Source organism: Ranitomeya variabilis, chromosome 6 (genome assembly GCF_051348905.1).
Source record: "Ranitomeya variabilis isolate aRanVar5 chromosome 6, aRanVar5.hap1, whole genome shotgun sequence".
Taxonomy (NCBI): domain Eukaryota; kingdom Metazoa; phylum Chordata; class Amphibia; order Anura; family Dendrobatidae; genus Ranitomeya; species Ranitomeya variabilis.
In genome coordinates, this window is record NC_135237.1 from 22,978,184 (window position 1) to 23,100,079 (window position 121,896).

Genomic DNA, 121,896 nt, shown 5'->3' on the forward strand with positions numbered 1-121,896 from the left:
GAAAGATTTGGGGAAGTCACATGCGCAGCTCCCACCTCATTCACTTCTATAGGATTTATCTGCACATGCATGCTCTGTTTTTTTCCGTTACACCCATAGACCTGAATGGAGAAAGTCAGACTTGTGCAGACGCCTCTCCATTCATTCTCCACCTGGATGGGCAGGCAGGGGTTACCTGCTGGGACCAGTACAGGGACCCATATTCATCAGGCAGGTTTGGGTTAACCTGAGGACAAATGATCAGGGGCCCCTGTAATATTTTACCCTTTACTGCAGGATATGCCATAAATGTCTGGTAAGTGCCGGTTTCACCGTTGGGGCCCTCATCTGCCTCAATAGGGCCCCATTGTACGCCGCTGTCAGTGGAGAGATGGCTGAGCCTGTGTGGCTGTCTCCAGGAGTCTCACAAGTAGCGCTGCATACTTCCATAGACACAAATGGAGCCGACACCTGTGCAGCCACCTGTCCGCCGCTTCTAAAGACGTGGTGGATCCCAGCGGTCGCCGGTTCTTCCACTGTGATCTGTCACTTTAGCACTGGTTTCTAGTAGAGGAGCGTGCGGCCGGTCCCAGGTGATCACAACCCCCCATCCTCTAAACATATCGATGATTGTGCAACTGGAAATAAAAATCCTATCAGTCTACACGAGAAATATTAATTACACGTACTTGTATACGCGCTCGGAAAACGGGTTTTAAGAGGGTTAACGCTTGAGGATGAAATCTGAACCGAGCATCAGACGCCGCCGACCCCGGCTTATCACAACACAATAATTAGCTGTCGAGATGTTTCACTTGTGACATTAATTATTAGAGACTCATCACATAAATTGCGCTATCGAATGTGATGATTCATTTAGCCTCACGTCGGATCTCTGCAATCATCAGAGGCTCCGGCAGGTGATGATTAAATTGCTTAAAACTGTAATTTTAAGATTCTTGATTAAAAGTAAAAGGCAACATCGCGGGAAGCGGGCTCCTGGGACGAGGACGGTTAGTCACAAGCTGGGGCGGGAAACAATGGCTACTTTTCTTTTCAATATTGTATATTTTATTGTTACTTTGTTTGTTCTGTTTAGTAAATGTGGTGTTAAATATCTATTATCTCCAACATACAGAGAGGAGGAACAATAACTAAGCGGGGACCCACATCTCATCCTGGAACACTATGGATAGATACAAAAGATAGATACATCGATAGTTAGATAATAGATATAGATAGATATAAAATAGATGATACAGTAGATAATTAGATATATTGTAGATAATATATATTTCACAAAAGCAGGCAGCACTCCATAGTCTTTGAGACAAAGTGTAGGTGTTTATTGGACCCACATCTCCATATGCAACGTTTCGGCTCTGCTGAGCCTTTCTCAAGCAGTGTACAAACCCTTTTACAACATATATATAGGGCTATGTCCCCTTCATCCCCTTATTCCAGCCAATCCGTAAATCCCATTAATTAGCATATATTTACAATTCATCATGTGTCAATAGTGTATTTATACAAAAGATCATTAGGTGACTCATTTATACAGTGACCTGTCATACCTTGCGAGAGACATGTCTGTAATGGAGGAACGGCATGTTATCGGCGTCCCTGCACCGCTATTGCGCATGTCAGGACGCTTCCTGGTACATACTAATCACATGTTTGGAGGAAGACCAATAGGAACGCTCGGTTCCATATGACATCACACACCTGCGCAGTAGCATTCACAATCTCCATCTTTTTTAGGAGATCCAATACCTTCACAAGCGCATTGCGCATGCGCCGTAACATACGGCATGACATCATGTTTCTGCCGTTCAAAACTTGGGAATCAAGTCCCTTCACTAGCGCATTGCGCATGCGCCGTAGAGTGCGGTCTTCTAATGGATCAAGTAATCTTATAGGAGCAATATATGTAAAATCCCAGCGCCATTCTAGTGCTATCAACATCATATAAGATGTGGCATATAGCTGGTGATAAATGTCTTAAAAACAGGGCATTCTTATGCTAGTATATCCAGCGCAGTGTTGTCACATTGATGGTGGGAGACCAACTAATAAATTATTAAAATCATTTGTTTATATAGAATTATTTATTTATTTATTAATGGATAATGAGGCCAGGGGCCTAGTGCAATAGGGAGGTATGTGTTGGTGGATAATTACCACATATGTTCATAATAGCCGGGACTATTGTGCTACTGCTAGGCAGTAGTCATATATGGGAGCAGCTTGCCCGGAGGGGTGAGAGGTACCATTTAGACACTGCATGAGTGCTTGGTGAGGGTCTGAATTAAGACACTCCTTGGTAGCTCAGAGCAGGAGTATGCACAAATCTAACAGTCAATATGGCATAGAAGGAGCGGTAATGCTTCTGAGAACATTTAGGTGGTTTACTGACAACACTACGCTGGATATACTAGCATAAGAATGCCCTGTTTTTAAGACATTTATCACCAGCTATATGCCACATCTTATATGATGTTGATAGCACTAGAATGGCGCTGGGATTTTACATATATTGCTCCTATAAGATTACTTGATCCATTAGAAGACCGCACTCTACGGCGCATGCGCAATGCGCTAGTGAAGGGACTTGATTCCCAAGCGAGATGGAGAGTTTTGAACGGCAGAAACATGATGTCATGCCGTATGTTACGGCGCATGCGCAATGCGCTTGTGAAGGTATTGGATCTCCTAAAAAAGATGTCATTGTGATGTCATATGGAACCGAGCGTTCCTATTGGTCTTCCTCCAAACATGTGATTAGTATGTACCAGGAAGCGTCCTGACATGCGCAATAGCGGTGCAGGGACGCCGATAACATGCCGTTCCTCCATTACAGACATGTCTCTCGCAAGGTATGACAGGTCACTGTATAAATGAGTCACCTAATGATCTTTTGTATAAATACACTATTGACACATGATGAATTGTAAATATATGCTAATTAATGGGATTTACGGATTGGCTGGAATAAGGGGATGAAGGGGACATAGCCCTATATATATGTTGTAAAAGGGTTTGTACACTGCTTGAGAAAGGCTCAGCAGAGCCGAAACGTTGCATATGGAGATGTGGGTCCAATAAACACCTACACTTTGTCTCAAAGACTATGGAGTGCTGCCTGCTTTTGTGAAATATACTGACAGGAAACAACCAAGGACGGGTTGTCTGGGCTTTGCACCCGAAGATAAGTAGTGTATTTGTGCTGTTCCAATTTTTTTCTTCATTATGTAGATAATATATAGATAGATAAGATGATAGATAATAGGTAGAAAATAGATAATAAAGAGATTAGATATAGGTTTGTTGTTTTTTTTCAAAGCAAGTTAACCCATTATCTACCAATGTCCTTTTTTTGGGACGCCTAATCTTTAGCTTCTAGCAACTAAATTTTTATAATTAGGTCCATTTTGTTGTGTTTGTAAAATGAATGTTTTCAAAATAGGAAATCATGTCATTGTTAATTGAATATTGGGACGCCCTTTTCTGAAAAATCCGTACTTGTAAAAATTTTAATTTGGCAAGTAATGGGTTAAGTGTCTGCACTTTTATCCATTGGCTCTTGGTAGTGGATCAATGACAATTGGATGAAATTCATACAGATCTCTCAGTGTTCCGAGTTTCATCGGTTTACTACAGATCCCATAGAATTTAATGCAAATCTGATGAGAATGGGAAATGGTCGGCGTCTCACGGACTGGAGTTACGGATGTCGGAGACATAACCAAGCGTCACAGGGATGTGTCCCAGGTAGTCCGGCTCTTCTGTGCCGCGACTCTCGGACCGTTCTGGGATCAGAAGAACCGGTCTGACAACGGTTTTTCCAGTTCGCTCCGGGCACAACACCAGGTCTCCCGCTCTGAGCATGATCCGCTCTATGTCTCCCGAATACATGAAGTCGGTCTGTAGCTACAGTCACACATCCGTGGCCGTGTGTCCATTTTTTACATCTGTATCTAACAGACCGTATCCCTTATGTGTGTTGCATCTATTTTTCTTAGGCTAAATTGTAATTGATTCTTTGCCTTTTAACAGATGGAAAACTGATGTATAAGAATGGTTGAATTTTTTTTTTCTTCTATATTTAAAAGCATCAGCCAGCAGTTTTTTTTTGCTATATAACCATGAAGAGGCTGTAAGCCGACTTCCAGCTGTATGTTACTTACTGGGATTTCTTTCTTTTCAATACAATCAGTGTTTTATCAGCAGGAGATTATCACTCAAGACTAGGCGTTCGGTGCTTCCTGGTCCAACCACTGATTAGCAGATTTTTGTCAATGTGCAGAGTACACAGAAAGCAGCCAATCAGGCGTGTGGGCGGGGTTATACACAGCGCAGCATTTGAGCTCTGCTAGATCCGCTGCAGAGAAAACCAACTGTATTAAAATGACAGCATGCAGATCAGCAAAGGACACATCGCTGGAATCAGGGACAATGCCCCTACATTCCGTTAGGCTAGGTTCACATTGCGTTTGGGCAATGTTTATTTAGGGGCTGCGTTGAGGGTCGCGGTAACGTCCCCGCTCTCGCAGATCCCCGATCTGCGAGAGCGGGGAACGGACCTCGGGCACGCTGGGCACGCCGCGGACGCTGCAAGCAGCGTCCGAGGGGCGCTGCAAAAGAACGGCACATCGCTAGCGCGAGCCGAAAGAGGCACGCGCTAGTGATGCGCTACAGGGAAACTTCACATTGCTGTCAATGGGTGCGCTAACGGACCCGTTGCACGCCGTTAATTGCAACATTTTCGCCGTGCAACGCTGTCCGTTAGCGTGCACACATTAACGCAATGTGAACCTAGCTCTCAGATTACATAGCAAAAACCTTAGAGGGTGCAGGAAAAAGCGGAGCGCAGCAGTCTTCAGCCGCATAGAGATGGGATGGAACGGGGTCTCATGTGCACCATTACAGCAGGGCTAAAAGTGCCCCCTCTCTGCAGAGCCCAGCACTTGTACACCCACCGGTCAACTGTCCCATCAGTGCGTTATAGGTGGTTTGTAACCAGACAACCCCTCTAAGTGATGTGGTGTGGGGGCTTCCTTCTGCAATAATGAAGGGCAGCAGTGTATAGTAGGGTAACATAACAGGGTAAAAATAATTCAATATTACTATATCCACCTCTCGTGTCTCCCCTTTTCCTCATAGTTTGTAGCTTGCGAGCAGGGCCCTCATTCCTCTTGGTATCTGTTTTGAACTGTGATTTCTGTTATGCTGTAATGTCTATTGTCTGTACAAGTCCCCTCTATAAGTTGTAAAGCGCTGCGAAATATGTTGGCGCTATATAAATAAAAATTATTATTATTATATTATTATGATATGCAGGTGGGAATCCCCTGCTCCAAATATATAAAGTAGATAGATTTGCTACCGACATCTGCAAAAGTCCAGAGTAGCAAAAAATTAAAGTTATTAAATAAAAAAATACTATAAAAAATATAATTTAATGCCAGAATCGCTGATTATTCAGTCACAACCACAAAAAAACGCAATAAAAAAAAAAAAAAGTGATGAAAAACAAGGCCTCACCGCACAACAATGGAAAATATAACAATCACGGGTTCTGGAAAACAATGGATGCAGGAAACCAGTTATTTTGTTTTTTACCATTTCATTTGGTTTTTCACTACATTTTATGGTAAAATGAATGGAGTCAGGGCGACGGCTCGTCCCGGAGGAAAAAAAAAGAAAAAAAAAAAAAGGTCCCTGTGCAGCGATAGGGACGTAAAAATAAAGTTAAGGCTCTTAGGAAGGTGAAAGGGTTAATAAGATCACGCAATTCATTAGTGGGAGCGTACAAAAGTCACGCGGAGGCCGAGACCCTCATACACTGAAACCGACAGAGGTAAAAGAAAAAAAAAATCACTTTTGGAAAACATGAAGAAAAAATATGTAAAAAAAAATAAATAAAAAAGCCGTTAGGTTTTTTAAAAAAACTTAAGGGTTAAAGAAAAAATTTAGCTTGCTCTGGGGTTTCCATGGTAACAGTAGTTCTAGGAAGCGACGAGCTGTTGTAGACTGGAGTCGAATGTAAACATGGAGGCTCCGTGTGGCTCCTCCTCCCAGAGGACAGGCGCAGCGGTAAGACCAGCTACCTTTATCAGTGACCACTGACCGTGCGGCGCTTACGCAGTGACTTTTATACACAATTTCAGCTCCGCCTACCGCCCACGCGCCTGTCAACAACACCTATAGCCAGCCAATCACAAAGCAGCGTTTCCCGCCCTGACATTTGACCGCGCCCCTTACACGGATTGTAACTCTTTAATTACTGCAGTTCCGTTTAGTGCGTGCGCAGGACCAGTGAGATCAGCGGTGACGATGCGGTTAATTTCAGACCACGCCCCTTATTTATGTCGGACGGGCGCTCGTCCGTCGCCATGTTGGGAAGGTCAGTAGAGAAAGAAGGGGGAGGAGCTCCAGCTGTCACACCGCCTCCTCCTGAGGGAAAACAGCGACCCGCCGCGGACTCCGCCACCCCCGGGACAGCGGCCCCTTCTCCCCCGCCTGGACTTCATGCTGAGGAGGGGAACGCCGAGCCAGGGAGCCGACCCGGCCGCGGACACCCGGGGAAGCCTGAGAGAGCCGGCCGGGGGATAGACGTTACCGCGGAGAACGAGCGCTCGGCCGAGTCCATGGACAACACGTCCATCATCACCCAGCTGAGCAACCCGAAGGAGGAGGCCGTGCTGTCCTGCGCCCAGGAGAAGGGTGAGTGCCCAGGAGGAGGAGGAGGGTGAGTGCCCGGGAGAAGGAGGAGAAGGGTGAGTGCCCGGGAGAAGGAGGAGAAGGGTGAGTGCCCAGGAGAAGGGTGAGTGCCCGGGAGAAGGGTGAGTGCCCGGGAGAAGGAGGAGAAGGGTGAGTGCCCGGGAGAAGGAGGAGAAGGGTGAGTGCCCGGGAGAAGGGTGAGTGCCCGGGAGAAGGGTGAGTGCCCGGGAGAAGGAGGAGAAGGGTGAGTGCCCGGGAGAAGGAGGAGAAGGGTGAGTGCCCGGGAGAAGGAGGAGAAGGGTGAGTGCCCGGGAGGAGGAGGAGGAGGAGAAAGGTGAGTGCCCGGGAGAAGAAGGGTGAGTGCCCGGGAGGAGAAGGAGAAGGGTGAGTGCCCGGGAGAAGAAGGGTGAGTGCCCGGGAGGAGAAGGAGAAGGGTGAGTGCCCGGGAGAAGGAGGAGGAGAAGGGGTGAGTGCCCGGGAGAAGGAGGAGGAGAAGGGGTGAGTGCCCGGGAGAAGGAGGAGGAGAAGGGGTGAGTGCCCGGGAGAAGGAGGAGGAGAAGGGGTGAGTGCCCGGGAGAAGGAGGAGGAGAAGGGGTGAGTGCCCGGGAGGAGAAGGGTGAGTGCCCGGGAGGAGGAGGAGAAGGGTGAGTGCCTGGGAGAAGGAGGGTGAGTGCCCGGGAGGAGGAGGAGAAGGGTGAGTGCCCGGGAGAAGGAGGAGAAGGGTGAGTGCCCGGGAGGAGGAGGAGGAGGAGAAAGGTGAGTGCCCGGGAGAAGAAGGGTGAGTGCCCGGGAGGAGAAGGAGAAGGGTGAGTGCCCGGGAGAAGAAGGGTGAGTGCCCGGGAGGAGAAGGAGAAGGGTGAGTGCCCGGGAGAAGGAGGAGGAGAAGGGGTGAGTGCCCGGGAGAAGGAGGAGGAGAAGGGGTGAGTGCCCGGGAGAAGGAGGAGGAGAAGGGGTGAGTGCCCGGGAGAAGGAGGAGGAGAAGGGGTGAGTGCCCGGGAGAAGGAGGAGGAGAAGGGGTGAGTGCCCGGGAGAAGGAGGAGGAGAAGGGGTGAGTGCCCGGGAGGAGAAGGGTGAGTGCCCGGGAGGAGGAGGAGGGTGTGTGCCTGGGAGAAGGAGGGTGAGTGCCTGGGAGGAGGAGAAGGATAAGGGTCATTCCATGGTACGTTACATTCACAAGCCAAACACCGGCTCCGGACTGTTCTTTGAAGGCACTAAAAGGACTGACTATATATTGTACAGTAAACTATTCTCAATAGGTTTCAACACAGTTTGATTTTTCAACAATAAAATTAAATACAAAATACAATGTTATTACTTGGTAACTTATGTTACAAAAAAAGGAAAGACAATTGTCCTTCATGAATCTGCCAAATGTTCTGTTCTGGTAAACAGGGGAGAAGCACGATTTTTATTGTATTAAAACACCATAGTCCCAGCAACTTTAACAAATGTATTTTAACCTCTCAAGTTAAAATCAACAGTTTTTATTACAAGAAATCTAGATAACTTGCGTTACCGCACAGTATTGTGACTTTCGTTACTAAGCTGATGGTAACTTACGTTACAATTTGTTACCATCAAATGGATTAACCTTATTGTCAGGTAAGTTACCATCATCTTTGTAACATAAGTTACTATGTTGTGTTGTAATGTAAGCTACCATGGAATGACCCATAAATGCCCGGAGGCAGTGCCCGGGAGGGGAGAAGGAGTGTGTCTGGAAGGAGGAGGGTGAGTTCCATGGGGGGCACTTCCAGAGAAGAGGATTGTCAATGGGTAGGGGAGGTTGAATGCCTAAGGGCAGTGCCAGGTATAAGGATGAGGGGGGTGCCCAGGGCTATGCCAGGGAGGAGGAGGGGGTAGTGTTGTGCCATGAGGATGCCCAGGACAGTGATCAGGTGACAGTTGTTTGCGCATAGTTGGGGGTGATGGGTCTGCCATGTCTCCAGAAATTGGTTGAGGGTGGCATCTCACCTGGTGAGGTTGTGATGTTCCCTGTGTGTATAGATCGAGTGATGCCACTGCTACAGACGCAAAGAGAAAAAAACTTGATGCCTATTTTTAAACTTTTTGTGCCCAAAGATGCCCAGCAGAGTGGAAGGGTTTATACCGTGCCCATTTCTGGTTTCAGGTGCTCCTAGGTTCGGTTTGCGCTGTACACATGGGTGCTGCAGGTGGTGGGTGCAGTGCCCGGCTATGGGTCTGACACCCAGACTAATGTGAAGGTACCTTAAGGATTGTGTGCCTAGGATTGGGCAGTGGGACGGGGGTATGTCATGCATTGAGGAAATGGCTGAGAATGGTATTGTGACAAAGCACTCGTCTGAGCTGGGTGACGGTGTCGTGTTCCCAGTATTAAAAGAGCAGGGTCTGTGTAAAGCTGGGTGATGCCCATGGAATGACTTGGTGTCCAGAGTTGAGGGTTTGTGCAAAGATTAAGATGCCCAGAATGTAAGGATTTGTACTGAATGTATATACATGTGTGGTCAGTGCAGAGGACGGCACGGGGCTTATTCCAAGGACCATAGTAAGGACCAGGGGGCGCTCCTTACTCATTACAGAGGGAAGAAAGGCGATTCCAGCAGTTAATTAGGAAAGGGTTCTTTACAGTTACTGCAGTCAGACTGTGGAAAGCCGAGCACAAAACGTAGTAATGGCCGACACTATAGCAGCCTTTATACCAGGGCCGGATGATTCCTCAGCACACAGAACATTGTGGTTATAGATAAATTGGTGACAAATGTACAATTCGTGGAGAAAGGTTACATTTGATGGACCGGGGTCTTTATTCAACCTATATAACTATGTTTTGCGCCAATTCCCTCAGTTTGGTTCCGTTGGGTTATTCTGTACCTTACATATGGTGCTGTTGTGTCTTGGCGTCCGTGCTGCCATATCTAGATGGCAGCCTGTGGGGCGACCTACGATGGGTCTGATGGTGCAGATAAATTGCCCGGGGGTTAGCGGGATTTGTAATGTTTCTTAGAAATGGTTGAAGGGGCGTTGTGCCAGGACTTGTGCCCCAAAAATGCCTAATGGAGCAGAAGGACTTGTACTGTGCCCATGAATGCCTCTGATTGTAAGTATGGGTTCTGTGCTGTTCCCGACGGTGGGTGCGATGCCCACACTAAGGATTTTGTGCCTGGAAATTATGCAGATTATTACTCGGGGGGATTGATTTATTCAGGAAATGGGGTGTCAGGTCCAGTAAATCAAACAATGCGTTATGGGTAAAATTGGGTGTTGCCAGGAAAAAACTGTAATGCCAAAAATTGTTTGTTTTTTTTTCCCAAGAAAAAGATGCCCAGTAGAGCAACGTGTGGGGATTTGTGTGCCGAGGCAGCGATTTGTGTGCTTTTGTGCCATGGTTTCTCTGCTGTGCCACATCTACAGGGCATCCTGTGCCGCCCATACTAAGGATTGCATGCCTGGGATTGGTACACGTGTCTTATGGAGGGGGCAATGGGGTCTATAATGTATCCAGGAAATGGGTAAGGGGGCATTGTGCCCGGGTCATCGTGAGCTTGATGATGGTGGGTGCCTAGGATTAACAGAACACATTCTGGGTGATGCCAGGGAAATTATTTGGTGCCCAAACATAGCTGGGGTGATGCCCATCAGAAGGGGAAAGTTTACACTAAACAGATGCCCAGGGATTGGTGCTCTCTTTGCAGTTTATGTTTTGGCTTCCCTGCGGTGCCCAAGGATGAATGCCATCTCTAGAGGGCATCCTGTACTGTGCCCAGGGGTGGCCATGATGCCCATACTAAGGGTTCTGTGCCTGGCATTGGTACCAATAACTTGGGTTAATAGTTGGTGAGGAGGCAGAATCATGGTCCTGACTGGTTGAACCTGTCATGTGCCCATTGTGTAAGGAATGGGTGCTGGATCATGCCGCAATTGGTAGGTTCTTTCCTGTGCCAGTGATGAAAAATTGGATTCCCAAAATAGAAGTTTATGCCAGAATTAAAAATGGCAAAAAGATGGACGAGGTTGTATGCTCTGCCTCAGGGAGAAAGAGAGGTGTCTGGAGCTCTGGTTGTCTCTCCATCCCCCCAAAAAAAGAAACATGTCTGTAGTGCAGTGCGGTGTCCAGTCTGTGCCCGCAGAGCGGGGGATTCTTTATGGTGACTGGTGGCATCCAGGACTGGAGGAAGGAGTCTTTACTGTATATGGAGGGTACTGATGCCAAGGGAGATGGCTCTGACCCATGGCCTGGAGGTGGGCAATAAACTTGGACTAGTCAGGCTGGTGGTATGGCACGGCCAGTGTGTGTCCTGTACCCATAAATGGGCTCTGGAACGGTCTGGGGGACGACACGATGCCAGGGGTGGGTGCTGGGCTGTTTCCGCTGAAAGAAGTTGGCTCAATCCTGCGCCCGGAGTGGTTTGGGTAAGGGACCCGCTTAGACTGAGATAATGATTCCCCACCATTCAGATGGGCTCTGTCATTATCTCGCGCCATCACTCACTTGCCCGCTGCAGCCAATCACTAACAAGCACGTGCTGTACATGAAAAGATCACCATTAAGACCAGTGATTGTCTGCAGCGGGAACCAGCACACCTGTGATGGGTCACACCTTGGCTTACAGGGTAGCTACCAGTAGGTGGCACTAAAGAGACAAGTTCCTTCCTTCTGGGGGGCAGCTAGTTTGCATATTTAACCAGGGAGCATTACAAGTGAGACTTACACAAATAAAATGAGAACCTGCCAGGGCATGCTGGGAGTTGTAGTTTGCAACTAATAGCTACAGGTTGTGTACCACTGATGTAATGCACGACTGGGCTACGTCAGCCTGGGTGGGAGCTGCTTTTTGTCAGGGCATGCTGGGAGTTGTAGTCTGGCACCCCAAAAATTGCAGATCCAGAAAGGGTGGTGTGGGAGCGGAGTACATGGATGGGCTGAGTCTGCAGGAGTGGAAGCTGCTTTTTATCTGTGCATGCTGGGAGTTGTAGTTTTACAGCGGTGTTGGACCACTGATGTGATAGATGGGCGGTGGAGTCTGAGCTGCTCCTTATTAGCACCCCCTCCTCCATGACTTCCTTCTAGGGTATAGTGGGGGTGGTCCCTGTGTGGCTGCACTTCTTGTGTCAGGACGATCACTGTCTATAGACCCCACTAGAGCATCTGGATGTTATGGAGGGGATCCGCTGTGCAGGGCGATGTGTGCCCTTTTTTGTCCGGGCTGACAACAGAGAGATCGTGCCGCTTTCTTCTATTCCCACCCTGCGAGCACCCAGCCGCATAGAACCCTAATTAAAGGGGCACTGCGGGGGTACGCTCTTATTCCTAGCGCAGTGACTGAGGGAGTGGAGCGGGATGCACGGATGTGTCATTCCTCGCCCATCGACGTGACCAGTCTTCTCCAGAGTTCCCCTTTAATATTACAAGTCTGGTTGTATAATACATGAGTGTAATAAAGTCGCCCTGTATACATGTCCCGTCCCAATGTACCGAGGTTGCTCCTCGCTCTGCCTTCTTATATCCGCCCGGGGGGGGGGGGGGGGGGAGGGACAGTGGCTCTCATTTTGCATTACAGCCATTGCCAGGGCATGCTGGGAGCTGTAGTTTTCCCATACCTGGGGAGGCGCAGATTGCAGCCAGGGAATGCTGGGAATTGTAGTCTTTCCACAGGAGGAAGATGCCAGGGCACACTGAGAATTGCAGGCCTGGATCAGGGCATGCTGTGAGTTGTAGTTTCCCTACAGCCGCCTCCATTATTCTGGTTTATTTTGGACAGTCATTTACTAATATCCCGGGAATGTCGGAGAACATTGCGATCGTGTCCCACAAACAGCGCAGACGCTGCTAAATGTCATTACACCGTGGGCGGCCATGCAGAAGGTTTGGTAATTGGGAGGTTTATCCTTGGAATTTGGAAAATTCTTATTAATTCCTCTATTTTGATCTTGTGGGTGGTTAGTCGCTCCCTCCCCCATGCTTTACACTGCAGCACAAGCACCAGCTCAGCAGAGAGCGGACACACATCATCACAGACCCTGCAGCTCATGGACTGAGGGGGACGCATGGCTGGGGTGTAGGGCTTTTCACTTGCAATTTGCACTTCAGGTGAATTGTTAATGTTCGCAGACGACCATCATGGGGAAACCCAAAATATGGCGTCTCCCGCTGACGCCCGACGCTTTCCCGCATCGGCTGCTTGGGAACAGCGCAGAAGCCGGTAATAGCGCGGCGTCATGTGAGCAGCGTGACCCGAGGAATGGCACTCGGCGGAGCGATCCCTGCGGTCGCTGTGTCCTTGGTGGAATCTCACAGGTTCTCGGCCGCACTCTGCCCCACACTGGGGAATGGAGACTTAAATTCACTTAAAGGGATATTCCCACCATGGCAGGATGCGCCATCACTCTGCGCTGTCTGAGCACTACTGGATTCTGTGCCGTCCGTCCATCATGGCGTCCGCATTCAATGCCCTCCTCCTTAGATCGCTGTCTCACTTGGCGAGCAATGATCTACAGGTCGCGTGTGAATGGTGAGGATCCCGCTGCTGAGAAGCCGAGGACTTCCCAGGAATCGGAGGTTTATTTCAGGCCTTGTATCTAGGAAGGAATCCCCCCCCCCCCGTATCTGTGCTTCCCCCAGTAAGAAATCAAGATTTCCAGAGCAGAGCGGAGCCTCCTGCCGGGATCACAGAGAAGGGAAATCCGGCTCCTGGCGACCTGTACCCAGATCTGTACCGGCACTGAGCACCCGCACGTGATACCGAGTCCGGGGAAAGGGGGGAATTGGTCTGTCATATAACGGTTACTGACCCCGCATTACATCCTGTATTATACCCCAGAGCTGCACTCACTATTCTGCTGGTGCAGCCACTGTGTACATACATTACATTACTGATCCTGAGTTACATCCTGTATTATACTCCAGAGCTGCACTCACTATTCTGCTGATGCAGTCACTGTGTACATACATTACATTACTGATCCTGAGTTACCTCCTGTATTATACACCAGAGCTGCGCTCACTATTCTGCTGGTGCAGTCACTGTGTACATACATTACATTACTGATCCTGAGTTACATCCTGTATTATACTCCAGAGCTGCGCTCACTATTCTGCTGGTGCAGTCACTGTGTACATACATTACATTACTGATCCTGAATTACATCCTGTATTATACTCCAGAGCTGCGCTCACTATTCTGCTGGTGCAGTCACTGTGTACATACATTACATTACTGATCCTGAGTTACATCCTGTATTATCCCCCAGACCTGTACTCACTATTCTGCTGGTGGAGTCACTGTTAATGTACATTATTCTGTACTGATCCTGAGTTACAGTGACTGCACCAGCAGAATAGTGAGTGCAGCTCTGGGGTATTAAACAGGAGGTAACTCAGGATCAGTAATGTAATGTATGTACACAGTGACAGCACCAGCAGAATAGTGAGTGCAGCTCTGGAGCATAATACAGGATGTAACTCCGGATCAGTAATGTATGTACACAGTGACTGCACCAGCAGAATAGTGAGTGCAGCTCTGGGGTATAATACAGGATGTAACTCAGGATCAGTAATGTAATGTATGTACACAGTGACTGCACCAGCAGAATAGTGAGTGCAGCTCTGGGGTATAATACAGGATGTAACTCGGGATCAGTAATGTATGTACACAGTGAGAGCACCAGCAGAATAGTGAGTGCAGCTCTGGAGCATAATACAGGATGTAACTCCGGATCAGTAATGTATGTACACAGTGACAGCACCAGCAGAATAGTGAGTGCAGCTCTGGGGTATAATACAGGAGGTAACTCAGGATCAGTAATGTAATGTATGTACACAGTGACTGCACCAGCAGAATAGTGAGTGCAGCTCTGGAGTATAATACAGTATGTAACTCAGGATCAGTAATGTAATGTATGTACACAGTGACTGCCCCAGCAGAATAGTGAGTGCAGCTCTGGAGTATAATACAGGATGTAACTCAGGATCAGTAATGTAATGTATGTACACAGTGATTACACCAGCAGAATAGTGAGAACCACAATTTAAGCGGGCACCATCCACTAACAAAATATATCACGGGGATCACCGGATGCATATGCAATTGACTAAACACTCTATGAGAAAAAAAGACTGCATCATAGAAATGGGATCACCACAACACAATTAACAAAAGTATAACAAATTTTATTAGAACCACACCACAACAACAACTGTAGTAAAAACAATTAAAAACACCCATAAACAATGGGAAATGAGGGTCCATATGATGCACAATACAATACCATAACAGCATGTTAGGGTCTCATCATTCTGATTAATACCGGCTCTTATAGTAGTGGGAGAAAGAGGCAAGTGTCAATGGAACACAGGTCCTAGGTGCTAATCCACAAATGTAACCTATTTATACATTCCAAATAGTAGGAGAAAGGCACATATTAATATAGATTACAGCCCCTATGTGCATGCTGTGTCACCTACAACACTCTGCTTGACCACTTATCCTAATCAACATAAATATAAAGCAAAAATAATTTATGCAAGCCGGTGACAAAATGCTGAACACTACCCAGGGGAAATAGCTGGGATCGGCTAAGAGATGGAAAAGGGCCACCCAGCATAGACCCCCCTTCCCACACAAAGAGCAAATAAGCGGCTGAATAAAGACCCGACCCTACAGCTGCACGACCCACGCGTATCGACGCTGGAGGCGTCTTCCTCAAGGTCCACAGTCACCCAGTGGTGTGGACCTCCGTTATATACCATACAAAAAACTAAATAATGCATACCAGGTGAGCAGCGCGGTTGCAGCCATAGTCAGCAGGAAGTCCCAGTGGCGTGCACCAGACCCAAGAGCGCAGGCGCAGAGAGCCATGCACACAGTGTACTGCGCAAGCGCTTCATCTGTGTGGTGAGTTGCCCAGGTAACCATCAGACACATAGAGGTCTCGGACGCCATGCGCAAGATTGTACCGCGCAGGCGCCATCTAAACACCCATAACGCTGGCGCCGACCGATACTAGAAGTTGCCTAGGCAACCCGTATCAACCAGAAAGCGCATCGATATTACAGGTCCCAGACCCAATCAATGTGCCCAGTCACTGCGCTGTGCTAGTACCAAACCATACAGAAGGAATGAAGCTACACAAGCGTCCACCCATCAGATAAGCAACCCATTTGGTTGGTGGACCGCTAGATATTGCGGGTGCGTGAGGGTTAGAAAAATTCTCAATTAGTAATCATACATAGAAGAAATAGACCCATTTGTAGGGCCCCTATAGTGCCCATGCAAAAGGGTCTTCAGTGATAGCCCGGGATATCACAGAACATATACGCAAGCGCAGTTCAAAAGTCAATAAAGAAACTATATTCATTAGCAACAAACTGTACCATAACAGTTCCAACACAAGGAACAAGTATGTTCCTTTTCTTGTGTTGGAACCAAATAAAATGGTTTCCATTTCTACTTGCCTAATCACATATCAAGTCTTTTTGTGCTAGATGGATTTTATAACATCATACATCTGTTATGGTACAGTTTGTTGCTAATGAATATAGTTTCTTTATTGACTTTTGAACTGCGCTTGCGTATATGTTCTGTGATATCCCGGGCTATCACTGAAGACCCTTTTGCATGGGCACTATAGGGGCCCTACAAATGGGTCTATTTCTTCTATGTATGATTACTAATTGAGAATTTTTCTAACCCTCACGCACCCGCAATATCTAGCGGTCCACCAACCAAATGGGTTGCTTATCTGATGGGTGGACGCTTGTGTAGCTTCATTCCTTCTGTATGGTTTGGTACTAGCACAGCGCAGTGACTGGGCACATTGATTGGGTCTGGGACCTGTAATATCGATGCGCTTTCTGGTTGATACGGGTTGCCTAGGCAACTTCTAGTATCGGTCGGCGCCAGCGTTATGGGTGTTTAGATGGCGCCTGCGCGGTACAATCTTGCGCATGGCGTCCGAGACCTCTATGTGTCTGATGGTTACCTGGGCAACTCACCACACAGATGAAGCGCTTGCGCAGTACACTGTGTGCATGGCTCTCTGCGCCTGCGCTCTTGGGTCTGGTGCACGCCACTGGGACTTCCTGCTGACTATGGCTGCAACCGCGCTGCTCACCTGGTATGCATTATTTAGTTTTTTGTATGGTATATAACGGAGGTCCACACCACTGGGTGACTGTGGACCTTGAGGAAGACGCCTCCAGCGTCGATACGCGTGGGTCGTGCAGCTGTAGGGTCGGGTCTTTATTCAGCCGCTTATTTGCTCTTTGTGTGGGAAGGGGGGTCTATGCTGGGTGGCCCTTTTCCATCTCTTAGCGGATCCCAGCTATTTCCCCTGGGTAGTGTTCAGCATTTTGTCACCGGCTTGCATAAATTATTTTTGCTTTATATTTATGTTGATTAGGATAAGTGGTCAAGCAGAGTGTTGTAGGTGACACAGCATGCACATAGGGGCTGTAATCTATATTAATATGTGCCTTTCTCCTACTATTTGGAATGTATAAATAGGTTACATTTGTGGATTAGCACCTAGGACCTGTGTTCCATTGACACTTGCCTCTTTCTCCCACTACTATAAGAGCCGGTATTAATCAGAATGATGAGACCCTAACATGCTGTTATGGTATTGTATTGTGCATCATATGGACCCTCATTTCCCATTGTTTATGGGTGTTTTTAATTGTTTTTACTACAGTTGTTGTTGTGGTGTGGTTCTAATAAAATTTGTTATACTTTTGTTAATTGTGTTGTGGTGATCCCATTTCTATGATGCAGTCTTTTTTTTGTCATAGAGTGTTTAACCAGCAGAATAGTGAGTGCAGCTCTGGGGTATAATACAGGATGTAACTCAGGATCAGTAATGTATGTACACAGTGACTGCACCAGCAGAATAGTGAGTGCAGCTCTGGAGTATAATACAGGATGTAACTCGGGATCAGTAATGTAATGTAAGTACACAGTGACTGCACCAGCAGAATAGTGAGTGCAGCTCTGGAGTATAATACAGGATGTGGCTTTGGATCAGTACAGATGTATAATATGACGCGTTTCCTTGTAGATTATATCTTTATAATGGTCATGTGGTGATCTCCTCTGGCAGATGTTCCCAGTGTGACGCCATTGCTCTGCATGGAGCTGGAAACAATCCCCCATCTTTCCAGTGCACCTGTTGTGACCCGCTCTGTGCCCTGGCATAGCTGCAGCATTCCTGTGCTCCTGATCCCATGGTGCCGGCTCTGCTGTGAGGTGGGCTGCCTTCGCTGGGAAATAGAAAGGAATGTGTTGGCTTCTTCTGGCCATCTGTCTTGTTGGGGAATGGTTTCTGTCACCAGTTATGTTTCAGGTTCCCAGTAAATCTCCTGTGCTGGTGGTACCGGCCATCTTTTATTCTCCAGTTGTGCTGTTCCTGGGCATCCTGTGCAGCTATTACCGCGCCTACTGGGGACTGTCACCCAGGTCTGCACAGACTCTTAGAGGGGTAGTCCAGGGTAGTTCACTTCTGCGTATGGTATAATGAGGACATCGCGGCTGCATAGATCTGTCTGGATGCGGGCACCATCGGCAGCGCTGCTCATCTGACGCAGAAGGTAGAAACGCAGGAGCATCCCTTTAAAAATGGTCTTTATATAGGTTATGAAGGATCTGATCAGCGGATATTTCTGGTTGAAGACGCGGCGTGTCAGATTGTTCGGCCCCTCTGAAATAAGTTGGGGCCTCTTTATAGCACAAATATTCTTTGTTTGTTTTCTAAAAAAGTTGTATAGCTTTCTAATGTGTTTCATTGTAGCCAAGATCTCTGCTGCAAACCGTGAATGGAAATCTGATACATATGAGAATAGTTTTTTAGGCCGTGTGCACGCGTTCCGGATTTTTCACATTTTTTCGCTATAAAAACGCAATAAATCCGCGAAAAAAACACATCCATTAAGCATCCTATTAATAGAATGGAATCCGCTGTTTTTGTGCACATGTTGCATTTTTTTCCGTGAAAAATACACATCTCGTTAAAAAACACAAAATTAATGAACATGCTGCGGATTTTTCATGGATTTCCCGCTATTTATTGCATTGGGAAGCTCTGGGAAAAAAAGTGAAAAATCTGCACGAAAAACTTGTGAGAAATGCAAAAAAAACGCATGCGGATTTCCTGCAGAAAAAGTCCGGTTTTGTTCAGGAAATTTCTGCTAAGAATCCTGACATGTGCACATAGCCTTAAGGTACCGTCACATTAAGCGACGCTGCAGCAATATCGACAACGATGCCGATCGCTGCAGCGTCGCTGGAGAGCTGTCACACAGACAGCTCTCCAGCGACCAACGATGCCGAAGTCCCCGGGTAACCAGGGTAAACATCAGATTACTAAGCGCAGGGCCGCGCTTAGTAACCCGATGTTTACCCTGGTTACCATTGTAAATGTAAAAAAAACCAGTACATACTCACCTTCTGATGTCCGTCAGGTCCCTGGCCGTCTGCTTCCCGCACTGACTGTGAGCGCCGGCCGTAAAGTAAAAGCAGAGCACAGCGGTGACGTCACCGCTGTGCTGTGCTTTACGGCCGTCACTGACACACAGTGCAGGAAGCTCTGAGCAGCAGCGCGGACGCCGAGGGACGTGACAGACATCAGAAGGTGAGTATGTAGTGTTTTTTTTTTTTTTTTACTTTCACAATGATAACCAGGGTAAATATCGGGTTACTAAGCGCGGCCCTGCGCTTAGTAACCCGATATTTACCCTGGTTACCATTGTAAAACATTGCTGGCATCGTTGGTTTTGCTGTCAAACACGACGATACACGCCGATCTGACGACCAAATAAAGTTCTGGACTTTCAGCAACGACCAGCGATATCACAGCAGGATCCAGATCGCTGCTGTGTGTCAAACACAACGATATCGCTATCCAGGACGCTGCAACATCACGGATCGCTATCGTTGCAAAGTCGTTTAGTGTGAAGGTACCTTTAGACATGTCAGAAATCTGTTTAAGGGACTGTCCAGATAGCTCCTTAAAGGGGTGGTAAGGAAGGGAACAGACAAGATAGTTCCTGATCACCCCTTCAAGGAGCAATCTGGACTGTCCCTTCCTTATCACCCCTTCAAGGAGCAATCTGGACTGTCCTTTCCTTATCACCCCTTCAAGGAGCAATCTGGACTGTCCCTTCCTTATCACCCCTTCAAGGAGCTATCTGGACAGTCCCTTCCTTATCACCCCTTTAAGGAGCTATCTGGACAGTCCCTTCCTTATCACCCCTTCAAGGAGCTATCTGGACAGTCCCTTCCTTATCACCCCTTCAAGGAGCAATCTGGACTGTCCCTTCCTTATCACCCCTTCAAGGAGCTATCTGGACAGTCCCTTCCTTATCACCCCTTTAAGGAGCTATCTGGACAGTCCCTTCCTTATCACCCCTTCAAGGAGCTATCTGGACTGTCCCTTCCTTATCACCCCTTCAAGGATCTATCTGGACTGTCCCCTTCCTTACCACCCCTTTAAGCAGCTATCTGGACAGTCCCTTCCTTAACACCCCTTCAAGGAGCCATCTGGACTGTCAGCTCCTTGAAGGGGTGATAAGGAACTGACAGCCCAGATGGCTCCTTGAAGGGGTGTTAAGGAAGGGACTGTCCAGATAGCTCCTTAAAGGGGTGGTAAGGAAGGGGACAGTCCAGATAGTTCCTTACCACCCCTTTAAGGAGCTATCTGGACAGTCCCTTCCTTAACACCCCTTCAAGGAGCCATCTGGACTGTCAGTTCCTTATCACCCCTTCAAGGAGCTGACAGTCCAGATGGCTCCTTGAAGGGGTGTTAAGGAAGGGACTGTCCAGATAGCTCCTTAAAGGGGTGATAAGGAAGGGACTGTCCAGATTGCTCCTTAAAGGGGTGATAAGGAAGGGACTGTCCAGATTGCTCCTTGAAGGGGTGATAAGGAACTGACAGTCCAGATGGCTCCTTAAAGGGGTGATAAGGAAGGGACAGTCCAGATGGCTCCTTGAAGGGGTGTTAAGGAAGGGACAGTCCAGATGGCTCCTTGAAGGGGTGTTAAGGAAGGGACTGTCGAGATAGCTCCTTAAAGGGGTGATAAGGAAGGGACAGTCCAGATTCCTCCTTGAAGGGATGATAAGGAAGGGACAGTCCAGATTGCTCCTTGAAGGGGTGATAAGGAAGGGACAGTCCAGATAGCTCCTTAAAGGGGTGATTGGTACATCATTTGGCTGCTCTATCAAATAATGTTCATTTGCGGCCTCTTTTCTCTCTCCGGGCCGGTAGGTATCCCAAGTCATTGGTTCTGATGTAGTATTCTGTCTGCTCGTGGGATATTGGCTGAGGATCTGACCATTTGCCAGGTTTGCTAGGTGTCCATGCCTAGTTTGCATTGTCAGTGTGAACGGAGTGTTAACCTTCCTACACATTTTCTCTTCTCTATTCACATCCATAGTGAAGCTCGGTTTTCCTCTGCCTTCCTCCACCAGAGACCCAGACAATGGAGCCTAGTGATCGGGGGCATGTGTCCAACATGTCATACTTTACCCCTAAGGACAGGACTAGGCTGATTTTAGCCTTAGGCACCGCAGGTGTTTTGCGCGTTACATGGCGCAGGATGTGATCGTGACACAGGTCACAAAGGAGAAAATACGGGAGTTCTGCTCCGTACTCAGACTCTCCAGTGGTGTGAACATTGTTTCTCTTACCTACATTTGTTCTTTCCATTACCATGGAAACATTGTAACAACTCCAGCCTGATGATTGACAGCACGTTCCTAGCAACCAGTCTGTCTATGCTTTCCAGGGAGTGTCGGCACCGAATGACTGCTCAAACCAAGCACAGGCGCTCAGTGCACCTTGCCACCTGCGTGTTTTCCCCGTTTCTCCACCCCATCATAGTTTTTTCAGTTTAAAGGTAGACCTAAGACCATCGAGTTCACCTCGTAGCCCAACATGTTGATCCAGAGAAAGGCAGAAACCTCATCAGGGAGATAGTGGCCCCATATTAAGGGAAACATTTATTTCGCGACTCCACATTTGGCAATTGGGCGAGTTCCATGGATAACCGTCCCATCACAGAATCCACTACCCTAATCTGTAATGGAATATTAGTAAGTAAGGCCCGCTTGTATTTTTGCAGTGAATGAACCATTACATCATATGGCTGACAGTCTCACTACTTTTACAGTCAGGAATCCACAGTCTACTTTATAGAATCCATAAGATCAGGTTAGTGTAAAGAATCAATAATCTCACTGCTCTAACAGTAAAGAATCCCGTCTTGTCTCTGTGACAGGCCTACGTGCAAAAAGATCATAAGAAAGAGCCTATGTACCACCATGACATGTGCCACATCGTGTCACCACGTGCCATGGCCTGCTATGTTTGGTGGTTGGCACCATGTGACATCGCCCGCTATCTGGTGGTTGGCACCATGTGACGTCGCTTGCTATTTGGTAGTTGGCACCATGTGACGTTGCTTGCCATCTGCTGGTTGCCACCATATGATGTCGCCTGCTGTCTGGTTGGCACCACATGATGTCGCCTGGTGGTTGGAGCACCACGGGACGTGGCCTGGTGGTTGGCACCATGGGATGTCTCTTGCTGTCTGGTGGTTAGCACCATGTGAATTCCCTAGCTATCTGATGGTTGGCACCATGTGACGTTGCCCGCAATCTGGTGGTTGGCACCGTGGGACATTGCCAGCAATCTGGTGGTTGGTGCCATGGGACGTCGCTCGCAATCTGGTGGTTGGCGCATGGGACGTCGCCCGCTATCTGCTGGTTGGCGCCATGGGACATCGCCTGCTATCTGGTTGGCGCCATGGGATGTCGCCCGCTATCTGGCGCCATGTGACGTCGCCCGCTATCTGGTGGTTGGCACCATGTGACGTCATCTGCTGTCTTGTGGTTGGCACCATGTGACGTCGCCTGGTGGCTGGCACCATGTGGCGTCGCCTGCTGTCTGGTGGTTGGCACCATGTGACGTCATCTGCTGTCTTGTGGTTGGCACCATGTGACATCGCCTGGTGGCTGGCACCATATGACATCGCCCGCTGTCTGGTGGTTGGCACCATGTGACGTCGCCTGCTATCTGGTTAGCATCTGCCACCATGTGACATAGCCTTCTATCTTTTGGTTGGCACCATGTGATGTCGCCTGGTGGCTGGCACCATATGACATCGCCCGCTGTCTGGTGGTTGGCACCATGTGACGTCGCCTGCTATCTGGTTAGCATCTGCCACCATGTGACATAGCCTTCTATCTTTTGGTTGGCACCATGTGATGTCGCCTGCTATCTGGTGGTGGGCACCATGTGACGTCGTCTGCTGACTGGTGGTTGGTACCATGTGACGTAGCCTGCTATCTTTTGGTTTGCACCTTGTGACGTTGTCTGGTGGTTGGTACCATGTGACATAGCCTGCTGACTGGTGGTTGGTACCATGTGACGTAGCCTGCTGACTGGTGGTTGGTACCATGTGACGTAGCCTGCTGACTGGTGGTTGGTACCATGTGACGTAGCCTGCTGACTGGTGGTTGGTACCATGTGACGTAGCCTGCTGACTGGTGGTTGGTACCATGTGACGTAGCCTGCTGACTGGTGGTTGGTACCATGTGACGCTGCCTTCTATCTGGTGGTTGGCATCTGCCACCATGTGACGCTGCCTGCTATCTGGTGGTTGGCACCATGTGACGCTGCCTGCTATCTGGTGGTTGGCACCATGTGACGCTGCCTTCTATCTGGTGGTTGGCACCATGTGACGCTGCCTTCTATCTGGTGGTTGGCACCATGTGACGCTGCCTTCTATCTGGTGGTTGGCATCTGCCACCATGTGACGCTGCCTTCTATCTGGTGGTTGGTACCATGTGACGTAGCCTGCTGACTGGTGGTTGGCATCTGCCACCATGTGACGCTGCCTGCTATCTGGTGGTTGGCACCATGTGACGCTTCCTTCTATCTGGTGGTTGGCATCTGCCACCATGTGACGCTGCCTTCTATCTGGTGGTTGGTACCATGTGACGTGGCTTGGTATGCTGGGTCTCTACTGATGTATTTCTAGACGGCGAAGTCTCGGGGTTGATCTGCGTCATCCATGCAGCTGTTTCCAAAGCAGCGGAGACTGTTGTGTGGAGACGCTGCGCGCAGAGCCTTGTGTAGGTAACGGGTCCGGGCTTCTCTGGCAGCGCCACCGATGGTATCCGAGCACGTGGATATTGCATGACTTTATGGAGGTGTACACTTAGCTTACAAGGCACGGAAAGATCTGCATGATGGGCTGTGTCACCTACAGGGGGCGCCTGTGCCTCCGTCATTACTGTTTGCTGTCAGTGACTGGAGACTGAAAATCTGTCCTGCTGAGAGTTTGCTCCAGTTTCCTCTGCTGCTGCGCAAAATGTACGAATATCGGCCCGAGGCAGAATTCTGTCGTCAAATTGTTAGGAAAATATGCAGAACTTTGCATTTTTGGGGTCTGATTCGATGTTGCATTTATTTCTGGTTTTGGCCTTTTTTGATCAGTGCCGTATTCTTTACATTTGTGTCTATTTGGTGCATTCGCCTGTTTAGTTTTTCGTGTCTTTGCCATTGTGGACCCGGCTTTTCTTTACCAGATGTTTGTGGCCGATTCATCAGTTTTGACTTTTTTCAAAAGCCACAAAATTTTTCTGCAAATGCTCTCTAGCTGATAGTCATTTTATTTATGTATGCCTGAAAGTCTTACTTCAGTTTTTTACTCTTTTTAGCAGGAGCAGGCAACTTTTGCAGTAAATAGGTGCAGAATGGGTTAAAGACATTAAATTGAAGAGCATTTTTAATTTGGTGCAATTTTGAAAAATGTTGCAAAAAACCGCAGTGAATACTGCAAGACAAAAAAACCTGCAAATGATGAAATGAGGCCTTGATGTTTTTCCGCCAGACATTTTTGGAAAGTGAACTGCACTCACTATTCTGCTGGTGCAGTCACTGTGTACATACATTACATTACTGATCCTGAGTTACATCCTGTATTATACTCCACAGCTGCACTCACTATTCTGCTGGTGCAGTCACTGTGTACATACATTACATTACTGATCCTGAGTTACCTCCTGTATTATACTCCAGAGCTGCACTCACTATTCTGCTGGTGCAGTCACTGTGTACATACATTACATTACTGATCCTGAGTTACCTCCTGTATTATACTCCAAAGCTGCACTCACTATTCTGCTGGTGCAGTCGCTGTGTACATACATTACATTACTGATCCTGAGTTACATCCTGTATTATACTCCACAGCTGCACTCACTATTCTGCTGGTGCAGTCACTGTGTACATACATTACATTACTGATCCTGAGTTACATCCTGTATTATACCCCAGAGCTGCACTCACTATTCTGCTGGTACAGTCACTGTGTACATATATTACATTACTGATCCTGAGTTACATCCTGTATTATACTCCAGAGCTGCACTCACTATTCTGCTGGTGCAGTCACTGTGTACATACATTACATTACTGATCCTGAGTTACCTCCTGTATTATACTCCAGAGCTGCACTCACTATTCTGCTGGTGCAGTCGCTGTGTACATACATTACATTACTGATCCTGAGTTACATCCTGTATTATACCCCAGAGCTGCACTCACGATTCTGCTGGTGCAGTCACTGTGTACATACATTACATTACTGATCCTGAGTTACCTCCTGTATTATACTCCAGAGCTGCACTCACTATTCTGCTGGAGCAGTCACTGTGTACATACATTACATTACTGATCCTGAGTTACATCCTGTATTATACTCCAGAGCTGCACTCACTATTCTGCTGGTGCAGTCACTGTGTACATACATTACATTACTGATCCTGAGTTACATCCTGTATTATACCCCAGAGCTGCACTCACTATTCTGCTGGTGCAGTCACTGTGTACATACATTACATTACTGATCCTGAGTTACATCCTGTATTATACTCCAGAGCTGCACTCACTATTCTGCTGGTGCAGTCACTGTGTACATACATTACATTACTGATCCTGAGTTACATCCTGTATTATACCCCAGAGCTGCACTCACTATTCTGCTGGTACAGTCACTGTGTACATACATTACATTACTGATCCTGAGTTACATCCTGTATTATACTCCAGAGCTGCACTCACTATTCTGCTGGTGCAGTCACTGTGTACATTACTGATCCTGAGTTACATCCTGTATTATACTCCAGAGCTGCACTCACTATTCTGCTGGTGCAGTCACTGTGTACATACATTACATTACTGATCCTGATTTACATCCTGTATTATACTCCAGAGCTGCACTCACTATTCTGCTGGTGCAGTCACTGTGTACATACATTACATTACTGATCCTGAGTTACCTCCTGTATTATACTCCAGAGCTGCACTCACTATTCTGCTGGAGCAGTCACTGTGTACATACATTACATTACTGATCCTGAGTTACATCTTGTATTATACCCCAGAGCTGCACTCACTATTCTGCTGGTGCAGTCACTGTGTATATACATTACATTACTGCTCCTGAGTTACCTCCTGTATTATAGCCCAGAGCTGCACTCACTATTCTGCTGGTGCAGTCACTGTGTACATACATTACATATCCTGTACTGTACACAGTGACTGCACCAGCAGAATAGTGAGTGCAGCTCTGGAGTATCATACAGGATGTAAATCAGGATCAGTAATGTAATGTATGTACACAGTGAGTGCAGCTCTGGAGTATCATACAGGATGTAACTCAGGATCAGTAATGTATGTACACAGTGACTGCACTAGCAGAATAGTGAGTGCAGCTCTGGAGTATAATACAGGATGTAACTCATGATCAGTAATGTATGTACACAGTGACTGCACCAGCAGAATAGTGAGTGCAGCTCTGGGGTATAATACAGGATGTAACTCAGGATCAGTAACGTATGTACACAGTGACTGCACTAGCAGAATAGTCAGTGCAGCTCTGGAGTATAATACAGGATGTAACTCCGGATCAGTAATGTATGTACACAGTGACTGCACCAGCAGAATAGTGAGTGCAGCTCTGCGGTATAATACAGGATGTAACTCAGGATCAGTAATGTATGTACACAGTGACTGCACCAACAGAATAATGAGTGCAGCTCTGGGGTATAATACAGGAGGTAACTCAGGATCAGTAATGTAATGTATGTACACAGTGACTGCACCAGCAGAATAGTGAGTGCAGCTCTGGGGTATAAAACAGAATGTAGCTCAGGATCAGTAATGTAATGTGTGTACACAGTGACTGCACCAGCAGAATAGTGAGTGCAGCTCTGGGGTATAATACAGGATGCAACTCAGGATCAGTAATGTATGTACACAGTGACTGCACCAGCAGAATAGTGAGTGCAGCTCTGGGGTATAATATAGGATGTAACTCAGGATCAGTAATGTATGTACACAGTGACTGCACCAGCAGAATAGTGAGTGCAGCTCTGGGGTATAATACAGGATGTAACTCAGGATCAGTAATGTAATGTATGTACACAGTGACTGCACCAGCAGAATAGTGAGTGCAGCTCTGGAGTATAATACAGGGTGTAACTCAGGATCAGTAATGTAATGTATGTACACAGTGACTGCACCAGCAGAATAGTGAGTGCAGCTCTGGGGTATAATACAGGATGCAACTCAGGATCAGTAATGTAATGTATGTACACAGTGACTGCACCAGCAGAATAGTGAGTGCAGCTCTGGGGTATAATACAGGATGTAACTCAGGATCAGTAATGTATGTACACAGTGACTGCACCAGCAGAATAGTGAGTGCAGCTCTGGGGTATAATACAGGATGCAACTCAGGATCAGTAATGTATGTACACAGTGACTGCACCAGCAGAATAGTGAGTGCAGCTCTGGGGTATAATACAGGATGTAACTCAGGATCAGTAATGTAATGTATGTACACAGTGACTGCACCAGCAGAATAGTGAGTGCAGCTCTGGGGTATAATACAGGATAAGTAGTATGGACACTGTTTCAGGTGTAGCAGTGCTGTTATCTCCTCTTGGTCGTCTTTCTTTCTCCCTGACGTTCTGTGATACCGTCTGACGTTGCCGTCGTGCACCTGGTGGTGGTCTGGTCTGTGTATTATCGGTGACTTTCTATGGTCAGACGTCCAATACGAGTCTATAATGGAGATGTAACATTAATGCTCGTCCCTTTACGTCGCTGGTTCCTCCTGGCTGAATCCAGATCACCAGTCGGCAGCATCTGCAGGATGATGAGATCACAGCGTGTGTCCGGGAGAGCGGCTTTGCTGCTCCGCTGCAATCAGTATTCGGTTTGTTCTCTTTCTGCTGATCCTCCTTACTGTTTTCTGCAGCCGGCGTGTCTCCAGCATCTAGTCGTTGACCGTCAAGTCAATGGATGTATCTGCGTGCTATACTGTTCACTGCCTCTCCACATTGCACAGAATTGTTTTGCCGATTGTGCAGGAAATCAGACTTCTCCAATCCGGTGGCAAATATGTCTCCTGGTTTATGCCAGAAGGACAGTAAAGACTGAGACTGATGTAAATAAATGGTGCTGATTGTGAGAGTTGTAGTTTAGCCAGGAGGAATATTCCGGGTGATTATAAATAGTGCGGAGGTTCTGGCATCACTTCTAGATAATACGACACCCCCTTGTCTCTGTGCCACCACAATCTCCTGCACCCTGGGCATTATCAATAATGGTCTGTCCTAATGAATCAGGTCGGAAATCCGCATTGTGATCTAATCCTGCCAGGTATGTTTCTTGTGCCAACCCCGGGCAGATCTGCAGGGTTCAGTGCCATAATAGAAAGCTTGAGCGTAAACCACTTCCTCTGTGCGGAGCTGCGAACCAACAAGGGTGCAGCAACCTCAATATACAGGGGCAGCAACGTCTCCCCATTGTGGTCCGCACAACATGCTGCACTGGCCTCTCGTTCCAGCTGTAAAAGCTTTACAGCCATGTTTAATTAAATTTATTTTTTGCTCCAGTGCATTTAGAATTAAAAAATAGCAACTTTGCAAATAGTATGAGGTTTTAGTAAATAACGTTTTGTGTACACAGCTTCTATGCAGATTTATGTGCCCTGGATGATTGCAGTTATAGATTACACACACACCCTCGGTCACTGGTTACTCCCTATCCACTTTCCATTTCATCTGTCTTTATCGTAAGTCCCCGTGACTCCTAGGTTTGGTCACTTCTGGACCCTTGCCTTCTCTCTAAAACTACATTTTGCATAACCATGTTAGTGCAAGAGGTGAAGTAGACGCTGACGCACATGCTAAAGCATTCAGGGAGAGACTGGCTTCACAGGGAACGTCCACTGAAGTCTGGGCCTGCAGCTCCACATGCAGCTCACTGTGTGTAAACCTGCAATTTTATTTTTGGATGCGAAACATAGAGGAGACTTCGTCTCTCGCAGGATTGTCGGCGTGCACTGCTAAGGCAGGGTTAGGAGTAGCTGTGGGTTAAGGCACTGACAGAAGCCTAGCAGGGAATGCCCACTGAACTCTGAGCCTGCAGCTGAATGTTTGTAAACCTACAATTTTATTTTTGCATGAGAAAGATATACAGAGGAGACATTGTCTCAGTATTGTCAGTGTGCACTGCTAAGGCAGTCTTAGGAGTAGCTGTGGGTTAAGGCACTGAGAGAAGCCTAGTGGGGAATGCCCACTGAACCCTGAGCCTGCGGCTGAATGTGTGTAAACCTACAGTTTTATTTTTGCATGAGAAAGGGATACAGTGGAGACATTCTCAGTATTGTCAGTGTGTACTGCTAAGGCAGTGTGTTAGGGTGTGTTAAGGCACTGAGAAGAGCAGCCTAGCAGGGAATGCCCACAGAACCCTGAGCCTGCGGCTGAATGTGTGTAAACCTACAGTTTTATTTTTGCATGAGAAAGGGATACAGAGGAGACATTGTCTTAGTGTTGTGGGCGTGCACTGCTAAGACAGTGTGTTAGGGTGTGTTAAGGCACTGAGAAGAGCAGCCATGCGGGGAATGCCCACTGAACCCTGAGCCTGCAGCTCTCCACAAGTAGCGAATAGATATATTTATACAAGATAACGTTTTTTTTGTTTGTTTTTTTTTTTTATAAATGCACGTTTCAAGCAAAATGGATATGTAGCAGCCTCCTTTTAGTGGATTTTTTTTTAAGGATATGTTTTTAAATATTATTGAAAAATAATGATGGAGCCGAGTGTTTGTTTTCCAAAAAGTGTGTGTTTGTTTTCTTCTTTAAACCAACAACTTGCACTTGTATTTAGAGCCGGCATTAAGCAGAGCATCTATGGAGCTTGTCCTTGAGCATTGATGGCTGCAGGGACGAAGTCCCAAATAGAAAATGTCGCTCTTCTCTAGATCCTGCCCCCCTTAGTTTGGAGAATGGCCGCACACCAGGGGCTTAGACTGTTCACATCTCTGTTCCACTGTCATTGTAAAGGGGGAGCATAAAGTATGGGGATATACTGGGGATGTGAGTGGGGGGATATACTAGGGAAGTGGGGGGGCTATACTGGGGAAGGGTGGGGGGCTATACTGGGGAAGGGTGGGGGCTATACTGGGGAAGGGTGGGGGGGATATACTGGGGAAGCGTGGGGGGGGATATACTGGGGAAGCGTGGGGGATATACTGGGGAAGCGTGGGGGGATATACTGGGGAAGCGTGGGGGGGATGTACTGGGGAAGCGTGGGGGGGATATACTGGGGAAGCGGGGGGAGGATATACTGGGGAAGCGGGGGGAGGATATACTGGGGAAGCGGGGGGAGGATATACTGGGGAAGCGGGGGGAGGATATACTGGGGAAGCGGGGGGGATATACTGGGGAAGCGTGGGGGGGATATACTGGGGAAGCGTGGGGGGGATATACTGGGGAAGTGGGGGCCGCACATTATAGTCACTTCTACAGCGCTCAAGGCGGTTATTGAAGTGATTGTTGCTCTTGGACGCGCCGACATTAATATTTCATGCAGCTTTCTGCTGGATTCACTTTATGCCGTTCTCATGATGCATTTTATGTGAGGCCGCGCCATAATAGCGTTGTGAGCGTGTACAAGGTATTCCAGGGGAACTCTGCTGCATTAGCAGTGTCTGTTATTTGTAAATTATTGCACAAGATGTGTACGGTAATTGATTGGAAGAGGTTTTGCAGCATCCGGGGCATAGACAAAAAAAAATTCACAAGATATGAAGGAAGCCTCTTGGTTTATATTTACGGAGGTTGAATTGCTGGTTGCCAAAAAATGAGTGGTGTACATGACTGGTGTATTGAACTGGGCAGAATCCTGGTAGCTGCCACTAGGGGGAGCTCAGGTGCTGACTGTACAGGTGTTGTCTGAGGCTGTGCGGTGAGCTCCCCCTAGTGGAGGCTTTTGTTTTCAGACTTTACAACTTTGCAAAGAAATTCTGAACATTTTGTATCTCTGGAAATTACAAATCTCTGACAGACCTGAAAATCTACAATGCCTGGAATAAAAAAGAAACAAATTTGCAGTTAGTCTTGATTTAAAATCTCCTGCGTTTTGTGTCTGTAGCTTCTGTGCAGAGCCATGGGGGTCTCCATGTCTTCAGAGAATCCTCAAACCTTGTGTAGTTTCTTCCTGCAGACCCCACGTCTCTCGCAGCTGGTAAATGATGCAGAAGTGGACTGCAGTAGAGCTGTAACCCCAAAACAGCAGGAAGTTTTCAGAAAGGACAATGTTCGGTCAATGTGAGATCCTCGGAGGACCTTTATATCCGGTGGTGTGACTGATATCAGTTAATGATCCCGTACTGTTAGGAGCCGCTGACTTTATGGTTGTTGGCTCTCGTTCAGCATCCTGTGGCCGTCACGTTGATGAGCACAGTCCTGGAGGACGGATCTGGCTGCGCTGGTGGAGGAGACTTTGGTGCAGCGTTCTAGGGGATCTGGAGTTGGATCGGTTCCCTCTGTGGGAAAGCGCAGAAGGCGTTGGCCGGCGTTCAAGTTCCGATTCCTTGCGATGGCCTGGTGGTGGGTGCATCCAGCGCTTACGTCCGGTCAGGAGGCCCCGAGCAAATGTCACTTGTCAGATGTGAGGACGCCGGATACAATGTTCTGCTCTTGATGATACAATCTATCTGCATTTAAAGGGATACACACTTTTATAAGTTACTGTGTAGTCTTTTATCCAAGCCTGCGGCTCTCAAGCTGTTACAAAACCACAACTGCTGGTCATTATTGCAGTTTTTGTTACCTCTCGGGAAATGCTCATGCCTCTGACTGCAAGCGGAGATCTTACTCTGCAAGCCAAACCTCCCCCATTTGTATCTCTGCGATCCTCTAGGTTCCCCGTGCAGGAATGAGCTGCTGCGTCCTTACTGGCACAGGCATCCTATCATGTGTGATACTGACTGCTGAGCGTGTATCTAATCCTATCATGTGTGATACTGGCTGCTGAGGCTTGTATCTAATCCTCTCCTGTGTGATACTGTCTGCTGAGCTGTGTATCTAATCCTCTCCTGTGTGATACTGTCTGCTGAGCCGTGTATCTAGTCCTTAAATGAAAAAGAAAACACAGGGTGCAAAAAATCCTTCCAGGTATGTACCAAACCTCATGCTATTATCCAGAAAAATGAAGGCAGCACTCCAATAGAAAAATATGAATAATTTATTGGCCCATGTGCGACGTTTCAGTCCAAGATGTGGACCTTTCTCAAGCCTGCTAGAAACGTCGCACATGGGCCAATAAATTATTCATATTTTTCTATTGGAGTGCTGCCTTCATTTTTCTGGATAATAGTCCTTTAATGAGATACAAGGCTCAGTAGACAGTAATGTATATAAGATTAGATACTCTGGCTAATCTGATAGCATCACACATGACAGGATTGGATACAGCCGCTTGGTACACAGTATCACATGGTAGGATTAGATGCAGCAGCTCAGCAGACAGTATCAAAGCCCATTAGTTACAATACTTGATAAGATTAGATACAATGCGACAGTGGGATGCGCCGCTGGGTTTTATTTCGGGGGGCTGGGCCTTACTCGGCTTGGGCCTTACTCCGGGGGGGGGGGGGGAGGGGGCGGGGCCTTACTCGGGGGGGGGGGGGGGGGCGTGCTAGGCCTTGCTCAGGGGGGGGGGCCAGGCCTTACTCCGGGGGGGGGGGGGGGGGGGGCAGCATCCTCCGGCTCCGTGTGTTTTGGAGGCAGTGAATTTTTGAATTTTCCGGCTTCTGTAGAAGAAGGGTTTGTTTGTCGTCCGGGCCCCGGGGATGGGGAGGAATGCCGCACGTGCACGCGCCGTTCTCCACTTCCTGCCTCTGTTATTCCAGCCCTGAGGTTCTTGGCAGGTCCCCAAATGGGGAAGCGGGGGGTCTGCGCTTCATGTATGCCGCCAGCTGACAGGATCCGATCACACATGATCCTAAGATCTCTGCTTGCTGTCAGTGATCACTGCCCCATCTACAGCTCTGGCAAAAATGAAGAGACCACTGCAAAATGTTCAGTTTGTCTGATTTTTCTCTTTATAGGTATATTTTGGAGTAAAATGTAAATTGTTCTTTTATTCTATAAACTACTGACAACATGTCTCCGAAGCTCCAAGCTATAAATTTTGTATTTATATTCTGAAAAGGAGAAATGGTCACCGATCCTCCAGCACATCTAACAGTGGGGGCAGACACTGCGGCTTCTCCAGGTCTCCATCTAACCATTAGACGACCAGGTGATGATCTGAGGAGGCTTCAGCCAGGCTGGAATTGGGCAGGTTGTTCTTTGTGAAGGACGTAGGAATCAAAGGTTATCCTGGAACAACAGCTGCTTCCTTCTGCTCAGGCCATGTTCCCCAACTCTGAGGACTGGTTGTTCCAGCAGGACAGTGCGCCATGCCACACAGCTAGGTCAATCAAGGTGTGGATGAAGGACCACCACATCAAATCCCTGTCATGGCCGCCCAATCTCCAGACCTGAACCCCATTGTAAACCTCTGGAATGTAAGGCTTCTTTCACACTAGCGTTTGGCACGGCTCGTCGCAGTGCGTCGGGCCGAGGTTACCGACGCTAGCAGTGAATGCGCCGCACAACGGGGGCAGCGGATGCATTTTTCCAGCGCATCCGCCGCCCCATTGTAAGGTGCGGGGAGGTGGGGGCGGAGTTCCGGCCGCGCATGTGCGGTCGGAAAAAGCGGACCGTCGGCAGCAAAAAATGTTACATGTAACGTTTTTTGCTCCCGGCGGACCGCCACAACACGGCGCAATCGTCTCCTGACGGTTGCAACATGTGTCAATGCGTCCGCAAAGCATCGCTAATGTTAGTCTATGGGGCCAAAACGCATCCTGCAGACAACTTTGCAGGATGCGTTTTTTCCCCTAAACGACGCATTGCGACGTATTGAAAAAAACGCCAGTGTGAAAGTAGCCTAAATATTTTTTCTTGCATTATTTGAGGTCTACATGTAATAGATTTTTTTGTTATTTTGACCATTTCACGTTTTCAGAAAATAAATACAAAAATGTATTACTTGGAACTTCAGAGACATGTTGTCAGAAGTTTATAGAATAAAAGAACAATTTACTCAAAAATATACCTATAAAGAGAAAAACCAGACAAACTGAACATTTTGCAGTGGCCTCTTAATTTTTCGCCAGAAGCTGTAATATGCTGAGAGTTGTACTCTTCAGAATATGAAGGACTTCTGGGAGTTGTAGTTGGACAGCGTTTAATGTAGCGGAATCACGCTCCAGATCATTAATCTCCATCCTGTGACTGTTTGTGAAACTACTACTCCCAGCCGGCAGTTGTCAGGGGATGCTGGGAGTTGTAGGTTGGCCACAGATTGGAGACCAGGGAGCTCTGGCAGATAACCCCCCAGCGTGGGGCCCTGTGACCCGGGCAGGCAGGGCTCGGCAGGCAGGGCTCGGCAGGCAGGGCTCTCGCTCACTTTCCCTTCCTGCTTCCGTTTTGCTGCTTTGTTCAAGTCCAGCTGGAAATCTAAATAATGGACATTGAGGACGGGAGCGGCTGATCGTCCACCTGCGCCCCCCGTAGAGGAGCAGCCCAATCCTAGGACCATTACCACTATGGTTTAGGCGGTCGGACGTCTGGAGTAAAAAAAAAAAAACACCCCAAAATTGGCTCCATTTTTCTACTTGTGCAGCTTTTTTTGCCCAGTTTTCTGGTGAGAACTATTGATGAATTTGCCCCCATATTCTTGATTTCTAAGATTTTCCTATTTGCAAAGTTGCTTCATCTTTTCTGGGGTTGGGGAGAGAGAGGTGGACATACCCTTTAAATATTGCGTTTGTCTGCTGGGACCACTAGGGGGCGCCCGCTGCCTGTAGGTTTGTCCCCATTAACTCTTGAGTCGCCATCTCTGGGGGAGACCAGTCGTATGTGACGTCTTATGGGGGAAAAGTGCAGAGTAGCTGTATCGCCGGTGCCACCTACTGGAGGGAGCGGTGACTTGCGCCGTGTTTCGATCGCTTTTCTTGACGCTTCTTTTCTTTTCCAGTTTCACAATGCAATATCAGCCTGAAAAAGCCGCGGAACCGGAGCATCTTCAGCTCGTTATTCTGCTGCTTCCGGAGCTACAACGTCGAGCCGCCCAACGGCAACAACAACACCAGCCCCCTGCCCCCGCTGGTGGAAGAAACGGCGGCGTTCAGAAGGTAAGAGCGGCCTTATTATACCGCGGGGACACCCGGCCGCCAGTGTGTACCCGGGGCTCCTTACTGCCAGGGGTCTGATGGTAAACCCGTCTCTTTATTTTCTCTCATAGGGCGATCAGACGCAGGTCATTTCCATTCCCAATGTATGTATTTTATTTTACCCCCTTTTTTTTTTCTCCTTTTAACCCTCCACCCCACACTTTTTTTTATTCTTTAATATTCACCTTCCATCCATGTTGTAGAATGTTTTATTTCTGAATGTAACTTCATAGATCGTTATTATTTTGGTTTATAGTGTTATTATATATGACAAGGCGCCACCTGCTGGACAAGTCCTGTTAGTTACAACAAAATAAATAAATAAATTGGATGTGTAACCATGTTGGGACTATCAGATGCTGGATCCCAGAGCTGTACAGCATCAGTCAGAGGGGTCATAGAACACTTGTATATGGGGATGATTTGTGGTATAGGCGTTCCTCTATGTTCCTGTTGGTAATCCCGCTGACCCTGCCGTCTCTGACCGCCTCCTTTTTTAATTCTCCTGTTCTGCATTTTCTGCTATTTTCCTTCTAGCCACCTGCAAAAATACCTCCTCCCAGAGCTGAAAGTGTGCAACTATGGAAAGAAGTGTGTGGTCATTGACCTGGATGAGACCCTGGTGCACAGTTCATTTAAGGTACTGTTGGTCTCTCCCACGTGCTGCCCCTCTCTGCGCTCATCATACGTAGCCCCCCATTGTTAAACGCCTCCTTGGTATGAGCTTGGTCACAGTTGTGTGTCGTTTCCATCCATCTTGATGCTTGTGGTCCTCCTCTGCTTCTCATCCCCACTGTTCTGTTCCTGTCTCACGACCTCCTTTATGAATTCTGTGTCGATCATGTTTTCATGAGCAGCAAAATTCTCTCAAAAGAAGAAAATAAATTCTCTTTCCATATTTCCCTTTAATTGGGTGTTTTTCCTTTTGTTCCCTCCAGCCCAATTAATAACGCTGACTTTATTGTCCCAGTTGAAATCGATGGAAACAATACATCAGGTGAGGTCAAGAAAGTCACATCCCGCCCATGAGGTCTCTGATGCTCCTCCCATGAGGTCCTGTAGCAAAGGACTAAACTAAACAACCTTTTATTTTTTTATTACAATTTTTAAGGTGTTTTTACATGTAATTGCTATAATCCATTATGCGTTTTTTGTTTGTGTTCCTATTATTTATTGTTAGTATATCACATTATATTCAGTTTATTGATCAGATGTCAAATCAAGAGACTGAAAAACTGGAGTGAAGATGGCTCCTGGATCGGCCGGTGACGTGGGCTTCAGCCTGGTTCAAGTAATCCAGGATAGGCTGTTACACTGTGCCGGGCCTATCCCCGATTACTTGCATTAGGAGGAAGCCAAGTCGGTCATCTGAAGACCCCCTCGTCAGCCATGTTGGACACCCATGATGCCTTGCACTGTATTATATAAGTAACTAAGAAATTGTGGTTACAAAAACCCCTAAAAAAAAAAAAAAAATAGAAATAAAAAAAATTGAATTATTTTATAAAATATATATATATATATATATATATATAATGTGTGTGTGTGTATATATGTATATATGTATTATATATATATATAATATATATATATATATATATATATATATAATATAATATATATAATATATGTATATATTATATATGTATGTATTTATAGTATATATATATGTATATATAATATATATATATATATATATATATATATATATATATATATGTGTAATATAATATATGTATATATATATATATATATATATATTGTATATATATATATGTGTGTATATATATATATATATATGTGTGTATATATATATATATATATATATGTATATATATATATATATATATATATATATGTATATATATGTATATATATATATATATATGTATTATATGTATATATATATATATATATATTTATATATATATATATATATATAATATATATATATATATATATATGTATATGTGTGTGTGTGTATGTGAAAAAATTGGAACAGCATCAATATTACTACCTTACAAGGCATGCAGAGCTCTTCCGCCCAGCAATCCAATGGTCAAAAAGTAATGAACTCAAAAAAAGGAAAAGCAGCACAAAATAATTGAAAAAAAAGTGGACTTTAATGCCTGGACGGCGTGGCAACGTTTCGGATGTGTTATCCTTTGTCGCGGCGTAATGCCACGGGTAACTCACTCCGTTACCGCCGCTATTAACCCTGTGTGACCAAGTTTTTACTATTGACGCTGCCTATGCAGATATAAAAATCATTATATACTCACCTTCCGCCGCCTTTCCCGCTCCTCGCCACCCTCCGGTAACCGCTTTGTGCAAGCGGCAGGTTCCGGTAGCAAGGATCGTATAGCAGAAGGACCTGCCATGACATCACGGTCATGTGACCACGACGTCATCACACCCTGGGACCGGAAGCTGCCGCCTGCACCGCGCACAGGCGACAGAACTACAAGTATGGTGAGTATGTTAGAACTACAAGGGGCCCTCGGATCGGAAGGTGAGTATGTTTATTTTTTATTTTTTAACCTGTGACATACGTGGCTGGGCAATCTACTACGTGGCTCTGTGCTGTAAGCTACGTCACTGGGCAATATACTACGTGACTGGGCAATATACTACGTGGCTGGGCAATATACTACGTCACTGGGCATTATACTACGTCACTGGGCAATATGCTACGTGGCTGGGCAATATACTACGTGACTGGGCAATATACTACGTGGCTGGGCAATATACTACGTCACTGGGCAATATACTACGTCACTGGGCAATATGCTACGTGGCTGGGCAATATACTACGTGACTGGGCAATATACTACGTGGCTGGGCAATATACTACACGTCACTGGGCAATATACTACGTCACTGGGCAATATGCTACGTGGCTGGGCAATATACTACGTCACTGGGCAATATACTACGTCACTGGGCAATATGCTACGTGGCTGGGCAATATACTACGTGGCTGGGCAATATACTACGTGGACATGCATATTCTATGGACATGCATATTCTAGAATACCCGATGCGTTAGAATTGGGCCACCATCTAGTGTGTGTGTATATATGTGTATGTATGTGTATGTGTGTGTGTAATATATATATATATTTATAACAAAAAATATTTTATTACTCCATTTTTCTAAAGGTAATTAGCGACATATAAAAAATAACCCATTAGTCACCACTTCATGCATAGGAATAACATATCTGTGACATAATGGTAAAAAATACTGAAATAGCAGAAGTGCTGTTTGTTTGGGGTTTTTTTTTGGGGGGGGGTGTTTTATTTATTTTTTGGGGGGCAGAGGGGTATTTGAGTTACTTTACCGTTCCCCGAAATTGATTAAAAATATCAGAAAGTTGTACACACACCAAAATGGTAATAGAAACTACAACTTACTTTGCAAAACAAAGCAAGATAATCACACCCTGAAAGGTGAAAAGAAAAAGGAATGGCTCCAAGGAGCTAAATGGGTGTGTTCTTCTATTTTTGTTTTCAGTTTTTATTTGTTTGGTTTGTTTGTTTTTTGCTACTAATTATGAATAAACTAACGGAACAAAAGAGTTTTCCACGATTTCCTTACTATTTGAAATAATTTGTTTTTAACTTTTTTTTCCTTATTAGTTTTTCACGTGCCTGTTTTGTACTGCTTCTTAGGTGTACGTATTAAAGAGGCCGCACGTGGACGAGTTTCTGCAGAAGATGGGCGAGCTGTTTGAGTGTGTCCTGTTCACAGCCAGCTTGGCCAAGGTGACTGTAGCTTCCTGCCCCCCACCTCATATCTCCTCATTACCCTTCTTGTACATTTATTTTGTTTATTGCTTTGTTTTTTTGTTGCTTTTTTTTTTGTATCTATAGAGGGAGTGAATTGCATTTTTCAGAAATTGTCTTACGTTTCTCCCTTTTCTTCCTTGCTTCTTTTGTCCACCAGTGTGTCTTTGTGCTTTCTGCTAGTTTGTGGGTAAGTGTCCCCCCCAAACCACCACTATAACCCCCACCCCATGGTAACGACCCCACATATGAGCTCCGCTCATAATGTAGCTTCCATGATCAGCTCATGAAGCCGTACGTAGCAAGTTACCATGGATAAAGTAGCGCCCCCTTCTGCAGCGCGCCCTCCTTCTACCAGGTCGCCATCTCTGGTCGCCTGCGGGAAGGGGAGCGCTGTGTAGTCTGCCGTGTACGGTGTTAGTGTTACCGCATGCCGTGTCCGGAGCCCCCGCCGCCATTAGCAGCGCATTAGTTGCTTGTAATTAGTGCAGTAGTTTCTTTTCTGTAACCTGTATTTATTCCCATGCAGCAGGTGTACGTGGGCAGTGGGATCATTAAGTCCTTGAGTCGTCCTCGAGCCCTGGAAAAGCTGGGTACGAGCCAATGTGGCTGCCATTACCCCTTTAACGTCCTGGCTCATTAGTGACGCCCAATATTCTCTTGATTGTTTCCTCCGATTTTTATCTTCTATGTTTACTGAAAATTTTTGGTAGTGATGCAAGTTAAACTCATTATTAATAATTATATATATATATATATATATATATATATATATATATATATATATATATTTAGCATGATCATCTTTTTCTATATCTCCCTGAAAAAATAAAAACATAATATAAATATATAATAGGCCCGTCGCTTATCCCCCGTGACGCAGTTGTAGGGTCCTGATTCGCTACTACTGCAGCCAAGGGCACTCTATAGTGATCACTGGAGGCTTCATAGGACATTTCGTAGGGGTTCTTCCCATCTTCATTACGGTAATTGATATTGTTGGATAGAGCTTGTAAAAACAAGCACTTGTGCAATTTACTGTTTACTAAAATTTGCAGCCGTTTCTGAGCTATGAACACTTATCTTTAGTTTACATTTATTGCCGTGGAGACCGACTACCGCCGCTGTCTAGCTTGTAAGCGCTGCGCTGAAGCTGGCCGTGATTAGGAGGTAATGGCGCGCTCCAGTGATCCTGGCTACCTTCAGAGCAGCGCTTACAAACACAATAAAAAAGAGATTGTAAGCACAGCACATGTTCTGCTGTCTAGCAGCGGTGGCCGGTCTCTAAGGCAACGAGCTGTTAAAAAAAAAAAAAAAAAAAAAAGTGATTGTCTGAAAATTTTAATAAACAGTAACTTGCAAAATTGCTTTTTTTATCTATCAAAATATTAAATTAATTAACCCATAAAGTAAAAACTTTGAAGGAAAATAATGGAAACACAACTGTGGTAGTGTATGGGATTTCGATAATTGCAGGAGGCGCCTTCCCCATCTGTCAGAGATGGTGTTAGTTGTCACCGAGGAGGACGACTCAAAGGGGGGGCGGGGGTTACGAAATTTGAGAAAATGCTTTTTTTTTTTTTTCCCCCCCAGTACCCCTTCTACAGAATTGTGCACCGCTCCTGTCCAGGGTTTGTGACTGGTTTTGACTTGGATGATAAACGGCTGCAATACCAGGCATAAACTGTGGACTAGAGAGGCGCTGTTTGGGGGGGGGAAGGGTTGGAAACCCCTTATTGTTAATCTCTTACCTTCCCTACATGGAGACTTTGTTGTAGTGTTGATACATTTACCGCAGTCGCACAGGACGGACCGCCGACCCCCGTCCCTGCCTTACGGTGAACGCTCTGACGGAATGCAGACCCGAATGGCGCCATTTTTTTATTTTTTTTTTCTCATCTGTTTGGACACGATAAAATGTCGCTCAGCTACACGTAAAACTGAAGGTAATCTGATGAAGTCCGTGTTCACACAAAGGCTTCTGGTGCCGTCAAAAATTCCTTTTTAGAGTGGAAACCGCTACAGGAAAGTGTTTTGGTTTTTATTGGAGCTTTTCAAGTTTTTTTTTTGTTTCCTGTTGCTGTTTTGGAACCTTTTTTTTTTTTTTTTTTCCTGAATCATTTTTTGGGGTTGAACAGTGCGCAGTTTGAAGCAGATTCCATGCTGACGTGCACTCTATTTTTTTTTTTCTTTTTTTTTTTTTTTTTCCCCCTTCCCCCACCAGGTGTTTTTCGAACCGTCTTTTAAAAAAAAAAAAAAAGCTCCTAAAACTTCTCGTATGAACAGCAAGGTGAAATTTCCATTTTAATTTTTGGAAGGAAGCAGACAGTTTTGTGTTTTTTGTCTCTATTGAGGGGGTTTCCCCCATACAAACACTTTCACCATTTATCACAGCTGAGGGTTTGTTACAGTTGTATCCAATGCTCTTTAGCACATTTTTGCCTGCACTGATACATTGTAGCACTCGGCATTATGGAGGATTATACTGACCTGCGCTGATTATTCACTGACACAAAGCAGAGGTTTTGAATAAGCGGTGAGGAGTCTTTTAGCCCTTCTATTAGTTTTTTTTGTTTGTTTTTTTTTGTTATAAACCTCTTGTAATGGTCTGATCTCCTGGTTTATGTTGTTATATTGTAGAAATGCTATTTCTAGTTGCGTCTGAATCCCCACTAGGAATAAAGATGGATACGTTACCTTAAAGTGCAATACATCCCTGTGAGTGAACTACAACTTCCAGCAGTCACAGAGTATGGGGCGCCGGATAATCCTACAAATTTGGAACTCCCTCAGCCAATCAGAAACTCCCTGAGAGGAATCATGTGACTTCTATCCCTGTTATAGAAAATCTATCAATGTTACCGTGTTCCGCACCTCAGTTGTTCCTCCTGGAAATATAAACCGCGGGGTGTTACCAGTCGGTGGGGCAAGGGTTAATGCCGTCAGCACTAACTGGACTTTGCAGGGGCGTTTTCTCGCACCCTCACAAGTGGTGACCCCCTGTAGGCAATTTATTCTTACATTTCCAGGAGGAATAACTTGGAGACGACACAATGTAAAGAAGTTGTGTTAAAAAAATAAATAAATAAAAATCATTCTCCCGTAGGCTTAGTAAATCCCTGCATTCCCCATGTAATGGCATTTTTATTTTTCGAACACTACATTGTGTCATTCCTCTGTTATTCCTCCGGGAAATCTAGGAATTGGGTGTTATGAGTAATGTAGCGCGCCTGGTTAATGCTGACCCTATAGGACCCATTGTCTATGTGTTTCCAGGAGGAGCAGCAGGATACCGAGCTGTATGTGAAGGACTTTTCAGGTCCCCTTTAGGGACTGGACGCTGTATTTTTGGCGATTGATCAGCAGGGCAGTTGCATTAAACCATTCTGCTTTTTATTATTGCGTCGTACAAGATGCCATAAATGTGCGGAGGTTTTACAGAGGAGTCCGCTCATCCCAGCGGAGGACATCTACAGTCGTGGCTGATAACAGAGAGCGGTAGTCTGCAGAGAAGGCAGTTTTCATCTGTTTTATTTCCTTTTTCCTTTCCGCCTCTCGCTCAGTATGCCGACCCGGTGGCCGACCTGCTGGACCCGTGGGGCGTCTTCAAGGCGCGGCTCTTCAGAGAATCCTGCGTGTTCCACAGGGGAAACTACGTGAAAGACTTGAGCCGCCTGGGAAGAGAACTGAATAAAGTCATCATCGTGGACAACTCGCCGGCATCGTACATCTTCCATCCCGAAAATGCGGTAAGAGCAGCCCCTCGTAAACACTGAATAAAATGGCTTACTTCTCGAGAACGGAGTCGGGTATTTCCACCAAATAAAAAAATAAAATGAAATCGGGGAGCAGTGAGCACAAAATTGGAGCAAAAACTGGTGACTTTTGTCCTGGTAACAGGTCTTTAAGTATCAATTAAAAAATGACACGAGAAAGTGTCTGTCCCTTCTCACCGGACACTTCAGCATGGGAACCACACAAAAATTATATACTGTATTTTTATTCCTCCACCTCACACAACTTTATACAGTAATATAACACACATTTTACAATAGGACCTTGTTGTTACTATCAATCGTTATTGCTGCTATTAACTTTAGCGTTATTGCCACTTTTATTAATGGTTTTAATTTTTTTAGACCATTTTTACAAATACACAAATAAAACGCATAAAATCTGTATTTTTCTCATTAATGTGCACTCTGCACCCCATCTAGACTGAAAAAAAAACAGAAATGTAATTTTTGCTAATTTATTAAAAAATGAAAAACTGAAATCTCACATGGTCATAAGTCTTCAGACCCTTTGCTCAGTATTGAGTAGAAGCCCCTTTTGAGCTGGTACAGCCATGAGTCTTCTTGGGAATGATGCAACAAGTTTTTCACCCCTGGATTTGGGGATCCTCGGCCATTCTTCCTTACAGATCCTCTCCAGTTCCGTCAGGTTGGATGGTGAACGTTGGTGGACGCCATTTTCAGGTCTCTCCAGAGATGCTCCATTGGGTTTAGGTCAGGGCTCTGGCTGGGCCGGTCAAGAATAGTCACAGAGTTGTTCTGAAGCCGCTCCTTTGTTATTTTAGCTGTGTGCTTAGGGTCATTGTCTTGTTGGAAGGTGAACCTTCGGCCAAGTCTGAGGTCCCTAGCACTCTGGAAGAGGTTTTCATCCAGGATATCTCTGCACTTGGCCGCATTCATGTTTCCTTCAATGACAACCAGTCGTCCTGTCCCTGCAGCTGAAAAACACCCCCATAGCATGATGCTGCCGCCACCGTGTTTCACTGTTGGGATGGTATTGGGCAGGTGATGAGCAGTGGCTGGTTTTCTCCACACATACCGCTTAGAATTATCACCAAAAAGGTCTATCTTCATCTCATCAAACCAGAGAATCTTATTTCTCATAGTCTGGGAGTCCTTCATGTGTTTTTTTAGCAAACTCTGTGCGGCTTTCATATGTCTTGCACTGAGGAGAGGCTTCCGTCGGGCTACTCTGCCATAAAGGCCCGACTGGTGGAGGGCTGCAGTGATAGTTGACTTTGTGGAACTTTCTCCCGTCTCCCTACTGCATCTCTGGAGCTCAGCCACAGTGATCTTGGGGTTCTTCTTTACCTCTCTCACCAAGGCTCTTCTCCCACGATTGCTCAGTTTGGCTGGACGGCCAGGTCTAGGAAGACTTCTGGTTGTGCCAAACTTCTTCCATTTAAGGATTATGGAGGCCACTGTGCTCTTAGGAACCTTGAGTCCTGCAGAAATTCTGTTGTAACCTTGGCCAGATCTGTGCCTTGCCACGATTCTGTCTCTGAGCTCCTTGGCCAGTTCCTTTGACCTCATGATCCTCATTTGGTCTGACATGCACTGTGAGCTGTGAGGTCTTATATAGACAGGTGTGCGCCTTTCCAAATCAAGTCCTATCAGTGTAATTACACACAGCTGGACTCCAATGAAGGAGGAGAACCATCTCAGGACAGTCTCACACGTCCAGATAATTCCGGTACCGGAGTTATCCGTGTGCTCACGTGGCACATCAGTGTGGCAGCTGTGTGCCGCCCGTGTACCACACGGACCGTACAGGAGACAGCGCTAGAGATAAGCGCTGTCCCCTGCATCTGATGCTGAAGCCGGAATTCATAACTTCCCAGCAGCGTTCACTGGAGAAAAGGAATGAAAAATCATTGTTTTGTTATTTTTTGTGTGTTTAAAATAAAGATCCTTGTCACCACCCCCCTCCCACCCCCTGTGCGCCCGCCCGCTGGAAATAAAATACTCACCCAGCTCCCTCGATGCTTCCTCTCAGCATCACAGCTTCTTCCTGTATGAGCGGTCACGTGGGAGGTCCCTATGGGAGGTGGAGCCGCATATTCATCACTGTAATGAGCAGCACCACGTGACCGCTCATACAGGACAAGCTGCGGCGCTGAGCGGAAGCATCAAGGGAGCCGGGTGAGTATTTTATTTCCAGCGGGCGGGCGGGCGCACAGGGGGTGGGAGGGGGGTGGTGACAAGGATCTTTATTTTAAACACAAAAAAAATAACAAAACAATGATTTTTCATTCCTTCTCTCCAGCGAACGCTGCTGGGAAGAAGGAATGAATGGTGGCTTCAGCACCACAAGCTGGGGGGACAGAGCTTACTGTAGCGCTGTCTCCTGCATGGCACACGGACAGCATCCATGTGCGGTACGTGTTTTACACGGACCCATTGACTTTAATGGGTCCGTGTGATCCGTGCGCTCCCACGAACACTGACATGTCTCCGTGTTTTTCACATGGACACACGGTCCGTGAAAACACGCTGACATGTGCAGAGACACATTGATTTTAATGTGTCTACGTGAGTCAGTGTCTCCGGTACGTGAGAAAACTGTCACCTCACGTACTGGAGCCACTGACGTGTGAAACCGGCCTTGAGGATCACAAGGAAATGGACAGCATGGGACTTTAATATGAGTGACTGAGAAGAGGGTCTGAATACTTATGACCATGTGATATTTCAGTTTTTCTTTTTTATTAAATTTTCAAAAATTTCTACATTTCTGGGGGGGGGTTTTCGGTCAAGATGGGGGCAGAGTGAACATTAATGTGAAAAAAAAAAATGAACTTTTTTGAATTTACCAAATGGCTGCAATGAAACACAGTGAAAAATTTAAAGGGGTCTGAATACTTTCCGTACCCACTGTATCTTACTAATATTCATATATTTTACTATTGGCATTTATACTATTTTAATAGCACTGATTACTGGTATATACCGTATATTTTATCATTTGTATTATTGCTATTTATACTGTTTATTACTAATGTATAAAATTTATTTCTATGATTTAACTATTATATTTTTTGACTACAAATTTTTTCTATTATACTGTTTACTTATAATATTTCATACTTTTTTTTTTTTACGGTTTTATTACTACTCATTATATATCTTCCTTTTTTTTTTTTTTAGCTATTTTTACCACTACCATCTATATTTATTTCTATTGTATTTTTTATACTTTTGTATCCTTGCAATTATTATTATTATTATTATTATTTGAATTTTTTCCCCCTCCGCTAGGTGCCGGTGCAGTCCTGGTTTGATGACATGTCGGACACAGAATTGCTCGATCTGATTCCTTTCTTTGAAGGGTTGAGTAAAGAGGAGAACATTTACAACATGCTTCATAAACTCTGCAATAGGTAGCCCTTATAAAGCCCCCCTCGAATGCTTTCATTCGGACGCCCGTTTTCCCCTCTTTGCTTCTCCACTTTTGCAGTAAAAGCTTGAAGGAAGACTCCGAAGACTCATCTGGTGCCACGGCGGAAGAGGGTGACGCCATTGTTCTTCCCAGCAGGGTCTAACGGCGATGAAGACCCCCACCCCCTATTCCGCCATTTCTAAAAAAAAAAAAAAAAGAGGCTCAGTCTGCATTGGGGCAAATTTTTATTTTTTTTTTTTAGGTTGTTTTTGATGGACTTGGAAGTGCAAAAAAAAAAGCTAAATATTTTTAGAAAATGCTTTTCACTAATTTTCATACAATGAATAAGAACTTTTCAGGCTTTTATATAAAAAAAAAAAAGACAAAAATAAAAAAAACACCAAATGTTTCAACATTTCCAACGGATGTATCCTCCTGCCCTGCCCCACGCTTGGTTATCGCTGGCGATGTGGCCCGTCCACATCCACTATGCAGACCTTTCCACGCGCCTCCATCCTTTGGGGCAGTTGACCTGTCCTGGGGACTGTGACTTTGTGACTTTCCTTCTCTACAGAATGAAGTGCCTTTACAAATGTTTGACTTAAAATAGACAAAAAAAAAACCATTTTATTACACAAACTAGAAAACAACAACTTTACAAATCTGTTCTCTTTTTCTCTTTTTACCGTCTAGCGAAAGCGAACAAAACTTTATATATAAAGAACAGTCGTGACACTCGGCTCCTCGCCCTACAGGCCTGCACTGGCCGCATGTGCTTACAACACTATTCTGATTTTTTTTTTTTTTTTTTTTATTATTTGCATATCTCGGATTTTCTTTTTTATTTCTTTTTTTCCCCCCTCCATATCTGTCATTTTGGAGCAATTTGATACATTTCCCCCTCCCTACCATCCCAGTAACAGTTGGGTCATGGCTGGTGTACATTTTTATTGGGTTTTGTGTGTTTGTTTTTTTTCTGCCTATAAAGCTAATTATTTGTTGCTTCTATGTATTCAAAGCTCCGGTTTTCGGCTTGGGGGGGGCAACGGACCCTTTTCATAGCACTACTTTCCAATTTTAACTCTCAAGCTGCCGTCCAGAAGAACACTAAGTTGCGTCCAGCTCTTATGCGGTCTGCTGCTGTCAATTAGATGGACTGACATCATTTAAAATGTCTCCCAAATGACCGAAGCCTTAAAGGAAATGTCCACCATATACTTTTTTTTTTTTTTTTTAAATCTTTTGATACCGAGTTTCAATTCCACTGCATAAAATATTTGCCTTCCTGAAGCCACCACTAGAGGGAGCTCACTGTATACAGTCTCAATGTGAGCTCCCTCTAGTGGTGGCTTCTGGCAGGTACAGTTCTGTCATTAGACTCCGTGCGGGGGAGTTGGAGCCCTGTGTCAGGATATTTGAGATCTGACCTTTATAAATGTACATTATTATTTGACACAGGATGTTGGGTAAAAAGATGGAGTCAATGTGTGGCTCCACTCCACACATTAGAGAGAAGTCAGCCGGACTGATGAGGCAAAGTAAGGGGTCGCCCCAACCCCCACACCAATATACAGCTGAGAGTGTAGTGGTGGTCTCACATGCTTGCTACCACTCCATGCACACAGGTGACATGGGGCGACACATGCTGCAGAACGGAGAATGACCACTACACTATATTGTTACCTAAATGAATGTACTTTTGGCTAATAATCATTTTTGCCGTTGGATTTCATTAAATGTTGCATCCTTTGCTTTCCATAGCTCTTTCTGTTGCTGACTGCAGAATGAGTTCACTAAGAATTAGCCAGTGAGCTCGTTCCAACGGTCCAAGAACAGAGCTTGTAACTGTCTTTTTTTTCCCTCCTTCTGCTGATTCTACTTTGCTTTTTTGTTTTCCTGCATATTACAAACTGTGCAACATTTTTAAAGAAACCCAACTGCAAAAAAATGATTTTTAGCCCCCAAATATATGCATTTAAGAAAAATGCAAAATCTCCCCAAATGTGGAGTAGCCCTTCACCGCTTCATTGACGTGATCAAGTGCCATGTAATACTAAATTTCCCCAGCAGTGGCCGCCTCTGCAACAGCGGAGTAGTCAGGTGGGCTGTCCAGATCTTACATTCCTTTTAAAGGGATATTCTTAAAGAACATGCCATAAATGTCAGATGCAGTTATTTACTGTCATGGAGAAGTGGCTGCGCTGCGATCTTCATTTTGGATCTGGAGACAGGCGCGGATCAGACATGATTGCCTAAAAGGAGCATATACCTGTAAAGATTTTGCAACAGAAGTAAGCTGACACTTTTATCATGCACAATTTTGAAAGTTGGTAAAATCTTAAAGGGATTTTCCAGGGTTAGAAAAAAAAAAAACTGCCTTGTTCCCCAAATAGCACCACATGTGTCCAGGAGGTTGTGTTTGGTATTACAGCTCAATGACGAGAATGAGCTGCAATAATAAACACTGCTTTATTAGACCCTGAATTCTGCAGAGGTCAGAGGGGCGGAGCATGACCTGGCTGTTGACAAGTCCCTGTGCCATGCTCCGCCCCTTTAAGCATCAGTTTGATCTGTGTCAGTTTCTCGTTGGCAACATTCAGTTTGAATTTGAAACATTCTCCGGTAACCATGGCAATTTACACTCTGTTGCTAAGAAACGGCTGAGAGAATGGAGAAGCTTTGTGACGCTGAAGCTCCCTGTAAACTCCTATTTATTGAGCAGATGGTTTTTTTTCCTTATTACTCGGACGCATTTGTGTTTATTATAGTAACAGGTTTTATTTCAGAACTGATGCTGCTGTACAGTCTCCTCCAAAAAGAGAGAGAAAAAAAAAAAAAGATGTTGACCACCGGCTGTTGAAACTGTTCTTTGCCGCCGTGCCTAGGCTTTGAGTGCGCCCCCCGCGGTCAGCGTCCATCCCCTCACTGTCAGTCTGGGTCCTGCCGGCAGCTGCTGCCCCCTCCATACAGCAGTGAGCTGCTCTCTAACCCATTCAGGGCATTCTGGGAGTTGTAGTTCTGCAGCCCCTGGGGGCTTCTGATTGCAGGCCATCACCCTACAGCCTCCATGCCGTGTGTATTTGTTCTCAGGAATACACATCTTCCATTTCCAACGTTGCCAGAAAGCGCTCGCCAGTTATGATCTACACGCGGTGCTGAGTTTTTTTTTCACATTCTTTGCTTCCTCTAATCCCTTCCAAAGCTGCATACACAATACTGGATCCCTAACAACTGGGATTTTGCTCTGCATCCTGCAAAGAGACTACAACTCCCAACCTTCCCGGAAGGCGGAGCAGAAGGGTTCGGGCCGTTGCTACAATGCTCCGATCTTTGCTGTGTGGCATGTTCGTAGATCCGGTTTCTGCCTTTTGAAGCTACATTTCTTGTATTACATAAAGCAAAGAGACAAGAAAAGCGGCCGAGGACATTGTGGATGCAGCTTTGGATGTGATTGGAGTATACGGTGTAATATAAGCCAAGTGATTTCTCATTTATATGTAAGATTTTAATATAATAAAACTAACAGAACTCGACACTATTAAATCTGCCGCCCTTAGGTCATCCTGGGGTTTATAAGACCCGTTCTCTGGGACTTGTAGTTCCACGGGAGGCAGAGGGCCAGAGGTTGCCCATATCTGGCTTCATCTGATAAATCACTTGGTCAGCAAACAACTTAAAAGTTACTTCTTTTTTTTTTGTTACAATTTTGCTACATGGTCATTACAGATTTATTTTTTTTTTTTTCGAATTGCTGAATTTGTCGATACAGTTTTTTGACTCCTGGAGATTTTTTTTTCTACTCGGTCGCCATTGTACTGTTTTCGATTTACAGCGTTTATCAGTAAAAGTCTTGTTACCAGTATCATGATGTTTGTAATAAAGCCTGATGGTGTATACATCACTCCAAGACATTCTTCTCTTCTTATTTGTCCTTTGACATAAAACCTATAGTAAAGCATGATCTCGCCGCCCTCATCTCCCACAAAAGGTAAAAACTGCCTTTAGTTCACATCTTAATTTAATATTTCATGTCAAGCAATTCTACCTATTTTCATGCTCCGCAACTTGCAGCTTGATTAATATTCTGCCAGTACTGTAGGTACTGGGACTTCCATTCCTTGTAACTTTGCATTGATCCTGTGATTGTTCCATGGTTTGCCTGCCGCGTAGTTTGCCCTTCTCTTTACTTCATGTCACACTCCTGCCGACACTTCCTGTAATCCATCCTGGTGCTGAACACGGATTACAGTGGATAACAAAGTGCAAGGAATCGAGACGCCTTGTGGCCGCCACAGGGAAGGGACTCTGCAAAGAAGAAAGATGCTAATATCCACGAGGGAAAACGATTGACCAGAATCCAATGTCTCAGAACTTTTGTGCAATGACAAGAAGCCGAGATCTTGAAAATGATGAACAATTGAGACACTGATTATATTATACAGGAGCTTCTCACTAAATTAGAATATCACCAAAAAATTAATTTTTCAGTTTCTTCAATACAAAAAGTGAATCTCATATATTATATAGAGTTATTACACACAGAGTGATCTATTTCACGTGTGATTATGTCTTACAGCCAATGAAAACCCAAAAGTCATTATCTCAGTAAATTAGAATACTTTATAACACCAGCTAGAAAAAATGAATCTGAAATGTTCCCTACTGAAATGTATGCTCAGTAAACGCACTCAATACTTGGTCACGGCTCCTTTTTTCATCAATTACTGCATCACTGCGGCGTGGCATGGAGGCGATCAGCCCGTGGCACTGCTGAGAGGTTATGGAAGCCCAGGTTGCTTTGATAGCAGCCTTCAGCTCGTCTGCATTGTTGGGTCTGGTGTCTCATCTTCCTCTTGACAATACCCTATAGATTCTCTATGGGGTTAAGGTCAGGCGAGTTTTCTGCCAATCAAGCCCAGTGATACTGTTGTGTTTACACCAGGTATTGGTACTTTTGGCAGTGTGGAGAGGGGCCAAGTCCTGCTGGAGAATGACATTTCCGTCTCCATAAAGCTTGTCGGCAGAGGGAAGCATGAAGTGCTCTAAAATGTCCTGGTAGACGGCTGCACTTACTTTGGTCTTGATAAAACACAGTGGACCTACACCAGCAGATGACATGGCTCCCCAAACCATCACTGATTGTGGAGACTTCACACCAGACCTCCAGCAGCTTGGATTGTGGCCTCTCCGCTCTTCCTCCAGACTGTAGACCTTTATAAACACTTAGGAACCTTTGCAGGTGATTTTTGTTAATTATTCTAATTTACTGAGATAATTACTTTTGGGTTGTCACTGGCTGTAAGCCATAATCATCAACATTAACAGAAATAAACACGCTTCTCACTTGTAATCCATGTGCAATGGGTTTTTTGTCAGCTTTATTTACAACAGCAGTTAATTAAGATTTCCAAGACCATTTTCAGTTTCCTAAGATAAAGAAATACAATGTGTCTGTAAAAAGCGGATCTTATACAGTGGCTCCCTATGGGATCCAGTTTTTCCTGCACACCCCTAAACTTGAATGGACAAATCTGACCAAACAAATGGAGGAAACTAGTGCATACTGCAATTTATTTCCCCATGTAGATTTGGTTTGCGATAAGAATTACTAATCTTCCCTGCCCCATTGAATAACATTGATGTGACCACCTGCTTCACCTTTTTTCACTGTCAGACGGAAAATGCTCTAGTGTGAACTTGGCCTTTCTGTATATCTGCTCTTTCTCGGCCACAGAATATACTATATACAAGAATATATCTACTATAATACTGCTCCCTATGTACAAGAATATAACTACAATAATACTGCCCCTATGTACAAGAATATTACTAATATAATACTGCTCCTATGTACAAGAATATAACTACTATAATACTGCTCCCTATGTACAAGAATATAACTACTATAATACTGCCCCCTATATACAGGAATATAACTACTATAATACTGCCCCTATGTGCAAGAATATAACTACTATAATACTGCCCCTATGTACAAGAATATAACTACTATAATACTGCTCCTATGTACAAGAATATAACAACTATAATACTGCCCCTATGTACAAGAATATAACTGCTATAATACTGCCCCTATGTACAGGAATATAACTGCTATAATACTGCTCCTATGTACAAGAATATAACTACTATAATACTGCCCCTATGTAGAAGAATATAACTACTATAATACTGCTCCTATGTACAAGAATATAACTACTATAATACTGCCCCTATGTACAATAATATAACTACTATAATACTGCCCCTATGTACAAGAATATAACTGCTATAATACTGCTCCTATGTACAAGAATATAACTATTATAATACTGCCCCTATGTACAAGAATGTAACTGCTATAATACTGCTATGTACAAGAATATAACTACTATAATACTGCTCCTATGTACAAGAATATAACTACTATAATACTGCTCCTATGTACAAGAACATAACTGCTATAATACTGCTCCTATGTACAAGAATATAACTACTATAATACTGCCCCTATGTACAATATAACTACTATAATACTGCTCCTATATACAAGAACATAACTACTATAATACTGCTCCTATGTACAAGAATATAACTACTATAATACTGCCCCTATGTACAATATAACTACTATAATACTGCCCCTATGTACAATATAACTACTATAATACTGCTCCTATATACAAGAACATAACTACTATAATACTGCCCCCATGTACAAGAATATAACTACTATCTACTATAATACTGCTATATACAAGAACATAACTACTATAATACTGCCCCTATGTACAAGAATATAACTACTATAATATTGCTCCTATGTACAAGAACATAACTACTATAATACTGCTCCTATGTACAAGAATATAACTACTATAATTCTGCTCCTATGTACATGAATATAACTACTATAATACTGCTCCTATGTACAAGAATATAACTACTATAATACTGCTCCTATGTACAAGAATATAACTACTATAATACTGCCCCTATATATAAAAATATAACTACTATAATACTGCCCCTATGTACAAGAATATAACTACTATAATACTGCCCCTATATATAAAAATATAACTACTATAATACTGCCCCTATGTACAAGAATATAACTACTATAATACTGCCCCTATGTACAAGAATATAACTACTATAATACTGCCCCTATGTACAAGAATATAACTACTATAATACTGCCCCTATGTACAAGAATATAACTACTATAATACTGCCCCTATGTACAAGAATATAACTACTATAATACTGCCCCTATGTACAAGAATATAACTACTATAATACTGCCCCTATGTACAAGAATATAACGGCTATAATACTGCCCCTATGTACAAGAATATAACTGCTATAATACTGCTCCTATGTACAAGAATATAACTATTATAATACTGCCCCTATGTACAAGAATGTAACTGCTATAATACTGCTATGTACAAGAATATAACTACTATAATACTGCTCCTATGTACAAGAATATAACTACTATAATACTGCTCCTATGTACAAGAACATAACTGCTATAATACTGCTCCTATGTACAAGAATATAACTACTATAATACTGCTCCTATGTACAAGAACATAACTGCTATAATACTGCTCCTATGTACAAGAATATAACTACTATAATACTGCTCCTATGTACAAGAACATAACTGCTATAATACTGCTCCTATGTACAAGAATATAACTACTATAATACTGCCCCTATGTACAATATAACTACTATAATACTGCTCCTATATACAAGAACATAACTACTATAATACTGCTCCTATGTACAAGAATATAACTACTATAATACTGCCCCTATGTACAATATAACTACTATAATACTGCTCCTATATACAAGAACATAACTACTATAATACTGCCCCTATGTACAAGAACATAACTGCTATAATACTGCCCCTATGTACATTATAACTACTATAATACTGCCCCTATGTACAAGAATATAACTACTATAATACTGCCCCTATGTACAAGAATATAACTACTATAATATTGCTCCTATGTACAAGAACATAACTACTATAATACTGCTCCTATGTACAAGAATATAACTACTATAATTCTGCTCCTATGTACATGAATATAACTACTATAATACTGCTCCTATGTACAAGAATATAACTACTATAATACTGCTCCTATGTACAAGAATATAACTACTATAATACTGCCCCTATATATAAAAATATAACTACTATAATACTGCCCCTATGTACAAGAATATAACTACTATAATACTGCCCCTATATATAAAAATATAACTACTATAATACTGCCCCTATGTACCAGAATATAACTACTATAATACTGCCCCTATGTACAAGAATATAACTACTATAATACTGCCCCTATATATAAAAATATAACTACTATAATACTGCCCCTATGTACCAGAATATAACTACTATAATACTGCTCCTATGTACAAGAATATAACTACTATAATACTGCCCCTATGTACCAGAATATAACTACTATAATACTGCTCCTATGTACAAGAATATAACTACTATAATACTGCCCCTATGTACAAGAATATCACTACTATAATACTGCTCCTATGTACAAGAATGTAACTGCTATAATACTGCTATGTACAAGAATATAACTACTATAATACTGCCCCTATGTACAAGAATATAACTACTATAATACTGCCCCTATGTACAAGCAGAACAAGGGTTCTGCTCCTATGTACAGTACTTAGCTGCTCTCATTCTGCTCTCTGTAACCTGGACACATAGTGATAAGTTTACAGCATTAATCCCATTGTGCAGTTTTATGATACATTTGTGGTGTTTTCCGTCTGCTTTACATTTATTATCCGGCTTCTCCTGGATCACATTTACTGTGTGAGGATTTCTGTATCTTTATGTGATGTTTCTGGATTTTGTATCATTTCATCTCCCGCCTGCAGATAATCAGGGCTCGCTGAGCGCGTACAATGGGCGCACACAAAGCCGACTTCTGTCCTTGTCCCCCTTTCCCTCGCCCTCTCTGGGTTGGATTTCAGCCGGACCCCCCACACCTGAGCCGCACACACAAGATCCTTTTAGTTCTTCCTTAATTTAATGACATCCGATCTCTGCGCCCGGGAAGAGCGAACTCATGGGAACCAGTAAGAACAACAAAAAAAAATCTTTTTTTCTTTTAGAGGAAACTTTATTTCCTTGTTGCTATAGTAACTTGTAGGCGGAGGTCACCTGTCCAAGGTGCGCCTATAAAGCAATCTTATCTGTGCGGGGGTCAGTCGGTGAGCATAGCAGCAGGCACGCCTAAGGGTAAGTCCGGATACTGATTTATTTGTTTTTATTTTTGCATATTTTATTTACAATTTGTATCAATTATCTTCTTTCTTTGCAATGATACTTAGTCATTCTAAACTGTTAGTCTGCTGGGATTTGTAGTTCTGTCTTTTAAAGGCAACAAGTAGAAGGGGAGATTTGCAGCCCGTTTCGCCCTTGTGTTAAGGAAATGTGTGGAATTATTGGGAGCGTTCTTCCTGCATCGATACTTTCTAAGTTACAGGTTCTTTTAAAAATTATCTTTTTTCTCATATTACTTTGTGTGCTTTGAAATTGATTTAAAGGGATTGTCCCCTTTCTGAAAATTTTGTTTCCTGGGTTATGTTTGCTATATGTATATATTAGGAAAGAAAAATATTTCTACTCTCGGTCCTTGGGTCCAGCGCGGAGTCACTGCTGCTCCTGGTATTGGTGCTTCAGCAAATCGGTGAGCTCAGCGTCTCCGATGGGGACGCTCTGCCTACACGGGTAGATGCTCAGCTCACTGATTGGCTACCGTCAGTGGGAGCAGCGCCAGAGACTCGGCATTGGACCTGGGTTTGGTGTGTAAAGCACGGCTGTTTTCTGTTTTTTTTTTGTTTTGTTTTTTGCCCGGTGAGCTATCTTTTCTGAAAAGGAACCTCATTGCCAATATGGAAATAGGGCCGGACTCATTGAGGGTTCTCTTTTGTTTTTTTTAAAGTCACTTTGCTTTTTTTGGTTTTTTTTTTTACCCTACGGCCGGTGTTGGGATTCCATGTGCCAAATTATTCCAAATTGTTTGTTACAATGTATCACAAAGTATTAATGCAGCCTGAAGACCCGCCCCAGAGGATCCTTTTAGCACTGCCCACTTAGTAAGAACCATAAAAGTTAGCGCTAAATAGAAAGCGCTGTACTCTGGCACCGTATGTCAGATTGATAAAAAGGAAGAAAGAAAACACAAGCAGAAACCCCGGAAGCAGCGGGCAGAAAATAAGAACAAAACACTCCCTTTTGACCTAGTGACTCTTCCTGTTTAAAGGAGTTTTCCATTTTTTGTTAGTCTGATGACTGAATCGGGCAATGCCGGACTCCAGACTGATACATTGTAGCAGCCCTGCAGGGAGATTTGCTGATGTATTTAGCTCGCAGAGCATGGTCTAGGAGCTGTTTTTGAAGCATGCCCCCCACTGTCCCTCTGTGCCATCCGTACAGCACAGTACTGCATGAGATGGCGGCAGATTCAGGGGTGCGCGCCCCGATACGTCACTGCACCTTCTCCTGCATCTCCTCTAGGTTCACAATGGCGCAAGTGCAGGAAGAAGGTGCTGGTGTCTTTATGGAGGCGGCTGAGTGACGTGTGATCAGATACCCCGTCATCTGTTGCTGGGCCTCTCTAGGAGCAATATTTCTGTGGGGGCATGTAGGGGACGGGGGATGATTTAATGAGTAACCTCTGTCCTCTCATTACAGGAGACGCCATGTACCGGTCATCGCTGGCCGCCGTGTCACTCGTCCTCATCACATTCTCCTCCAATGTGGCCACCGAGAAGGAAATCCGCCCCCCACAGACGCTCTCGAGAGGTCCTCTGTCTCCAAACTCTCCAGCCTGGAAATTACAGGGTTAAAATGCATTTTTTTTTAAATCCTACGACTTTTGGTTTATTTATTTTTTGTCTTTTTCTAGGTTGGGGAGATGAGATCACCTGGGTCCAGACCTATGAAGAAGGGTTGTACAATACCAAGAAGAGGTAAGAAGTGGGCGCCACTGGTGCAAAACCTCACTATTGTATATGTGCTTAAAGGGGCGGTCTGATCTGGATTACCCATAATGTGCACCTGTGAATGAGACCCCACACAATTAGGAGGTGCACTTCAAGGGGAATATTCTCAAGGCCCGATTCACATATTCGCATGTATGAGCCTGTCGAGTGCAGGTCAAGAGACTCGTGGCCGCTCCTGACCTTGCAGTCCGTTACTGGACAGCAAAGCACAGATATATGAATCTGGCCTTAATGTGCATTAAAGGGTGGTAATGGCAGCCTCCAGAGGCGTGTAGGTGTCAGAAGTGTAATTATAGATTTCTCCACCAGATGGCGATGTTTTGCTGGTTTTTAATGCAAACGTGGAAAAGTTTGTGGATGGCTTTATATGTCATGGTTAGGGTCTTTGGGTAATGGGGAGCCAGTGCAGGGATTGACAGAGTGGAGAGGCCAGAGAATAGCGGGGGACAGGTGGATTAGTCGGGCAGCAGAGCTTAGAATAGATTGGAGGGGTGCGAGAGTGTTCGAGGGGAGGCCACAGAGCAGGAGGTTGCAGTAGTCAAGGCGAGAGATGATGAGGGCATGGACTAGGGTTTTTGCAGATTCTTGGTTGAGGAATGTACGGATCCGTGAAATATTTTTGATTTGAAGGTGGCAGGAAGTGGAAAGGGCTTGGATATGTGGTTTGAAGGAGAGATCAGGGTCAAGGATTACCCCAAGGCAGCGAGCTTGTGAGACTGGGGAGAGTGGGCAGCCATTTACTGTAATGGTTAGGTTCGTTGGGGGGGGTCGTGTGAGATGGGGGAAAGATGATGAATTCTGTTTTGTCCATGTTAAGTTTGATAAATCTAGCGGAGAAGAAGGATGAAATAGTGGACAGACATTGAGGGATTCTGGTTAGTAGGGAGGTGATATCTGGTCCAGAGATGTAGATCTGTGTATCATCAGCATAGAGGTGATACTGAAAGCCGTGAGATTCTATGAGCTGTCCCAGGCCAAAGGTGTAAATGGAGAAGAGCAGGGGCCCAAGGACTGAACCTTGTGGGACTCCGACAGATAGGGGGCGAGGTGAGGAAGTGGTGTGTGAGTGGGAGACGCTGAATGTCCGGTCTGTTAGGTATGATGAGATCCAGGATAGGGCCAAGTCTGTGATGCCAAGGGATGAGAGGGTCTGTAATAATAGGGAATGGTCCACTGTGTCAAAGGCAGCCGACAGGTCGAGGAGGAGGAGAACAGAGTAGTGTCGCTTGCTCTTGGCGGTTAATAGGTCATTGGTGACATTAGTTAGGGCAGTGTCAGTGGAATGGTGTGACCGGAAGCCAGATTGTAAGCGGTCGAAGGGAGAGCAGGAGGAGAGGTGGGAGGACAGTTCAAGGTGGACCTGTTGTCATGGAGGATGTGTCAAGCGAGTACTTTTTGAGGATAGGTGTGATTGAGGCATGTTTGAAGAATGAGGGGAAAACACCAGTTGTTAGTGATAGGTTGAAGAGATGGGTTAGGGTTGGGATGAAGACTGTGGTGAGGTTTGGGATGAAGTGGGATGAGATCAGGTCAAGTGCACAGGTGATGAGATGCGATCCTCAGAGTAGAGTGGAGAGTCGATCTTCTGTAATGGTGAAGAGGTTATTTTTGGAGGAGGAGGCCTGAGCAGTTAGGTGGAAGGGCTCTGTGGGTTGTAGGCCAAAGCTTTCTCTGATGTTATCAATCTTCTGATTGAAGAAAGAGGCAAAGTCTTCAGCTGAGAAGAGTGGGGAGGGAGGAGGCGCTGTGGGACGGAGGAGAGAGTTGAAGGTGTTGAATAACTGTTTAGGGTTGTGAGACAGGGAGGATATGAAAGATGAGAGGTAGGTTTGTTTTGCTGTGGCGAGTGCGGTCTTGAAAGTAGTGAGGGACTGTTTGAATGCGATGAAGTGCTCGTTGGAGTGGGATCTTTTCCATCTCCGCTCTGCAGCCCTGGAAGCTCGCCTCAGTTCTTTGGTCAGGCTGGTGTGCCAGGGCTGTCTGTTGATTTTGCGGGCTTTGGTATGTGTAATTGGGGCAGCAGATTCCAAAGCTACAGCTATTGTGGTGTTATATAGAGTGGCAGCGTCATCCGCATTGTGTAGGGAACTTATGTCTGTGAGAGGGAGAAGGGATTCAGAGAGTGAGTGTAGATTGAGGTGTTTGAGATTTCTGCGAGGGTGTGCAAGTTTGTGGAGTGGGGATTGTAGACGAGTGGAGAGGGAAGAGAATGTGAGTAGGTTGTGGTCAGAAAGAGGAAGAGGTGAGCTAGAGAGGTTAGATAGGGAGCAGAGGAGAGTGAAGATGAGGTCCAGTGTGTGACCATCTTTGTGAGTGGCTGCAGAAGACCATTGAGTGAGGCCAAAGGAGGAAGTGAGAGATAGAAGCTTAGTGGCAGAAGAGAAGGAAGTGTCAATGGGGATGTTGAAGTCACCTATGATGATAGTGGGGATGTCCGCGGAAAGGAAATGAAGTAGCCAGGTGGTGAAGTGGTCAAAGAAGGTGGTGATTGGCCCTGGGGGCGGTAAATGACAGCCAGTTGTAGGTTGGAGGGGGTGTAGATGCGCACAGAGTGCACCTCAAAGGAAGGGAGGGTAACAGAGGGTGGCAGTGGGATGTGGGTGAAGGAGCAGTCATTTGACAGGAGAAAACCACCTCCTCCATCGTGCTTGCTGCTGGGGGTGTGGGGAAAAAAGGAATCCACCATACAAGAGTGCAGCAGGAGAGGGGGTTAGCCAGGTTTCGATGATGGCGAGGAAGGAAAGTTTGTTAGTAATGAAAAGATCATGGATGTAGGAAAGTTTGTTGCAGACAGAGCGAGCGTTCCGTAGAGCTCCTGTTAGTGGGACTGGGGAAGCGAGGACAGGGTGAATGGGTATAAGGTTAGAGAGGTTACGGAGACTTGTGATAGAGCGTGGATGGGAAGTTTTCAAGTTCTAATAACTGTATTGCTGGAGAAAATCCTGGAGAAAGCTCGCTGGTGGGAGAAAACTTGCTGGCCAGTTAAAGCTCGCTGGCAGGAGAAAGCTCGCCGATCGGAGAACACCGAGTTCAGATTTTTGAACAGAAACAAAAGCCAAGTAGCCTAATGACAAACATTCGTCTTGGACACGAAAATTATCAAGAAGAACAACAGACAGATCACACAGATCCCACCACTGCCACCAATTTGTCAGGGGACGCAACTCCTCTGCATCCAATCGTCGGGGAAATTATGCAATTACTAGATGGTGGCCCAATTCCAATTCTAACGCATCGGGTATTCTAGAATATGCATGCCCACGTAGTATATTGCCCAGTCACGTAGTATATTGCCCAGCGACGTAGTATATTGCACAGCCCACGTAGTATATTGCCCAGCCACGTAGTATATTGCCCAGCCCACGTAGTATATTGCCCAGCCACGTAGTATATTGCCCAGCGACGTAGTATATTGCCCAGTGACATAGTATATTGCCCAGCCCATGTAGTATATTGCCCAGCCACGTAGTATATTGCCCAGTGACGGAGTATATTGCCCAGCCCATGTAGTATATTGCCCAGCCACGTAGTATATTGCCCAGCCCACGTAGTATATTGCCCAGCCACGTAGTATATTGCCCAGCGACGTAGTATATTGCACAGACCACGTAGTATATTGCCCAGTCACGTAGTATATTGCCCAGCCACGTAGTATATTGCCCAGCGACGTAGTATATTGCACAGCCCACGTAGTATATTGCACAGCCCACGTAGTATATTGCCCAGCCACGTAGTATATTGCCCAGCCACGTAGTATATTGCCCAGCGACGTAGTATATTGCACAGCCCACATAGTATATTGCCCAGCCACGTAGTATATTGCACAGCGACGTAGTATATTGCCCAGTGACATAGTATATTGCCCAGCCCATGTAGTATATTGCCCAGCCACGTAGTATATTGCCCAGTGACGGAGTATATTGCCCAGCCCATGTAGTATATTGCCCAGCCACGTAGTATATTGCCCAGCCCACGTAGTATATTGCCCAGCCACGTAGTATATTGCCCAGCCCACGTAGTATATTGCCCAGCCCATGTAGTATATTGCCCAGCCCATGTAGTATATTGCCCAGCGACGTAGAATATTGCCCAGTAACGTAGTATATTGCCCAGCCACGTACGTAGTATATTGCCCAGCCACGTAGTATATTGCACAGCAACGGAGTATACAGTACAGAGCCACGTAGTATACAGACTTAAAATAAAAAATAAACATATACTCACCTTCCGAAGGCCCGTAGAAGTCCTGGCCCTGTGCGCGGTGCACGCGGCAGCTTCCGGTCCCAGGGTTTGTATGAGCGCAGGACCTGTGATGACGTCGCAGTCACATGACCGTGACGTCATGGCAGGTCCTTGTCGCACACCATCATTAGCACCGGAACCTGCCGCTTGCATGGAGCGGTCACTGGAGCGTTGCGAGGAGCGGGAAAGGCGGCGGAAGGTGAGTATATAATGATTGTTTATTTTTTTTATTATTTTTAACATTAGATCTTTTTACTATTGATGCTGCATAGGCAGACTCAATAGTAAAAACTTGGTCACACAGGGTTAATAGCGGCAGTAACGGAGTGAGTTACCCGCAGCATAACGCGGTCCGTTATTGCTGGCATTAACCCTGTGTGAGCAGTGACTGGAGGGGAGTATGGAGCGGGCACTGACTGCGGGGAGTATGGAGGGACTAATCAGACTGTGGCCGTCGCTGATTGGTCGCGGCAGCCATGACAGGCAGCTGGCGAGACCAATCAGCGACTTGGATTCCATGACAGACAGAGGCCGCGACCAATGAATATCCGTGACAGACAGAAAGACAGACAGACAGAAGGACAGACAGAAAGACGGAACTGACCCTTAGACAATTACATAGTACATATGACGAATGATGGACGAGGCCGTTGCTACTTCCACTACTAGCCCGGTAATTACTAGCTTCCACCACCAATCATTTATACAAGCCGATTGGACAGCCGTTACAGGTAGCGCATGGCTTCAGGGGTGCGGATTACGGCACAAGAGGAACAGAGCTATTAAATGTTATATATTTAATCCAGAAAAGTAGGCAGTGTTAATAAAACTTATACAAATATGATACAAAATAGGAACAAACAATTATATAGAATAAAAAGGAATAGAAAAAGAAAAAGTACTAAACCAGATGTCACAGAAATCGCTTAGTGGAGGGAGTTACTCCTTAGGAAAAAATGGACAGAACCACAGCAAGCTGTACCTTCCAGGACTGACAAAGGACAAAAAACAACCTCTAATTTTTATAAGATAAAGATTACACCCACATAAGTAGTGGAGCATAGATATGTTTCGTCAAACTCAATTTGACAGGTGGACACGCCCCTATCAAAGTGTATCAAAGTGTGTAACCCCCTCCTCCCCTCCCTGTCAGCCAGCTGTCCTCCTTGTCTGGCTGTTTTTGATATAGATTAATATTATTATCACAGTGTTTTAATATTGTTAACACTGTGATTATTATCACAGTAAGTGTTTTTTATATTAGATCTTTCGTTTACTGGTTTGGGATTATTGAGTCTGATACTATATTTGCTAGATTATCCCATCTCGCTGTCTATTCTGAATGAGCCTGTGTACAGGCTGCAGGGCTGCAGTCAGAAAGTGTGTGAGTCTCCTCTATTCCTTAAATAAACACAAAACAGGTGTGTGTCTGCATGACATACATTCAAGCCAGAGTTTCTGAGTTTAACAAGACATAGTATCACTGATTTTACAAGTGTTCAGAAAGTGGTGATAGAATAATTTTCAACACTGTCAGAGTGTGTGTTAAGAGGTGTTTACCAAATATGTGTTCTGACCAGTAGATAATTAATTAAAATCGCATAAAGCGTGTTAAGTAGACATTACACCAAAATCATGGTGAATCAAAATGTATTAAATTGGTTACTGATACGATTCCAGCAAATTGATAATAAATTGTTATCAAAGTGGCAGCAAAGCATATTAAATAGCTATCGCACCGAAATCATAGTGTATCAAAGTGTATTATTACAATTTATTTGACCACCAGATAATTAAATAAAATCGCATAAAGCGTGTTCAGTAGACATTACACCAAAATCATAGTGAATCAAAATGTATTAAATTGGTTACTGATACGATTCCAGCAAATTGATAATAAATTGTTATCAAAGTGGCAGCAAAGCATATTAAATAGCTATCGCACCGAAATCATAGTGTATCAAAGTGTATTATTACAACTTATTTGACCACCAGATAATTAATTAAAATCGCATAAAGCGTGTTAAGTAGACATTACACCAAAATCATAGCGAATCAAAATGTATTAAATTGACTACTGATACGCTTCCAACAAATTGATAATAATATCAAAAGTGTACCAATAATATTTATTCTCTTTTATTGACATTTTCATAAACCTATAGTCCCAATAATATTTATTCTCTTTTTATTGACATTTTCATAAACCTATAGACCCAATAATATTTATTTGACCAGCAGGTAATTAATTAAAATCGCATAAAGCGTGTTAAGTAGACATTACACCAAAATCATAGCGAATCAAAATGTATTAAATTGATTACTGATACGCTTCCAACAAATTGATAATAATATCATGGGAGAATGAGGCTGTGTTTCTGTAGTATTATTCTGCAGTGAGCTTGAAGTCTGGTACTATAACTGCTAACAGCTGCCAAGAGTTTCTGTGGTGGTGATTCAAACAACCCACTTGCTAGCAGCTGTTAAAATGTATCAGTACTGGCCACTAACTAGATGTCAGGGCTGTGTGTGTTAAGAGTTGTTTACCAAATATGTGAAACTTCTTACAAAATAGAGAACTTTTCAGATAAAAGTAATAACGTTTATACAAACTTCTTACAAAATAAATATCAATGCTGTATCGTACAAAATAAATAGCACGATGATTACACATCATTACACTTCTTATAATGTGCTAAGGAACCTCTTTTTATTGACATTTCATAAACCTATGGTCCCAATAATGTTTATTTGGCCAGCAGATAATTAATTAAAATCGCATAAAGCGTATTAAATAGATATCACGCCAAAATCATAGTGTATCAAAGTGTATTATTACAACTATTATTACATAGGCCCTTTTATTTATAGTCACAATAATATTTATTTGACCAGCAGATAATTAATTAAAAGCGTATAAAGTGTGTTAAATAGACATCATACGGATACCGTAGTGAATCAAAATGTATTAGCAGCGCCAGAGCCACGTATATTATTCCATCTTTCTTTAATTCAACATTATTTTATCACATATTAATTTCACAGCTGTCTGTGCCGTCTATTTGCACACAACCATTTGAATCCATGTTTTGCTGACCTTAATCATGTTGTATAACAGATGTGTTTCTCCTGGTTTTTCTAGCGCAGCTCACTGAGCGTTACCACTGTACTCATTTCTCTTTGCTGCTTCTGAATGTACACTATTCTCGACCATGCACCGTTTTCCTTTAAAAAATAAGAATATTATTGAATATAATGTTTTACATATGTTGCAGTATTTTATTTTCCTGGTGTTACTTTAATAATAATAATAATAATAATCATACACCGCAAAATTGTGTCAATATTGGGGCTACTATGAAATTTTCCATAAAAATCTTCTCGGTTATCCCAAGACACGTAAGAAACAAATGCATGACTTTTAGCAGCGCCAGAGCCACATATATTATTCCATCTTTCTTTAATTCAACATTATTTTATCACATATTAATTTCACAGCTGTCTGTGCCGTCTATTTGCACACAACCATTTGAATCCCTGTTTTGCTGACCTTAATCATTTTGTATAACAGATGTGTTTCTCCTGATTTTCTAGCGCAGCTCGCTGAACGTTACCTCTGTACTCATTTCTCTCTGCTGCTTCTGAATGTACACTATTCTCACCCACGGACAGTTTTCCCTTAAAAAATATGAATATTATTGAATATAATGTTTTGCACATGTTGCAGTATTTTATTTTTATTAATAGTTACTTTTAACTATTCTTTTAGAGTGTCTAGTAGATTTATATTCTTTGCCTGATATATTTCTACACAAAGCTTCAAAACTATTTTGTAATTTATAATGTATCACAGTAGTTTCATATGAAGTTACATCTTAGGCTCTGTTCAGACTATTGTAATATCTGTAGCTTAAAATAGAGCCAAATAACTACTTACAAATCCGGACATACAGCATTGATTTTAATGTGGTCTAAGGGGGTTCTATCAAGGTCTCCACATAATAGTTATGGAAAGAATAATGCTACAGAATTGGTCGCTCCAGTTATAAAACAAAAATGATGAAAATTATCCATGATGATAATGTGAAAAAGGCTTATGCAGTGGGTTTATGGATCTCTACAATAAACAACATGTGTAGAAATTTGGTTCTAGAACTTGCTGGATTAGTGAATATAATAACGTTTGTCATATTTTATAACATGCAGCTAATATTTTATTGCTTCTACTACACGGCAATTGTCACATTCAGCTATTTTTATTTATTTATTTATTTATTTATTTATTTTTTCTTTCCTTGGAATTTGTTAGTCATTACAATTATTTTTGCTCCCAAGATAGGTTTTTAGAGTCACCAAGTTACATAAATGTGCAGGCTCCTGAATATTACAATTACAAAACATTCAAAGTTTGTTTCTCCACTTTTTGCAGATAATAAATCTTAATTTCTTTATAATTTGACTTTTAGTTATAGTTTGTTTCAGTTCTTTGCCGTTCTATGTATACCGTAAATTTTGCCTCCTTTCACTGAATAATATAAGACAAATTATTTTTATTCAAAAACATCTAACTTACGTATACTTTTAAAGCTTTGTTACATTTCTAGCCACTCTACACCAGGCTGTGTAACATAAATACATGTGGTCTTGTAGTGTTTTAATATAGTGCACCAAACATGATATGGTTTTTGGTTTCTCTGAACTGTCGCAAACAAAACATATAAGGTAGTACGGCACAAGATGTGAGCGTACCCGCAGCTCACTGAGCATTACCACGCTACTCACTTCTCTTTGCAGCTTCTGAATGTACACTACTCTCACCCATGGAGAGTTCTCCTTTAAAATATGAATATTATTGAATATAATGTTTTACTTATGTCGCAGTATTTTATTTTCCTGGTGTTACTTTTGTTCATGTATTACTGGTCTCTGCTGCAGTTGTGATTCGTACCTTTCTATATAAATATGGGTAAATGAATTGTCCATTATAGATTTTGAATCCGTGTTTGTAGACCATAAACATTTTGTATAACAGATGTGTTTCTCCTGATTTTTATTTATTTATTTTTTTTCTTGGTTAAGGGATCACAGATGTTTTAATAAACTTTGAATAAATAACTGTGCATACATAAGAAACCTTGCAATATATCTTTATAGAAATAATACTTCTGCACTCATGGCCACTTCTCCTCCGCCTTTGCCTCCTGAACTCATCATTCACTGTGAAACAATGCAAAAATCCATCTTTGGGCTGTATGTTGTGTGTGTGTGTGTGTTGTATGTGTTCTGTATGTTGTGTGTATGTTTGTTGTGTGTGTTGCATGTGTTGTGTGTGTGTTCTGTATGTTGTGTGTGTATGTTTGTTGTGTGTGTTGCATGTGTTGTGTGTTCTGTATGTTGAGTGTGTGTGTGTGTTGTATGTGCTCTGTATGTTGTGTGTATGTTTGTTGTGTGTGTTGCATGTGTTGTGTGTGTTCTGTATGTTGTGTGTGTATGTTTGTTGTGTGTTGTATGTGTTGTGTGTGTTCTGTATGTTGTGTGTGTATGTTTGTTGTGTGTGTTGTATGTGTTGTGTGTGCTCTGTATGTTATGTGTGTTTGTTGTGCATGTGTTCTGTGTGTGTTTGTTGTGCGTGTGTTCTATCCTTTCGACAATTCTCATCTTTCTTTACAGAGCCATAAACTTTTAATGGCAAAATGTTGATGCCTCCAACAGCCCAAAGATGGATTTTTGCATTGTTTCACAGTGAATGATGAGTTCAGGAGGCAAAGGCGGAGGAGAAGTGGCCATGAGTGCAGAAGTATTATTTCTATAAAGATATATTGCAAGGTTTCTTATGTATGCACAGTTATTTATTCAAAGTTTATTAAAACATCTGTGATCCCTTAACCAAGAAAAAAAAATAAATAAAAATAAAAATCAGGAGAAACACATCTGTTATACAAAATGTTTATGGTCTACAAACACGGATTCAAAATCTATAATGGACAATTCATTTACCCATATTTATATAGAAAGGTACGAATCACAACTGCAGCAGAGACCAGTAATACATGAACAAAAGTAACACCAGGAAAATAAAATACTGCGACATAAGTAAAACATTATATTCAATAATATTCATATTTTAAAGGAGAACTCTCCATGGGTGAGAGTAGTGTACATTCAGAAGCTGCAAAGAGAAGTGAGTAGCGTGGTAATGCTCAGTGAGCTGCGGGTACGCTCACATCTTGTGCCGTACTACCTTATATGTTTTGTTTGCGACAGTTCAGAGAAACCAAAAACCATATCATGTTTGGTGCACTATATTAAAACACTACAAGACCACATGTATTTATGTTACACAGCCTGGTGTAGAGTGGCTGGAAATGTAACAAAGCTTTAAAAGTATACGTAAGTTAGATGTTTTTGAATAAAAATAATTTGTCTTATATTATTCAGTGAAAGGAGGCAAAATTTACAGTATACATAGAACGGCAAAGAACTGAAACAAACTATAACTAAAAGTCAAATTATAAAGAAATTAAGATTTATTATCTGCAAAAAGTGGAGAAACAAACTTTGAATGTTTTGTAATTGTAATATTCAGGAGCCTGCACATTTATGTAACTTGGTGACTCTAAAAACCTATCTTGGGAGCAAAAATAATTGTAATGACTAACAAATTCCAAGGAAAGAAAAAATAAATAAATAAATAAATAAATAAAAATAGCTGAATGTGACAATTGCCGTGTAGTAGAAGCAATAAAATATTAGCTGCATGTTATAAAATATGACAAACGTTATTATATTCACTAATCCAGCAAGTTCTAGAACCAAATTTCTGCACATGTTGTTTATTGTAGAGATCCATAAACCCACTGCATAAGCCTTTTTCACATTATCATCATGGATAATTTTCATCATTTTTGTTTTATAACTGGAGCGACCAATTCTGTAGCATTATTCTTTCCATAACTATTATGTGGAGACCTTGATAGAACCCCCTTAGACCACATTAAAATCAATGCTGTATGTCCGGATTTGTAAGTAGTTATTTGGCTCTATTTTAAGCTACAGATATTACAATAGTCTGAACAGAGCCTAAGATGTAACTTCATATGAAACTACTGTGATACATTATAAATTACAAAATAGTTTTGAAGCTTTGTGTAGAAATATATCAGGCAAAGAATATAAATCTACTAGACACTCTAAAAGAATAGTTAAAAGTAACTATTAATAAAAATAAAATACTGCAACATGTGCAAAACATTATATTCAATAATATTCTTATTTTTAAAAGGAAAACGGTCCATGGTCGAGAATAGTGTACATTCAGAAGCAGCAAAGAGAAATGAGTACAGCGGTAACGCTCAGCGAGCTGCGCTAGAAAAACCAGGAGAAACACATCTGTTATACAACATGATTAAGGTCAGCAAAACATGGATTCAAATGGTTGTGTGCAAATAGACGGCACAGACAGCTGTGAAATTAATATGTGATAAAATAATGTTGAATTAAAGAAAGATGGAATAATATATGTGGCTCTGGCGCTGCTAAAAGTCATGCATTTGTTTCTTACGTGTCTTGGGATAACCGAGAAGATTTTTATGGAAAATTTCATAGTAGCCCCAATATTGACACAATTTTGCGGTGTATGATTATTATTATTATTATTATTATTAAAGTAACACCAGGAAAATAAAATACTGCAACATATGTAAAACATTATATTCAATAATATTCTTATTTTTTAAAGGAAAACAGTGCATGGTCGAGAATAGTGTACATTCAGAAGCAGCAAAGAGAAATGAGTACAGTGGTAACGCTCAGCGAGCTGCGCTAGAAAAACCAGGAGAAACACATCTGTTATACAACATGATTAAGGTCAGCAAAACATGGATTCAAATGGTTGTGTGCAAATAGACGGCACAGACAGCTGTGAAATTAATATGTGATAAAATAATGTTGAATTAAAGAAAGATGGAATAATATACGTGGCTCTGGCGCTGCTAATACATTTTGATTCACTACGGTATCCGTATGATGTCTATTTAACACACTTTATGCGCTTTTAATTAATTATCTGCTGGTCAAATAAATATTATTGGGACTATAAATAAAGGGGCCTATGTAATAATAGTTGTAATAATACACTTTGATACACTATGATTTTGGCGTGATATCTATTTAATACGCTTTATGCGATTTTAATTAATTATCTGCTGGCCAAATAAACATTATTGGGACTATAGGTTTATGAAATGTCAATAAAAAGAGGTTCCTTAGCACATTATAAGAAGTGTAATGATGTGTAATCATCGTGCTATTTATTTTGTACGATACAGCATTGATATTTATTTTGTAAGAAGTTTGTATAAACGTTATTACTTTTATCTGAAAAGTTCTCTATTTTGTAAGAAGTTTCACATATTTGGTAAACAACTCTTAACACACACACCCCTGACATCTAGTTAGTGGCCAGTACTGATACATTTTAACAGCTGCTAGCAAGTGGGTTGTTTGAATCACCACCACAGAAACTCTTGGCAGCTGTTAGCAGTTATAGTACCAGACTTCAAGCTCACTGCAGAATAATACTACAGAAACACAGCCTCATTCTCCCATGATATTATTATCAATTTGTTGGAAGCGTATCAGTAATCAATTTAATACATTTTGATTCGCTATGATTTTGGTGTAATGTCTACTTAACACGCTTTATGCGATTTTAATTAATTACCTGCTGGTCAAATAAATATTATTGGGTCTATAGGTTTATGAAAATGTCAATAAAAAGAGAATAAATATTATTGGGACTATAGGTTTATGAAAATGTCAATAAAAGAGAATAAATATTATTGGTACACTTTTGATATTATTATCAATTTGTTGGAAGCGTATCAGTAGTCAATTTAATACATTTTGATTCGCTATGATTTTGGTGTAATGTCTACTTAACACGCTTTATGCGATTTTAATTAATTATCTGGTGGTCAAATAAGTTGTAATAATACACTTTGATACACTATGATTTCGGTGCGATAGCTATTTAATATGCTTTGCTGCCACTTTGATAACAATTTATTATCAATTTGCTGGAATCGTATCAGTAACCAATTTAATACATTTTGATTCACTATGATTTTGGTGTAATGTCTACTTAACACGCTTTATGCGATTTTAATTAATTATCTACTGGTCAGAACACATATTTGGTAAACACCTCTTAACACACACTCTGACAGTGTTGAAAATTATTCTATCACCACTTTCTGAACACTTGTAAAATCAGTGATACTATGTCTTGTTAAACTCAGAAACTCTGGCTTGAATGTATGTCATGCAGACACACACCTGTTTTGTGTTTATTTAAGGAATAGAGGAGACTCACACACTTTCTGACTGCAGCCCTGCAGCCTGTACACAGGCTCATTCAGAATAGACAGCGAGATGGGATAATCTAGCAAATATAGTATCAGACTCAATAATCCCAAACCAGTAAACGAAAGATCTAATATAAAAAACACTTACTGTGATAATAATCACAGTGTTAACAATATTAAAACACTGTGATAATAATATTAATCTATATCAAAAACAGCCAGACAAGGAGGACAGCTGGCTGACAAGGAGGACAGCTGGCTGACAGGGAGGGGAGGAGGGGGTTACACACTTTGGTAGGGGCGTGTCCACCTGTCAAATTGAGTTTGACGAAACATATCTATGCTCCACTACTCACATACCTCCCTTTGGAGAATCATATGGGGGCTGGTCGTGGGATGTGCTAGGTCTTTAGAAGTTCATGAGATCCCCAACTTTCAGGATTTCTTCTCCCATGGAGGTCCCAGGTGGGAGATATCATTTTCATGTTTCCAATCACGATTTTACCTTTCTACAGGGATTACACATGGCATAGATAGCATCATCCATCGCATTAGTATTAAGCTTGGAGGGGTTAGAATGGCCTTATGGTGATGTAAGTGAATGTGTTATGTTTGTCACGTCGCCTTGACACCAAAAATATATCTCCCATAAATATTGGATCGATGCAAAGCCCAATATTCATCAGTGGCTCCAGAGAGTCAGACAATTTCTTCGAACAGAGGAAGCTCTTCTTTCGGGAATTGTACTTGTCTGCCTCTCAGTATACAAATCCCAGACCTGGCTGGTTCTCAGAGATCCATTGTTGTAATTGCGTGTTTACTGCAGGGGGTTCTACTTCAATGGAGGTTGAAGTGTCAGCTCTTTCTCACTTCCCCAGTTGTAATTAATCTCATATGTTCAGTGTCGGGCTGATATGTCCCCTCTCCGGAGATGTCTTTATGGATTTTACCATTTTTGTCTCTGACAATAATTAAACAATAACTGAACATTTATTTATTTTCGTGGCGTTTTCTTTAGTTTGGAGTGGACCTGACCTGTCCTGTTCTCTTGCAGTAACAAACCCCTTATGGTGATACATCATTTAGAAGATTGTCAGTATTGTCAAGGTAAATCTTCTATGGAGAAAACATTTTATTTGATTACTAAAGAGATTCAACTGTAAGAGACAATAATTAAAGGTACTAAAATCAGTGCAAAAATTTATATGGAAAACACTCACAGAAAAATGAAGTGATTATTGTGTGCACTTGTTTCTTTACTTATCCTGTACTGATCCTGAGTTACATGCTGTATTATACCCCAGAGCTGCACTCACTATTCTGCTGGTGCAGTCACTGTGTACATACATTACATTACTGATCCTGAGTTACCTCCTGTATTATACCCCAGAGCTGCACTCACTATTCTTCTGGTGCAGTCACTGTGTACATACATTACATTACTGATCCTGAGTTACATCCTGTATTATACTCCAGAGCTGCACTCACTATTCTTCTGGTGCAGTCACTGTGTACATACATTACATTACTGATCCTGAGTTACATCCTGTATTATACTCCAGAGCTGCACTCACTATTCTGCTGGTGCAGTCACTGTGTGCATACATTACTGATCCTGAGTTACGTCCTGTATTATACCCCAGAGCTGCACTCACTATTCTGCTGGTGCAGTCACTGTGTACATACATTACATTACCGATCCTGAGTTACATCCTGTATTCTACTCCAGAGCTGCACTCACTATTCTGCTGGTGCAGTCACTGTGTACATACATTACATTACTGATTCTGAGTTACATCCTGTATTATACCCCAGAGCTGCACTCACTATTCTGCTGGTGCAGTCACTGTGCACATACATTACATTACTGATCCTGAGTTACATCCTGTATTATACCCCAGAGCTGCACTCACTATTCTGCTGGTGCAGTCACTGTGCACATACATTACATTACTGATCCTGAGTTACATCCTGTATTATACTCCAGAGCTGCACTCACTATTCTGCTGGTGCAGTCACTGTGCACATACATTACATTACTGATCCTGAGTTACATCCTGTATTATACTCCAGAGCTGCACTCACTATTCTGCTGGTGCTGTCACTGTGTACATACATTACATTACTGATCCTGAGTTACATCCTGTATTATACTCCAGAGCTGCACTCACTATTCTGCTGGTGCAGTCACTGTGCACATACATTATATTACTGATCCTGAGTTACATCCTGTATTATACTCCAGAGCTGCACTCACTATTCTGCTGGTGCTGTCACTGTGTACATACATTACTGATCCTGAGTTACATCCTGTATTATACTCCAGAGCTGCACTCACTATTCTGCTGGTGCAGTCACTGTGTACATACATTACATTACTGATCCTGAGTTACATCCTGTATTATACTCCAGAGCTGCACTCACTATTCTGCTGGTGCTGTCACTGTGTACATACATTACATTACTGATCCTGAGTTACATCCTGTATTATACTCCAGAGCTGCACTCACTATTCTGCTGGTGCAGTCACTGTGTACATACATTACATGACTGATCCTGAGTTACATCCTGTATTATACTCCAGAGCTGCACTCACTATTCTGCTGGTGCAGTCACTGTGCACATACATTACATTACTGATCCTGAGTTACATCCTGTATTATACTCCAGAGCTGCACTCACTATTCTGCTGGTGCTGTCACTGTGTACATACATTACATTACTGATCCTGAGTTACATCCTGTATTATACTCCAGAGCTGCACTCACTATTCTGCTGGTGCAGTCACTGTGTACATACATTACATTACTGATCCTGAGTTACATCCTGTATTATACTCCAGAGCTGCACTCACTATTCTGCTGGTGCTGTCACTGTGTACATACATTACATTACTGATCCTGAGTTACATCCTGTATTATACTCCAGAGCTGCACTCACTATTCTGCTGGTGCAGTCACTGTGTACATACATTACATTACTGATCTTGAGTTACATCCTGTATTATACTCCAGAGCTGCACTCACTATTCTGCTGGTGCAGTCACTGTGTGCATACATTACTGATCCTGAGTTACGTCCTGTATTATACCCCAGAGCTGCACTCACTATTCTGCTGGTGCAGTCACTGTGTACATACATTACATTACTGATTCTGAGTTACATCCTGTATTATACCCCAGAGCTGCACTCACTATTCTGCTGGTGCAGTCACTATGTACATACATTACATTACTGATCCTGAGTTACATCCTGTATTATACCCCAGAGCTGCACTCACTATTCTGCTGGTGCAGTCACTGTGTACATACATTACTGATCCTGAGTTACATCCTGTATTATACTCCAGAGCTGCACTCTCTATTCTGCTGGTGCAGGCACTGTGTACATACATTACATTACTGATCCTGAGTTACATCCTGTATTATACCCCAGAGCTGCACTCACTATTCTGCTGGTGCAGTCACTGTGTACATACATTACATTACTGATCCTGAGTTACATCCTGTATTATACTCCAGAGCTGCACTCACTATTCTGCTGGTGCAGTCACTGTGCACATACATTACATTACTGATCCTGAGTTACATCCTGTATTATACTCCAGAGCTGCACTCACTATTCTGCTGGTGCAGTCACTGTGCACATACATTACATTACTGATCCTGAGTTACATCCTGTATTATACTCCAGAGCTGCACTCACTATTCTGCTGGTGCAGTCACTGTGCACATACATTACATTACTGATCCTGAGTTACATCCTGTATTATACTCCAGAGCTGCACTCACTATTCTGCTGGTGCTGTCACTGTGTACATACATTACATTACTGATCCTGAGTTACATCCTGTATTATACTCCAGAGCTGCACTCACTATTCTGCTGGTGCAGTCACTGTGTACATACATTACATTACTGATCCTGAGTTACATCCTGTATTATACTCCAGAGCTGCACTCACTATTCTGCTGGTGCAGTCACTGTGCACATACATTACATTACTGATCCTGAGTTACATCCTGTATTATACTCCAGAGCTGCACTCACTATTCTGCTGGTGCTGTCACTGTGTACATACATTACATTACTGATCCTGAGTTACATCCTGTATTATACTCCAGAGCTGCACTCACTATTCTGCTGGTGCAGTCACTGTGTACATACATTACATTACTGATCCTGAGTTACATCCTGTATTATACTCCAGAGCTGCACTCACTATTCTGCTGGTGCTGTCACTGTGTACATACATTACATTACTGATCCTGAGTTACATCCTGTATTATACTCCAGAGCTGCACTCACTATTCTGCTGGTGCAGTCACTGTGTACATACATTACATTACTGATCCTGAGTTACATCCTGTATTATACTCCAGAGCTGCACTCACTATTCTGCTGGTGCTGTCACTGTGTACATACATTACATTACTGATCCTGAGTTACATCCTGTATTATACTCCAGAGCTGCACTCACTATTCTGCTGGTGCAGTCACTGTGTACATACATTACATTACTGATCCTGAGTTACATCCTGTATTATACCCCAGAGCTGCACTCACTATTCTGCTGGTGCAGTCACTGTGTACATACATTACATTACTGATCCTGAGTTACCTTCTGTATTATACCCCAGAGCTGCACTCACTATTCTGCTGGTGCAGTCACTGTGTACATACATTACTGATCCTGAGTTACATCCTGTATTATACTCCAGAGCTGCACTCTCTATTCTGCTGGTGCAGGCACTGTGTACATACATTACATTACTGATCCTGAGTTACATCCTGTATTATACCCCAGAGCTGCACTCACTATTGTGCTGGTGCAGTAACTGTGCACATACATTACATTACTGATCCTGAGTTACATCCTGTATTATACTCCAGAGCTGCACTCACTATTCTGCTGGTGCAGTCACTGTGTACATACATTACATTACTGATCCTGAGTTACATCCTGTATTATACTCCAGAGCTGCACTCACTATTCTGCTGGTGCAGTCACTGTGCACATACATTACATTACTGATCCTGAGTTACATCCTGTATTATACTCCAGAGCTGCACTCACTATTCTGCTGGTGCAGTCACTGTGCACATACATTACATTACTGATCCTGAGTTACATCCTGTATTATACTCCAGAGCTGCACTCACTATTCTGCTGGTGCTGTCACTGTGTACATACATTACATTACTGATCCTGAGTTACATCCTGTATTATACTCCAGAGCTGCACTCACTATTCTGCTGGTGCAGTCACTGTGTACATACATTACATTACTGATCCTGAGTTACATCCTGTATTATACTCCAGAGCTGCACTCACTATTCTGCTGGTGCAGTCACTGTGCACATACATTACTGATCCTGAGTTACATCCTGTATTATACTCCAGAGCTGCACTCACTATTCTGCTGGTGCTGTCACTGTGTACATACATTACATTACTGATCCTGAGTTACATCCTGTATTATACTCCAGAGCTGCACTCACTATTCTGCTGGTGCAGTCACTCTGTACATACATTACATTACTGATCCTGAGTTACATCCTGTATTATACTCCAGAGCTGCACTCACTATTCTGCTGGTGCTGTCACTGTGTACATACATTACATTACTGATCCTGAGTTACATCCTGTATTATACTCCAGAGCTGCACTCACTATTCTGCTGGTGCAGTCACTGTGTACATACATTACATTACTGATCCTGAGTTACATCCTGTATTATACTCCAGAGCTGCACTCACTATTCTGCTGGTGCAGTCACTGTGTGCATACATTACTGATCCTGAGTTACGTCCTGTATTATACCCCAGAGCTGCACTCACTATTCTGCTGGTGCAGTCACTGTGTACATACATTACATTACCGATCCTGAGTTACATCCTGTATTCTACTCCAGAGCTGCACTCACTATTCTGCTGGTGCAGTCACTGTGTACATACATTACATTACTGATTCTGAGTTACATCCTGTATTATACCCCAGAGCTGCACTCACTATTCTGCTGGTGCAGTCACTGTGTACATACATTACATTACTGATCCTGAGTTACCTTCTGTATTATACCCCAGAGCTGCACTCACTATTCTGCTGGTGCAGTCACTGTGTACATACATTACTGATCCTGAGTTACATCCTGTATTATACTCCAGAGCTGCACTCTCTATTCTGCTGGTGCAGGCACTGTGTACATACATTACATTACTGATCCTGAGTTACATCCTGTATTATACCCCAGAGCTGCACTCACTATTCTGCTGGTGCAGTCACTGTGTACATACATTACATTACTGATCCTGAGTTACATCCTGTATTATACTCCAGAGCTGCACTCACTATTGTGCTGGTGCAGTAACTGTGCACATACATTACATTACTGATCCTGAGTTACATCCTGTATTATACTCCAGAGCTGCACTCACTATTCTGCTGGTGCAGTCACTGTGCACATACATTACATTACTGATCCTGAGTTACATCCTGTATTATACTCCAGAGCTGCACTCACTATTCTGCTGGTGCAGTCACTGTGTACATACATTACATTACTGATCCTGAGTTACATCCTGTATTATACTCCAGAGCTGCACTCACTATTCTGCTGGTGCAGTCACTGTGTACATACATTACATTACTGATCCTGAGTTACATCCTGTATTATACTCCAGAGCTGCACTCACTATTCTGCTGGTGCTGTCACTGTGTACATACATTACATTACTGATCCTGAGTTACATCCTGTATTATACTCCAGAGCTGCACTCACTATTCTGCTGGTGCAGTCACTGTGTACATACATTACATTACTGATCCTGAGTTACATCCTGTATTATACTCCAGAGCTGCACTCACTATTCTGCTGGTGCTGTCACTGTGTACATACATTACATTACTGATCCTGAGTTACATCCTGTATTATACTCCAGAGCTGCACTCACTATTCTGCTGGTGCAGGCACTGTGTACATACATTACATTACTGATCCTGAGTTACATCCTGTATTATACCCCAGAGCTGCACTCACTATTCTGCTGGTGCAGTCACTGTGTACATACATTACATTACTGATCCTGAGTTACATCCTGTATTATACTCCAGAGCTGCACTCACTATTCTGCTGGTGCAGTCACTGTGTGCATACATTACTGATCCTGAGTTACGTCCTGTATTATACCCCAGAGCTGCACTCACTATTCTGCTGGTGCAGTCACTGTGTACATACATTACATTACCGATCCTGAGTTACATCCTGTATTATACCCCAGAGCTGCACTCACTATTCTGCTGGTGCAGTCACTGTGTACATACATTACATTACTGATTCTGAGTTACATCCTGTATTATACCCCAGAGCTGCACTCACTATTCTGCTGGTGCAGTCACTGTGTACATACATTACATTACTGATCCTGAGTTACCTTCTGTATTATACCCCAGAGCTGCACTCACTATTCTGCTGGTGCAGTCACTGTGTACATACATTACTGATCCTGAGTTACATCCTGTATTATACTCCAGAGCTGCACTCTCTATTCTGCTGGTGCAGGCACTGTGTACATACATTACATTACTGATCCTGAGTTACATCCTGTATTATACCCCAGAGCTGCACTCACTATTGTGCTGGTGCAGTAACTGTGCACATACATTACATTACTGATCCTGAGTTACATCCTGTATTATACTCCAGAGCTGCACTCACTATTCTGCTGGTGCAGTCACTGTGTACATACATTACATTACTGATCCTGAGTTACATCCTGTATTATACTCCAGAGCTGCACTCACTATTCTGCTGGTGCAGTCACTGTGCACATACATTACATTACTGATCCTGAGTTACATCCTGTATTATACTCCAGAGCTGCACTCACTATTCTGCTGGTGCAGTCACTGTGCACATACATTACATTACTGATCCTGAGTTACATCCTGTATTATACTCCAGAGCTGCACTCACTATTCTGCTGGTGCTGTCACTGTGTACATACATTACATTACTGATCCTGAGTTACATCCTGTATTATACTCCAGAGCTGCACTCACTATTCTGCTGGTGCAGTCACTGTGTACATACATTACATTACTGATCCTGAGTTACATCCTGTATTATACTCCAGAGCTGCACTCACTATTCTGCTGGTGCAGTCACTGTGCACATACATTACTGATCCTGAGTTACATCCTGTATTATACTCCAGAGCTGCACTCACTATTCTGCTGGTGCTGTCACTGTGTACATACATTACATTACTGATCCTGAGTTACATCCTGTATTATACTCCAGAGCTGCACTCACTATTCTGCTGGTGCAGTCACTCTGTACATACATTACATTACTGATCCTGAGTTACATCCTGTATTATACTCCAGAGCTGCACTCACTATTCTGCTGGTGCAGTCACTGTGTACATACATTACATTACTGATCCTGAGTTACATCCTGTATTATACTCCAGAGCTGCACTCACTATTCTGCTGGTGCAGTCACTGTGTACATACATTACATTACTGATCCTGAGTTGCATCCTGTATTATACTCCAGAGCTGCACTCACTATTCTGCTGGTTGCACATTATTGCCGCTCATTACTGACTCTCATCAGTGCAGGACACATATGACACATAATGACCATTTAACCCTTTATGTGAATACATAAATACATTGTTCCATTGTTTCTCTCAGCCCTGAAGAAAGTGTTTTCTGAAAGTGAGGAGGTCCAGACACTGGCAAAGGAGAACTTCATCATGCTGAACCTCATGGTAGGAGATGACTCCTGCATTGTCATGTACAGAATGAGAGCCATTGACTAACATGTGCGGCTGAGAATGGCGCCACCTGCAGCACATTCTTTAGATGTCATCTGCCCTTTAATAGGGGCAGTAACGCGTTATCCTCTCCCTTTTTGTAGAATCCTTTAGCGCACTTGTACTAGAACATAAACAGTCTTGGGATTTTTTTTTTACACCATTTTCCTCCCAAGAATTGCAAACTTTTTTGAGACATAAAGACATGCACTCATCCTGCACATTTGCATGCATGACCCCTTTAAAGTCCCACAAATAAATACGGCAGGTGGGTGGTTTTTGTTGGGTATAATTTGGGTGATAACCCTATACCAGTCTCTGATTCCAGAAGTTTTGATTCACATAAATGTGGGGCAATGGGGGTAGGAGGGAGATGTTTCTGCATGACATGTAACGTCAGATTGACATTAGTTGTAAAACTTAATTTTCCAGCACGAGACGACGGATAAAAACTTGGCGCCGGATGGTCAGTACGTGCCCAGGATCCTATTCATTGGTGAGTAGAAACCAAGACTCCATATTAATATAAGTTTTGTCAGATTCCTCTGTATTAGGTGAGAATACCCCTTTAATTACTTCTCCAACATTTGAGTTACTGCTTTGTCCAGTGTCGAGTGCATGTGCACAGTATATAGCAGGTTCAGGAGCTGAGCCCGAGTGCCGGTGCACAGTATATAGCAGGCTCAGGAGCTGAGCCCGAGTGCAGGTTCACTGTATAAGCCAGCTCAGGAAATGAGCCCAAGTGCAGGTGCACAGTATATAGCAGGCTCAGGAGCTGAGCCCGAGTGCACGTGCACAGTATATAGCAGGCTCAGGAGCTGAGCCCGAGTGCAAGTGCACTGTATATAGAAGGCTCAGGAGCTGAGCCCGAGTGCACGTGCACAGTATATAGCAGGCTCAGGAGCTGAGCCCGAGTGCAGGTGCACTGTATATAGAAGGCTCAGGAGCTGAGCCCGAGTGCAGGTGCACTGTATATAGCAGGCTCAGGAGCTGAGCCCGAGTACCGGTGCACAGTATATAGCAGGCTCAGGAGCTGAGCCCGAGTGCAGGTGCACTGTATATAGCAGGCTCAGGAGATGAGCCCGAGTGCAGGTGCACTGTATATAGCAGGCTCAGGAGCTGAGCCCGAGTGCAGGTGCACAATATATAGCAGGCTCAGGAGCTGAGCCCGAGTACCGGTGCACAGTATATAGCAGGCTCAGGCACTGGTAAGTGCTGACTGTGCTACACTGCTGGTATCTGCATCCTGCAGCAGCGATCAGAGCCAGCTCCTATCACCGCTGTCTAATATCTTACATTCCGCTCTCAGTGCAGGTTCATAAAGTGAAAATGACTAAAAGATGTTTAAAAATAAAAATAGAAAAAAATGTAAAAAAAAAGGCTTAAACTGCCCGTTTTCAATGAATAAAGAAATGTTAAAAATAAACATATTCGATATCAGTCTGTAAAAATTCAATCTGACAAAATGTAAATTTAATTAACCCTTGAAAGAAAACATAAAAGTGCCAGAATTGCTGTTTCCAGTCCACCACCTGACAGCACCATTGGAGGACGTCCTTCTTATCCGCAGTGGGACAGGAACCACAAGTTAAAAGGACCCTCCCCACTCCACCCACCAGTGTTTTTCCTGTCCCACTGCGGATAGGAACTGCAAGACGTAGCCTCCGACGGTGCTGTGCAGATGGTGGGGATCGGGGGGCCCAGCCTTTCCCTTCCCCGCCGCAAGATATCTGCGGCTGATACCTGCGATGGGGGGTCCCTCAGCCTCCCCCAGTGTAGCGCTGCTCCTGGGGCCAAGGTCCGTTTCTCCTTGCTGGGGCTCTCGGCCCGGGCGCTGTCTGCTGCAGCGGCGGCTGTTCCCGCATGCGGCCGCAGCCGTTTCGGCGGGGGCTCTGTGCAGCAGCCGCTGCCGTCTCCAGGACACGCGGCCGCGTCACTTCCGGTCGGCGGCCGCGTCACTTCCGGTCGCGGCGAGCATCGGACCGGAGGACGCCAGCGGCAGCGCCGGCCTTCAGGAAGGCCTTTTCTCAGCATGGTCGACCGCGCGGGGCGCGGTAAGGAGGCAGGATCAACCAGGTAAAACCTATATAAGCATACAATGGGGGTCGTTGTTCCGCCGGCTATCCTGACAAAAGGTGCACACGGCTGTATTGTAGTAATATCCTCATCATGGAGGACACTACCAGACCTGAGGGGACTGACCAGCTTCAGGGGCACGTGAGTAGGCTATGTAAAGCCATACCACAAAGCCCACCCCTCCCCCCCCGCTTCCCTACTTACGGTGCCACGTATGTCTATTTACCCTAGGCTGAGCCTCCCATCCCCACAACTGAAAGGAAAAAATCGGGGAAGAATAAATGCCCGATTTGTGCCACTAAGTTTCCAGAAAATTGGCGGAAACCATTGTGCAGATCGTGCACATCCAAAATTGTGGGTGATGAGCAGACGGCACTACTATCCAGCATGAGGACCATGATTCGACAGGAGGTTCAGGCTTCTATCTCAGGCTTGAATCTTCCCCAGACTCAGTCAGAACCGCAGACTTCACGGAAGAGGCCAAGGGAGTCTAGCCCCTCCTCCGAGGGTGAGGTTTCAGAGGATTCTGACCAGGAAGAAAGAGACGGATCTGTGGGCAAAGGGAAGAGATATCTCTTCGCCGCAGCAGACACAGATGAACTTCTTTATGCTGTACGTAACACCATGCAGCTACAAGATACACCAGAGGAAACCTCGATCCAGGACGAGATGTTTGGCGGATTACATGCCCAGGTGACAAAAGTCTTCCCCGTCAACAACCACATCCGTTCCATGATCCTGGAAGAGTGGCAGGAAGCGGAGAAGAAGCTAGTGATTCCCAGGGACTTTAGACTTCGTCTGCCCTACAACCCTGAGGACATTAAAGTGTGGGATGAAGTTCCCAAGATCGATGTCCCACTAGCAAAGGTGGCGAAGAAGACCTCAATTCCATTTGAGGACTCTTCCGTGTTAAAGGATCCTATGGATCGTAAAGCGGATGGTTTGCTAAGGAGAACTTGGGAGTCCTCCGCGGCAATAATACGGGCCAATATAGCGGCAACTTCCGTAGCCCGGTCAATGCACTTATGGATTGACGACTTAGAGGATCACCTCAAAGCCAAGACTTCTAGAGAGGTTATCCTTAAATCATTGCCTTTGCTCAAACTCGCAACAGGCTTTATGGCGGACGCTTCTGCCGAATCTGTACGGTTTGCGGCTAGAAGCGAATCCCTGTCTAATGCGGCCAGAAGAGCCATACGGCTAAAGACCTGGTCGGGGGATCTCCAGTCAAAAAATAAATTGTGTGGAATCCCATTCTCAGGAAATAAAGTATTTGGGCCGATTCTAGACGATATTCTAGAAAAAGCCTCAGATAAAAAGAAGGGTTTCCCTGAGGAGAATACCAAAAAATATCAGCCCTTTCGTAGGTCCCGACCTGGTCAGAGGACAGACTACAAGGGGAAAGGGAAGACTGGGAGGTGGTCTTATCCCAAGGGTGGAAAGGGTAGAGACTCAATCTTCCCTAGTGCAGGCACACCAAAGTCAAATAAATGACATAAAGGTGGGAGGTCGATTACAGAAATTTCTAGGGGATTGGCAGAAGGTATCCCAGAATCCTTGGATTCTACAAGTAGTTGCACAGGGATACAAATTAGAGTTCTCCAGCAGTCCCCCAGAAAGATTTGTAGTGACCCGACCTTGCCCGCTCTCCGACTCCTCCATGTGGACAAACATTCAGGAGCTGTTAGAATTAGAAGCGATTGTGCCAGTTCCCATCTCAGAAAGAGGCAGAGGCCATTATTCCCATTTGTTTTCAATAAAGAAACCATCCGGAGACTCCCGGACGATTATAAATTTAAAACCATTAAACAAATGGGTCCGGTACAAAAGATTCCGGATGGAATCTATAAGATCCACGACGCCTCTAATAGACAAAGACATGGTAATGTGTACCCTAGATCTGAGCAATGCATACTATCATGTCCCGATACACCTCTCCTACCAAAAGTTCCTGAGGTTCGCCATAATGAACAGGGGGATTGTACATCACTTCCAGTTCAGATGTCTCCCCTTCGGGCTTGCTTCAGCGCCCAGGATCTTTACCAAGCTGATGTCGGAAGTTGTGGCCTATCTAAGGAATCAGAATGTGACCATAGTCCCATACCTGGACGACTTCCTGATAATGGCGAAATCACAGAAACTCCTCAAGATAGACTGCACGTTCACTCTTTCCATCCTACAGGAGCTGGGGTGGATCGTGAACTGGAAAAAGTCCTGCCTGGTCCCAAATTCCAGAATAAAATTTTTGGGAGTGATCTTAGATTCCAATCTAAGAACATCTTTTTTACCAGAAGACAGACAAGAGACCTTGATCAGGCACATCCACCATTTCAGAAGAAGTACCCCCTCCATAAGAGAGGCAATGAGGATACTCGGTTTCATGACAGCATGCATACCCTGTGTGAAATGGAGCCAATTCCACTCACGGGAGTTGCAAAGAGAAGTCCTAGGATCCTGGAACAGAAAACAAAGTTCCCTAGACAGGAAGATGCTTGTGTCTCCTTCGGTAAAGAAATCCCTAACCTGGTGGACCACACCGAGGAATCGGAGAGAGGGAGTACCGTGGGTACTCGATCCCTGTGTTACGGTTACCACAGACGCCAGTCAATACGGATGGGGCGGTCATATAGGGAGAACATACTACCAGGGAGAATGGACTCCTCAGATTGCGGCAAGATCATCGAATTTCAGAGAGCTGTATGCGATCTGGAAAGTGTTGGGCCAGGCCCAGTCATTGGTCCGAGACAGACACGTGAGAATACTGTCCGACAATGTCACAGCAGTGGCATTTCTGAGACACCAGGGAGGTCCGAGACATCCACCACTGCAACACTTAGCAGACCAGATTTTCAGGTGGGCAGAAAGATCTGTCAAATCCATCTCGGCAGTTCACCTGGAAGGTGCCAAGAATCAGGTTGCAGATTTCCTGAGCCGAAAGTCGGTACATCCCGGAGAATGGGAATTGAACCCGGAAGTATTCAGCAGTCTGTGCCAGAAATGGGGAACGCCTCAGGTGGACCTCTTTGCCACCAGGTCAAACACAAAGGCCAGAGCATTTTTTTCTCTGAATCCTCTAGATGGAGCCACAGGAGTAGACGCCTTGTCTCAGTATTGGGGAGAAGGTCTCCTATACGCTTTTCCGCCTCTTCCTCTGATACCGAAGACACTCAGGAAGATACGAGACGAAAGAGCAACCGTAATCCTGGTGGTTCCTTTCTGGCCGAAAAGGAGCTGGTTTTCTCTACTGTCCAGGATGTCAACAGAAGAACCAGTCTTTCTACCGAACAGGCAGGACCTTCTACTTCAGGGTCCAGTATTCCACAAGAATCCAGACTCTTTTCACCTATCTGCTTGGATCCTGAACGGCAAACCCTAAGATCCAGAGGCCTGTCAGAAGATGTCATTACCACTCTCCAGGCAAGCAGAAAGCCGGTGACTTCGGCGATTTACAACAAGATCTGGAAGTGGTATTGCTCCTTCCTGGGAGAGGGTCCTGTGGATACTTCAAAACCAGATATCCCCAAAATCCTCGATTTCCTGCAACTCGGATTTGACAAGGGCCTTCGGCCTAGCACTCTAAAAGTACAGATTGCAGCACTTAGTGTATTTTTTGATACATCACTAGCCTCCCATCCCTGGATAGCCAGATTTTCCAGGGCCACACAGAGAATGAGGCCACTTGTGAGGAAATCAACTCCTCCTTGGGACCTAAACTTGGTCCTTAACACTTTGTGTAAAACCCCTTACTTACTGTCAGAAGATATGGACATAGCCAATCTCTCCTTTAAAACCGCCTTCCTGATTGCCATCACATCGGCTAAAAGGCTAGGGGAGATGCAGGCTCTTTCTATCCAGAACCCATATCTTCAAATCTTTGACGACAGAATAGTCTTCAAACATAACCCAGCTTTCCTCCCCAAAGTAGTATCATCTACCAATATAAATCAGGAAATAATCCTTCCTTCTTTCTGCCAACACCCTAAAAACGCAAAAGAAGGGGTCTACCATAACCTTGACGTTAGGGAGACTGTTCTAAAATACCTGGGGGCGACAGAAAGCTGGAGACGGGACACTAACTTATTTATTCAATACGGTGGTCCAAATAGGGGTTGTAAAGCAGCAAAATCAACCATTGCTAGGTGGATTAAAACCATGATTAGCCTAGCATATACAAACCAAGGGAAAGATCCCCCGGACACTCTTAGGGCCCACTCAACACGAGCCATTTCTACATCATGGGCAGAGAGGGGGGGAGCCTCAGCTGAGCAAATCTGTAGGGCGGCGACTTGGACTAGTCTTTCTACCTTTGCTAGACACTATAAATTAGATGTCGTATCAGACCAATTAGCCTTTGGTAGGAAAGTCTTACATGCAGTAGTCCCACCCTAGTTAACATCCTTTGGTATTCTCCAATGGTGCTGTCAGGTGGTGGACTGGAAAACGGTAATTAGTTCTTACCGGTAATTGTATTTCCAGGAATGCACCTGACAGCACTACTAGTTCCCTCCCACTGCAAACTTTTACTACTGACTAATGTGATGTAACATTGGTGTGTAATTGTAAATAAACTCTCTTTTTTGCATCCATCCAGATGTGGTACTTAGAAAATCACTGGTGGGTGGAGTGGGGAGGGTCCTTTTAACTTGTGGTTCCTGTCCCACTGCGGATAAGAAGGACGTCCTCCAATGGTGCTGTCAGGTGGATTCCTGGAAATACAATTACCGGTAAGAACTAATTACCGTTTTTTCAGCCACTGCGCCCCTCCTCCCCCTCCAGGAAAAATGCAGTAAAAAAAGGATCAGAACTTCGATTTCTCCAAATTATTCCAATAAACTACTGTCCTCATGCCACTCCATCAAACAGAAAAGTAAAAACACTACGGATCTCAGAAAATGGCAACACAAACCAAATGTTACGTGGGTTTTTTTGTTTTTCCAAATATTAGAATTTTTAATGACTGAATCGCACAGACTGTGGAAATCCCGCATACTAAACGCTAAAAAAACAAGATACAAAAAAAAGAAAGTTTGTTTGCTTGTTTTCACCATTTCACCCCATTGGAATTTTCCTTTTACATTCTGTATAAAAGTGAATGGTATCTTTCAAAACTGCAACTCTTCCTGCAAAAAATAAAAACAACAAACCCTCGTATGGCTGTGAGGATGGAAAAAATGCAAAAGTTCTGGTTCTTGGAAAAAGAGGGTAAAAATGAAAAAGCAAAAAAAATAAATTAAAAATCCCCTGGTCAGTGAGGGGTTAAATGCCTGGAATACGAGGTTGATACATTTGTTGCAATATTCTATAACTTTATTGCCGCTCTTGTTTCTTTCTTTTTTTCATTTATTCACAATGTGGCAGCAGGTGGCCCCCCGGAGGGATGAATGTGGGGCTCACACCATGTGTACAAAAGGAATGGGCCCCTCGTTCTCCAGGGGCCCCCATCACTGCCTGCAGGGGGCAGTGAAAGTTGCCATCTTGTTGTCTTACCCTGAGATGTCACTGATCATGTGTGCTCATGGGGCCGCTCTGTTCTTCTTGCAGATCCCTCCCTTACAGTCCGAGCCGACATCACCGGTCGTTACTCCAATCGGCGATATACGTATGAACCCCAGGACGTGCCCCTGCGTAAGTCACATGTAACATCATCTAACACAACCCAACCCTGCAGCAGAGTTAACTCATGGTTCAACGTTACAGACTTCAGAGCTGCATTCACAATTCTGCTGATTGCCAGTGGAAACAGTCAGCATGCTTGATGTCAGGCGCCATCCTGACAGCTTAGCCGGGCTCCTGTATTGCAGGGGAGCAGTAACCTAAGTCAGATGATTCTTATATCTTCATAGTGTTCAGATATCCAAATTTTTAAAGGGGCCATCAACCCAAAAATATTGAATACAAAGATCAATATTTCTTCTTGAGTGTCAGCTATTGTTCTATGATAGCAGCCAATTTAGGACTTTTGTAGTCCAGCTCAGTGTTATTATTGGACAAGCATCGGACTGATAACCGCGACATGTAGAATACTTTAAAACTGGATCTTTCCCTTTAAGAATGTGCATGCTGTCAGTGAATGGAGACCTCCTTGTCCTGGTCAAGTCATACTCGGTACCACGTAGGTGTGCACATGTCAGTTTGTGTCCAAACTCTTTACCTTGATGTCAAACAAGAATGTTTTCATTCACAGACAACAGGCGGAGAGGTTAAAAATTGATTTGCAAAGTAATATTTAAAAGTTGGATACACTCAAATATAAGAACATTTTTAAAGGGGAAATTAACTTTTTTTTTTTTTTTTCAGCCGATGCCTTCAGTGATGGGCTTTGAATTTCGACCCCTAATGATTTGAAAATGTATTACATCGTAAAGACTTTTTTACATTGAATATATGACTTTTCTCAATGCCCCTCCCATGAGGAGCGGAGCACACATTTCATGTTATATTTACCCACACAGCAGATGGTTATCTGTGCTTACTGCTGCCCCCTGCTGGGTAAAGTATGAGAAGTAGGGGAAGTGAAGTGACAAATAATCCCAGCATGTTTTTAGCTTACAAAAAATTGTCACTTCCCTTTAGCCATTGGCGACTATCAGTAAAAATGGAGTAAATGAAGGGAACAAGTATCTAACAAAGTGTATCTAATCCTTGTTCATTTTTCCTAGTGATAGAAAACATGAAGAAAGCGTTACATCTTATTAAGCCCGAGCTATGAGCCACCACACGGGGACCCATCTCACCAGAAATCCTGTTTTTGCCGATCTCTGTGAACCCCATATTGGGATTTTTGGCGTCATGTATAACTTTTCATTTCAGAAAGGAGTAAACGGCTTATTGCATTTTTACCATCTAAAGTTTTTGGGTTTTTTTAATTAAAAAAAATCTGATTAGTATGGCAGATGCTCAGTTGGCAATTAGATTATATAGTATACATTTGGCTCCCTCTAGTGGTGAATGCAGGCTGACACAATTATATTTACCGGAATGTTAGAACTAAAGGCATTTACTGCTATCCTGACAGCTGGGGGGCTAACTTCTCAGACCCCCGCCAGTCCTGAGAATGAGATACCATAGTCCCATTGTGCGAATGAAGAAGTAGTGCACACGTATCACTTCTATAGGACTGATACAAAGATTAGTTCCTTAAGTTAAAGGGGTATTCTCATGATATAAAATTGCTTTTGTTAGCCAAAATGAAAATAAGCAAGTTTGCAGTTGACTTGCTTATATTTTCTATTTGTTGTCCTCCTGCAGAGTTTTTATCTTTCAAAGTCTACAGCTCATTTCCATGGAACTCATCAAGCAGACCCCGGACAAGTGTACACAGGTAGTTACATCAAAGGACAGGAGTTAACTCTTAACATCCCAGCCACCTCTCTCCAGCCCATTGATTTCTATACAGCACTTATTTCTTCACCTCCCTCTCGGCTTCTGATAAGTTGCTATTATAAATCTTGCAAAATCCCCAGCCCCCACAATCGTGTTGCTTCCAGAGCAGGTCTCCTAAACAGGGCTCTGACTTTCCTGAGCTGTGTGTTTGTTCAGATGCCGTTATCTCGGTGTATGAATATTTGCTTGTTTCGGCCAAACGCCAAAAGTCATGCTGCTTGTCACAGACAAATGTCTACACCTATAGCGCGTCTTACTAATCAGATTTTTCAAATGGTTCTTTCTGTGAAGTTTAAGGGGTGGGGAATTAAAAATAAAAACAAAGGTAAATAAAAAAATAAAATTCTTAAAAAAATCATTCTTGTACAAATGAATAGAGCAAACAATGACTGCAAGAGGACGGGAGCATGGCCTCCACTTCATCTCACATACGTTTGGGTTTAAAGAATTCATTATGTGCCATGCACTGGTATGCCCAGATCAGCACATCATCCACAGATCCCCCATAACAGTGCGTCATCCACAGGTCCCCCATAACAGCATGTCATCCACAGGTCCCCCATAATAGCATGTCATCCACAGATCTCCTATAACAGTGTCATCCACAGGTCCCCCATAACAGTGCGTGATCCACAGATCCCCCCATAACAGCGCGTCATCCACAGATCCCCCATAACAGTGCGTGATCCACAGATCCCCCCATAACAGCGCGTCATCCACAGATCCCCCATAACAGCGCATCATCCACAGATCCCCCATAACAGCGCGTCCTCCACAGATCCCCCATAACAGTGCGTCATCCACAGGTCCCCCATAACAGTGCGTCATCCACAGATCCCCCATAACAGTGCGTCATCCACAGCTCCCCCATAACAGCTTGTCATCCACAGATCCCCCATAACAGTGCGTGATCCCCAGATCCCCCATAACAGCGCGTCATCCACAGATCCCCCATAATAGCGCGTCATCCACAGATCCCCCATAAGTGTGTCCTCGGCAGATGTTTTTCCCCTCCTGGGCACCTGGGGGCCACATTGACCCTTGGAGCTCTCCCAGGATCTGCTATTTCCCAGTAACCTGATTCCCTAGAAATCTGAGTGACGTGTTTAATCTGCGGCCGTGGAGGAGCAGGATCCAGCAGATCCGTGTCGGCGCAGCAGGGTGTTGGCCGCTCCAGCAGATGTTCACTCTGACAACCTCCGTATATTTCCTTTTATGACACAGGCAAATATTTGTACAAGATGAGAACAAAGCCGATATTGGCGGGTGAGAGTGGGGCGCAGCTTAGGACACCTCAGCACTCGGGCCCGGACACGACACTTTACAGCACCGGCGAATCAGCGTAGAAGGCTCCGGGATGTATCCAGCACAGCTGAGGTGTCCCCGACCCAGTAGTCATAAGTTAGGGAATTGTATTCTAAGCAATTCTACAGGGGCAGAATACGGGCTGCACTGAGCCTGCACTCCGCTGACTCCACCCTGCAAGTCTATGGGATCACTGGGGACGGCGTTAGGGAAGGGCGTCCTCCATTCAGCGTCTCCCAATTGGGGGATGAGGTGCTACCTAAACGGCGCATCACCCACCCCTGCAGAAGGCCTGAAAGCCTACACCCGTGACCACCACAGATCTCTACTCTTTGTGTAGTCAATGATGTATGCATTCAACTGTATGGTTAATAAATATTTTACATACTGTACAGTTATTTGGTCACAGTGCGGTATTATGTAAGTGCTGTATCGCGGTATTGTGCGAGTGCTATATCCTAGTATTTTTAAACTCCTTGTTCTTTCAGGAACAGTTTGCATCAGGCTCATTATTATCACAGTCCACCACTCCTCTGTGGGTCATTTGCATTTAAGCTGTTCCATCCTGCATGTCCACATGGATAGTCCTTCTCTGAACCCTGCTTATACAGGTACTATACAGATGATCAGGTTTTAAATACATCAGATAGGGATTGCATACATTAGTTAGGACTGCTCTATAAGGGTATACCTTGGTGATTTGGTGGAGCAGCTTAGTATACATTTTTTTGCAAAAAAACGTATCAACTAAATACCCTGTTTTCTTTACATCTTTTGACTAGCACTTGCTGATTACTGTGATTTTTTTTTTTTTCTTTTACAACAGAGTATTTTTGACCTCTGTGTGCTCTTTTGTGTCTTCAAGTTTTCTGGTGGTGTGAACAGGTTCCTACAGACTTGTTCAATGTGCAAGTGGCCCGTGTGTTTCTGGTTCATTATCATCACAGACAGGATTACAATAAAACCTCTTTACTCAGGACCTATCATTCAAATGATGTCACAGCTCACCTCCTCCTCCTGTACAATGACTGATAACACCTCTATATACAGCAGATAACACAGGATCCACCATTCACAATAGGTGATATCACAGCTCACCTCCTCCTCCTGTACAATGACTGATAACACCTCTATATACAGTAGACAACACCGGATCCACCATTCACAATAGGTGATGTCACAGCTCACCTCCTCCCCCTGTACAATGACTGATAACACCTCTATATACAGCAGATAACACAGGATCCACCAATCACAATAGGTGATGTCACAGCTCACCTCCTCCTGTACAATGACTGATAACACCTCTATATACAGTAGATAACACAGGATCCACCATTCACAATAGATGATGTCACAGCTCACCTCCTCCTGTACTATGACTGATAACACCTCTATATAATATACAGTAGATAACACAGGATCCACCATTCACAATAGGTGATATTACAGCTCACCTCCTCCTCCTGTATAATGACTGATAACACCTCTATATACTGTAGATAACACAGGATCCATCATTCACAATAGGTGATATCACAGCTCACCTCCTCCTCCTGTACAATGACTGATAGCACCTCTATTTACAGAAGATAACACAGGATCCACCATTCACAATAGGTGATGTCACAGCTCACCTCCCCTCCCTTCACAATGACCTTTGCACACGCTCATTAGATGCATCAATACAAAGGATAGTGTGTGAATCTGTTCATTGTGACTAATGTACATGTAGATTTCCTGTAACTACATGTTAGAAGCACAAAAATAAAATGCCTTCCCGTGTGGTAAATGTAGCGTTGCTCCTTATTATCGCAGCGTGGATCCGATACCGTTGAACACCGGAGACAATTGACAAGAAAAGGATCCACATGGCCGAATAGATGAAGAATATGTAACTTTATTTCACATAGTTAAAAAGTAAAGTTGTCCTGACAATTAAAGAACATTGTCCATTGTGACGTAGGTTTCAGTCCGAAGCCCTCAGTCATAGAATTGTTATCAGTTGTCACATCGTTTCTCTAAAGGTTTCAGGAAAGGACATGTTTGAGGTCATGAAATTAATTTCTGTATCGTGAGTCATAAAATAAAAGATGTCATTAGTTTCTTTAAATCTTCCGAGAATGACTCTGACCACGCGTTTCACTGCTCCTTTTGTGAACTCCTTTTCCAACCAATTTTGCACAATTCCCCAGGAGCAGCTTTAGGGCCGGAGCACAACTCCACATGCCGTAAACACCACACTTTTAAAAGTAAACAATCCCTTTTAAGTGTTACATTTTGCTTAGTTATTATTATTTCTTTTCACTTCTCTGTTTTTTTTTTTTCCATGTTTATTTGAGAATATTTTTACTCTTAATTACACAGTCATCGTCAGCTGAAAATATCCTCCTGTGTGAAATCCAGGCCAGGATCTGTGCATGAGGCAGCGGAGGCATCGACTGATGATTCAGCACTGCAGAAGCGATTGTCCTAGTGCTGACGAGTCATTGATCCCAGTGATGTTATGTTCTGCGGATGGAACCGGAGCACTGACAAGTCTAATACTCAGGGTCCCAGCTCCCAAGCCCGCCAACCCATCCCAGATAAATTCTCACCATTCACATCCCAAAGAAAATACTTTAGAGACGGAGGTGTACGTTAACCCTTTCATGGCCAAACACAAATTTGTGTGCACCATGATGTCTTTGGATGTTTTTTTTCTGTTTTTATTCTTTATATTTTATGTGGCAAACTCTCAGTGACTAGAAGCATTCAGATGCCTGTGCTCTTCCCTCTTACTGTCAAAACCATTCTGATGCAGAGCAGGAAACATTTCAGATCATCGAGGCAGCGCTAGGGGGATTTTTTGTTGCTGTTGGTGGAATTATTTTGTTTACTATTTTATTTACAGGAAAACATTTGTAAAGATATGATAACTAAACATATTGATTGAGCTCACTGACAAAATAAATGACACATAGGTACCGCTATGGGTCCATTACACACCTCTGCACCCATAGCGGGACCACTTATTTTTTTATGTGGAATTCAGACTTTGCTGAAATATTCATATTTTACAATTAAATTAAAGTTTTTGCTTGTACTTTCTATATCTTCTCTGAAGGTGGTCACTAATAGGGAGTATAGATCAAAATTGTTTCCCTGTGATGACTCCTCTAATTAAGAGTTACAAACTCTCTGTTAGGGCAAACCCAGATGGTCATTGATTCTCTCATCCAAGAGAATCGGGACGATTATGCAAATTACACTCTGAGGGTGTAAGTATAGTGTGATCCGATTTTCTCCAATGAGAGATCCAGAGCACACCGTGAGACGATGGAGAACAAATCTCTCCATCTTCTCCATTGTCAGTACGTGGAAATCAGATGTCATCCGAGGGCAGTCCGATGATTATGATTTGCAGTTTTATAAAAGTAAGTTTTCATTTTCGTCTTGTGATATTCATTGAGATTTTTTGCACCAATTCTTCAAATTGTCGCATGTCTTAAATTTTGCCCAAAATCAAAATGCTCTTTTTTTTATTCTGCGACCCGTTTTATGATCCCTTAGCTCAAAAAGTTCCATGTTTCACAAAACGATGCGATAATTGCACCAATAAAAATAGTGTATATCATTTTACAGCAGTACATTTGTGGCAAAATTTTGCAACTTTTTATATGAAGTCGCATTTCATTAATTTGTCTAAAACATCTGGAAAAATCACATTGATGGAAAAATAGGAAAATAAATGACAAAAGGCAACTTGAAAAAGGTGCAAATCGTTTAATGAGCTGGTCGCAAATCAAAAAAGTCAATAAGGAGACATATTCACAAAAAAATTGACAACAAAGCAGTGATGAATCGGGGCATAAAGTCTACCAGAACATTGCGGAACTTTCCATCATGAAGTGATTGATACTTCTGTACATGTACCGGCCCTTTTAAAACTGTTCTGAATGTTCACACGACATGACATAACTTGTGCACTTTGTACAATCCAGGGCTCGGTGACTTGTCAATTATTAACCTTGTGACAGGAACTACATTTCTGTACCCGGTAACTGCAGATAGGAGTCAATGGTGACACACGCCATGCATCGGCATGCCCGAAGCTGCCAAACTCAAGTACCAGGATTAGATCTAGTCATGGGGTTACAGCGGGCGGTGGAGAGCAGATTCGGATCTCTGCACAGGTCTTTCCCACAGTCGCCAGAAAGGAGTAAGCAAACAATATGGGCAAACTGGGCAGCTGCTCATGGGCACTGCATGTAAGGGGTCCACAAGAACAGCACTCTGTCTTGTAGTGGCCGCACCTGGTATTACAGCTCAAAGCTGCTCAGCGCTATTCAAGTGAATGGGACTGAGCTATAATACCAAGCACAACTACTCCCAAAAGTATAGCCTTGTGCCAAGAAAATATTTAAGAGGGTCCTGTGCTCACTGGTGCGTTGAAGCCGTTTCAATGAGCAGATTATAAGATATGCCGTGAGTTGGAAGCCGTCTAATCTGATATTGGGGTGGGCACTATTAAGGCATATAAACTGGAATGATCTCTCGAAGATGACTCCTTTAATTTTTAAAAAAAAGTTTAAAACTCTTTGAGAATGAGTTCACGGATGGATTCTCAGTTAACTCATTCTGCAGCCAGTACTGTGCTGGAAAACATAGAGCTTGTAAAAGCCAAACCGGGCAAAAGTCATAATGAAACCCAATCTGGCTAAATAAATCCATGTGAAAACTGTTCACAAACCAGAATAACATCCTGGAAGCTTCTCCAATAAAGTGTCATTATGCAGCCACATATTCAATATTTACCAGTGACTGGTGCCAGAATTTCTGAAACACTCAAATGTAATGATATTTTAAGAGGCAAGAATTATGTTCATGATTCCGGTATATCGGCAAGTATAGATCTAATATTAACTGGAGATTAGATACAAGTGCTTCTCACAAAATTAGAATATCATCAAAAAGTGAATTTATTTCAGTTCTTCAATACAAAAAGTGAATCGCCTATATTATATAGAGTCATTACACACAGAGTGATCTATTTCACGTGTTTATTTCTGTTAATGTTGATGATTATAGCTTACAGCCAATGAAAACCCAAAAGTCATTATCTCCGTAAATTAGAATACTTTATAACACCAGCTTGAAAAATGATTTTAAAATCCGCAATGTTGGCCTACTGAAATGTCTGTTCAGTAAATGCACTCAATACTTGGTCGCGGCTCATTTTGCATCAAATACTGCATCAATGCAGCGTGGCATGGAGGCGATCAGCCTGTGGCACTGCTGAGGGGTTATGGAAGCCCAGGTTGCTTTGATAGCAGCCTTCAGCTCGTCTGCATTGTTGGGTCTGGTGTCTCATCTTCCTCTTGACAATACTCCATAGATTCTCTATGGGGTTAAGGTCAGGTGAGTTTGTTGCCAATCAAGCCCAGTGATACTGTTGTTTTTACACCAGGTATTGGTACTTTTGGCAGTGTGGACAGGGGCCAAGTCCTACTGGAGAATGACATTTCCATCTCCAAAAACCTTGTCAGCAGAGGGAAGCATGAAGAGCTCTAAAATGTCCTGGTAGACGGCTGCGCTGACTTTGGTCTTGATAAAACACAGTGGACCTCCACCAGCAGATGACATGGCTCCTCAAACCATCATTGATTGTGGAGACTTCACACTAGACCTCCAGCAGCTTGGATTGTGGCCTCTCCACTCTTCCTCCAGACTCCGGGACCTTCATTTCCAAATGAAATGCAACATTTACTTTCATCTGAACACAACACCTTGGACCACTGACAACAGTCCGGTTCTTTTCCTCCTTGGCCCAGGTAAGACGCTTCTGGTGTTCTCTATTGGTCATGAGTGGCTGACACAAGGAATGTGACACTTGTAGTCCATGTCCTGGATACGTCTGTGTGTGGTGAAGCAATGACTCCAGCAGCAGTCCACTCCTTGTGGAATCTCCCCACATTACTGAATGGCCTTTTCTTAACAATCCTTTCCAGGCTGCAGTTATCCCGGTTGCTTGTGCACCTTTTTCTACCACACTTTTTCCTTCCACTCAACTTCCCATTAATATTCTTGGATACAGCACTGTGTGAACAGCCGGCTTCTTTCGCAATTACCTTTTGAGGCTTCCCCTCCTTGTGCAGTGTGTCAGTGACTGCCTTCTAGACATCTGTCAGGTCAGTAGTCTTCTCCATGATTGTGGAGCTACTGAAACAGACTAAGGGACCTTTATAAGCGCTTAGGAAGCCTTTACAGGTGTTTTTGTTAATTATTCTAATTTACTGAGATGACTTTTGGGTTTTTATTGGCTGTAAGCCATAATCATCAACATTAACAGAAATAAACATTTGAAATAGATCTGTTTGTAATGACTCTATATAATATGAGTTTCACTTTTTATATTGAAGAACTGAAATAAATGAATGTTGATATTCTAATTTTGTGAGACACACCTGTACATAGAATTAGCTTGAAAAACCACAATGAAGAAATGATAAACCCAGTATAAAATGAGGTAAATAAGATAAATTGCACAGAGGTACCGCTATGGGTGCATCACACACCTCTGCACCCACGACGGGACCACTTATCATTTGCAAGTGTGTGTGATGTACAGTGAAAATAAGTATTTGATACACTGCCGATTTTGCATGTTTTCCCACCTAAAAAGAATGGAGAGATCTGTATTTTTTTATCGTAAGTACACTTCAACTATGAAAGAATCTAAAACTAAAACCTGGAAAATCACATTATATGATTCTTAAATAAATACTTATTTCATCCACTAAAATGCAATTTAATCACCTACCAACCAGCAAGAGTTCTGGCTCTCACAGACCTGTTAGTTTTTCTTTAAGAAGCCTCCTACTGTGCACTCATTGCCTGTATTAATTGCACCTGTTTGAACTCATTACCTGTATAAAAGACACCTGTCCACACACTCAATCTTTCACACTCCAACTTCTCCACCATGGCCAAGACAAATGAGCTGTCTAAGGACACCAGGGACAAAATTGTAGACCTGCACAAGGTTATGATGGGCTACAGGACAATAGGCAAGCAGCTTGGTGAGAAGACAACAACTGTTGGCACAATTTTTAGAGAATGGAAGAAACACAAAATGACTGTCAATCTTCGGCTCCATGTAAGATCTCGTCTTGTGGAGTAAGGATGATTCTGAGAAAGGTCAGGAATCTGCCCAGAACTACATGGGAGGACCTGGTCCATGACTTGAAGAGAGCTGGCACTACAGTCTTAAACGCCGTCATGAATTAAAATCCTGTAGAGCACACAAGGTCCTCCTGCTCGTGCTAGAGCATGTCCAGGCCAATTTGAAGTTCACTAATAATCGTCTGGATGATCCAGAGGAGGCATGGGAGAAGGTCATGTGGTCAGATGAAACCAAAATAGAACTTTTTGGTATCATCTCCACTCGCAGTATTTGGAGGAAGAAGAAGGATGAGTACAACCCCAAGAACACCATCCTAACTGTGAAGTATGGTGGAGGAAACATCATATTTTGAGGGTGTTTTTCTGCAAAGGGGACAGGACCACTGTACTGTATTGAAGGGAGGATGGACAGGTCATGTGTCATGACGATTTTGGCCAATAACCTCCTTCCCTCAGTAAGAACATTGAAGATGGGTCGTGACTGGGTCTTCCAGCGTTACAATGACCCAAAGCACACAGCCAGGGCAACTAAGGAGTGGCTCCGTAAGAAGCATTTCAAGGTCCAGGAGTGGCCTAGCCAGTCTCCAGACCTGAACCCAATAGAAAATATTCTTAAGGAGCTGAAATTCAATGTTGCCCAGCCACAGCCTTGAAACCTGAAAGATCTGGAGAAGATCTGTATGGAGGAGAGGGCCAATATCTCTGCTGCAGTGTGTGCAAACTTGGTCAAGAACTACAGGAAACATCTGACCTCTGTAACTGCAAACAAAGGTTTCTGCACCAAATATTACGTTCTGTTTTTCTTTTGTATCAAATACTTATTTTTTGCAATAAAATAATCATGTAATAATCTTGCAATGTGATTTTCTGAAATTTTTTTAGATTCTGTCTCTCACAGGTGAAGTGTACCTACGATAAAAATTACAGATCTCTTCATTCTTTGTAGGTGGGACTTGCAAAATCGGTGGATATCAAATACTTATTTTCCCCACTGTATATGAGTGTATATTATGTGTATGCATGAGTATATTGCTTTTTTGTAAAGTGGCTTGCAAAATTATTCAGTCACTGGCTTTTTGCCTATCTTGTTACATTACAAATTGTGTTTAAATATTTTTATAATCTGATTTATGTGATGCATCAGCACTAAATAGTCTAAGTTGGTGAAGTGAAATGAGAAAAATATAGGCATAAATTAAATTTATGGAATCTAATAACTAAAAATTTGCATGTGAAAATGTATTCACCCTTTTTGTTATGAAGCCCCCAAAAATTTCTGGTGCAAGCAATTCCCATGCTTAATGACAGGACATCCCCCTGTGACTAGGTGTCACATGTCTGTCAGTATATACACTTTACCTTTTCTGAAAGGCCACAGAGGTTGCAACACCATTAACAAGAGGCACCACTAACCAAACACCATGAAGACCAAGGAGATCTCCAAACAACACCATGAAGACCAAGGAGATCTCCAAACAACACCATGAAGACCAAGGAGATCTCCAAACAACACCATGAAGACCAAGGAGATCTCCAAACAACACCATGAAGACCAGGAAGATCTCCAAACATCATGAAGACCAAGGAGATCTCCAAACAACACCATGAAGCCAAGGAGATCTCCAAACAACACCGTGAAGACTAAGGAGATCTCCAAACAACACCATGAAGACCAGGAAAATCTCCAGACAACACCATGAAGACCAAAGAGATCTCCAAACACCATGAAGACCAAGGAGATCTCCAAACAACACAGTGAAGACCAAGGAGATCTCCAAACAACACCATGAAGACCAAGAAAATCTCCAAACACCATGAAGACCAAGGAGATCTCCAAACAACACCATGAAGACCAAGGAGATCTCCAAACAACACCATGAAGACCAGGAAGATCTCCAAACATCATGAAGACCAAGGAGATCTCCAAACAACACCATGAAGCCAAGGAGATCTCCAAACAACACCGTGAAGACTAAGGAGATCTCCAAACAACACCATGAAGACCAGGAAAATCTCCAGACAACACCATGAAGACCAAGGAGATCTCCAAACACCATGAAGACCAAGGAGATCTCCAAACAACACAGTGAAGACCAAGGAGATCTCCAAACAACACAGTGAAGACCAGGGAAATCTCCAGACAACACCATGAAGACCAGAGAGATCTCCAAACACCATGAAGACCAAGGAGATCTCCAAACAAGTCATGGACAAAATTGGTGAGAAGTACAAGTCAAGGTTGTGTTCTAAAATATATCCCTTCTAAAATATATCCCAATCTCTGATGATCCCCAGATCACCATTAAATCCACTATCAAATGGAAAGAACATGGTACCTCAACATCCTGACAAGAGAGGGCGCCCACCAAAACTATCAGCCTGGGCAAGGCGGGCATTAATCAGAGAGGCAGCACAGAGATCAAAGGGAACCCTGAAGGAGCTGCAGAGTACCCAAGCAGAGATTGGAGTATCTGTCCATTCGACCACAATAAGCCATACACTCCACAGAGGTGACCTTTATGGAAGAGTGGGCAGAAAAAATCATTTACTTACAAAAATTGTAAGACTCATTCTGAGTTTGCCAAAAGACGAGTGGAAGACTCCACAAATGTATGGAGGAAGGTGCTGTGGTCAGATGAGTCCAAAAGTGAACTTTTTGACCACCAAGGTAAATGTTATATCTGTCTTCAAACAACACGGCTCATCACCTCAAGAACACCATCCCCACAGTGAAACACAGTGGTGGCTGCATCATGCTGTAGGGATGTTTTTCAGCAACAATGATAGAGATAATGGTCTGAGTACAGGGGAAGATGGATGGAGCGATATACAGGGATGTTTTTGAGCAAAACCTGTTTCAGTCTATCAGTGATTTGAGAATGAGATGGAGATTCACCTTCCAACAAGACCATGATACTGCTAAAGCAACACTCGAGTGGTTTAAGGAGAAACGTAAATGTTTTGGAGTGTCCTAGTCATAGCCCAGAGCTTAATCCACTGGAGAATCTGTGGTCAGACGTGAAGATCGCTGTTCACCAGAGGAAATCATCTAACCTGAAGGAGCTGGAGCAGTTTTGCCTTGAGGAATGGGCAAAAATGCCAGTGGCCAGAAGTGGAAAACTCATAGAGACTTATCCAAAGCGACTGCAGATGTAATTGCTGCAAAGGGAGGCTCTAGAAAGTACTAACTTTAGGGGGTGAATAGTTATACACACTGAAGTTTTCAATTACATTGTCCTATTTTTGTTTGCTTCACAATAAATAACAGAAAAACAAATGTTCACAGTTGTAGGTATATTCGTCACATGAACATATGCACACCCTCAACCCCCCCCCAGAAAAGGTAGCTAAACATGAAAAATATCAAGGGGGTGAGTACTTTTGCAAGCCACAGTATGTAGCTATATGTATGTCATGTATATGGCGTGTGTATGCAGATAAGTGAATATGATTATGTATGTACATAGGTATATGTTGTGTGTATGTCGTGCATTTGGTGCATATGAGGAATGTCTGTGTCATATGTATGTAGACAATTGTGCAATATATGTGTATTTTATGTATATGTGTGCATAGAAGTATATGTTATGTGTATGTAGGTATGTGCATGTGTTTGTATGTAGGTATGTGTATATGTGTGCTTGTATGCACAGAAGTATATGTTGTGTATGTGTGTATGTGTGCTTGTATGCACAGAAGTATATGTTGTGTGTGTATGTGTGCTTGTATGCACAGAAGTATATGTTGTGTATATGAGTGTGTTTGTCTGAAGATAAGTGTATAATATGTATGTGTATATGAGTGTGTTGTGTATGTGTGTAGATAATGTATGATTATATGTGTATCTGTGCATATAAGTATATGTTGTGTATATGTATGTGCTGTGTGTATGTGTTTGTGTTTATTGCCTACCAGCTCAGAGACAACTGAAATTAGACATAGAGGCTGCAAATGGGAAAACTGGTGATAAATGCAAGATACAAGTCATATAGCAGCCAGAAGTAGTGTTCTTCCTCATGTGCACACATCGGTTTATTCTGGAACGTCACCTGAGACTACAGGTATGCGGTAAAGTAATGTAATATTACAGGGTTGAGTCATCGGGCAGATTGCAGCAGCAGGTGCCAACCAGACCTACTAGCGGCCACTAGAGGAGAAATGGAGTATTGCAGGGTGTCTCTACTAGTAGGGGGTCTCTAGAATGTAAATGTTAATATAAGCATAAATTAATTATTTAATTACTGTCCATATGCCCTAATAGGTCACACACAGTAATCCTCTTTTGGAATCCCATTTCCATGCACCCTACTAGGGAATTCCATGTTATTAGAGGAGGGGGGGTCTTATTATTATTATTTATTATAGTGCCATTTATTCCATAGTGCTTACGTCCACGTTGCTCCTCTTTTAGAGAGAGAGATCACCTCTCGTTCTGGAGGACCTGTCCTGTCCTACGTTGGGGTTTGTGCACGCTGACATTTCTGCAGAAACTCCAAGTTTTCGAGGAGGATTTGTAGAATTTCTGCGTGCACATACCGTAACACAGTTATAACCTAGACATGATGGGGCACTGTGTAATACTTCATCTCCCCTGCGGAGGCGCTGCAGGATAATGGAACGCTTACTGGTTAGGCTGCAGCTGATCTCTGGGGGTCTTTGCCATCATTCCTGGGTGCGGAGCCCTCTGACAATGGGCAGTATACGGCCTCTACGCTCACAGTCGTGTATCCAATCGCACAAGGACAAATCAGCCTTAGGGCAAATCTCTCCCTGCAGAGATTCCTGGGCTTCGAGGGAGTGTCCATCCCCTGTAATGATGAGATTAGTGTACACGGCGTTCATATGGAGATCAGGGGCGTGGACAGGTGAGCCCAGGTGAGTATATATAGGCAGGTGAGCTCCGCCAGGTATCGGACGCTGGATCCCATCCCTGGCACCGGAGAGAAGGTGAGTCGCTGCCATTCCATTGTCTCATTCTTCGGGGACTTAGTATTAAGTTACCGCAATTAATGCAGAAACTGCTGGAAGTAACAGACGTTTACTGTCCCGGAACGAGATCTGATACAAAGAGGCAATTCTACTTCTCTCCTGGATACATTAGTTCCAGGTTGCCATGGAGACTGGCATTTAATTAGCAGCATATTAAATTTACTCAGCAGGTGCGCTCACGGATCAGGATGTCCGGAATTCACATTCAAGGAGGGAAATTGTGCATGGCAGAAAGTCCTGGCTTCTGACATTTTTGGGGGTTAAAAATAATTTTTAGTCCTATCAGTTTCTAAGAAAGCTGGGTGACAACCGATACTGTCATCATCAGGGTTGTCAGCTGATGGTATCGTTCCATTTCGCTGGATAACTGGGCAGACTTATCATTTTGGGGTCTTGTAAAGGTTTGTATCGATGCAATGGTCCCTATGACTGACCAATTTGCCATTCAGGGATGTAAAAAAGCTGAGTAGCCATCTCTATTGGCGTTGTAATAGTTGTCACCAAATTTTAGGAATATCCATCGTATAATGATATGCTGTCACTTTATTATATAGCTAGACAGATTTCCCATTCAGTTGTATGGAAAAGTTGGGTGACAATCTTTATGATCAAGATAATGATGGTCACTCAGCTTTTCTGGGCTCCTGACTGTCCATTGTACAATGAAAACTATCATATCATTGCATAACTAAACAAGCCTAGTATTAAACATCTAGGAAAGCTGGGTGACAATCCCTATGGGAGCTGTTTTAGTCATCACCCAGCTTTCCCATATCATTTGTCATCCAGCTTTCATGACTGTCCATTATAATGTACACACTCTGTTATCACTGCTTAACTATGATTTGCCATTTAAGGGTCCAAAAAGGTGAGTATTAATTTCTATTGGAGTTGTACTAGTTGACACACAGCTTTTCTAGACTTCTGACAGACCATTATAAACTGATATGCATTCGTTTACTGTATACCAGACAGGTTTGCCATTCAGAGGTCTAGAAAAGTTGGCTGACATTGCTTATGTTAGATGTGATGGTTGTCACCCAGCTTTCCTATGCTCCTGACTGTCTATTATACAGAGATCCGTTCTTGGTTCACTCTATAACTGAAACAATTTTTCATTCAAAGCTTTTGAACAGCTGGGTGATGATCCTTACGTGAGATGTAATGGTTGTCACCCAGCTTTCCTAGGTTCCAGACTTCCCATTACACAGTGATACATTCTCATATTACTGTATAATTCAAGAGATTTGCTATTCATAAGTCTAAAAAGGTGAGCAGAAGTCTTTATGGGCATTGTATTAGTTGTCACTCAGCTTTCCTAGGCTCCCCCACCGACCGTATCTCTATGGGTGTTGAATTAGTTGTCACCCAGCTTTCCTAGGCTCCCCACTATCTGTTATAAAGTTATATACCTTCATTTTAGTGTATAACTTTTCATATTTACCATTCGGAGGTCTGGGAAAGTTGGGTGACCATCCTTATGTGAGTTGTAATGGTTGTCACCCAGCTTTCCTACAATTCTAATTGTACAATGTTACATTCTGATTTTACTGTATAACTAGACGTTTAGGAGTTTGGTCACAATCTCTTGGACAGATATAATGGTGGTCACCCAGCTTTCCTAGCTTCCTGTACAATATCTAGTTCATATGAGAGAGCTGGATGACTGTCCTCTGTGACTGGTAATGAAATACAGATCATTACTGGGGGCTTTCTTTGGTATTTAGTTACATTGTATCACCTTAGTTTCTGATTTGGGTTCTATGGTAGAAACATTGTGTAATGGGTAAAGAGTGGCTGCTCTGGGGCGGAGCATCACAGCTCTGTTCCTCATGGGCGGAGTTGAGAGGACTATTTCCTCCGAACTGCCTCTTTCATTCTTGTAACTTTAGCTCTGCCCCTGAGGAACAGTAGGAGACTATTCCCATGCCGTATAGGCACAGTTATAACCCTACAAGCCCACTAGACCCCGCCAGGCTGACTGTGTGTGTGCTCTTCTTTTCAGCAATCATCATGAAGACCGGAATGAAGTCCGTGGTTCTTGTCATTGTCGCTACCTCACTCTCTCTGGCCAAGGATGTGCCCCTCAAAACGAAGCCCGAAAAGACCAAACCTCAGACTCTCTCCAGAGGTAAAATACATGACTAATACAATGCCTCAATGCAAAGCTGACAGATTGTCTCATGTCCTCGCAGATGAAGCAGAGCTGAAGTTGTAATTCAGTGCGCACAGTGTCCGGAGCAGAGGGCCATGTTTGATGCCTTCCCTGGCGGCGCACAGAGGGGTTTGTAACAGACGCCCCTGGACAATACTGTCTGTGCACATAACATCTGACAAACTCATCTTCACTGCATTTAAAGGAGCAGTCCAACCACCCAATATGCCTATAGGCTATGCTCAGTGCAGGGCTACAGGGGGACGAGCACTGGGAAATGCAGCCCATGCCCCCTTCCCGCGCTCCTCCTCAAAACCTGCACCCGGAATGACAGAACTGGGATTTATCTAACAATCTCAGCTCTGCTGCATCTCCCAGATTCAGCGTAGATACATTTACAATTCACATATTACGCTCCTGACCATCTCAGCTCTGCTACATTTACCAAGTTTAAAGGAGAACTAAAACTAAATCTTCACCTTTTAGGCAGGACCCCAGGTGCGGCAATGTTGTGTCCTCCTCCCCAGAACCTGCACTAGACATAACAGTGAAAGCATTCTGCGCACAATATTTCATGCTGTTGTTTTAATACTGCTGCACCTGAACATCCACTGTATGCTCCAGACAAATTCAGCTCTGCTACATCTATAAGCCTCCTGTGATTTAAAGTGTGTGACTCACAAGTTATTCTACCAAGGATAATCCATAATCCAGGGCAGGGATGCAGACTGTGGCATAACTAGAGTCCCACCGGCCCCGGAGCAAAATGGGGACCTGTGCCCCCACCTCCATGTTGGTCAGATGTAAGGGTCTAGATCCTATAAAGACATGTGTGTTCACCCTCCATGTAATAGTGTCCCCTTCTTGTAATAATGTCATCCTTTCTAACCTCTTTCGGTAATAATATCCCCCTTCCTGACCCCGTCCTGTAATAATATCTCTTATCCTAGGCCCCTTCCTAGTATAATGTCCCCATCCTAGGCCCCTTCCTAATATAATGTCCCCATCCTGGGCACCTTCCTGTAAAATATCACCAGGCTTGGGGCCCCTTCCTGTAACAATGTCTCTGATCCTGATATAATGTCCCCAATCAGGGCCCCTTACAGTAATAATGCCCCCCCTATCCTTGGGAACTTCCTGATCCTGGACCCCTTCCTAATATAATATCACCTGTCCTGGGCCTCTTCCTGTAATAATGTCCCCCATCCTGGTATAATGTCCCCCATTGTGGATTCCTTCCTAGTATAGTGACCCCCGTCGTATTGCAATGTCCCCGATCCTGGGCCCCTTCCTGGTTTAATGTCCCCCATTCTGGGCCCCTTCCTGGTATAATGCCCCCCATTCTGGGCCCCTTCCTGGTATAATGTCCCCCATCCTGGACCCCTTCCTTGTATAATGTCCCCCATCCTGGGACCCTTCCTGGTATAATGCCCCCCATTCTGGGACCCTTCCTTGTATAATGTCCCCCATCCTGGGCCCCTTCCTTGTATAATGTCCCCCATCCTGGGACCCTTCCTGGTATAATGTCCCCCATCCTGGGCCCCTTCCTTGTATAATGTTCCCGATCCTGGGCCCCTTCCTGGTGTAATGTCCCCCATCCTTGGCCCCTTCCTGGTATAATGTCCCCCATCCTGGGCCCCTTCCTTGTATAATGTCCCCCATCCTGGGCCCCTTCCTGGTATAATGTCCCCCATCCTGGGCCCCTTCCTTGTATAATGTTCCCCATCCTGGGCCCCTTCCTGGTGTAATGTCCCCCATCCTGGGCCCCTTCCTGGTATAATGTCCCCATCCTGGGCCCCTTCTTGAAATAACAAACCCAGTGTAATTCAGGTGTTAGGCTGGTGGCATCACTATAACCACTGACAATCACAGATCATGGTTCACTGCTGGATAAATGGGACTGAGCTGCAATACCGGATACAGCCTACAGGGAAGGGTGGAGCCGTTTCTGAAAAAATAAAACTTTTTCTAATCTCATTAACCCTTCCAATACTGAATTCTGTAGAAGCGTTCCTCTAATTGACGTCAGTGTTCGCGGTGCATGATGCAGGTGCTAAGTACACAATGGCAGATAACGTTCTTCCTCTCCCTGCAGGGTGGGGCGACAACCTTGACTGGGTGCAGACGTATGAGGAAGCGCTGTTCAAAGCCAAGCACGGGTGAGTGTCCGGCAGCGGCGGGAGAGGACTGCACAGGTCTGGGATCTAGAGCGCCACCTAGCGCCACATTGTCATAGTGCTTATACCAGGAGCCCAGGCGGGATCACATAGGGCTCCGAATACGAGAAGACGCAGGCATCCGCCTTATCCTATATGGCACCTGATCTACCAGAAAACCATACTGCTCACAGTTTTTTTCTAATCGTAAAACTATAACTATTAATTAAAAAAAAATATTCAATAATTTGCATTTCTCTTACTGAAAATTAACTTAATATCTCCCTCTTATCACAGAAACAAACCTTTGATGGTCATTAACCACCGGGAAGATTGCCCACACTCTCAAGGTAAGACGGATGCGTTACAGCACCATGCAAAAGTTTTAGGCAGGGGGTGAAATGAAATCTACAAAGGAAGAAAAAGTCAGTAGAAGTGTTAATAGCTTATTTTTTTTACTTTTATCAGTTTACAAAGTGAATGAACAAAAGGGAAATCAATTGAATTAATAATTATATGTGATATACAAGTAAAAAAAAAAATTTGGAATGATAAATCTCCCGCGTACGGGGTTAATATGGGGTTCAATGGGAATTCAGTATACAGCCGGCTCCTGAGCTCCCCCTGGTGGTGACTGCACACAGACAGACATTATGTTCCTCTGTACGACTTTGCAGGAGACACTTTAGCTGTACAAGTTACTGGTGACTGTGCTGTGGGAATATATAGAAGAAACCAGTAATTATGTGAATAAGATGTTCATATATGATATCAATTAATACATTGGGAAATCTGATTACTTCTTACAGCCCTGAAGAAAGTATTTTCCGATCACAAGGGAATTCAGAAAATTGCAGAAAGCTTCGTGCTCCTCAATGTTATTGTAAGTAAGAAAAAAACAGCCTAATATATATATATTCTATACACACACATATAGATATATACTGTATACCCCCAACCTACTGTCTCCTTCCCCTTAATCCTGTAGAATGTAAGCCCGCAAGGGCAGGGTCCTCGCCCCTCTGTATCAGTCTGTCATTGTTAGGGTCCCTTTCCACTTGCGAGATAAAAAACGGTCCGTAATCTGGACCGAAAAAACGGATGGAACGTATGCGATTTTCATGCGAGTGTCATGCGAGTACAATGCGATTTTTAATCGCATCATCCGTTTTTTATAATCGCATCATCCGTATGACATCCGTATTACTGTCCGATTTGTACGCACCGGTGTCCTTTGAAAAGCCGGCAATTCAGCGCCGTGTACAGTAAAATCACACTGACAGGTTAGAATAGACTAGATATATACACATAGAATAGGTATATATACATATATATATGTCAGTGAGACAGCTATATATGTATATTTATATTTAATGCAGCGCAAGATAGCAGAAAAGCCGGTAATTCAATTGCCGGCTTTTCATTTCTCCTTCCCAAACCCGACAGGATATGAGACATGGTTTACATACAGTAAACCATCTCATATCCCCATTTTTTTTGCATATTCCACACTACTAATGTTAGTAGTGTGTATGTGCAAAATTTCAGCGCTGTAGCTATTAAATTTAAGGGTTAACTCGCGGAAAAAATTGGCGTGGGCTCCCGCGCAATTTTCTCCGCCAGAGCGGTAAAGCCAGTGACTGAGGGCAGATATTAATAGCCAGGAGAGGGTCCATGGTTATTGGCCCCCCCGTGGCTAAAAACATCTGCCCCCAGCCACCCCAGAAAAGGCACATCTGGAAGATGCGCCTATTCTGGCACTTGGCCACTCTCTTCCCACTCCCTGTAGCGGTGGGATATGGGGTAATGAAGGGTTAATGCCACCTTGCTATTGGAAGGTGACATTAAGCCAGATTAATAATGGAGAGGCGTCAATTATGACACCTATCCATTATTAATCCAATTGTAGGAAAGGGTTAAAAAACACACACACACATGATTACAAAGTAGTTTAATGAAATAAAGACAGCGGTTGTTGTAATAATTTATTGCTCTCTCAATCCATCAGGAACACCCTCGCTTGGCAACATAATAAACGCACAAGATACATACCCTCAGATGTCCGATCATGTCCCACGATGTAATCCATCTGAAGGGGTTAACTAATATTACAGGCAGGAGCCCTGCAAATGCAGCTGTGCTCCGTGCTTGTAATTCCCCTGCGAATGAATGAAATGTAGGTCATTGACCTACATTTCCCTCAGTCGCGGTGATGCGCCCCCTGGTGGATGTCCTCATATGACCTGGAGCGTGGGAAAAAGTTCCCAGGCTGCAGTTTATGAGAACATCCACCAGAGGGCGCATCACCGCGACTCAATGTAAGTACAGATCCTGCTTTCCTTTCAGCACCCGGGGATTACAGGCACCAGCGAGTGGTTTATCGCAGCTCTGCCTGTAATATTAGTTAACCCCTTCAGATGGATTACCTCGTGGGACATGATCGGACATCAGAAGGTATGTATCTTGTGCGGTTATTATTTTGCCAAGCGAGGGTTTCCTGATGGATTGAGAGAACAATAAATTATTACAACAACCGTTGTGTTTATTTCATTAAACTACTTTTAAATCATGTGTGTGTGTTTTTTAACCCTTTCCTACAATTGGATTAATAATGGATAGATGTCATAATTGACGCCTCTCCATTATTAATCTGGCTTAATGTCACCTTACAATACCAAGGTGGCATTAACCCTTCATTACCCCATATCCCACCGCTACAGGGAGTGGGAAGAGAGTGGCCAAGTGCCAGAATAGGCGCATCTTCCAGATGTGCCTTTTCTGGGGTGGCTGGGGGCAGATGTTTTTAGCCACGGGGGGGCCAATAACCATGGACCCTCTCCTGGCTATTAATATCTGCCCTCAGTCACTGGCTTTACCACTCTGGCGGAGAAAATTGCGCGGGAGCCCACGCCAATTTTTTCCGCCATTTAACCCTTTATTTCAGCAGCTACAGCGCTGAAATTTTGCACATACACGCTACTAACATTAGTAGTGTGGAATATGCAAAAAAAAGGGGGATATGAGATGGTTTACTGTATGTAAACCATGTCTCATATCCTGTCGGGTTTGTGCAGGAGAAATGAGAAGCCGGCAATTGAATTAGCGGCTTTAATGCTATCTAGTGCTGCATTAAATATAAATATACATATATAGGTGTCTCACTGACATATATATATGTATATAGACACATTCTATGTGTATATATCTAGTCTATTCTAACCTGTCAGTGTGATTTTACTGTACACCGCGCTGAATTACCGGCTTTTCAAAGGACACCGGTGCGTAAAAATCGGACAGAACTCGCATGGTGCGAGTGCTGTGCGATTTTTTTCTCGCACCCATTGACTTGCATTGGCGAGTCTCGTCCGAGAATCGCAGCAATACGCAGCATGCTGCGATTTTTTTCTCAGCCGATCCAGATTTTTCTCAGTCCGATTTCGGCTGAGAAAAAAATCGCAAATGAAAAGCCACCTATTAAATAACATTGGTCAGAGTGCAATCCGATTTTTAATCGGATTGCACGCATCCGTTTTCCTCGCAAGTGGAAAGGGACCCTAAGTTTGTTTTCTGTAAGTGATATCTGTAACTTTTATGTAACCCCTTCTCATGTTAGGTTAGGCTATGGGTTGAACTAGATGGACTTAAAGTCTTCCTTCAACCTTAATAACTATGTAACTATGTAACTATAATGCTCATGTACAGCACCATGGAATCAATGGTGCTTTATAAATAAATAATAATAATAATAATATATATACTGTACACACACATGCAATATAATTAGACCAGGCATGGCTAAAGTGTGTCTTGTCTAGAATTCCAGAAAAGTTTCAGAAGTTTTAATTATTGGGGGTCTGAGGCTAATTAAAATGAATCCTCAGACAAGTGCGGCTCCTCCCTGAGACTGAAGACAATCTCAGAGTTTCTGTTGAGCCCCATATTCGGTCTTGGCAGAATTCAGCCCCTTTGATTTAACAACTGTAGGGGTCTCGGCCCCCTGACACCAACCAATCAAAAGTTCAAACTTTTTTGGCAAAAGTTTTGTAAATGTTCAGTTACACATTAAACTCCATTCACCTGTGTGTTTTTGGATTTAATTCATAGAAGAAACCGTGAGAGAGTGGCAGGTCCATCATACGTTGGATATACGCTGTGCTGGATGGTCTCCACAGTGGGATCCAATGGATTCCACAGATGGATATAGTAATGCAAGAATGTGACACAGGCTTCTGATGTATCCAACTACACAGATGTGAACAATACAAATAGTATAAGGATATAATAATAGTGGTGGGAGTAACAGTAATAATAGTAGCAGTGGAGCTAGAAGTAATAGTAGTGGTAGTAGTAGTAATAGTAGTGGTAGTAGTAGTAATAGTAGTGGTAGTAGTAGTAATAGTAGTGGTTGTAGTAGTAATAGTAGTGGTTGTAGTAGTAATAGTAGTGGTAGTAGTAGTAATAGTAGTGGTAGTAATAGTAATAGTAGTGGTTGTAGTAGTAATAGTAGTGGTTGTAGTAGTAATAGTAGTGGTTGTAGTAGTAATAGTAGTGGTTGTAGTAGTAATAGTAGTGGTTGTAGTAGTAATAGTAGTGGTAGTAGTAGTGGTTGTAGTAGTAATAGTAGTGGTTGTAGTAGTAATAGTAGTGGTAGTAGTAGTGGTTGTAGTAGTAATAGTAGTGGTTGTAGTAGTAATAGTAGTGGTTGTAGTAGTAATAGTAGTGGTTGTAGTAGTAATAGTAGTGGTAGTAATAGTAATAGTAGTGGTTGTAGTAGTAATAGTAGTGGTTGTAGTAGTAATAGTAGTGGTTGTAGTAGTAATAGTAGTGGTTGTAGTAGTAATAGTAGTGGTTGTAGTAGTAATAGTAGTGGTAGTAATAGTAATAGTAGTGGTTGTAGTAGTAATAGTAGTGGTTGTAGTAGTAATAGTAGTGGTTGTAGTAGTAATAGTAGTGGTAGTAGTAGTAATAGTAGTGGTAGTAGTAGTAATAGTAGTGGTTGTAGTAGTAATAGTAGTGGTTGTAGTAGTAATAGTAGTGGTAGTAGTAGTAGTAATAGTAGTGGTAGTAGTAGTAATAGTAGTGGTTGTAGTAGTAATAGTAGTGGTAGTAATAGTAATAGTAGTGGTTGTAGTAGTAATAGTAGTGGTAGTAGTAGTAATAGTAGTGGTTGTAGTAGTAATAGTAGTGGTTGTAGTAGTAATAGTAGTGGTTGTAGTAGTAATAGTAGTGGTTGTAGTAGTAATAGTAGTGGTAGTAATAGTAATAGTAGTGGTTGTAGTAGTAATAGTAGTGGTTGTAGTAGTAATAGTAGTGGTTGTAGTAGTAATAGTAGTGGTAGTAGTAGTAATAGTAGTGGTAGTAGTAGTAATAGTAGTGGTTGTAGTAGTAATAGTAGTGGTTGTAGTAGTAATAGTAGTGGTAGTAGTAGTAGTAATAGTAGTGGTAGTAGTAGTAATAGTAGTGGTTGTAGTAGTAATAGTAGTGGTAGTAATAGTAATAGTAGTGGTAGTAGTAGTAATAGTAGTGGTTGTAGTAGTAATAGTAGTGGTTGTAGTAGTAATAGTAGTGGTTGTAGTAGTAATAGTAGTGGTAGTAGTAGTAATAGTAGTGGTAGTAGTAGTAATAGTAGTGGTTGTAGTAGTAATAGTAGTGGTAGTAGTAGTAATAGTAGTGGTAGTAGTAGTAATAGTAGTGGTTGTAGTAGTAATAGTAGTGGTTGTAGTAGTAATAGTAGTGGTAGTAGTAGTAGTAATAGTAGTGGTAGTAGTAGTAATAGTAGTGGTTGTAGTAGTAATAGTAGTGGTAGTAATAGTAATAGTAGTGGTAGTACTTGTAGAAGTAGTAATAATGATAATGTTAGTAGTAATAGGAGTAGTAGTTGTGGTAATGATAGAAGTTGTAGTGCTGTTCTTGCAAAAAGCAGCAATAAGAAGAGTAATAATCATAGTTGTAATAGCAGCAGTATTAATAATACATTTAAGAAAAATCCTTTCTAATAAAGAAAATTAATGTATAATTTCCATAAATCTTAAATATATCAAAGCATAAAAGTAACAAAAGCTACAAAACACCTTGTTCAGGTGATACTTTAACTGTAATTGGAAATCTAAATGACGGTTTTATCAGAGAATTACACCAATGCTACAGTACATGAGAGAATATACAAGTTAATCTACTTCTAAAGGTGCCATTGACATGAAATACTCACCAGATGTCAGTAACAATCCATCCAATCCACGCAGGAAGGAAATCACCATAGATGTCTAGAAATTATGTGTAATAATGAGAACTGACACAGGGAAAAGAACAATGCAACAAGTAATGGAAAGTCCTGACACCGGCTGAGATCTATCAGTAATTAGAAAGCAATCCTGACACTTAGTGACAAATAATATAATCTGGTGCAACTGATGTCTATAAAAAAGTGTCTCATTACCAAGGTGCCACACTAGAAACATCTCATGATGGGAAAATCCTGTGAGCTGTTTCAAGACCTTTGCAATCTTATTGTTGCAAAAACATAGTGATGGCATTGGTTACAGAAGAATTTCAATTCTACTGAAGGTCCCAGTGAGCTTTGTTGTGGTCATAATTTGAAAGTGGAAAGAAAATAATTTCACCATAAAACAGGCCCTGACCAGGTGCTACCTCTTAAATTTCACTCAGAGGAGTGAAATTATCAGAAGAGTTTTCCAAGAGCCGACGACAATCTGAGGAGAGCAACAGAAAGACCTGGAATCAGTAGATACAATTGCTTCAAAGAAAACTATAAGCCATGAACTCAACCTCCATGGCCTGTATGCGCGCTCACCACGCAACCTCCATGGCCTGTGTGCACGCTCACCACGCAACCTCCATGGCCTGTGTGCACGCTCACCACGCAACCTCCATGGCCTGTGTGCACGCTCACCATGCAACCTCCGTGGTCTGTATGCACGCTCACCACGCAACCTCCATGGCCTGTGTGCACGCTCACCACGCAACCTCCATGGCCTGTGTGCACGCTCACCACGCAACCTCCATGGCCTGTGTGCACACTCACCACGCAACCTCCATGGCCTGTATGCACGCTCACCACGTAACCTCCATGGCCTGTGTGCACGCTCACCACGCAACCTCCATGGCCTGTATGCACGCTCACCACGTAACCTCCATGGCCTGTATGCATGCTCACCACGCAACCTCCATGGCCTGTATGCACGCTCACTACGCAACTTCCATGGCCTGTATGCACGCTCACCATGTAACCTCCATGGCCTGTATGCACGCTCACCACGTAACCTCCATGGCCTGTGTGCACGCTCACCACGCAACCTCCATGGCCTGTATGCACGCTCACCACGTAACCTCCATGGCCTGTATGCATGCTCACCACGCAACCTCCATGGCCTGTATGCACGCTCACTACGCAACTTCCATGGCCTGTATGCACGCTCACCATGTAACCTCCATGGCCTGTAAGCATGCTCACCACTCAACCTCCATGGCCTGTATGCACGCTCACCACGTAACCCCCATGGCCTGTATGCAGGCTCACAACACAACCTCCATGGCCTGTATGCACGCTCACCACACAACCTCCATGGCTTGTATGCACACTCACCACGCAACCTCCATGGAGGACAGTCTATTGCTGAATAAAAAGCATGTTCAAGTGCATTTAAAGTTTGCTCAACAACATTTAGACAAGCCTGTGAAATACTGGGAGAATACAGTCCTTTCAGATGAGACCAAAATTGAACTCTTTGGATGCCATAATACACACCATGTTTGGAGGCCAAAAGGCACTGAAAACACCATACCAACAGTGAAGTGTGGAGGCGAGAACATCGTGGTGTTGGGCTGTTTTTTAGTATACAAGCATTGGCAAACTGATTGAAGGAAGGATGAATGGACAAATGTATTGAAACATTCTTTATAAAAATCTGCTGCCATCTATCAGGATGATGAAGATGAAACGAGGGAGGACATTTCAGAAAGACAATGATCACAAGCACACAGCCAAGGAAACTCACAATTGGTTTCAGAGAAAAAATAAATCTTTTAGAATGGCCGAGCCGATCTCCGGACCTGAATCAAAGAGAAAATGTACGGAAGGAACTAAAGCTCAGAGTTCACAGAAGGAGCCACGGAAACTTCATGGTGTGAAGAGAGTTTGTATGGAAGAATGGACCAAAATCCCACCTGAGCAATGCCTGCGACTAGTTTCTCCATACATTAGGTGTCCTGAAGCTTCATCACCAACAAAGGCTTTTATACAAAGTATTAAATAAATTTATGTAACGTATTCAATACTTTTCCCTGTGTCATTTCTCATTATTCCACATAATTTATTGACATCTATGGTGATTTATTTGCCTGTGTGGATTAGATGGGTTGTTACCGACATCTGGGGAGAATTTCATGTCAATAGCACCTTTTAGAAATATATTTACTTAGAAAATTGGAGACGTGTTCAATACTTATTTCACCAGCTGCATATATAAAACGTTCTTATATGGAGACTGTTAATATATAAAATTATAGTTTTATCAGTGTAGGTTAAAGAATAAGGGAAGATGGAACATGAGAAAAAGAAAATGTTAGATATATTTTTTATTTGTAATTACTATAAAAAAAATAGACACATTAATAAACAAAATGTAAGAATCAAATCTATTTCATTTTAATAAATAAATAAATAAATTTACGATGATGTAATAAAGAAAAATAAAATATTGACTTTAGAACCTACTCCCTGCCTGATATCCCAGACTTGGATCGTTGGAGACGGCTCAGAGCTCGGCGGGCGCTGGTCTGCAGTATCCGGACCCTTTTGTAGGGCCGTCCTGTCCTGACACTATGCACCTTGTAGTCCCCGGGTCACATAATGGCCGACAGATAAGGATCGCGCTCTCTCCTGCCTATTATAGGAGCAGGTGGACTGTGAGGACGGGACGAGGCCTCACTTGTGCCCCTGAGACCGAGACGCCATGAAAGCTTCTTGTCCTTTGATCTTGGAAGGAAAGAATTTTTCCCACAAGACCATCAAATTTTGAAAACTCTCAAGCTTGACTTAATGCTTAGAGGGCGTGTATACTTTCCCAACATCCTGTTAAATTACTGCAATAACTAAACGGACACAATCTTAATGATAGCCTTGATTAAAAAAAACAAAACAAAAGAACAATTCTACTGTTTTATGTTTGCAGCTCCTGCACAGACTTATGTGTATCCGTGGTTACAGACTACAAACAAATCCTGTAGTCACAAGTTACATCTCTACATCTGTTTCCGATACAGATGGTAGAAGAGGCTCAGAGGGGATAAAAGAGGGAAAAGACAGCGGAGATACATGGGTCTGCACAGGTGCTGCATACACAAAACAGGAGGAGATTCTCAGCCAAGGCTTTTGACATTATTTTTTATTTAAGAGAAAATATTCAACCCCTATAATAACAATTAGTGTTAGTAAATGTATTTATATTTCTGTCTTTTAGCATGATCCCACAGATAAAAACCTTGTTCTCGATGGACAGTATGTGCCGAAGATTGTATTTGTAGGTAAGTAGATTGTAAAGGAAACCAGAGGAACCCCGTTATATCACAGGGCAGGTTTACTAGAGCAATATTACACTACATTACTGATCCTGAGTTACCTCCTGTATTATACCCCAGAGCTGCACTCACTATTCTGCTGGTGCAGTCACTGTGTACATACATTACATTACTGATCCTGAGTTACCTCCTGTATTATACCCCAGAGCTGCACTCACTATTCTGCTGGTGCAGTCACTGTGTACATACATTACATTACTGATCCTGAGTTACATCCTGTATTATACTCCAGAGCTGCACTCACTATTCTGCTGGTGCAGTCACTGTGTACATACATTACATTACTGATCCTGAGTTACCTCCTGTATTATACTCCAGAGCTGCACTCACTATTCTGCTGGTGCAGTCACTGTGTACATACATTACATTACTGATCCTGAGTTACCTCCTGTATTATACTCCAGAGCTGCACTCACTATTCTGCTGGTGCAGTCACTGTGTACATACATTACATTACTGATCCTGAGTTACATCCTGTATTATACCCCAGAGCTGCACTCGCTATTCTGCTGGTGCAGTCACTGTGTACATACATTACATTACTGATCCTGAGTTACATCCTGTATTATACCCCAGAGCTGCACTCCCTATTCTGCTGGTGCAGTCACTGTGTACATACATTACATTACTGATCCTGAGTTACCTCCTGTATTATACCGCAGAGCTGCGCTCACTATTCTGCTGGTGCAGTCACTGTGTACATACATTACATTACTGATCCTGAGTTACATCCTGTATTATACCCCAGAGCTGCACTCACTATTCTGCTGGTGCAGTCACTGTGTACATACATTACATTACTGATCCTGAGTTACATCCTGTATTATACTCCAGAGCTGCACTCACTATTCTGCTGGTGCAGTCACTGTGAGCATACATTACATTACTGATCCTGAGTTACCTCCTGTATTATACTCCAGAGCTGCACTCACTATTCTGCTGGTGCAGTCACTGTGTACATACATTACATTACTGATCCTGAGTTACATCCTGTATTATACCCCAGAGCTGCACTCGCTATTCTGCTGGTGCAGTCACTGTGTACATACATTACATTACTGATCCTGAGTTACATCCTGTATTATACCCCAGAGCTGCACTCCCTATTCTGCTGGTGCAGTCACTGTGTACATACATTACATTACTGATCCTGAGTTACATCCTGTATTATACTCCAGAGCTACACTCACTATTCTATTGGTGCAGTCGCTATGTACATACATTACATTACTGATTCTGAGTTACATCCTGTATTATACCCCAGAGCTGCACTCACTATTCTACTGGTGCAGTCATTGTGTATATACATTACATTACTGATCCTGAGTTACATCCTGTATTATACCACAGAGCTGCACTCACTATTCTGCTGGTGCAGTCACTGTGTACATACATTACTGATCCTGAGTTACATCCTGTATTATACTCCAGAGCTGCACTCACTATTCTGCTGGTGCAGTCACTGTGTACATACATTACATTACTGATCCTGAGTTACATCCTGTATTATACTCCAGAGCTGCACTCACTATTCTGCTGGTGCAGTCACTGTGTACATACATTACATTACTGATCCTGAGTTACCTCCTGTATTATACCCCAGAGCTGCACTCACTATTCTACTGGTGCAGTCACTGTGTACATACATTACATTACTGATCCTGAGTTACCTCCTGTATTATACTCCAGAGCTGCACTCACTATTCTGCTGGTGCAGTCACTGTGTACATACATTACATTACTGATCCTGAGTTACATCCTGTATTATACTCCAGAGCTGCACTCACTATTCTGCTGGTGCAATCACTGTGTACATACATTACATTACTGATCCTGAGTTACCTCCTGTATTATACTCCAGAGCTGCACTCACTATTCTGCTGGTGCAGTCACTGTGTACATACATTACATTACTGATCCTGAGTTACATCCTGTATTATACTCCAGAGCTGCACTCACTATTCTGCTGGTGCAGTCACTGTGTACATACATTACATTACTGATCCTGAGTTACATCCTGTATTATACTCCAGAGCTGCACTCACTATTCTGCTGGTGCAGTCACTGTGTACATACATTACATTACTGATCCTGAGTTACATCCTGTATTATACTCCAGAGCTGCACTCACTATTCTGCTGGTGCAGTCACTGTGTACATACATTACATTACTGATCCTGAGTTACCTCCTGTATTATACCCCAGAGCTGCACTCACTATTCTACTGGTGCAGTCACTGTGTACATACATTACATTACTGATCCTGAGTTACCTCCTGTATTATACTCCAGAGCTGCACTCACTATTCTGCTGGTGCAGTCACTGTGTACATACATTACATTACTGATCCTGAGTTACCTCCTGTATTATACTCCAGAGCTGCACTAACTATTCTGCTGGTGCAGTCACTGTGTACATACATTACATTACTGATCCTGAGTTACATCCTGTATTATACTCCAGAGCTGCACTCACTATTCTGCTGGTGCAATCACTGTGTACATACATTACATTACTGATCCTGAGTTACCTCCTGTATTATACTCCAGAGCTGCACTCACTATTCTGCTGGTGCAGTCACTGTGTACATACATTACATTACTGATCCTGAGTTACATCCTGTATTATACTCCAGAGCTGCACTCACTATTCTGCTGGTGCACTCACTGTGTACATACATTACATTACTGATCCTGAGTTACATCCTGTATTATACCCCAGAGCTGCACTTCCCTCTGGTGATGTGATTACTTGCCCTCTATACACCTGTTCTGTGTAGTCAGATACCGGCCATCTTGTGTCACTGCTCTGTCTCTGATTACACAGGATGCAGAGTCAGGCTATAATCAGGACTTGGACACAGGAACTATAGCCACAATTTGGTTGCAGGAGTGTATATTCCCTCAATAGAAGTTAATCTAAAAAATAAATGTTGCACTTTAGGTTTGATCAAACTTTCTGATTTACCAGATGCCAGATTTAAAAAACAACAAAACTTTGTATTTTTGTGTCTTTTCAACAGATCCTTCCCTTGTAGTCAGAGCTGATATTCCTGGGAAGTACTCCAACCATCGTTACACATACGAGCCAGATGACATTGATCTCCGTAAGTAGCAGTTCCATTATTGGCCACATGAGGGCGAGTTCCTAATACTCAGAGGCACCGCCTCTTATTTCTGCTTAAGAGAATAAGAGAAAAAACAAACAAAACATATCCACCACTAGGGGGAGCTCTATGCATACGTCTCAATACAGCCCTCAATCCCAGCTGTTTAAATGTCTGCAGTGAGCTCCCTCTAGTGATGGCTGTATAAATCTGTATGTAGTGAGCTCCCTCTAGTGGTGGCTGTATAAATCTGTATGTAGTGAGCTCCCTCTAGTGGTGGCTGTATAAATCTGTATGTAGTGAGCTCCCTCTAGTGGTGGCTGTATAAATCTGTATGTAGTGAGCTCCCTCTAGTGGTGACTGTATAAATCTGTATGTAGTGAGCTCCCTCTAGTGGTGGCTGTATAAATCTGTATGTAGTGAGCTCCCTCTAGTGGTGGCTGTATAAATATGTGTGCAGTGAGCTCCCTCTAGTGGTGACTGTATAAATCTGTATGTAGTGAGCTCCCTCTAGTGGTGGCTGTATAAATATGTGTGCAGTGAGCTCCCTCTAGTGGTGGCTGCAGGGAACCAGAATATTATTATGTATCTCTAGGGGCCTTTACATCTAAGAGCAGCACAGGATTGCACCTCAGATAACTGCATTGACCCATTCACTCACCAATACTAGCAGGAATATTAAATGTTGGATCTTTAATCTATACCTCCCTATAAATCATTAAATTAATAAACACTATGAATAGGGCAGGAATATTACAGCTAACCCAAAATCTCCCTTTATAAATATGTGCGGTGCACTAATAAGTTTACAAACTTTTTTTGTTGCTATTAGACCAAGGAGCACAGAAGTTTTTGTAACTTTCAAACTTTCTCCACACGGAATAAGAACTTTCTCCGTTGTGTTCGCTATTGCTCTGGATTTGATTCTCGCTCCATCAATCATTTCAATATTGAGCATTTTCTAAATTTCTGAAGAAAAAAAAAACCTACAAAAGATTTAAAATCTAGAAAACACATTATCACCACCTAGAGGACAAAAGTGGGAATTACAGGCAACTGCTTTTGACTGAAAAATGTTAATATTTTACAATTCTATTATTATTTACTATGAGATATTTTCTATCCTATGGACTGTTAAATATTTGGAAATCTGTCCACTAGCAACAGTAAAATGAAATATCTCCCCCAATATTTGTTCTCCGGGTCCTGAGTCTGCCTAACCGTCATTTTCTCCTGCTGGAAAGATTTGGTCATTATTCATTTGCAGCCTTACCCGGTAGTGGTTTTAGATGCCCACAGTGAAGTCTCTGCATGGAAACCATTCACTAATAGCAAGCAGAGTTCTTAAAAAGTTGTCAGAACTAAAAGTCAAAGTTTATTCGAAAGTTCCAAAACTTTTTTTTTTTTATATACCACCTTTAAGTTGATGAATTTAGAGGATCCATAGACTCAGTTTCTGGGTTTCTACAGATCTTAAGCCAGGGACCACCTGATGGTCAGGTCTCCCCCAGTTTAACACTTGTCTCATGATACAAGAGAGATTATTCTTTATGGTTATTTTATTGTTTGTTTTTTTTTGCTTCCAGTGTACGAAAACATGAAGAAGGCGCAAATTCTCCTGAAGACCGAGCTGTAGAGACCCTCTACCTGTATATACGTAGATTAGATATTCAATGTATGGATGTGACGGATGATACAATATATATTTAACTGATACTCACAAGTAGCGGTGTTGGAACACTTAGTTTAAAAAAAAAAAAAATTATTATTTTTTTTTTTAAATGTGAAGTTTGTCTTGACTGTTTTGTAAAAAAAAAAATAAAATCAACCTGGGGTTATTTATGATGGCGCTTTGTGGATTCTTAAGGAAGAAACCTGCGGTTACTCATCACCTGCTCCTATGGAATGTAGAGGTTTGTGAGGTGAGGGGTCAGAAAACAGGTCCTATAAAAAGTATTCACGCCCCTTTGGAATTGTTTTTTTTTAAACTTGATTTACACTAAATGTAATATGAATTTATAAAAAAATACTTAGTGATGGGTGTGAATAGTTTTTCAATGTACAGGTGTATCTCACAAAATTAGAATATCATCAAAAAGTGAATTTATTTCAGTTCTTTAACCCCTTCACCCCCAAGGGTGGTTTGCACATTATGGACCGGGCCAATTTT

General features: G+C 43.3%; 3 protein-coding genes across 4 annotated transcripts; all 3 read left to right on the plus strand.

Moving 5' to 3' along the window:
* Positions 1-6,236: 6,236 nt before the first annotated feature.
* LOC143781435 (CTD small phosphatase-like protein) lies at positions 6,237-46,435 on the plus strand. The gene is given in 11 exon segments (XM_077268038.1): positions 6,237-6,705; positions 35,125-35,259; positions 35,262-35,281; positions 35,392-35,424; positions 35,858-35,866; positions 35,868-35,960; positions 36,260-36,304; positions 36,306-36,317; positions 38,996-39,088; positions 42,673-42,858; positions 46,162-46,435. Coding segments are annotated over 11 exon segments (1,110 nt in total). The 5' UTR covers positions 6,237-6,347; the 3' UTR covers positions 46,288-46,435.
* Positions 46,436-55,511: 9,076 nt separating this feature from the next.
* Positions 55,512-89,609, plus strand: LOC143781438 (anterior gradient protein 3-like). Its single transcript, XM_077268044.1, has 8 exons — positions 55,512-55,598; positions 57,057-57,167; positions 57,271-57,334; positions 72,029-72,081; positions 79,674-79,750; positions 80,228-80,291; positions 87,413-87,496; positions 88,531-89,609. Exons 2-8 carry the CDS (start codon positions 57,065-57,067, stop codon positions 88,578-88,580), a joined length of 495 nt encoding a protein of 164 aa, XP_077124159.1. The 5' UTR covers positions 55,512-55,598; positions 57,057-57,064; the 3' UTR covers positions 88,581-89,609.
* A 5,018-nt stretch (positions 89,610-94,627) lies between these two features.
* On the plus strand, positions 94,628-121,571 carry LOC143781439 (anterior gradient protein 2-A-like). Of its 2 annotated transcripts, none has more exons than XM_077268045.1 (8): positions 94,628-94,760; positions 104,718-104,843; positions 106,963-107,026; positions 107,321-107,373; positions 107,833-107,906; positions 116,503-116,566; positions 119,643-119,726; positions 121,313-121,571. In XM_077268045.1, exons 1-8 carry the CDS (start codon positions 94,634-94,636, stop codon positions 121,360-121,362), a joined length of 642 nt encoding a protein of 213 aa, XP_077124160.1. In that variant the 5' UTR covers positions 94,628-94,633; the 3' UTR covers positions 121,363-121,571. The 2 variants fall into 2 exon arrangements, with proteins under 2 accessions (XP_077124160.1, XP_077124161.1); XM_077268046.1 differs by lacking the exon at positions 94,628-94,760 and adding an exon at positions 102,531-102,670.
* The last annotated feature ends 325 nt before the right edge of the window (positions 121,572-121,896 follow it).

Bases quoted from the DNA above. Each gene is read 5' to 3' on its own strand.
- LOC143781438 (XM_077268044.1), top strand. From the start codon at position 57,065: ATGTACCGGTCATCGCTGGCCGCCGTGTCACTCGTCCTCATCACATTC. The intron at 72,082-79,673 runs GTAAATCTTCTA...TGTTTCTCTCAG, and splicing joins AGATTGTCAGTATTGTCAAG to CCCTGAAGAAAGTGTTTTCT. The intron at 80,292-87,412 runs GTGAGTAGAAAC...TTCTTCTTGCAG, and splicing joins GCCCAGGATCCTATTCATTG to ATCCCTCCCTTACAGTCCGA.
- LOC143781439 (XM_077268045.1), top strand. From the start codon at position 94,634: ATGCATCGGCATGCCCGAAGCTGCCAAACTCAAGTACCAGGATTAGAT. The intron at 107,027-107,320 runs GTGAGTGTCCGG...CTCTTATCACAG, and splicing joins CTGTTCAAAGCCAAGCACGG to AAACAAACCTTTGATGGTCA. The intron at 107,374-107,832 runs GTAAGACGGATG...TACTTCTTACAG, and splicing joins AGATTGCCCACACTCTCAAG to CCCTGAAGAAAGTATTTTCC.